At 39.9% G+C, this 144,179-nt stretch overlaps 1 protein-coding gene across 19 annotated transcripts; it reads left to right on the top strand.

Moving 5' to 3' along the window:
* Positions 1-23,262: 23,262 nt before the first annotated feature.
* Positions 23,263-120,321, top strand: MPDZ (multiple PDZ domain crumbs cell polarity complex component). Of its 19 annotated transcripts, none has more exons than XM_033086162.2 (50): positions 23,263-23,509; positions 31,485-31,556; positions 32,127-32,293; positions 40,996-41,217; positions 42,155-42,294; positions 44,284-44,497; positions 46,253-46,381; positions 47,594-47,797; positions 50,425-50,539; positions 52,108-52,196; positions 53,846-54,041; positions 55,292-55,390; positions 57,320-57,399; positions 58,647-58,793; positions 59,960-60,127; positions 63,606-63,791; positions 66,549-66,758; positions 69,601-69,717; positions 72,265-72,423; positions 75,165-75,452; positions 76,366-76,489; positions 77,488-77,686; positions 80,522-80,563; positions 83,646-83,750; positions 84,544-84,636; positions 85,112-85,289; positions 87,308-87,418; positions 87,941-88,024; positions 90,535-90,636; positions 91,817-91,888; positions 94,647-94,806; positions 95,401-95,597; positions 101,964-102,055; positions 102,193-102,277; positions 102,617-102,697; positions 103,229-103,321; positions 103,410-103,484; positions 104,824-105,001; positions 105,789-105,934; positions 106,258-106,341; positions 106,438-106,631; positions 106,886-107,033; positions 109,883-109,969; positions 111,280-111,376; positions 112,043-112,086; positions 113,141-113,263; positions 115,914-116,018; positions 116,136-116,248; positions 117,246-117,369; positions 118,133-120,321. In XM_033086162.2, the coding sequence occupies exons 2-50, from the start codon at positions 31,541-31,543 to the stop codon at positions 118,277-118,279; spliced, it is 6,429 nt and encodes a 2,142-aa protein (XP_032942053.1). In that variant the 5' UTR covers positions 23,263-23,509; positions 31,485-31,540; the 3' UTR covers positions 118,280-120,321. The 19 variants fall into 19 exon arrangements, with proteins under 19 accessions (XP_032942053.1, XP_032942054.1, XP_032942055.1 ...); XM_033086163.2 differs by having other exon boundaries at positions 23,263-23,515; XM_033086164.2 differs by lacking the exon at positions 23,263-23,509 and adding an exon at positions 23,581-23,670 and having other exon boundaries at positions 112,046-112,086.
* Positions 120,322-144,179: the final 23,858 nt, after the last annotated feature.

The following is a 144,179-nucleotide window of genomic DNA, read 5'->3' as shown; positions in this document are numbered from 1 at the left end:
GGACCGGTATTTTGGTAGTCTGATGTACTGACCAATTTGGCTGGTTTTTTAGCACTCCCTAGTGATGCACTGAAAGGGAATGGTGATGATAATTTGGTACTAAACAAATGTCATTGCAATGGCGTAACAGCTATACAATATAAATTTAACAATAGGCGTGGGTTTAAATAGCCCTAGTATAGCACCAGAACTGTTGTATTATGACTTGGATAGTAGAAATATCCTGTACCACAGTGTCCTCATGAGCACAGAAACAACAAACTCTATCCTGTCATCACATCTGACTGAAGTTGTTTTGACACTTCTTAGATGAGTTTTTAATTTACAGCTGTTCAAGCACACTGTGAAATGAACAGGATTTCCATTAAAAATGAACATCCTAAAAAGCTGATAGGCAGGCAATAGTACAAATGAATGTTCACAAATCATGTCCTTAAAGACAAACAAAACAGAGCTTTAAAATGTAATAAAATTTCATATAATAAAATAAAAAAGGGGAATGTGTCCTAAGCTATGTAAGACATAAAAGACAGTATGCCCCTCTATCTTTTAAACATCAGTCTGCAACCTTAAAATAGATAACTTTTACTATATTTTAGATGTTTTCTTCCGCAAAATCTGGGAAAGAAAAAGATACGTTAGGGTTCCACCTCTTAATAATATTTCCAGTTGCGTTTCTAAAAATGTCCAGTGTAGGAATGTTCTCTCTGATTTTGGTTGGGCCCTCCAAAATTTTTTATCTTGGCTGGATGAGGAAGACACATTGGGTACCCTGCCCATTCAGGATGGAGAAAAAAGACTAAGAAATAAGTTCCTCTGATATTTAATATAACATTTATATGCTTCGTCTAATATTTTTTGGAACAACTATTGGAACAGACCACTTAACAGTGAAGTTGCAGGGTTTGTACAGCAGCTGTTGTATGATTTCTGTTTATGCTTATCAAATCTACATGCACAAAACACCAACATAACAGGACCACCAGATTACAGGACCATGCTAAATTAGAGCAGCACTTGGAAGTATTGGGTTATGATTTACCTGCAGTCACACAGGACCTATGTTTCACACACCTCTTAAACATGTTCATAGTTTTTATCTTATGTTTTGGACTTAATCAAAAGTATAAGAATTTGATGATGAAGATACAGTAGTCTTGGTAAGTGATTAAATGCTTATTTTGGGAGGTGAAAAAGTGCTGACAGATACCACAGAATCACTAAATCATAGAATCAACTAAATTGGAAAAACTTTTGAGATTATCAAGTCCAGCCTATGACTGAACACCATCTTATCAACTAAACCATGGCTAAGTGCAACATCCAGTCTTTTTTCAAACACCACCAGGGACAGTGACTGCATCGCCTCCCTGGGCAGCCGATTCCAATGCCCAGTCACTCGTTCTGTGAAGAATTTTTTCATAATGTCCTGTCTAAACTTCCTCTGGTGCAGCTTAAGACTGTCTCATTTGGTCAGTGGTTGCCTGTGAGAAGAGACTGACCCTCACCTGGCTGCACCCTCCTTTCAGGCAGTCATAGAGAGTGATAAGGTCACCCCTGAGCCGCCTCCTGTCCAGGCTAAACACCCCCAGCTCCCTCTGCCTCTCCTCACAGGACTTGTGTTCTACACTCTTCATCAGCTTTGCTGCCCTTCTTCAGATGCATTCAAGTGTCTCAACATACTTTCTGAGCTGGGAAGTTGAATATCAGTAGCTTTAAATGTAAAGATATTTTGAATGTGTAAAGATCTCAATTTAAACATCATAACTAGATTTGATAAATCCTTGTACGCTTCAGTCATTATAAGGATACAAAACTCACTGTGTTTGCCCAGAGAAACTGCGGACCAATAGCCATGTTAAATGTTTTGTCTGTATTATGTTCAGCTTTCTAAAACCACAAAAAATTACAAGCAAGCTGGCTGAATCTAAACATCTTGACATCACATGCTTTCATTGTAGCGTTGGAACAAGGCATTAGGAATATAAACTAAGTTATAATAAAGGGTTATTGTTTTTAAAGTGTATAAAAGGCTATTTGGAAAGGTATTTAAAAAACTAATTTGTACTTCCTACAGATAGTAACAATATGAAAGCCAGGTTTTAGTTGAAGACATCCAACTATGTATTCACATATATAAGTTAAAAACAGTTCTTTTACATTGTTACAGTAATTTCACAAATACAAGCCACACTGTTTTGACCAAAATATTGCTCCCATACCGGGAATGCAGCTAATATTCAGGTGCGGCCAATATGTGAATAATTTTCTGACATTTTCAACCATGGGAGTGCAAACCAAGTCAGTGCAAACTGCAAAGTCAAGCTCCTGCCAGTAAAACCCTGCATTTACGCGGTCGTTACAAATTGTTACTCTGTTGCGCGGCAGGTGGAGCTGCTCTGTGCGGGCAACACAGGGGGTAGGGAAGGTGGGGCAGCTCTCTCCTGCTGACCCCGCGGCTCAGGGGAAGGCGGGCAGCTCTCTCCGCTTGGCCCCGCGGCTCGGGGGCTCCCGTCCCCGCGTGCCGCCACTGCAGGAGCAGGCAGGCTACATCCCCAGCTCCCATGGTCACCGCAGGTGCTGGCAGGCTCTGTGCCCCCCCTGCCACCGCGGGGCAGCGCCGGGCCAGTGTGACCAAGCCCAGTGGTGGTGGCAGCCGGCCCCGAGCGGCCCCGCCGAGCAGCAGCACCGAGCTGAGTCACCCAGCCCTGTCGGCAGCCTCGAGCCCTCATGACCCGAGCCGAGCCAGTAAACCCCGCCCTGCCGCGGTTCTGTTACTAATTGGCAACTTTGTTGCACGCGGGTCCTCGCTGCGAACACAGAGCGGCTTATACTCAGGTGTGGTTTATTTATGGACAAAAAACAAAATGTTTGCCAACACCCGGCGATGTGGCTTATACTCAGTGCGGCTTGTATTCATGAATTTACTGTAATTTGTGAGAATTACATAATTATATAAATTTCAATACAAAATAATCCTTACATAGCATTTTGTAATCCCTAAGGCTGTGGTAATGGAAAAACAAAACTGATATTCAGGGCTGCAAATAAAGAATTTATTTAAGGTATTAAATGCTGCTGTAACTAGAAAGCCTAAATATTTGAAAATGAGACTTTAATACTCCAAACAGACCTAAAGAGCTTACCTTTTATTTTCCAGCTGTAATCATATAGAGACAGACCTTGCTCTTTTTACAAGGAGACAAAAGTGAAAATAGTGGTAAGTTTGTTACAGATGCTTTTAGAAATTTTCATATCAGTAGATATAGCATTTAAATATTTAAATTAATATTTTTTCCATCACATGCCTTATGTATTGGAAAATTTTGCCCCCTGTGGCCAAATATACCATGACTTTATGAGAATAGATTTAATAACCACCTTTGAAGGACTTTCAGTAGTCAAAACAAGGGTTCCAGCATGAACCCTTGGCAAATGGTGTGAAGGCAATCTTTGGCAAGATAGCCCAACTTTTTCTGTAATCTGGAGTGTCAGATTTTAGATCTGTTAGAATGGGTCCAGAGGAGGGCCAAAAAATTGATCAAAAGTCTGGAACATCTTTCCTCTGAAGAAAGCCTGAGTGAATTTTGATTGCTCATCCTGGAGAAGAGAAGGCTCCTAGTGCAGCCTTCCAGAACTAAAAGTAGAGCTGCTGGGAAAGATAGAAAGTGACTTTTTAATAGGGCCTGCAGTGAAAAGGCAAGGTTCAACAGTTTAAAACTGGAAGAGGTTACATTTTGTTTGGGCATGAAGAATAAATTATGTATGAGGATGATAAGACACCAAAAAAGGGAAGTCATGACTTTCAGCTTCATTTCCTGTCTCCTAGCACTTGCAGTGGAAGAGGCACTTTTGCACTATAGTGCTCCTCAACCAATGTTAGCTTCCTGTATGCAAAGACTGAAGCAACTATCACAGCATGTATTGTGAAAAAATGTTGCACCCGTCAACTAATTTGTACATCTACAATTTCAACAATTTTCACTACAAACATTGTCTGTAATTTACAGTATACAGTGATATGAATATTTCATTCCTTGCAGCGTGTATTTCATAATTATGTGTGTTTACATTATGCAACCATATGGCTATCAGGAGCAGAATAATTACGTTAGCATAATGGTTACCTGGGCTAAAATGCTCCACTGCTCAGAGTAAGTTAGCTGACTCTTAGAATTATAGAATCTATAGAATATCTTGAATTGGGAAGGACCCACAAGGATCATCAAGTACAACTTTTAGCCCTACAGATGACATTCCCAAGAGCCATAACATATCCCTGATAGCATTATTCAAAGCATTCTTGAACTCTGACATGCTTGATGCTGCACTAATGTGTAACTGATGTTTCTGGTATCTCAGCCATCTCTGGACACCTGAAGCTAGCCTTCTGTCTCTGCAGAGCAGTGCATCATGACATGCTGGCATATCTGAAATGCTTAGGTAACAGCAAAGAGACAGGGCTGATCCCAGCAGCAGCTTGAGCCACTGTGGAGATGAACTCTGCAGAGAAACTACTAGGAACCTGAATTCTTTCCTGCTCTACAGACTTTTAATAGGTTCAGCAAGCTACTGTGATGGTTACTTCATACATCATATACCACTCTCCATCTGACACTTGTTCAATGTATTCCTTGACTCTTAGTTTATCTTGAGTGTCCATCTGACTTTTCAAAAAATTTGACTAGAAATTAAGAAACTCTTCTTTGAGCCATCTGCCAAATTAATTTGAAGCATAAATCTATTTTTTTTTAAATTCTTTCAAGTCTGTACACCAAAACTCTATCAGATTTATTATTCCACTCACTGGGGAAATGCTTACTGAGTTTTAAGAGGTGTTCAGATTCCTAAGAGTTTGCACTTCCTCCCCCTCAACCCCATACTCCACTTTTAGCAAGTGTCTTCAGAACCTCTAGATCAGAAGGCACTTTCATTCTCACAGGAAACTGGATTTTTTCAAATCTCTCATCAAAGTTGAAAAATCACTTATGCTTTGCCACCCATATAGGAAAAGTACACTTACAAGCAAGGCATGCCTGTCACTGTTGTACTTGATAAACAAGTTACAATCAGACTGCTGATGCTTATGGCTTAATGAGAGTCTGAGGCAGCTAAGAGTCAGAAGAAAAAACTGGTATTTTTTTCCTCAAAGGTATTTATAACTGGGTATAAAAATACAGGTTGTGAATAAAATTGGAGAGGCAAGATAAGTGTTATTACTCTTCAGAAGATTACTCTTCTTGTTATGTAATTTCTAGGATTTTCTTTGCAATTCACACAAAAAATTAAAAAAAAAACCATATTAAAGACACTATTTTCTACCTAATAACAGAATATTCTGAGTTGAATGGGATCCATCGGGATCATTAAGTCCAAGTCATAAGTGAATGGTCCATACAGGGATCAAACCCAGGATCTTGGTGTTATTAGCACCATACTCTACCCAGCTGAGCTAAACTTATGTTCCCAATATTGAGAGCATAATACAAAGTAGGAGCCCATTTGGATTTTCCTGAGACAAAAATCAAGGTAATGAATGTAAAGTTGGGTCCAAAGAAAATATGACTGATTCAGTTTCATATAAGTTTGCAAGTATACTATAACTTTGCTATGACTTTCAAAGTTTTCATGGAAGTACTGAGGTATAGGCAGAGGCCATTTGTTTTCTTAGAAAATGATGCTGGCCCTAAAACTACCTTAGCAAGGAAGAACATAGACAAGGATATTCAAATCTTTCTCACTTGATGGGCTGAGGCATTTCCTATTATTTCAGATGCATAGATAACAAAATTCTCTGGTTATTTAATACCTGAAACAAAGGTTTATTCCTTTTCATGTGGAATAGACATCCACATAGCTCCATGGGCAGACACTCCAGCTGGAGTGTAGCAGTCAATCAATTTTATTTCCTCCCCTTGCTATGACTGAAAGCTCTCTTGATGAAAGACTCTACTGTGACATTCCTGGAAGGAGTTAGGTAAAAGACTTTGGGTTTAAATGTCAATAATGCCACGTATGAGGAGTATGATATCAAAAAATCTTTGTGTCAAATGCATGGACTGTGCCCAGCTCAGCATATCTATAAGACAAGGCAGGTTATTTTTTCAAGAAATGTAAGTTTAAATCCCTTCCAAGAGGGATCTCAATTCATTTGCCTGTGTTCCAAATTCTTTTTCAAAAATGAAGACGTAGGATTACCTTTGGTCCTTGTAGCACCTGTACAAGAAGGTATCTTCTAGCAGAGAAATCTGGATACAGTCTCCAAAATCAGATAGAAAAAACACCTGATTTATGAATTCTAGCAGGATTTACATGAGGGTAGACCAAAAATATATTAGAAAACAAAAATGGACTCATCCAGGTAAATTCAATATCCCAAATATAATGCTGGTGGCACTTAAGGTGTGAAAACTCAGGCATCAGACTTGGATGGGGCTGAGTATCGGATGTAGCAATACTGGTAGCCTTTTCTAGGTACTCACACAGATCTGAAGAAAGACTCTCTAATCTCTCCAGCTTGAGTTAATTCTGTAAGAACTCTTTATAAGGATAGTTTCAATACCTAGGCCCACCATTTATTTCATTACAGTGGAATGGACAGTGGCATTATAAGAAAAAGCCCCTGCAGAAGACATCTGCATTGAGGATGACCTTGTAGGCATGGATATGTGAGAGCCCTAGAAATCTTCTTGAAGTGAAGTCCATGTGAATTGTCATTCATTAAGATTCTAAAAAAGGAGAACACATACAATGAGCTGGAGAAAGGAAGGAAAAAGGCTGACTATAATTTCATGAGTGTGATGATGCACTCTGTGTTGCAGGGCAGGGGCTCATATATAAACTAGGAGGTCTAAGTTTGTGTACAGCCAGTTTATGCAGAGAACAGCGTTTTTCCCCTGATGCTGGCTTCACCTATGTTTTTCTTGTCAAATCTTTCCCATTGAAAAGCTTACAAGAGGGATAGGGAGCTGTAGAAACACTTCTTTTGCCTGAAACAGCCCCTTTCTGCTGTTCGAGTAGCATTTACTAACCAGTGTTCATCATGCATTGTGCATTCTTCCTGTTCAAAAAGGTCTGTGTATGGTAAGGCAATACTGGATTATGAGTCAGAATAAGTTCAATATTTCTTTTCTTTACCTTCATATGTTTCTTTAGGTGCCTGGGCATTTATAGCCCTGTTTTTCAAATCTCAAGTCCTCAAATAAAAGGGACATGAAAGAGAAGCGCATGAGAGGGAAAGAGTGATTTTTGTTTAAGTTTATTTTTGGAAATGACATTATTATTATTCATTCCTCTTACATAAAAATTAGATTCAGAGTTCAAATATTATTAACAGGAGATTTAAAATTCATCACTTTGCAGTTGTTTAATCCATTTCCTCTTGGCTTGTCCCCTTGGCAACAAAAAAAAAAAAGGAGAACCATATAACGAAAAAACAAATTGCAGATTGTCTGAGACAGTCTTTGCATAGCCCATTTTGAGATTCTGACTGGATGTAGACTAAATGTTGTCTCAAGACACAAAACTGAAAGAAGTTTGTTATAGCCTTGAGACCTCATCCTGTGCTCTGAACATTGTATAAATTCTTAAAAGGCTGGAGAAAACAACAAAAAAGGGATACTTAGCCAATAAGAGCAGCTACACCATCTAGCTAGAAAATACACTATATTTTGCATACAAGGTTGTGAGTACTGATAGGTAACAACTTCTGAAAATGAGGGGCTCAGCTTACTACCGTGGCGTGGTTTGGATGGAGTATTGATTCTTATTTTTACTAATATTGCCAGTTTCTGCCACTTAATGACCAGATGAAGGCAAATTTGCTAATTTCATATCAAAGTTTTTAAGACGTCCTTATGACAATATCACTATGAGAAGGAACCTTTATCTATAAGAGAAGCAGCTGACCTAAACCAAAGTGGATTTTAACAGAAGAAAGGCATTTACTGAATTAGTCTCCTTCTCTAGCAGAGCTTTTTAATGTTATAGTTGGACTAAATCGAAATTTGCTTCATTTGCTAAAATTATTTTCACTTAGTACTAAATTTCTATTTAGAAACAAACTTAAACAAAACTTCCATTTACTTGTATCAATGAACTTATTCCAGAAATGCCAACCTTTTTACATTTTCTGGTCTGCTCTTTTCCAGCTTCTGTGTTTTTTTCATAGTTTTCTTAGTACTTTCTGTGTGGCTTGTAGGAATGGTAAACTCCTTTACAGCACTTGAATATGAAGAGAGGAAGGAAAGACCCACAATGTAGCAAAGCAAATTGAAGGAAATTTACATCAGTGACCCTGACTGAGACTCCGAAAACTTGGTCAGTTACAGACATGCACACTCGTATCTGGGCCAATAGTCTGTAGCACAATGTAGCAAAAATTTCCTCCTTCCATCCAGCGGGCTGAACAGGAGAAATTCTGAATAACAGAAAGATTCCTCCCACTCTTCTTGTTTTCCCAGGTGCGAAGAACGACAGGTATAATAGCTAATTTAGCCTTTTTCCTGGGTAGTTTCTTCAAAAGAGAAGAGCGCTCTTTGGACATGTCACCTGCCATCCATAAATGACTTGGCTGATGTAAATGAGCAATATTTACAGTAGTTTCACGAATACAAGCCGCACGGATTATAAGCCGCATCCCCGGTGCCTCGACAATGTTGCTGTCTTTGTCAATAGATAAGCCGCACCCCGAATATTAGCCGCACTTTCGTTCGTGCGCAGTTTTCACAAATTGGCCAATTAGTAACAGGATCGCGGCATAGGGGGCTTTACTGGCTCGGGGTGGGGCCAGGCAGGCTCGGCCCGCTCATGGTTGCCGACGGGGCCGGGTGGCCCAGCTCAGCGCCACGGCTCGGCGGGGCTGGCCGGGTGGTGCTGCCGCCGCCGCCGGGCTCGCTGGCCCCCCTCTCCCGTCAGCACCGCCCCGCTGCCGCGTTCCCTAGCCCTGCCGGCGGCCTGCCGCCGCCCGGCTCGCTGGCCGCCGCCGCGTTCCCTAGCCCTGCCGGCGGCCTGCCGCCGCCCGGCTCGCTGGCCGCCGCCGCGTTCCCTAGCCCTGCCGGCGGCCTGCCGCCGCCCGGCTCGCTGGCCGCCGCCGCGTTCCCTAGCCCTGCCGGCGGCCTGCCGCCGCCCGGCTCGCTGGCCGCCGCCGCGTTCCCTAGCCCTGCCGGCGGCCTGCCGCCGCCCGGCTCGCTGGCCGCCGCCGCGTTCCCTAGCCCTGCCGGCGGCCTGCCGCCGCCCGGCTCGCTGGCCGCCGCCGCGTTCCCTAGCCCTGTCGGCGGCCTGCCGCCGCCGCGTTCCCTAGCCCTGCCGGCGGCCTGCCGCCGCCCGGCTCGCTGGCCGCCGCCGCGTTCCCTAGCCCTGCCGGCGGCCTGCCGCCGCCCGGCTCGCTGGCTGCCGCCGCGTTCCCTAGCCCTGCCGGCGGCCTGCCGCCGCCCGGCTCGCTGGCCGCCGCCGCGTTCCCTAGCCCTGCCGGCGGGCTCGCCGGCCGCGGCGCGTTCCCTAGCCCCGCCGGCGGGCTCGCCGGCCGCGGCGCGTTCCCTAGCCCCGCCGGCGGGCTCGCCGGCCGCGGCGCGCCGCGTTCCCTAGCCCCGCCGGCGGGCTCGCCGGCCGCGGCGCGCCGCGTTCCCTAGCCCCGCCGCCGGGCTCGCCGGCCGCGGCGCGCCGCGTTCCCTAGCCCCGCCGCCGGGCTCGCCGGCCGCGGCGCGTTCCCTAGCCCCGCCGCCGGGCTCGCTGGCCGCGGCGCGTTCCCTAGCCCCGCCGCCAGGCTCGCCGGCCGCGGCGCGTTCCCTAGCCCCGCCGCCGGGCTTGCCAGCCGCCCCCTCCCGTCTGCACCGCCGCCGCGTTTCCTCGCCCTGGCCGGCACTGCAGGCCCCCGCACCGCCGGGCTCCCCCACGCTGCTGGCCCCGATTCTGCTGGGCTTCCCCCGCTGCCAGGCAGCCCCACCCGCCGGCCTTCCTGCTTCTGCCATGCTCCCCTGCACTGCTAACCCCAGTTCTCCCCGGCTCCCCCGCCATGCTGGCTCAGGCTCTGCCGCCCTCCCTGCCCCGCCCTGCTGGCTCAGGCTCTGCCGCCCGCCCCCCACACTGCTGGCCCCGCCTCTGCCAGGCTTTCCCACCTCAGCCGGGGCCGGCCGGGCTCCAGCTTGGCTTGGGGCTGCCGCGGGCTCTCACTTCCGTGTTGGTAGCTTTTAGAATTTTGTTAATAGATTAGCCGCCCCGGAATATTAGCCGCATTTCCGGGTTTCCACCAAAATTTTGGTCAAATTGGTGCGGCTTGTATTCGTGAAATTACTGTAGTTTTCAAGTTCAGAGGCAGATGGATATATTCTTTGCATGTTTGGATTTTGGACTCTCCGTATATAGAGTCCAAAACACTGAAACTCTGGTATTTGTTTAATGCTGGTAATTCCTAGACTGTAATAATCACATTTTCCATGCAATATATACTAATGGTACAAAGAGCAGTTAATAATAGTGATAAATATTAACAGCTTTAGTCCAGACCCAAAGTTCACCTACACTATAAACAAGGTGAAAGGACAGAGATACACATTTCTGCCTCTTCTCTACATATAATTTAAAGCTAAGAACATGTAGAGTCATGTGGAACCAGCTCCCTCAGAAAAGCAATGGAGCGGGGTTGTTTGCATGATCTCTCTGTACACACAACAACTTGGCAAAGATATCCATAAAACTTTATTGCCCTCTCAAAAAGATTACAGCTCTATTTCTGGTCCATGACTGGGACAGTGTAGAGAGTTGATACCACTTTGATGGTCCAATAGATATGGAACTATTAATCAAAAATTTGTAATATCATGAACGTTTCTGGGAAGAAAAGGCCTAAGACTGTAAATTCAGAGATGTACTTTTTCCTAAGATTTTAACTCTGAAATTCACTGAAAGCAAAACATTTTTCCAATTTCACATTTGGAGCAGAAGCAGAGACTTGAAGATAAAGTGTACTCTTAAAAGCAATCTGCATCATACATTGCACAGGGCAGGATATCAGATACAGTAATTTCACGAATACAAGCCGCACCAATTTGACTAAGATTTTACTCCTAAACCGGAAATGCGGCTAATAATCAGGAGCGGCTAATACAACCTCAGAAGTGCCTGCCAGAGTGCTGAGCCAAGCAGCTGCAAAGTCGGCATTTTGCGATTGTTACAAATCGCTACTCTGTTGCACCACGGGTGGAGCCTGGCTCCCTGTAGGCAGCACGGGGGGCGGGGAGAGAGGCGGGAGAGCTCTCTTTCCTCCTCTGCCACAGCCCAGGGGAGAGACGGGGGGGGGGGCCCGGCGCCGCCATTGCCGCGGCCCGGGGAGGAGAGGGGGGACCCGGGCCGCCCCTACCACGGCCCGGGGAGGTGGGGGGAAGCCCGCGCCGCCATTGCTGCGGCTCGGGGAGCCGACGGGAGCCCCGCGCTGCCATTGCTGCGGCCCAAGGAGGGGGGGGGAAGCACGCGCCGCCATTGCTGCGGCTCGGGGAGCCGACAGGAGCTCCACGGAAGCCATTGCTGTGGCCCGGGGAGCCGACGGGAGCCCCGCGCAGCCATTGCCGTGGCCCGGGGAGGGGGGGAAGCGCACGCCGCCATTGCTGCGGCTCGGGGAGCCGACGGGAGCCCCGCGCTGCCATTGCTGCGGCCCGGGGGAGGTGGGGAAGCGCGCGCCGCCATTGCTGTGGCCCGGGGAGCCGACGGGAGTGCCGCGCAGCCATTGCCGCGGCTCGGGGAGCCGACGGGGTGCTTTGTCCCCGCCCGCCGCCGCCGCGGCAGGAGCGGGGAAACTCCGTCTCGGCCCGCCGCCGGCGCCACGGGCGCGGGAAAGCTCCGTCCCCGCCCGCCGCCGCTGCCGTAGCAGCGGGGGAAGCTCCATCCCTGCCTGCCACCGCGGGGCAGCGCCGACCCGGGGTGACCGAGCCCAGGGGCAGCGGCGGCCGGCCCCGAGCGGCAGCACCGGGCTGGACCATCTGGCCCCGTCAGCAGCCCCTAGCGGGCCGAGCCTGCACAGCCTTAGCTCAGCCAGTAAACCCCGCCCTCCCGCGGTTCTGTTACTAATTGCACGCGGGTCCTCGCTGCGAACGACAGAGCGGCTTATATTCGGGTGCGGCTTATCTATGGACAAAAACCGAAATATTTGCCAACACCCAGAGATGCGGCTTATACTCAGTGCGGCTTGTATTCGTGAATTTACTGTACTCTGATTGGCTGAGTAGTGCATACAGAGGTAAATACTATTTGGACAGTGATAAATTGCAGAGCCATACAACAAATCATTCTGTACATGTTGCTGTGCTTTACTTTAGTTTCACCAACTCATGTGTACATAAATTCCTGAACTAGTCAGGTCAGGTTCCTTCCATTCTGAATTTTTTAGATCTAAAGGAAATGTCATGCAGGACCTCCCAATTTTTCTAGGACAAGAATTGCTAATGAGGTACTGCCTTGTCTTTTCAAATATTTGAACAACTGTTGCATTGACAAGTATACCAGATCACATGTTGCTCTGGACAACATCCCTTAAAGGACTTTGAAGCTTTCAAAATTAGGTTCAGTGAGAGTAGGGTCTGTCAAATATGTAGAAATCTCTGGCAAAATGCAACATTTTGAAAAAAACAATGCTGTAATCTGACAAAACCAGATACTCCTTGTAGGTATTATGTGTCTGTCCCGGTTTAAAGGGACAGTATTACCAGGAAAAGGAAATTCAGGAACTTGCAGGCACAAAAAAAAAGTATAGGTTTGGAATAACAGTTCTTTACTGATATATTTATAAGACAAACAAAAACAGCATCAGCTATACGAAAGAAAAAAAAACAGTGACAGAACAGAACGGAATTCAGTCCCAGTCCCTTTTTTCAGTCACCGATGGCTCTCCGATGGAGCAGGGCGGGCGGCTTCTCAGTCACGGCTGCTGCAGGGGCAGGGGAGGGGGCCAGGTGGCCTTCCCGCCCCAGGTGGAAGAAAAGGGTGAGGAAGGAGCTCTGCTCACCATGGGCGTCCCAGTTCCCAGTTGTTCAGAGGAAGTAGGAAGCTTTAGCAGTCCAAATCCAAGAAGCCTGATCCCAACAGGAGAGAAGGAACCTCTCTCCTCGAGTTCAGCCGGCAAGCTGTAAGAGTTCTCCTACCCCCAGTGTCCTCTTACTTGCTGAAAACAAAAGCAGGACTCCACCTTTCCCTAATGGGGCCATCAGCTTGCTTCAGCTAGTCCTTTGTCTTCAGCTCTTAACGGCTAATAGGAGAGCCATCCCGGCTAGCTTAACATAATAATGGGAAAAATTTCTAAACCTCACCAACCCACAACATTATCCACCCCAAATTTTTTCCATGCTAACATACTACATTAAATTAGAACCTTTAAATTACATACATACATGCAGTTACAGACACAGTATCATAGGTAGTTCACCCCAGAACAAGGTCTCCTTGGGGTATGCATCGGGTTTCTCCATCCTTTTGCATCACCCACCAGGTACAACCTGGTCCTTGAGCAAAAACCACCCCACGGACAGGATTGTCTTTGCTGGAGGCAGAGTTCACCCAAACAGTTTTCCCTAGCATACCTCCCATGTGTACCACTGGAACCTTATCCCCATCTGGTGTTCCCAAGAGCTCAGATTGGGCAGGGCCTGCTCGGTTAGTGGAACCTCGGGTATTCACTAACCATGTGGCCTTTGGTAGATTACTTTCCCAGTTCTTGAAAGTCCCCCCACCAAGTGACTTCAAGGTGGTTTTAAGCAGGCCATTGCACCGTTCGACCTTCCCAGCTGCTGGTGCATGGTAGGGGATGTGGTACACTCACTCAATGCCGTGTTCCCTAGCCCAGCTGTTTATGAGGCTGTTCTTGAAATGAGTCCCGTTGTCTGACTCAATTCTCTCAGGGGTGCCATGCCTCCAAAGGACCTGTTACTCAAGGCCCAGGATGGTGTTCCGAGCAGTGGCATGAGGCACAGGGTAGGTCTCCAACCATCCGGTGGTGGCTTCCACCATGGTCAGCACGTAGCGCTTGCCTTGGCGGGTCTGAGGCAGTGTGATGTAGTCAATCTGCCAGGCCTCCCCGTACTTATATTTGGACCAACGCCCACCATACCAGAGGGGCTTCACTCCCTTGGCCTGTTTGATGGCAGCGCACGTATCACAGTCATGGATGACTTGAGAGATACTGTCCATGGTTAGATCCACCCCTCGGTCTCATGCCCACTTATACGTGGTATCTCTGCCCTGATGACCTGAGGCGTCATGGGCCCATCGAGCCAGGAACAATTCTCCCTTGTGTTGCCAATCCAGGTCTATTTGTGACACCTCTATCTTTGAGGCCTGATCAACCTGCTCGTTGTTTTGGTGTTCCTCATTAGCCCGACTCTTTGGGACATGGGCATCCACATGACGAACTTTCACAGGTAGCCTCTCTACCCGGGTGGCAATGTCTTTCCACTCGTCGGCAGCCCAGATTGGTTTTCCCCTACGTTGCCAGTTTGCCTTTTTCCACCTTTCCAGCCAACCCCACAGAGCATTGGCTACCATCCACGAGTCAGTATAAAGGTAGAGCTTTGGCCACTTCTCTCTTTCAGCAATGTCCAGGGCCAGCTGAACAGCTTTGAGTTCAGCAAATTGACTTGATCCACCTTCTCCTTCAGTAGCTTGTGCAACCTGTCGTGTGGGGCTCCATACGGCTGCTTTCCACTTCCGGTTCATCCCCACGACGCGGCAGGAGCCGTCGGTGAAAAGAGCGTAGCATGTTTCATCTGCTGGCAGTTGGTTATACGGTGGGGCTTCCTCAGCGCGGCTCACTTGTTCTTGCTCCTCATCATCGGCGAGACCAAAATTTTCACCTTCTGGCCAGTTTGTAATTATCTCCAAAATCCCAGGGTGATTTGGGTTTCCGATGCGGGCGCGTTGCGTGATGAGGGCAATCCACTTGCTCCATGTGGCGTCAGTGGTGTGGTGGGTAGAGGGAATCTTTCCTTTGAACATCCACCCCAGCACTGGTAGTCGGGGTGCCAGGAGGAGTTGTGCTTCTGTCCCAATCACCTCTGAGGCAGCTTGGACTCCTTCATAGGCAGCCAAGATCTCCTTCTCTGTGGGAGTGTAGTTGGCTTCAGACCCTCTGTAGCTCCTGTTCCAGAATCCCAGAGGTCGGCCTCGAGTCTCCCCAGGCACCTTCTGCCAAAGGCTCCAGGACAAGCCATGGTTCCCGGCTGCAGAATAAAGCACATTCTTTACCTCTGGTCCCGTCCTGACTGGGCCAAGGGCCACTGCATGAACGATCTCCTGCTTGATCTGGGCAAAGGCTTGCTGTTGCTCAGCACCCCAGTGGAAATCGTTCTTCTTACGGGTGACCAGGTAGAGAGGGCTCACAATCTGGCTGTACTCAGGAATGTGCATTCTCCAAAAGCCTATGGCACCTAGGAAAGCTTGTGTTTCCTTCTTGCTGGTTGGTGGAGACATTGCGGTGATCTTATTGATGACCTCAGTGGGGATCTGGCGCCGTCCATCTTGCCACTTTACTCCCAGGAACTGGATCTCTCGGGCAGGTCCTTTGACTTTGCTCTTTTTAATGGCAAAGCCGGTTCGCAGCAGAATCTGTATGATCTTTTCTCCTTTCTCAAATACCTCCACTGCCGTGTTCCCCCACACAATGATGTCATCTATGTATTGCAGGTGTTCTGGAGCCTCACCCTTTTCCAGTGCAGCCTGGATCAATCCATGACAGATGGTGGGGCTGTGTTTCCACCCCTGGGGCAGACGATTCCAGGTGTACTGCACGCCCCTCCATGTAAAGGCAAACTGAGGCCTGCACTCTGCTGCCAGGGGAATGGAGAAAAATGTGTTGGCAATGTCAATGGTGGCATACCACCTTGCTACCTTGGACTCCAACTCGTACTGGAGCTCCAGCATGTCCGGCACGGCAGTGCTCAGCGGTGGAGTCACTTCGTTCAACGCACGATAGTCCACAGTCAATCTCCATTCTCCATCAGACTTGCGCACGGGCCAGATGGGGCTGTTGAAGGGTGAGTGGGTTTTGCTGACCACCCCTTGGCTCTCCAGCTCACGGATCATCTTGTGGATGGGGATCACAGCATCTCGATTCGTCCGGTACTGCCGGCGGTGCACTGTTGAGGTGGCAATTGGCACTTGTTGCTCTTCCACCTTCAGGAGTCCCACTGCAGATGGGTTTTCTGACAGTCCAGGCAAGGTGTTCAACTGCTTAATGCCCTCTGCCACTACAGCAGCTATTCCAAAAGCCCATCTGTATCCCTTTGGGTCTTTGTAGTAGCCACTCCTGAGAAAGTCTATGCCTAGAATGGGCGGTGCCTCTGGGCCAGTTACAATTGGATGTTTCTGCCACCCCTCTCCTGTCAGGCTCACCTCAGCTTCCAGCAAAGACAATTCCTGTGATCCCCCCGTCACCCCAACAATGGAAACACGCTCTTCCCCCACATGTTCTGATGGTATTAGAGTGCATTGTGAACCAGTATCAACTAATACCCTGTATTCTTGTGGTTCTGATGTGCCAGGCCATCGGACCCACACCATCCAATAGACTCTGTCATCCCGTGCCTCTCCCTGGCTAGAGGCAGGGCCCCTCTAGCCCTGGCTATTATTCCTTTCCTGAACATACATAGTGGAGGTTCCTTCAAGTGGGTCTGACAGATCATCCTCCCTTCTGTAATGCCCAGCACCTTGGTCATGGGAGGTTGAGGCTACCTTCACTTTAGTGTAGCTCCCTCGGTTAGCATTTCCCTCCCTGAGTTGACGCACCCGTGCTGCCAAGACAGAAGTGGGTTTCCCATCCCATTTTCCCATGTCTTCCCCATGGTCACGCAGGAAAAAACCATAGGTCAGCTCGTGGGGTGTACCGTCTTCCACTAGCTGAGGGGCGCGGGGCTGTAACCTTGGGGTATGAGGCTCGCACTGGTGCTGCCTTGATCTTCCTGATCTCCTCCCTCATCTCACTTATGTCACCTCTCATCCCCCTCACCTCCTTCATCTCCTCCCTCATCCCCCTCACCTCCTGGACCACGGAAGAAACCTGGGCCTGCACTACGCCATTCATCATACTGTGAAAATCCCTAAGCTTGTTAGCAACAGAGCTCACTGTTTCTCGGTGCTCATCAGCATTATCATTGCAATGAAGGTGGTGTATTGAGATGGCCCTCGGTTTGCCAGGTTCCACAGCATGTGACCTGTGCACCTGACCTTGTCAGGGTCATTGTCATGCTGTCCATCCCTCCCAAAGAGTACCTCCAGTACCGCCACCTCTCTCAGCTGTTGAATCCCTTCCTCAACGGTTTTCCAATGCATTCTATTATGGTACTCCTGCATTCTTTCTTTGTTGACAAACCTCTCTCTTACACTCATTAAAAGCCGCTCCCAGAGGGGAAGTGGGCCTGGCTCCCTTACGAATACTTGGTCCACACCTGAGTCCTGGGACAAGGATCCCAAATTCCTTGCCTCTGTACCATCCAAGTGCACACCTGTACCCATAAGGTCCCAGACCCGAAGTAAGCAAGTTGTCAAAGCCTCCCGGCCCCGTCGTGCAATATCTTTCCGCAGATTTCGGAGATTTTCATAAGACAGGGACTCAGTGATGATTTCAACCTCTGGCTCCCCTGCTGGTTGTGAGGGCCCTCCTCTCTGGTCCTCTTTGTCTAGGTGCCTTGTTTTCATTTTAGACTTCCTAGTTTCTACAGGGGCGACTGCTGCTGGCTGTGAGTGCCCTTGCAATTCAGCTGGACCCTGGGCAGATGTAACACCTATGGGTTCCACTACAGCATCACTGGATTCTCCCCCTTTATGGCAGGGCTTGTCACCAGCTGGGGAGAGGTACTCCTTCATCATCTGGCTCATCTTACTCATCTGCTTCACTAGAAGCCCCACCCACTCCGGGTGGTTTCTTTCTGAGATGGGCTGTGGGGGGGATCAGGCTCTGGGGCAGCATCCCTAGTCTTTGGGGCAGGGTCAGGTTCTGTGGCAGCATCCCTAGTCTCTGGGGCAGGGTCAGTCTCTGTGGCCGCATCCCTAGTCTCTGGGGCAGGGTCAGGCTCTGGGGCAGCACCCCTATTTCCTGGAGTAGGTATCAGAGTTGTTATCCAGCTCAATCCCCCGTTATCTCTTAATGTTAAATAGGACAAGCCTATCAGTAACACCAGTCACTGTACGATATCATTAGCATTCAGAGGAAATCTGAACCCTTCAAAAACTGGTGGGGTAGACCCAAAAATTTGGGTGAGGGGTTGGGAGAAAATTTCCTCTGGTGTTATTCCCTCACAGTAGGTGCCATTATTAAAGTAATCCCAAAAACATGCATTTAGTGTGTGGTATCCCTGAATCCATGTACCCGCCGTCCAAAGGAAGTTAAAAATCCATGAATTCCTCACCTTATCAACCCATAAAGCAAGTTCGATAACAGTCACAGTAGCCTTAGTTACAGGGCCCATGCTTATGTAAGGGTTTGCAAATGGGAGATATACATGTATGAACACGTGCAGCCCAAACCAGATTAAACTGGACCACATGTTGCTAGTACACACAAAAAAAAAGCAATCTCAGGCAACCGAAGAACAGTTATTCCTTAACCTCGTGCCACACGTTCCGGGCACCAAGATCTGTCCCGGTTTAAAGGGACAGTATTACTAGGAAAAGGAAATTCAGGAACTCGCAGGCACAAAAAAAAGGTATAGGTCGGGAATAACAGTTCTTTACTGATATAAGACAAACAAAAACAGCATCAGCTATACGAAAGAAAAAAAAACAGTGACAGAACAGAACGGAATTCAGTCCCAGTCCCTTTTTTCAGTCACCGATGGCTCTCCGATGGAGCAGGGCGGGCGGCTTCCCAGTCGCGGCTGCTGCAGGGGCAGGGGAGGGGGCCAGGTGGCCTTCCCGCCCCAGGTGGAAGAAAGGGTGAGGAAGGAGCTCTGCTCACCATGGGCGTCCCAGTTCCCAGTTGTTCAGAGGAAACAGGAAGCTTTAGCAGTCCAAATCCAAGAAGCCTGATCCCAACAGGAGAAACGGAACCTCTCTCCTCGAGTTCGGCCGGCGAGCTGTAAGAGTTCTCCTACCCCCAGTGTCCTCTTACTTGCTGAAAACAAAAGCAGGACTCCACCTTTCCCTAATGGGGCCATCAGCTTGCTTCAGCTAGTCCTTTGTCTCCAGCTCTTAACGGTTAATAGGAGGGCCATCCCGGCTAGCTTAACATAATAATGGGAAAAATTTCTAAACCTCGCCAACCCACAACAGTGTCTGAAGAATTTATGATAAGGTTAATATGCTTTGTCACTTATTTGGCTTCCCTTCTCTGCTATGGGCAAGGCCTGTGGCTTTAAACAATCCTGTTTGTGTCTAAATAAATGCTTTTTTAATTTGTCATAATTGCAAGTATTTTGTTTGGTAGTTCTAAATAATTAACATACCTTTTATGATTTTTTTACTCTTTTTTACCTTACGGGGCATACTTTCCCTTCTACGCAGATGTGCAACCTCCAATAGCAATAATAACAGTTAGGAAGTATGTCCCCAGGGAACACAATGTCCTGAAGAACCTTTAAAATGTAAATCTATGCACCATTCTTGCCAACATGCATGCTTCAATAAGTGAAACTAATATTCGCTGCTTACCAGCATAATAATCCAAAAATTGTAAATTTCAAACATGAAAGTTAATTTTAACTCTGTGTAATAACATACATGGTGTTACCTCCAGTAACAGAAGTAGCTCTGTAGTTACACCTTCTGACCTTTGAAGTGTAATTTTTATGTTTAAACGAAGGAGAAGAGTGTTGTATCTAATATTGTATGCTTCTGCTAGTACAATTTATTCTACTCTAAAGAGTTCCATGAAAAAAGATGGAGATCCATCTTTATTTGGATAAGGACAAAATGCATAACCACACACTTAATATATTTAGATTAACAGCTATAGCAATTAGGATCATAATTACCTTTGATCTCAGATTGGTTGTCTACAGCTTAATTCCACTTAATGCAAAGGATTATTCTTGCTTTTTTCTTTTTTAAACAGCCAGGAATAAAATTTGATCTGTAATAAATTATTAACATTCTCTAAAAAGGAAGATGGTAATTAGTGGCTTTCTTAGTTGAAATTTGAGCAAACGCTGTAATGAAAATTACAACATTGTATCTATGTATGCATATATACATATAAATATACATTAAGAAAATGATGCTGTAGTATTGTAGAGTAAGGCTATAAAAGCAGAATGTATCCAATTTTTAATCATGGTAGTACTTATGAAAAGTATTTATTGGTGCCTTTTAATATTTTATTCTAAGTTCAAGGATGGAACACTTCAAGTATAAACATAAAATATATAAATATTCCTGAATCCTTCCTCACAGGATAATTCTAGGTCCCTAAAATATATATTCTACCTATTCTGCAGTGGAGTACACAATAACAATGCCCATACCAAATATGATAGCCACATTGATGAAACTAAACAATTACAGTTCTGAACATTTTTTTTTGTTAGGGAATAAATACATCTGTGTCATAAAATCATCAAATGTGTTTCACAGGCAACATCTTCTCTCAGTGAAGTCAGTACTTGTGACTCAGAGCAGAATCAGACTCTCGTTTCATTGGCTAGATCCTGTTCCCATTACTATTTTAAAAGGTTGCATCTCCAACAGCAGCCTGATGAATGATTTAATGGACACATAGCCTTGTTTCTGGTGCCCTATTATTTCTGTAAAGACTTTTTTCTCAGTTTACTTCCCCTTCATGTTTTATAATAAATCTAAGCAGTAGATCATTAATATTAATATTTTATTTAAGTAAATCCACAAGACAGACATCTCATCCAATATTGACACCTTGACCATAAGTATATTATAAATTGTCCTGAGAAATGAAATGACCTAGAGAACATAAAATGAGGGTTTCTTTAGATCGCCTTCATCTTCTCCTTAAGAGACTTTTCTGACAGATTATTTTTATGGATTTTGTAGTCATAGTAGTTTTTTGAGGAAAGCTTATGATATAAAAAATTGCTTGCAATTTTATTTACAATCACTTGAATAAATATGTGTAGACACATCAACTATTTGCAGTCTGTTAAAACATTTAGCCTTGAAATACAAAGTAGATTATCTTTTCTCACATTTTAAGGATCTCTCAAGATTATACAACATGAATGGCTAACAAAGTCCTTAGACTAACAAAGCCATGACATAACTTAAAACATTGTGTGTCACTTTACGTGATGTAACCCACACTAAGGAAATCATCGACGTGTTGTGACCCTCTTTCTCTAGGAAGGCACTGGATAGATCCTATTTTATAACAAAAGAAATAAATAAGTAAATATGAATTGCTGATGTCTTTTGAGTTAACTTTCTAAAGCTATTATCAAACATATCCACAAGACCAGTTGTGTACTCTGAACCCTAACAATTTGCTTTGCTATTTGCCAGAACTGTGCCTGCATGACTCTTCATCACTGTCATTAACTATGCGCATGACAGCTCATTAGATTACTGTGGTGCAAATTCCCATTAGAGTTTTATGTTTATTGTATCTACCGTTGTAGGCTTACTGAGAGGGCTCAGTTTCTGTGTACAGCTGTGTTGGCATAATTATACTCATGCAAATATTTTTAATATAGGCAAGGTATAAGGTAGCACAATGTTCTGAACTTCAGTAACTATCATCTACTTAATATATACAAAATATAGACAAAATTTGAATAGTATTTAAAGTGTATTTTTACTTTAGAATAGCAATCAGTATGTTAAAAAACTTTCTGAAAGGTGTATCCCACACAAAGATAAGTTATACTGGGAAGAATTATTACACAAGTGATGCTGCTGTACATCAGGAGTACTGTTGCACCTCATTTTGACTAGTTTTTTTGTCCAAATAAACTTAATAGAATCACTGCATTTTGTTTCAGTCATATGCCATAATTAAAGCCTGAGTAACAGGAAAAAATAACGGTAAGAGTCTCATTTTGTACTTATCTAATCAACTGTGGTTTATACACTGAACAATGACACATGGAAACAAACTGTAACTTATCTTTAAAATTTTATTCTGGATTTAATAAAGGTTCAAGTAACACACAAAGTTGGTGGGACAATTATAAAGCATTCAATGTCTTAGCTACATCAGAGCCTCTGTGTTTGATTAAAAACCCCATAAGTTTACCAGCCAGACTTACAAGCAATGCCAGACTGAACAATGCAATCTGTGAGTAAAAGGTTGAAAATCACTTTTCTTAGTTAAAAAGTGGAAGAACTATTGTTATTCCGCAGAGGAAAAGGAGCTAATAATTTGGGATTTTTCAATCCGCCGGCTGTAGTAAGAGTAAGCAAGAGAAATATTTCTTTGTAATTCAACTTTTTTTCAGAATTTAATTTTCCAAATAAAATTTTAAAAACCCCAAACTATACAATGTACAAAGACCTAAAGTTTACATTTAAAATGTTCTGCTAAAGAAAGTGTACTGGGGTTGCATTTACTGATACTCTTGAAAATAAATAGGGCAGTATTCCAGCTTCATAACATTAGGTTTCTTTAAAATTTCAGTGTGAGCAAAAAAAAGCCCCAAACACCCAAAGAAACCCACCAACCAAACAACACCCCTCCCCTCCCCACCCCCCCAAACTAGTAGAACTTATGGTAACACTAAGGATAACATGAGTTTGGAAAAAGAACCAAACCAAGCCAGAAGGGCAAGCAGATAAAAAGCTCACGGAGCCTCTCCAGAGCCAGAGCCAACATGTGGAGCAGCCGGGATCCATCTCCCTCTGCAGGGAGTTTACCTCAGCTGAGCTGCCTGAGAGCATCTGCCCCAAAAATTTATCTTATGTAAAGGAAAAGGGGAAACCGTGACCCTGATAACGTTTGCTAGGAGAAGTAAAATTAGCAAATAGCAAAATAATTCCACCTTTAGCTGAACTCAAGTTTTTGGGTATTTTGTGGTCGCTGCAAACATCTCTGCATTAGACATATCTATATATATATATATATATATGTGAAACACACTGCATCTTCCTTACTTTTAGTTAACACACTAACCAGCTGCTACTGTCATCCCTTCATTAACTCTACGACCCTATAAATCATTTTGTCTAACTTCATCATGTGTTGTTTGTTGATCTTGACAATTATTTTTTTAAACATTTACAAACATTTCCCATTTTCCTGCGTTCCAGGCCAGGCTCATCTTGTTGCACCAGAGGAGTACGGCCGGTGGCCGGGCTGGCAGCAAGCGGGGTCAGGCCCAGCCGCAGGCGGCACCGCTCCGCTGGAGACAGGCAGGGGCCAGCCTGCCGCCGCCCTCGCTTCACAGACGAGCTGGGGAGATAAACCGGAGCAGCCCGGCTCCGGTGTCATCCCGGCCAGGCGTGCGCTCCGGCAGCCGCGGGGAGACAAACTTCGCGGGAAGAGCCGCGACAGAGCGGCAGCCGCGAGCGTGCCCACCTATCCCCCGGGTACTCCCGCCCCCCGTCGCTCCGGGCGGCCGCGCAGCCCGCCCCGGTGAGGGTGAGATCCGCGGGCGGGGGGTGCAGGATTAGGTTTCAGGCCGCCTGGGCGTGCCCGAGCGCGCTGCCCCCGCGGCGCCGTTCGCTCGGTGCCGCTACTCGGGGGCGGGCAGGGCGGACAGCGGGGCCGGGCGGTGGGCCCGCCGAGCCGCTGGGGTAAGCGGGGTGCTGGGCCGGGCGGCGGGGTGCGGGGCGAGCCCGCCCCACTCGTCCTGCGGGGATGCGGGCCGGGAAGGGCAGGGAGGGTCCGCCGCGTCGCTGGAGTTCGATCGACCTTTTAAAACGCTTTTGTCTCTCAAAGTTTTATTTATTATTGTTCATTTGATCCGAAGGGTTTTGCTGGGGGGACCGGAGGAGGACAGAGGCCGTGGAGCCGCGGGCCGGGGGGCTGAGCCTGTTGCTGTGTCCCAGCACATCCCCTCCTCCTCCCCACAGCCGACTCCGGGCGGCGGGAGCGCCTGTGGGGGCCGGGTGGGCCGGGGCTCCGGCCTGCGGCGGTCCGCTCACTCCGGCGGCCTGGCGTGGCGTCGTCTTCACGTAAACAAAAGCCAAACCTCGTCTGACATCTGCAGGGAACCCTGCTGCCCGTACACGCATTCCTTTTTTACCCCCCGCAGGCGATTCGTGACGGGAGGAGGTCTCCCCATCTGCCGCCGCTGGCGCAGACCTCGCTGGCGGCCGCCGCCCTCGGCCGGCACTTGGGGGCGGCGGCGTTGGCTCGCTCGGAGCTAGAGCCAGACCGGAGGCCCCGGCGGTGCTGGCGGTGTCCTCGGGCTCCAGGCGGGGCGGCGGCCGCGGCTCCTCGGGACCGGTACCTGTTGCCGTGCCGGTCCGACCCTGCTGTAGCGCTCCGGCAGCTCTCCGGTGCACATTTAAACGTAGCGGGTTTGGCTGTGGAAGCGGAGGGCGAGGGGCCGCCCGCAGTTGTGCTCTTTGATGAGTCTCAGTGCGCAAAGGGAGGGGGTGGTTCGTTTCTCGAGTCCCCCGTTGCTGCCAGCACCTTCCTATGTTACTGGAAAGAGCATTAGGAGGAAAGAAAGAAAGAAAAAAAAACCTCACAAAGCCGACCTTTTGAACTCCGTATACAGCACTTGATTTTCCATTTGGCTGAATAATGATGGGATTTTTTGTTTGGTTTTGTTTCCTTTTCCTTGCCTTTTGCTTTTTAAAATACTGTATCGTCTAGCTATATTTTTGTGTCTTATTTTAGAATTTTTTTTATTGTATTTTTTCTATAAGCTGTTGGATAGGAAACGTCCTTACTGGCTTTGGTGCGAGAAAGGGTGTCAGGAGTCTGTCGTAGTAGGAGAGCAGTGATTCACTGAAAAGCAGAAGGGTCTAAATTCTGCTGTTGTGGAAGTTGTATTGTATGGAACAATTTTTTTTTTTTTTTTGTATTTTTGTATATTTGTAATACTGTATTGTATGAACCCTGTGGTTTCCACACTACTACTCCATTTCCCAAGGTAACAGCAACTCCTTGGTTGGGAAGAATCTAAACTGGAAAAGGGGGAAGTGGTGAAATAGTTTTTGGGAGTTACTTGATGCTTCTGGGGAAATTGAAAGTAATTGTAACACTAAAAGAAAAGAATGCAGGTGGGAAATACCTAAGGACATACAGGCCTTAAAAAGCAGCATCCTTTTAAACAGAGAACATATATTTTGAAAAATTGTTACCAGTTTTTAGTTTTCGTATTTTCATCTCTCCTGTCTTGTTAACAGTAACATGCATGTAGCAGTTACTAATTAGCTCTGTGTTTCTAATAATTTCCTTAGTGCTTTGAAGAAGCTTTTTACTAGAAACTAGATACATTCTCACCTCTTCGCACAAAAGTGCACTGAGAAAGTTAGATCACTATCAGCTCTAGGGTGAGAGAACTGCGCTACTTACATACTAATGGACCTTTTTCTTCTGTCTGACCCTGATGGAGTCTTGGTCTGTGAATTCTTCAGAGGGGAATGCCTTATATCTTCTCAGTCATGCAGATAGCTGTAAATGGTTTTGTTTTAACAAGTAGCACTTTATTCAGTATATTGAGAACCATTTTAAAGACCTTTTAAATGTCTGGTCCATGTTTCACATTAAAAAAACTTAAAATTTTGTGAAGCACATCCAGTACATTTTCTAATTGGCAATATATTTGAGCATCCTGGTGAAGGAGTTTTGGCCAATACTTGCTGGCAGGATACAATATTATCGTTGATAACGACAGTTTTGTTTCGCTGCTAGTGTTCCTGACAAGTCTATACAAAAATGTGCTATTTTTGCCTAGGCAGTAATAATGTATTTCTTCTGTAGTCTTTTCCGACCTGGTTCTTGTATCTGAGACCACTTGCACAGTGGTCTTGTTACACAGTATTTGATTTTCTGTATAAGTCGATTGATATTGTCACAATACACAAAGAGAAATTTGTGTTTTCAGTTTGCCGGGAGAATGATTTCTCTTTGTTGATGCTTACTGGCAGCTGTTTGAAGAAGCTTTGTATTTATTCATTTATGTATGCTGTTGTCACCTCTGTGAAGAATCCAGTATAGGTTGAGGTGCAACTACTGTAAAATCTGTGCTTCCTCAGGTTTAATTGAATTTCGTGAATATGTTAATCAATTCAAAAATCAGTTGTGTATACTGGAAAACATAAAGAGGCAATATTAACCATACCTATATTTCTTTAATTTGGTATATGTAGCATATACTATATTCTGCATATGCTAAAAAGTTGCTTTTCAGTTTCTGAAGCTAACGTGGAAGGATTCCAATTGATCTTAAAGTAAGATATTTACTGAAAAAAATAGGGTTTTTGTAAAGGCGATATGTTTGTTTCATTTACAAAAAACCCCAAACAAACCCTACCTTACCCTACTATGTTGTTTTTTGGAATGCTCTTTAGAAATCAGTTTTGAATACACTATATCACACACATCAGTAGGTGAAATTATTATGGATAGTTTAGGCCCATTTCCTAGTTGCAATTATTAATATGTCAGTTAACATGGATATTATATCTTATGCTGGTGTAGGGCTTCTTACAGTGTTGCAGAGCATTATCAGTTATACGCAGTGAACAGATTTCCAGTTCATGGAAAAGCATTTTATGTTTCCTTAATACATTAGTGTGATGCATACAGAAGGTTAAAAGTACTTGAAGGTTCAAAATTCTGTTTTCATAATTGATTCAAAGTACATGGTGCTGTTCAGCTCTATCACAGAACTTTCCTTCAATGCCTCTCTATGTATTTTGATGCATTCAGCATTTTGCTAAATTTTAAGAGGCTAGTAATGTATTTTCAAAGTGGTTAGTGTCTTAATATACGCTGTGCAATACTGCCTTTCTATTTCTGCTTTGAATGTTTCAGAACAATTTTCATTAGCATAGCTTTTAAATGCAGATGTCAGGAATCTCTTGCTTGCTTGTTGCATTCCAGGTAGTCAGTGGAAATCTGCTTTGTTCCTTGTGGAACAGTGTGCATTAATTTTGCTTTTCTTTTTGTTTGTTCTCTTTTCCCTATTGGTCACTGCTGTCTTGCATTTATTTTCACATCCTTTGCGTGCTAAAAAAGTGCTGTATACAACAGCAAAATTGTGCTTGTGACAGAGGAAAAGTAGCTAGAAAAATACATAGAAATGCATTAGATCTTTCAATTTACTGTGAAAAGTTTCCACTGCCATAATTTTTGACAAGACTTTAATTTTTGACAAGACTACTAGTAGTCCAGGAATTCACCTTAGTTCTCCTCCTGGGGTTAGTAGCCAGCTTTCAGGAAGTAACAGGGAAAAATGGAAGAGTTCTTACAGTCTGCAGGCAAAGCAGAAAGTTTAGTGGTTGTGAGTTTCTCCCAGTTCCTGCATGATTTGGCTTCACTTCCTGCACCACATGGTGCTGACACAATATGCATATTTGAGTGATAGCCAGAAAATTGGGGAGGAAGATGACATGGGATAAAAATCAAGTACCAATGCATATCCTAGCTCAGACAAATCCAGGGCCAAAGTGTTAGGTTAGAAGTTTCAAAATACTCTTTTTAGCAGTTTTAAAATGCCTGTTGTGGTTACCTTGCTGCTTAATTGAAACAGATTTAATTTAATCTCATACAACTCCAAGCCAAAGTTTGGGCCTAGAGATCACTCTTAAGATAGGCATTTCCTCTGTGTCCTCAGTGCACTTCAAGTAATGCAGGAGCTATGGGGCAAAGCCTATTACTATGCTTTCTATCTTTGGCATTGCATGTTTCCTAATCCATGCTATGAGCATTAGTTTCCAAGGTATTATCTAAAATGACTTTGTAAAATAATAGCTGGAGTATCCATCAATAAAACAGAGTAGATTTTGTTGTAGAAACTAAGTGATCGGTTGTGAAAGAATGATCAATGGAAATGGGTCATCTTTCTATTTTAATTAATCTTTTGTCTGTTTGGCTAAATACCTGCTGCAATTGTAGTGGAAAGGGGGTGATCAAATAAACTTTGAATTTAAAAAAAAAAAACTGCCACCTGTATATCTAGTGTTTCAGAAGTGGACAGAAAGAAACCAGAGTTGCAACATGGCAACTTCTGTTATCAAAGAAGAATGGCAAAATGTGTATATAATACATTTTTGTTCATTAGCGTGGGAAGAATCAAATTTTGGGAGTGCAGGCTTGAAAGGGACCATCTTTAACTTTGGTTTATTCTTAGAGAGAATATGGCATGTTTGTCATCATATACTTTGTCTAAAATTCCTTGTGTTTCCTATTCTAAAGTTCTAAAACAGAACGAAAAAGAGAAGATGATGAAGTTTGTTTTCTTCCCTTTTTTTTTCTTTTTTGTTTGGCTGTTTGCTTTTTGTTTAAATCACAGCTTTCAGCTACCTGTGTGTTTAGAACTTGAAAACAGATTTAACTTGCTATTTGCTTAACAGTATTTATTTGATTTGCCAATAAAGTCTTGACTCAGTCTGTGTTCTTTTTACTGTGAAGAGATTAAGGAACTTCAGCACTGAAATACAAAAATAGTTAAATCTACTTTGAGCTAAGCTAGTAAGCTCTTTGAGGTGCGAAGATTTTTTTATCATGTATAGAAGGGCTGGTTTTGGCTTTGGGTTCCTGTGATACAGACTGCAAAATAAGATTGCAAAATGAGAAAATCAGAACTAAACTTCCCACTGTGCACCTAGAAATCTTCTACAATGCCGTTATAAAAATATTCACTATGGCAGAATTAGGCCTTTCAACAAGTAATTGTGCATTCCACTCCTCACTAGCACATTATTGCTAAAATACCTAGAAGTGAGCTGGTTTAAAGGCCAGTGTGTCCTGCAGTGGGTGGTGGTGTTTATGGAGATGTTTCTGCAGTGCATTTTGGACAGAGGAGTGGTTGCTTCTCCAGTATTTCCACTACGTTAATGTGCCACTAAGCTGGTGCTGACAGATCCCACTTGTTAGCGTAGATGTGGCACAGCAGGAGCAGTCACATGGCTTTTTGCCAGTTTAGAGTACAGGCACAGTGCATGGGGGTCATCTTGGCCTGCAACAGACAATGCCTCAGTGTATTGTCTGTGCCTCAGAGGAGGTGTCTGAGGGAAAACATTCTGGTGACACTTTTGGTCTTGCTCATGCTTATTGCTGCAGTTGACAGAAGCATTAAGGCTGGCCAGCTGGAGAGGGATTCCCTGCTAATATAAACCCAAATAAGGAGAATAAACAGAGAGTTCAAAATGGATTTGCTTATGCTAGACATGGCACTAGAGCAGTATTCACTCCTGTCTCTAAAGCATGAGGTAAATAGAAAGTAGGTAATGAGTGTCTTAGCAGAGCTAAGGACTTCTTTTCATTGCAAATTACATGACATAATCTCAACCTATAGATATGTTTAGGACTTGTGTCTACTTTTAGAATCTTCTGCTGTAAGTTATTAGCGATCATTCCTTTAGGGTTGCATGAGCACAGTGATGACCTTGGGTGCTGTCACTGGTAAAATTTGCCTTTCACAGCACAAGAAGAATGAGATTTCAGTCAAATTAAGTTCTAAGGTAAAGCAATATCCAGTTACTCCAAAGGATAAGCAGCATTTTACAGCTGCATGTGTTCTTGAGGTTCTTGCAAAGCTAAAGCAGAACAGTAACCCTCTGTTTTTCAACAGTAGTTTCATCTGAAAAATATTCAGTTTCTATTTTTTTGCACAATTCTCTGGTTCTGTCCACTACACAGCCCCAAGAGTAGGTATTGAGAAAGCACAGTGAAACAGGAAAGAACAGCTATGATTGGCTTTGCCACTGAGGAAAACATCTACAAGCATGACACAAATACCTCTGTTTTTAAATAGGGGCTCTGAGTAGAAGTGATAGTAGTTTTTAATCTAGAAAGAAAAGCTATGGCTGATCAAAGTTTGGGGAAGTCAGCTTCCTTTATAATGTTTAAATAATCTCATCCAGCCCTTCCCATGTAAAATAGACTTCATTTTGTCCTGTTTTGTAGAGTGACAAGGTGAAAGTACAAGATATTTGGGTGTTTTTCAGATCTGGCAATCACATGCTGGGATTTTTCTTGCCAAGTAAGAAAAAAAATTCATAAAGGTTTATTTTTATTTGAAGATAATTGAATCATGGAGTAACATTACTTTGACAAAGTCAGGTTTAAGGGGTTTAAATATTGTATATTATCCTAAAAAGGATGATCAGTGATTCTGTACCAGTGTATTGTCAAATTCAAATCTTCAGAGGGGTTGTGGACTCCCCATTCCTTTGGTGAGCTGGATTGGGCTCTGAATAGCAAGATCTGGTGGAAAGTTCTCTGCCCATGGGAGTAGGATTGGAACTAGATGATGTTTAAGGTCTCTTCTAACATAAACCATTCTGTGATTCTGTGAATAAAACTGGTAGAAAGCTTCAGGTGTGTTGAAACCAGGAAAGCCATATTGATGGAACTTGAAACCATTTAAAAGCCATTTGGTTTACTTTTTCTGCGCAAACTGCAAATAGTATAGGCTTGACAAAATGAAAAGGTTCTATAACTAATGATCCTTTCAGGCTGTCTTATCTAGTGATCTGCCAACATCATTCCTTTTCTTCTTTTTATCCAATGTCTCAAGAAAAAAAAATCACTTTTCCTGAGTGCTCAGTGATCACAGCTCTTATGTTTTTAAGTTCTTCAGATTCAAGTGGGGGTGCTGTAATGAAGTGTTTTTCTACAATAAAGAAAACAAAAGCATCATTATAAAAGATAAGATCAACAGTGCAATGATATTTGAGCTCCTCAGAAATCCATCTCCATCAAACACATTCTATCACTGCAAATTTCTGAGCTATTGCAGGTGTACATTTTTAAAAAGCCGCAAACAACCCCAAAAAACCAAACCAACAAAAAAGAATAAGCAAAGCAATTTCAGAATTTCTTTATCTCAGTAGAATTTCCTTCCAGGAAACCCACACTGATGAAAACTCAGCTGTCATCCCCATCTGAGTCTCAGTTCCAATAGATACTAATAGTAGAGTCTGTAGCGTCAGAGTCCTGCAAGCCTGTAGCCTTGTGGTTTATATGAATTTTCTTTCTAAGGTGACTGTAAAAAATGTGCTGTGGCTCATGCACCTGAAATTATCAACACAGGGCTTGAAAACTGATCCTGCAGGGAATATCTTTTGTGAATCACTGAAAAGGAAAGCAATGAAATGGTGTAAAATACCAGTAGCAGCTATGATTCACAGTGTCTGATTAAAGCAGTGCAGGGCATGTTGTGCAGCAGCATGTAGACAGCAACTTTGATATGGAAATGCAAATATATTACAGAGTATGTTCCTAATGCAATTTTCAGGAAGGTTTTGAGCACCAAAGTGAGTCAAAATATGGTCACCTTTGAGGTTATTTTAATTATCTGTGGAGGTAGTTTGCTCGTGGATTGTTATTTTGCTGTTTATTGCTTTCAGAAGTTATGCTTTTTTCTTTCCCTTCAGAGCGTAGTATTCCTATGTGACCTTTTTTCCTTTCTGTTATTTTTCAGGGAAATATTTACTTGTCTCTTTCCAGTGTTGAAGTAGAAGCTGAGAAGCAGAAAGCATGTTGGAAACAATTGGTAATTTTTTTTCATTTGTATCACAGTACTTTTGTGGCCAAATCAAGTGTGTGTGATAGATTTGGAATATGGGTGTATACTGCTGAGAGACATTTTGAAAATAATTATCTACTGTGCTTAGAAATGCATATTGTGTTTGGGTTTTTGTATTTGAAAACAAAAGTTGCATGATCATATGTTTAATGTGCTTAAATTTTAGCCTTGTCTTGATTTCACTGTTTTAATCTTCTCTTGAATTAATAGTTTGCATGGAAAAGACAAATGTTTTCTATTATGACTATTTATGCCACTATTTATTTACAGTGGACTGTAGCCACAGTTCCTGTAACTGAATTTTGGTGGAGGCTCTTTCATTTTTGTAACCCATTTCTTGATGGATAAAAATACAATTTTCATTGGTTTATGCTTTGCGTCTGACTTTGTACTTCACTAGACAGCCTGCAATTTTTGTTCAAAATTGAGCCATTCAACTTCTCTGTAGTTTGAAGAATAAAAAGAGTTATATTTAAACCTGTTACCTTGTGTGGCTGTTTCTAGACTGCTACTGACTAGGAATGATTATTGCTACAGATACACATCGGGCCCTCCAGGCCATGGAGCGCTTACAGGCAAAACTTCGGGATCGAGGTGACATTGCAAATGAGGAGAAACTGAGCCTACTAAAATCAGTGCTGCAGAGTCCTTTATTTAATCAAATTCTGAGCCTTCAGACTTCTGTTCAACAGCTGAGAGATCAGGTAGGAAAAGCCGTCTTGCCAAGTGCAAGGTAATGCTAAGATTTGTGTGTTTCTGCTTGTTGAACAGTGAAATAGCTTGTTGTGGGTTGGTGAGGTTTAGAAATTTTTCCCATTATTATGTTAAGCTAGCCGGGATGGCCCTCCTATTAGCCGTTAAGAGCTGGAGACAAAGGACTAGCTGAAGCAAGCTGATGGCCCCATTAGGGAAAGGTGGAGTCCTGCTTTTGTTTTCGGCAAGTAAGAGGACACTGGGGGTAGGAGAACTCTTACAGCGGCTGAACTCGAGGAGAGAGGTTCCTTTTCTCCTGTTGGGATCAGGCTTCTTGGATTTGGACTGCTAAAGCTTCCTACTTCCTCTGAACAACTGGGAACTGGTACGCCCACGGTGAGCAGAGCTCCTTCCTCACCCTTTTCTTCCACCTGGGGCGGGAAGGCCACCTGGCCCCCTCCCCTGCCCCTGCAGCAGCCGCGACTAAGAAGCCGCCCGCCCTGGTCCATCGGAGAGCCATCGGTGACTGAAAAAGGGACTGGGACTGAATTCCGTTCTGTTCTGTCACTGTTTTTTTTCTTTCGTATAGCTGATGCTGTTTTTGTTTGTCTTATAAATATCTCAGCAAAGAACTGTTATTCCCGACCTATACCTTTTTTTTTTGTGCCTGCGAGTTCCTGAATTTCCTTTTCCTGGTAATACTGTCTCTTTAAACCGGGACATAGCTTGAACTAAAACATCTGATCCAAAGGTTCAGGGACATACGCCATTGACTTTTCAGGGCTTTGTTGAGGCTGTATTTTGTGAATGTGATTTTTATGTATACGCTCATTACTTAAAATGTACAGGGTAGGGAAATGGTAATATAGATGGGGGTTAACATAAAGCTTTCTTTCTCTGCCCTTCAAAAGGAGCATGTTTTCTATGAGGTCTAGGACTAGATGTCTTTTATTGCTCTTCTGTGTCTTACACTGCTAAAATGAGGATGTAGAGGGAAGCTGTGGAATCGTTGACTTCAGAAGCATATGGAGATCTATTTTGTACTTTGTATGGGAATAAAAGATCAAAGAGAAGCCAGAGCTCCTGCCTCCTTTTTGGTTGCTCAGGGTGTTAAGTATTAATTTTCTGCATGTTTTCAATGCTTGAGAAAAGGGTTAGCAACTTGGCTATATTGACTCTTTTTGTTGCTGTAATTTTCTTGTCAGCAGAATAAGAATTTTAAGAATAAGAAAGTAGTTCAGTAACTGAATTAGGACTAAACTATGTAGCTGGCTTTACAAACTGTTGTTCCCGTTCTCTCCAGCTCTGTTCTGGTATTCAGAATTGCTGAAGTGGGAGGGAGCAGCCTCTGCACATGGACCTTATTGTCATTGTGGAGCCCCATCTGGTCTCTGACCAGACTGATGAGGATTCCTCACAATCCTTGCAGTACTTCAGCTGTGTGGGGGAAGAATGTGCTGTGGCCCTTTGTTGCTTAACTTGTGGATCATCTTGATGCTATTTTGCACAGACAAGAAATAAATTAGAATGGTGTCTTTGCTGTATTCATCATGTTGTTTTTCAGATTTTGTCTGTTTAGTATTTAGAGACTTGATGACAATGGAGTAATTTAAAAAAAAACCTCAGGAAACAAAACTATCCTGAGGGTTTGTTTGCACTTCAATTTTAAAACAAGAATTTAACAGTGACATCCCGAAATTGTGTGAATATGGTGAAGACCCTTTGAACATGTAATGAGAAATAAAATTATGCCTGAAATGTTGATAAAAGTTTGGTAAAGTGACAAATTAAATTTTCACTTCTGGACATTAGCTGTGAAGTTAAAAAGAATGGCTATGTTTTTAAATACACTTGCCTAAATTAGAAAATGAAGCAGGAGATGCTAGGATGGGTAATTTAAGGCATGTATTTTTTAAAAAGCAAAGAATAACTTCACTTTCTGTCCTGACTCTTCAGGTTTATCTGTGAAGTAACTTCTGTGATCTGTGTGTATTGCATCATATATGCCCTGTCTCGTTGACAGGGAAGCTATTTGGATGTGAATTGTCTTTTTTTATGTGCTTGTAATAACACTTACACATGCAAATATATGTTTCCAGCATTCTTAGATTTGTGTCAGTTCATTATCCTGTACTTTTTCTGCAGAATTTCTTCCCTACAATATAAAATGAGATTATTTGTTTTTATTTTATGCTATTTAGGTATTTACAAAGCACACTGAAACAGGACAAAGAATAGAAGCATGAAATGGGCAGTCATGTTAAAAAAACTTGTATTTTCAAAGACTCACTTTTGAGCATGCCCTTCAAGGACACCCTTTTTACTACTCTGAGCGTACTGTGTTCTTGAAGGTTTTAAGCTACAGGTTGATGAAAACTGCAAGGCATGTGAGTAGTGACCAGGTTTTTTGGCCAGGCTGCACCAGACTAAAGAGACAAGTTGTGTCCCAACAGTTGCAGTCAGAGCCGTGTTTGAGACAGGATGAAAAATGGTGCTGAGTTGTGCAATGACAAAGTGTTGCGTTTTCTACCCACTGGAGACTAAGATGGCTAACTTTTTTATGTTTAATGATGACCTACAGTGACAATTGAATGGGGATTTGATTCTTTTTGAGGTGAAGTGTGGTAGTCTGTTTCATTGCTCCTGTGTTTTTCATGAGTTTTCAAAGAGCTACAAGACTACTGCAAAATTCTCAGGGAAATCATCTTTTAGAACACTGGACTTTGAAAGTGGGGATGGAAGCAGAGAAGCCAGAATGGCAGTTTACTTTAGAGTCAAACAGATTCCTTGCAAGTATCCCAGCAGAAGTAGATCAACCAGTGAGACTTCATTGTAAGCCTCTAGGGTCATCAATAAATTTCAAGGTGAGGATGTATTCCTGGCTTGAGACACTGTGTCTGGAAGGCATAGAAATGATAGTGAAAGTCCTGCCCTCTATTTGTGCAGTGTCTGCACTGAGTGGTGTGTTGCTTTATCTTGAAGCATGGTGCTAAAGTTAGCAAATCTGATGCCTTGGTTCTTATTAGTAGACTTTAAAGTTGTGGGGTATTTTTTTTTTCTTAAATGAGCAAGCAGGATTTGTTTGTACTGCAAAACTGTCACTGTGAAGTTAACTGAAGTAGAAAAGTCTAGGCACAACAAAGTGATGTTTTTTTGTGAATTGCTGTCTTGACTTCACAAGTCTCTTGAGCTAGGGAGCACTGAAGGAACCAGTTTTATTCATGTCTCTTTCTGTACTTTTTCTTCAGTTGATGCTTGTTTTCTCGTGTTGAAAAGCAGTCTTGTTTGAAGATAAGGCAGAGACAGAGAAGAAAAATAGAGATTGTGGTGGTTTTAAATAGCTTAATAATATTTTATTTTCTTTATGAAATATTTTAAAGAAGATGATCGGACCTTGCTAGCATTTCTGTCCTACTTCTCTTCCATTCCTTTTTGTCTCTCAGTTGTACACCTCTTCCTTGTTCCTTTTCACTCAGAGCTCTGCCAGAACAAAATATTTGGTGGTTGGCTCAGATGGCACAGCTGCAATTCTCAGTTTTGGGGGTTTTCATATTTGGTGTTATTTTTTTGTTTTGTTTCTTTTTTTGTTTGGTTTGTTTTGGTTTTTGTTAGTTTGTTTTGGGGGTTTTTGTTCGAGAGGTTTTTGTTTGTTATTTTCCTGTTCTGTTTTGTGGTTTTATTTTCACGTGTGAATTTGACCATAGTTTTTCCTTCACAGTGTAGTGATGGGTAGTAGCTGGGTGTCAGTGCAAGAGAGGATTTAGGAAAGAAGTGAGAAACTATCTTTTCATTTTGCCTGTGAACACTTAAGAGTGTTAACTCTGAATTTTGCACAACTAGAGATATTTAGTTGATGTTTTGAGCCCCTTTTGGCAACAATACTGTTTGCTCTTTTAAATGAAGCAATCACAAGAAATTCTAACTTGGGATCTGCTTCATCTACTCTGAGGACGTAGCCAGCAGAGTGATCATAAAGGTGTAGTCAGCAGAGTGGTGCTGGTGCCAGTTCCTGTTCCTGGAAGCTCAGAGCCTTTCCCTGCTGTTGTGCTTGCATGTTCTCTGGTTTGTACTTCCTTACTTTCAGAGTGATTGCTGTTGCATCTGGCCTTTTTGCTACCCAGGAATCTTGCAGTCAGACTTGTGCTTCTTGGGGTGTTGAGGGCTGCTCCTCAGTGTCTGGAGTGCAGAAACACTGAAAATTACTTTTTGTCTAAGTTGAGACCTTACAATGCTGATGGCATTACTTTAAGTGTTGATACATTGCGGATGTGGCTTGTGTTGCTTTTTTGTTTAAAAAGTAATTTTGAGCTGCTGCATGTAAGCACTGCTTGATTGTATTTAGTGTCTATCTGTGTGACTAAAATTTTGTCATATTGAGTGGTGTTTATTAATTTTTCTTTTTATCTTATCGAATTATGTCCAGATTGGAGATACTTATACCATAAGGAGAAAGCCAATGAAGGAAAAATAGCATAAGCAAGCTTATAAAATAAAGCAGTAATGTTTCATACTGTAATTATACAACCACAGTGCTATAAAACTACTTTAAAAAAATAGAATTATTATTATTATTGTTTTAAAAATGGTGATTATATTACTGCAAAGTAGTGCAATTTCTAAGCTGTGAACAATATTTCATTATAAGATTTACACTTGTGTTTTATTGCTCCCCCTGGAATGACCTATACTTCTGTGGTTAGCAAGAATATAAAGCAGTTACTCTTTAATTTTTCATGCTATAAGCCTGGACTTTGGAGGACACATGGAAGAGAGTGGTCATCACATTTCTGCTTGTAATTTGTCTCAGAATTCCAAACTTCTACGCTGTTTGTTTCAGAAGAGGAGATATGAAATGTGAGATTTTTGCATATACATATAGACAACACTTTACTCTGTTAACAGTTTAACAGTTTGTTTTTTTATTGGAGTTTCAGTGGTCAGATGACATTTTATATGAGGTTGGCTTCATGCGCTAAACACATTCTCCATTAAACATGAGCTGTGTTTGTTTGAAAAAGATGTGATGGAAATGAGATGTTGCTGTCAACTGCTCTTGATGTGACAGTTCAATACTGTGTAGTAGCTGTGCTGTTGTACTGAAACTTTGAGAAGCTTTTAAAGTTCTAGTTAAGCTAGTGTGAATTGGAATGTTATTGTTTTCTTTCCCTGCAATATTTATGGTATGCAAGACTTTTTTTCAGTGGTATTTTATTATATTATAAATATAATCCAGTGTTTTCAGAATAGTGAAGTAGTTATTAAGTTATGTGTTTTTGAAAAACATGAACAACTTCAATCTTTTGCTTTGAAAGGCAGAAGGAATGGGAGAAGTCAGTCAATTCCTATATGCCTGCAGTAATGCCCCAGCTCACAAAAGTATGGAGAAGGGATGAAATTTCAAACTGAGAAAGTGGTCACTATATTGCCAGTTTGAACAGGACTTGGTCAGTGAAAACATACAGTGTAAAAACTAAAAATTTAGTCAATCTATAACTACTTCTATTTCAGCATGAGAATGTGCAAATTCTGTACTAGGGAGAAAACCGTAATTCCCTAAGGATATTGCCTTATCCTTTTTGAAGAAGTCCTTCAAACTTGAGTTGGGAAAAGCATGGTGATACTGGGCAGATGTTCAGGTGGAAGTGCTCATCATGGTACTCTGCTCTTAGAACATTGGAGTACAGTGAGCTAACTAAAGCTATCAATGCACTGTTCAGTAGTACTGGGAGAACATACTTAAATCATAGTACAAGTGGTACAAGAAGTATTTTGGATTCAGATTAGGCATGTAATACTATTCATAGCTGCAATGTGTCATACTCTAAAACCTTTTATTTTTGATGTGTTGTTCCATTTTTTCTTTGGTGGTTATGCATACGGAGAGTCTTTTATTGTATGCTAGAGAAAAACAGTGTCATAATGCAAACATCATTTGTAACATTCATACTATTGTAAAATTAGCGTAATTTTAATTACTGTGCGTTGATGTAGGTTTTTGTACATGATTTTTCCAGTGCAACTTGCTCCCCACACATCTATGTGTAAAGAAGTATTCTAGATATGTGAATGACATAGGCTTTTTATGCAGAGATAGGTTTCACAAACTGAAATTATCTCTGCGTTAGCAGTCTGAAATACTGTGTGATGACATGAAATAAATTTAAAGCAGTGGGCGCTCAGCTACAGTCAGTTTCTGCGAGATAAAATTCTGTTTCTCTCCTTTTTTCCCCCTGCATGGCTCATTCTTTGTAAAGTAGAAGGTGTTCCAGCTTTCTGTACATGGTCTCAAATTTTACTTTTATTATAAAATTTTCCTTCTTTTCCCCTTTTTTGCCTTAGAAATGACTAGACACTCTACTCAAAGTGGGGAATTCACACACAGTTGGCTTTTATAAGACTGTCAGTAATACAAATTACTCTTTCCTTCTGTCACCCTGAAACCTGAAACATCCAGAGGCTCCTACCACAGTAAAAGGCCCCCAGGACAGAATAATGTATTTACAATGGTGCTAAATGAAATTGCAGACATTTAATGTATTGTTCTTTAGGTGTAATTATACTAATTGAAGTCATTACCATGCTCAGCTGCTGAGCTTGGCTCCCTTTGTTTGAAGTTACCACCCCAAAAGTGGCAACAAAGTAGTTTGAGAGTGAGCTCTCACTAATTGACATTGGATAAAATTAGTAGGTTTTACTGGTACTATTCTGTTCTTTGTTTAGGCTGACCTTAGTGACTTTGACAGAGCAGGCGATTAGTTCTCTAGGAACTGCTTTGATCAAGAGTGCTCTGAGGATGGTAACCTTCAGCAGAAAGGGTAACTCAGTGCTATTTTCTGCAATGAGCACTGCAATTTAGAAAATGAACTTGAATCTGTGGCTTACTAACATTTGTGACATCAGACCTGTAAACTTTTGGGTGCACATGAAAGGTAGTTCAAATATGCATCTCGTATAACTCTGAAGCAGCTTCATATTGCTGTAGAAATGTAAAAATATTTTAGTAGAACCAGTCAAGAATGTTTAATTGCAGTAATGTTAGATACTCCTAGGATTAATGATTTCACCAATGACCATTTTTTTGTGGGAAGAAGCATAACAACAGGCTGTGTAAGAAGACTTAATGGTGGAGGGGAATGAAAAATAAAGCACATAATTGACCAAGTTTGGTTATACAGTTTTATGCATTGAAATGGACAGTATTGGGAAGGTGGAATTAACCTATTATATGGCCTTATGCAGGTAAGAAGCACAAGTACATCATGGATTTTACTAGTTTCAAATCCATTGATATAATGGGAGGGGAAGTTTTATATTCTTAGAAAGGTAGAATTTGATTGTGTCTCTGAATGTTGTTACATGTAATGAGCTGTGAAACAAGGCTCGTCGACATGTGCCTTACAAGCTTTCCAACATGAATGTGTATGGTTAAAGAAAGTGCATATGTGCATATTTTAGGCGTTGCAATTTGTTTGAAACATAACCCAAATGATTCCTCACATTGAACATAATCAATGGGATATAAAAATCACTAAGTTCCAAACATCCAGATTTTCTTCTGTACAGATTTTTATGTCAGAGCAGGCTAAGAAATGCTGTGGAAAACTTTTCTTTCTAATGCTACCTTCTGGTGTTTTTTCTTTAGCTTGAGGGCCTTCCTAGCCAAATAAGTTGTTTAACAAATTACGTTTGTTTTACTGTATTTTCTTAAAACACTCAGCTGAGATGGAATTGTATGATGGAGAAAAATATTGACCTTTTAATAACTGGACTGTTGTAGGACTGCTATGATAAACCTAATAGACATAACATGCTTGAACAATTGAGACTGGTGCAGTAGACATTTTAGGATATGTCTACTGTTTTGAAATTTTTATTGATACTTGAAGTTTAAAATATGACTTTAAGGAAGGGAGCCTTGGTTTTCTGTATTGTGATGCAGAATGGTAGAAAGTCTGCATTGTAAAACTATGAAAAGTGTTTGAAATTGCAATATAATAGTTAGTGAGCCAGATAAGAAGGAAGCAAATTTGTCTGGTGTAAAGCAGTATCAATTGACAGTCAAGGGACAAAAGACAAATGAGAATTTCTGCTTCACCTGAGTTTTATAGCACCAACAGTCATTCACTAGGTTGGTTGGCACAGATCTCCTTGAAAAAAGGTGATTTACTATGGCTGTGCAAAACACAGAATTTTCTTATTTTGTTTTCTGTTCTAAGAAAATTGTATTGTAAAGTCTGTCTGTGGTAAATATATGATTGTAAATTTCAGATCAGCCTGAATCAGACTTGTTTAGTAGTCTTGTGTTTAATCCTAGCTCATGCAGATAGTTACATTGGTAGCTGTAGTATATAGTGATGTGGAAACCCTGACCAGTGAAATTTGGTTCTCTGTGTAGCTGTGAGATTTACTTATTTTTTCGTCAATGGAATACTTCAAGGTGACATGATGATGGAAACAAATGACTTTTCAACAGAGTATGGAAAATAATTTCAGGTTGTTCTAATCAATTTCTTTTGAGTTTTATGCTTGTAGTTGGCAACTTTACATTGGGTATAAATATTTAAGGTAATTTTTCTCCTTTTAATATCTGTTTAAAATTGCAAATCGGAATTTCAGGTACTTCTAATGATCTGTTGGCTTCTGATAATGTTCTTACCCAACTAGAAGTTTTCCACTCTGTCTATAAATCCGTGTTGCCTTCAATCTTTTACAGGTGAATATTACACCTTCCATACATTCCAGTGGTGAATTCCCTCAGCTTCTCCATCATGGTGTGAATGTGGGGTCCTTGCCACTCAATGAGTCGTATTTGTTGGCTCAGCAGAATGGCAGCCCAGCTAATGCATTAGAAGCATCAATGAGATCCATTACTCCTCAGATTAATGGGAAATTTTCTAGTGATGACTTTGAGCAGCTCATCAAAAACATGTCCCAGGTAACCCTGTCATATAATAACTACAAAATATGAATTACTGATTATATGAGTACTAAACATATATGTTTATTTAAGAACAATTGAGTTACTACACAAACCACAATACCACTTACTGTATAAAATAAAAGTAACCTTTTAGTTTGAGAAACAATTAGTAAATTGTTAGAAGGCAGTTGAAAAACTAGCCCTGACTTAGAGACTCATGAGCTACTGTCCTTAGCTGAACAGTGTGTGTATGACAGGTCAGCATGCCATAATTTTTCCATGTTCACTGTAGAACTGCTGCTCTATGCATAAGGGAGATACTCATGCTCTTATATGCATAATAAATGAAAGCTGATTCTGTGACTTTCTTGGAAATAAAATGAAAATTTTGACCTTGCTATGCATTGTTCTGTAATCTTACTACTTTGTTGTAGTAGGCACAAATGGTGCATGAGTCCCTTCAGAGGCTGGAGCTGGCTTATATAGCCATATGTTCTAGGATTTATCTATTTAATCTGTCATAGAGCAAGGTAGGAGAAGTCTAATGGTGTTCAGGAGAGCCTTTTTACATAGTCATTGTATTTCTGAAATTCATCCTCTTTTTCTGGTTTTGCTTGAAAGTTGTTTTGTACCCTCTAAAATAGATAGATATCCTACTTCTGTCACTGCTAAACCAAAACTCTGTATATTTATCTTTTGTTCCCTGATTTCTTCTTCTGGACTGCAATAATATTTATTTCTCAAATATTTTCTGTATGATAGCAAGAAACTGGAAAGGAACAACTATGTTTCAGTTATTAGCTTGTATAGTCTTGCCCAGCTATAGTTGTCATTAGAAAGTAATTTCCAAGTTGTTTGCCACGTTTATTATTACTCCTTTTCAACATTTTTAACCTTTGTTCATTTTTAACCTTTTACTATTTGTACCCTTTTTTTAACTTCTGCTGAACAGGGTCGTCTTGTTGAGACAATTGACCTTGTTAAACCTGTAAGTGGTGGTCTGGGCTTCAGTGTTGTGGGACTCAAGAGTGAAAACAGGGGAGAACTTGGAATATTTGTGCAAGAAATCCAGGAGGGAAGTGTGGCACATAGGTAATATTATTACTGAATATTTGACTATATACACCAGGTGTTAATGTGACATAGCTGTTCAGTTGTGTTACAGCTGTTATTTTTGTGGTATAAGGGCATGTTTTTCTCTTCATATTCTGAGCATCAATGCAGATGCAGAATTACTTGCCACAATTTATGTTTTGTTAGAAGAGGCATCATATGAGCTGTTCTTAATTTATAGAAACTACAAATGTCATTTCCCTGGAGTTTTTAAATAGGGAAAAAGAGGAAGCTACTCTTCTGTATCATGTCTTTTAAAGCTGAAATATTTATTTTACTGTTGTTGAATGCACTGAAGAACAATTTGATGCAAAAAAGTCAGCTGTGTGTGGCAGTGTTATGTTAGGTAGAGTGCTGTTGAGCAGGTGTGAAACCCACATTTAAAGTCAAGCAAATCTTGACCTAAAGTCAGGGATATTCACAGAGATACTCAGCTGATACTATAGAAGCTCAGCAATAATAATAGCTTGCTGAACGTGTGCTTTTCCACAACTGACGTTGAGACAAGTGCCCAAGGGAGCTCACAAACCCAGTGGTAAATGACAGCAGCACTGATTCACTGCAGACTGGCAAGGTGTGCCACTGCTCAGGATCCTTGCCCAAGCTACCTTGGTGGTGTATGTTGTGTGGAAAGGCTGAGTCTTGTTGGTTTCTCTCTGTGCTTTAGGGAAATATTTTTAGATTATTTGTTATCAGAACACTGTAAGTTTTAGAAGAACATGGGCAAGAGACAAGAACATGGTATACAGAGTTAATTGTAGTTAATCAGTTACAAAATGTGGCTAACTTTATATCACTACAATATTTTTTAATCTACCTAATTTCCACTTTCTCTTTTTGTTTGTTTTTGTTTTGGTTTAGGTGAGGGGTTTTTTTGTTTCGTTTTGTTTTTTTTCTGTTTCTCATTTGACAGATATTTGCTTTTACTTCACTTACTGCTTGGAGCTGAGACCTGTCTACTGAATCAGGCCCTGCCTGATTCACTGTCAAGAAAAAGAACATTCAACAGCTGTTACTTATAGATGAGAAAGGCTTTGGCAGAAATAAGTCTTCAAGAGCACTCTGAAAAACAGTTCAAATTCACAAGTGAAATACTATGGGTTCAAGCTAAATTGTCTTTTTCTACATGGGTGCTTTACCTGGGTTTCTACAGTGTAGATGCTCACAAAGGCTGTTTTAATAGAGGTCCTTGTTTTCCTTGCTGCCCTTTGTTATCAAAGCATTGCCACTTTGGGATGCAAAGAAATGGTGGAGGAAAGAGAGAGTAATTCAATTGTGTAGGCTTCATACACTTTCTTTAGAGTAGATCTGAGGAAGGACTCTATGTAATTTTACAGTGATGTTTCCTTTGTCAGAAAGTTAAGAGGTTTTTAAAATTTTTCAGGGCTTTTGTCCCTCATAAAAAAGAGATCTATTTTAACTTTTTTGGTTTGGTTTCTTTCTTTGTCCTTCTTTTTTTTTTTTGTTTATTCTTTTTCTTTATTTTCCCTTTGTTTTTCAGCAAATCAAAATTTGTTTATGTAATGTTGATGAAAGTGTGTTCCACTCCATGGTTTGATAAATATTCAGAGTGGATGCACTGAACAAAGTGGGGCACTTGGTCTATAAAGCAAGAGGCTCAAAGTCAAGGATAAACCTAAGTTCCCAGGCTGTGGTTGGGAGCAACTGAGATTAATATGCTTAGTCTTGCATGGGGGTTCAGGAAGAAGAAAGCTGGCTAGGGGGTAGTCGCCAGGGGAAAGTAGCAGTGGGATTAGCTTCAAAGGGAGTGATCACCGGGGTGCCACATCAGCTTCTTTTCAGCAAAACTGCGGCGGGGGGATTAAAAAAGTGGCAGGAGCAGACACCAGGTTATTAAAAATCCTGGAAAGCTGTCAAAATATTTTAATTTCTGTGACAATGCTTCTTTGTGATTTTTCTTACTTGTTTATTTTGTCATCCCCCTTCCTGTTTACACCTATGTGACAGAGATGGAAAGCTGAAGGAAGCAGATCAAATCCTTGCTATTAATGGACAAGCCCTTGATCAGACAATTACACATCAACAGGCTATCAGCATTTTGCAGAAAGCAAAAGATAATGTCCAGCTAGTTGTGGCTAGAGGCACTTTCCCTCAGCTCATCAGTCCTGTAGTTTCCCGGTCTCCATCTGCTGCTAGCACAGTTTCAGCCCATTCCAACCCGGTAAGTATAGCCCAAACATCTGTGTATTCAGTTCTGGCTGTGCGTGTAAGTTACTGCATATAGCCTTTTGAGTAACTTTTTGTAACTTTTATGTACATTTTGTCACAATTCTTCAGGTTTTTCTTCTATTTATCTTTATTGTACCTTTCCCCTACAAAGAGTAGAAAATATTCAGGGTTGCTGGGTGAAAAAAAATCTTCATCTTGGATGTATTCCTTGCTCCCATCTGCCAAATTACCTATATCCACCAGTGCAAATACAGCATGTTTACCTTAACTGATGAAGCTTTATTTTGAGGTTGCAGTAAACAGGAAATTTTTTCTTTGCCTTCTGCTTAAGCAAACAATTTTTTGAGGCTTTGTAATCTGATCTGCACCACCAGCTGGGTGGGTACTTTTGTGTTGGTTTCTCTGTTGTCTTTTAGCGTGGGAACTCCAGTGAAATTACAAGATGCACTTAAGGACTCCCCAAAAAGCAGTTCGGCTGCAATTCTTTTCTTACAAGAGCTTTTGCACATCTAGGTGTAGACAACACTGTTCAAAAACATGGTGATATTAATTTTACTTTCTCATCTTCTTACCCATGTAATGACTTGTCCTGAGGTGAAACATCCTATATTTAGTTTCTGTGGGTTTTACTGTTCAGTCATCTGTGCCCCTTCTTTAAGGGAGTCAATTACCAGTAGTATAGAGAGCAATCAGTCTGGAAAAAGGAACTGTTTTAAGTCATTAGCATAAAACCTTTAGTGAACAAATGTCAGAATTATTCTTTTTATCTGTGTGCAGGAGTGCAGCTGACTGACTTAACTTTTCCTACCAGCACAAGAAACCTGCTCTCCTCCGGTATTGCTGTGACAAACCTTTCTCTGTGATTGTCTTTGTATTTGCTTCTCTTGCTTGAAAAAAACATCTTCCCTTGTTTGAAAAGAACAGCTTCCCTTGCTTGAAAAGATGTTTCTTACAAACATTCCATAGCTGCTTCTGGTTTTTTTAGCATGCTTTTCCCAATTATGTTCTTTTCAGTTTCAAACACAACATACTAGGAGTCATTCCATTTCCTTCAGGCTTTGCTTTATCATACTGGATTTGTGTTAAGACTGGATCTCCAAAGAGGTATCACAGGGCTTTGAGTTTGCTATATACCTTGATTATTCATTAAAAAAAAAGCTTATTTCAAGATTATACCTGTTCTAGCACCAGCCATGATTTTACATTTCAGATGAGTTTACTGTGTGAGTTCTTCAGGAGGTAAAGAATACCTTGAGCTTCTAGCTGTCCCTTCAAGTAGTGCCCCATGCGAGCGAGCTAGGATTTCTCCTTCAGAGCAGTTCTACTCCTGTCCGAACAGTCCTGTGTGGTTTTCTAGCAGCAGCATTGACTTACTGCAAAGGAGAACGAAGGTGAGCAGCCCTAGGCTGCTGCCAAAATTCATTCAACAAGTTCTTGGAAGATCTGACCCATTACCAAACTGTAGTTTGTACTAGAGAAGTTCCATTTGTTATAGAATTAGTAATTTACTGATTAATTATTATGTAATATTACACCTAGTAGTAATTGTTAAGAAGGTATTATATGTCCATCTTCCTCCAACTTTCCTTTATTAAAAACATACTCAAGAAATAAGGGAGAATAGGTTGCAAATTTTTATATATACATTAATAAATTGACTTGATAATCTTAAAGGTCTTTTTACATCTGAATAATTCTATGATTCTATTATTTTAATCATTTGCACACCTATATTTATTCCTCTTAGGTTCACTGGCAGCATGTGGAGACCATAGAGTTGGTGAATGATGGCTCAGGTCTGGGATTTGGGATAGTGGGAGGAAAGTCAACTGGAGTGATTGTTAAAACCATCCTCCCAGGAGGGGTGGCTGATCAGGTAAATTCAACTTACCTCTATTACTGTACAGTAAGGTGTGAAGTTATCCTTTACTTTTATAATCAGACCAAACAGTGGTAGCTTTTATCCAAATAAAAGTAAAAAAAAAGAAACAGTAATTACTAGAATTTTTCCTCTGTAAAGGTGGGTTTGGTGCAGGAGTCTCTGCGTTTGAATATTAAAGATAGATTAGGATCTAAATCATGTTTTCAAATGAGTAAAATTATGTATGTTTTGTGCATTTAGAGTCTTAATTCTTTCATGAGTGTACTGATTGTAATCAGGTGTATTGAGGATTCCAAAGATTGACTTGCTGTGGCCTAGCAGCTAAGAGCATCTGCTTTTCTCTTCTGAGTTTACTGAAGCTTGGAGCAGGTGGCTTCACATGTCTGCTTCAACACACAAGCTCTGCTCTTGCCTGAAGGGCTTACGTGAATTGAATTTGGTTATCGCAGCTCATTTCAAGCTTGTTCTTGGACAGGTACCTAGGCCTGCATTAATGATGGTCAAGGATTGAATAGGCATAGAGACACTTGTTAGTCTTTCAACAGCAGTAGTGGCCTGACAACAGGGCCTGGAGATGTATGGACAGGATTTACTGCTGCCCTCTTTCCCTGGAATGAGTAGATAAGTTCCTTTTACAAACCTCTCTCTGTAACACTTACCATATGGCCTAACTTCATGTAAAGCTTTTATATTTATTAAAGGTAAATCAGTAAGAGAACTAAACCAGTGTAAAGCAATTTAGCTGGGTCACAGGAAGAGAGAAATTAATTTTATTTTGAAGTCATGGTTAATCCTGTTACTACTACTACTACTTTTTTAGTATCAGTAGAAAGCTGAATGCTGTTTTTTGGAAATGTTCTTGAAAATGAAACCCAGAGTTCTGTAATCAACATGCAGTTGTTATATACTAGTAGGAGTAACTACTACTGTAAGTACTGTAACTAAACACTTTTTTTTTTTTTTTTTCTGTGCTTGGGTGGTGTCTTGATGAAGGATCTCCTGGATATTTCTGGGGAAATTCCTAGTAAAATTCATGTGCTATTAGGAAACCTTCTTTTCTTTTCCATGTTATCAGGATAGTGACTTGGCATCCAAAAAAAGTAACATGATTCATATGTCTTAGAAGTGACTAAAGCAATGTGCTTTTTTCCTAACTGTATGGTACATGGTAGAAATGGCACTTTTTCTTCATTGTTTTTCCTTCAGCATGGAAGATTGTGTAGTGGAGATCACATCTTGAAAATTGGTGATACAGACCTAGCTGGAATGAGCAGTGAGCAGGTGGCACAAGTTCTAAGGCAGTGTGGAAATAGAGTGAAACTGGTAATTGCAAGAGGTCCTGTTGAAGAGCCACTTGTACCAGCAGTTCCTCCAGGTACACCAGTACCCACCTCTACACCAGAGAAACAGGTAAGCAACAGTGAAGCTATGTAACCCATTGCAAACTTTCTTCCTTTTTAACTGCAATTTGGATGTCTTTTGTGTTTATGTTCTCAAAAGCTAGGATTTTCTTTCCCAGTAGCACTATTCTCATCTGACAGTCTGGGCGAATTTAAATGTAATGAGTCCATAGTGCAAGGAACTGTATTCTTGAAGACTTTTGGGATTAAGGATTAGTATTTCCCTAAGTATAAACTGATTAACAACTTGTTCTGGGTTGCTTGTAAGGGTATGTTATTACATTGGGACAATTGAAGCAATGCAGTCTTTTCTTCAGGATGGAATTAGTTGACTCTTTGGCATTTCTCTGTCTGCCTGCCCTTTGTCTTTCCATATAATTTAATTTGTTCATCAGAAAGATGCTAATCCTTTCCTACATCACCTGTCATTGCTTATTTGCTAGATGTTTTCTATAAAAAGTAAACCAGCTGCTACCCTTACTCCCCTGCTGATGATTGTACTTAGTATTGTTACTCCTCTACAACTGTCAGCTACTTAAAAATATTGTCATGCTGTAAATATTGTCATGACTTGTCCACTCAAAACCTCTACAAAATAGGTAATTTGCATGTTTGCAACAAAGTTTGGTTTCATGGGAATCATGTTTTGCCACATAAGGCCATGACCACATACGTTTAAATGTGAATATGTGAAGTAAATTAATGAGAGAAGAAAAGGTTTGTTGTTTTTGAGCCTACCCCTAGATAGAATTTTTTGGTTTACTTTTTCCTGTTGTTTTTCTAGACGTTTTCTTCAGTTGCAATGTTGATTTGAGACAAGTCACACCAGAAGTCCTTGCAATTTATACATGATTATTATGTAACAATTTGTGATGGCGATACCATCATTTTGTCTCTGTCCATTTAGGGATATCTGTGAAAACCTAACATATATTCATCCCCTGTTTTGGGGCTATAAGGCAAAGAAAGATAATCTTATCATGGAGGCTTCTAAGCATCAAAGATGAGTGACTAACTGGTACTTTTGTGTCTTACAGTCTTTTACATCAGAGATGTAAAACCTTTCTGCATTTTACGAATGGGATTGATGTTTAATCCTGGTATTGTCTGAAATGCATCTCTCAAAATAAAAGCTGAATTTGATAATTTAATCTGTGTATATTTCTGCAGTATTTGCCTTTTTTAAGTTATATGACGCAATGTTAAATGATGTATGTGAAGCTGCTGAATATATATGATTTCTGCTACTGACAAAATAGCTCAAAGCAGCAAAGGGGCACAATTTGAGTTTTTTGTCACCTTCCCAGTTTTCTTACGTTTCAATACCTCTTTCCTGGCAATTCTCTTCTGGCAGGGGGCCGGCTATTTTTAAACTGCTCCTGCCTACACAAAGTCACATTCTTAGAAGGGGCACCCTGTCAACAATCATGCAAAACGCACTGATTTGGGTCTGAAGTGAATTTGATGATTCAAACAGCTTGATGTTGTAGTTTCTTCCTATCAGATAAGATGTGGGTGGAGTCTTCATGATGCTCTTAAAACTATCAATGAGACCAGAACGACTTTGCAAAATGGGCACTTGTCATATTACTTGCAGATGTTTATCCTGTAAAAATTTGTGAGGCTATTGGAATTGGATCTTTTTTTCGTGGCATTACCTGTCGCCAAAAGAATCCTTTATTTTCAATCATAGGGATGATTAATGCATTAGAAATTTGTTGTGTTTAATTTGGTTTCTGGTGGAGTTGCTTGGATAAAGAATTCAAGTCAGATTTTTTTTTGGCAAGCAGTGTCATAGCTCTCCTGAAGTCTTTTTTGGCTCATACTTACCTAGTCAAATTGCTTTTAGTTCGTATCTGCCTGTTTGCCATATTGGCACTTAAAAAAACTGAGCTGCTATTTCGATATGCAGAAGGGACAGAATAAAAACTTAACACAAACCCCCTGTTGTTAAAATAGGACTTTTAATATGTATTTCACTTTCATTAACAACAAGTAATTAAATAGCCTCAAAATCCGTTGTTATTGAAATTCAGAGTTATAGCAGGTAGCTGGAAGTATAATTACTATGTGCTAAAACAGATTTTTTAAGCCTTTCAAAAGCAAGAAATGTAATTGCCTGACTAGTGATAGCTTTTAGCATATTTTAAGCTTGCAAGTTTTAAAAAAATACCTATAGTTAATGAACGGAAATTTGGGCAAATAGAATACAAAATACAATTTGGGGATTTGTTATCTCTTTAGTAACACAGCAGTCGAAAGCTAGTTGTGAGGAGAATGGCTTTTCTGATAGAAAGGCAGCAAGCTACATATTCATATACATATGTAACTTACTGTACAAGAAATTAATTGTTCAATTTGTACAAGTTTTACCAGGTATTTTAGCCATTAAAAATTATTTGATAGGTTAAAGGTAATGTATGTCCCAGAGCAGTGGGGTGAGGAGGACATGACCTGCCCTGCACTGCTTTACTATGAGGAGTGTTACCTATTTCTTGTTTCTCTGATAAGAACAAAAGCAAATTTCATACTTCGTTTTTTTGTTTGTATCTAATTTTATGTGTTACTGACATTAAAGAATGTGGTGAATCTTTAAAGAAAGAAAAGCTTCCTTTCTAATCGCCCTTTTCTTTTTAGGATGATACTTCTATTGATAACTGTGAAGATGGGGAGAAATTCAATGTTGAACTCACTAAAAACAACCAGGGTTTAGGAATAACAATTGCTGGTTACATTGGAGACAAGATATCAGGTAACTGGTGATTCCTGCACTTTATTATGCAGTCTCTAGCATACTATGGTGTATGTGCATCAAAGACTGAATTTTGGTATAGCTTCTCTTAAAAGAACCATTAACCATCTAAAATCTATTTGAAGTTTGTAAAGGAAAAATAATTGTTTTCTTTTTGTGAAAAGGATTGTAAAAAGCAATCAATACTATTATAAAATTCCACCTCAGTATTTTTAAATCAGTTTTTATCTTCACTTTTGGCTAAACTTGTGCTTACGTGTTTTTGAAAAACAGTGGTAAAATAGGTTGAGTCCTTTTTGCTAGAAGTAGCCGTCTTAAGAGGCAATGCAATACCATTCTGAGTAGTTTTCAGAGATTGTTGCTAATTTTTAAACGATGTGTATAATGCTACTGACACGTCAAGAGTTCTTTCTGATTCAACGTCAGAAATTGATCAGAATTTCCCTGATTCAAAAGTAGTAGCTACTTAGTAACTAAAATGTTTCTGTTTTAATGAGATTTTTTTTTTGTTTATTTTTGTAGTTTTGTTGGGGTTGTTTAAACTTTGTGACCTTTTAATGTAATAGTGATGACTGAAGGTAAAAACTCATTCAAATATAAGTTGTAGTCCTGTTTCCTTATAATATTCTCAATTTGGCAATCCAAACATGCATTTTTTTAAGCTGTTATTAAGTACATATAAAATTCAGAAATTACCGAATTGGTGTACTCAAACTGAATTTTCTGTTCAAATCTGGCAAAAGTGAGAAATATATTTTTTGTCTATGTTGGTTTCAACATTTAGATTAAAGTAAGTTACAATATTACAGTAATTTCACAATTATAAGCTGCACCATTTTGGCTAAAATTTTGGTCCCAACCCAGAAATGCAACTTATGCTCTGGAGCGGCATATATATGGACAAACTTCGGAAATTTTGCAACCCAGAAGTGTGAACTACAGTGCCGAGCCGAGCACCTACCAGTAAAACCCGTGATGGCGCGATTGTTACTGATTGGTTACTCTGTTGTGCGGCAGGGGGAGGCGGTCTCCTGCCGGCAGCAGGCCTGGCTCCCCCTCTCACCAGCAGCGTGGGGGGAGTGGAACACGCGAATTGAGCACTTGCCAGTAAAACCCGTGATCGTGTGATTGTTACAAATTGGTTACTTTGTTGCGTGAGCATCCTTGCTGCGAACGAAAGTGCAGCTTATACTCTGGTGCGCCTTTTATATGGACAAAGAACGAAAAGTTGCTGACACCCAGAAGTGCAGCTTATGATCAGGTGCGGCTTCTAATCGTGAAATTACTATACTTTGCATCAAGAGTTGTGAATTTGGTGTTATAAGGTTTTAAATGAAATCTGACCCAGTGCAAACAGACATTAATCTGACTCATTCTTTAAGACAATAATAATGTATATGTTTTTCTTAAATCATTGCTTTCTTTATGATTCTTTTATTATCTTACTTAGAGATTGTGTTTTCTGTTTTTATTTTTTTCCCCTGCTTTAACTGGTGCCTTTAGTTGTGTTCTTTAAATTGTTTTTTAATAAATTAGTTAACTTAATTTTCCCTGTTTTTTCATCCCAGAACCTTCTGGTATCTTTGTAAAAAGTATTACAAAAGGCAGTGCTGTTGAACATGATGGCAGAATCCATGTGGGAGATCAAATTATAGTTGTAAGTAAACACAGGAAGAAGTGGTATTGCGTTTCTGCGAGACTCTGCTTCTTTGTATTGGAAAGAAATGCTTATGTAGTACTTGTATAAAATACTTAGGATCAGTATTGCAGTCCTGAGTCCTTTTCTGGCAGAGTATCTCATCACATGCTTTCTGATTATGTGACCTGCAGTATCTTGTATTTCTAAAAAAAAATCTGTATTGTTTGTGAGAATATATCATTATATATCTTCTGTATCAGTAGGAAGTAAGACTGAAATTTCAAAATTTGATTTAAATTGGGTGACTGTTTTCAAAATTATTTTAAAAAGTGTGTCAATAAAGTTTTAGGTGTTCAGAGGAAGAACATATTTTCATCCATAAACTGTTGGTTCTGTGGTGGAGATCAGGTCCTGAACACGGGGAGTGCATTTTTGTGTCTCTCATAGGTCTGTCCTTGCATTTGTGTGAAGACAGGACTAAGAACTGGTTATGGTCTTTCTCCAGAAGTGCTTGCATGCTTTTTGTGGAAGTGTATATTTTTTTGTAATGATTTAGATGCTGAGTACAAATGACTAAAATGGATTACTCCTAAGTTTGTTATTTGTCTTCTACTGCAAATGCAGAAGGAGAAAATTATTTCAGTGATCTCAGACACCGAAGAATAAGAAACATTTAAAATTATTTATTATTTATTTAAGCGTGGAGGAAAAATTAAATAGTCCCACCTGATTTCTTTAGATTTAGAAAAATTTCAGAGGACAAAAAATGACTAAGGGTCCAGGGGATTCATTCTTAATTTAGGAGGACTTAAAACAATGATGTGTGTTGTGTAGGTAGGCAGAAACAAATACAGGAGTCAAAGAGCATAGTATTGTAAGAAGTATTTGTGAAACTTAAGGCACTGTGGGGCAGATGTAGCAATAATAGGATATTGTGGAGTTTGCAGGGAGAAGAAGAATGAAATGTGGTGGGTGCTAGGTAGGGGTAATGGGAAAGAACTGAGAAATGCTGAAGTTTTGAATTTCAGAAAAAAAATGATTTAATGAGTTAGTCAAATAGTTTCAGACAAAGAAGACTAAAATTTTATTCTTTAAACTATTCAAATGATGAACCAGCGATAACATCTGGCTAGTTGCAACAGTATTCTGTTTGGAAATTGTACTTCGTGATGTTCATTAGTAGACTTCTCTGTATCTAAGTTTAATTGACCTCAAAATGGCTGCTCTCTGTAGGTCTTTTTACCACAGTGAATCAATGTGTGTGTCTCCTCACCCTTCTCTCTCCAGAAATCCTAAGTATGGCTGCGTTGGTTTATTCACCCAGTATTTTCTCCTCAGAGGTAGAGATGGCTGAAGTGGTTGAGTGGACAGGCTGCACAATGTGCCCTGCACAGCACATGCTGTATCCTCTACTATGTTGCAGAGCACGTCTAGCTACCCACGCCATGGTGGGCACTCCCCTCTTTGCTGTGGTGCTCATTGTCACCTAGCTCTGGGGTACTCCAGTCGGAGTGCTTAGCATGTCCAATGACATAAAGCTGTACAGGTTTTGGTTTTGCCCCTCCACTTGCTTTTTGCTTAGGCTAACAGATGCTGAGAGCTCACTGCCCTTTTTTGCCCTGAACTTTTTGTCCCTGGGTGAACTGAAAGGCTGCTTAATCCTGCAGGTGGATGGAACAAATCTTCAGGGTTTTACTAACCAGCAAGCAGTTGACGTTTTGCGGCACACAGGACAAACGGTTCAGCTCACTTTGATAAGAAGAGGTCTTAAGCAGGAAAATCGTATTCCACCTCAGGAGGACTTCAGTGCTCCTGTTGAAAAGGACTTACTATTCCAAGCAATGGATAGTACCACAGCCAAAGGTAATTGAAATTGGCTTTGCTGTAAAGTTGGCTTGAAATATTTTTCTTCTCAATTGCAAGCTGTAAATAGTATGGGCCAGATTCATTCTGGGTGGCTATTACAGATGGCAGAGCTGCTGTACATGAGGATGGAATTTTGTCTACTATGGTTTGATTAATCTTTTAGACATAGTGGAATTATTTTCAAAGTGAGGGTTGAAAGTTCTTCCCTACATTGCACTTCTGGTTGAATTGCATCAAGACTTTGATCCAGCAAATGTTTGACTGATAAGACGGCAGCAAATGCAATTCATGCTCAAGAGTGAGAGCTGCATTCAAAAGCAAACAGAGAAAGACCCTCCGTGATGACCATAATCAGTCTCATCCCCTTTTACTCTTGCCTGTTACAAGCTACAGGTATGAGAGAAGTAGCCTGTATTTAGGAGCTGATTGGGTATTGATAATGCATGTGTAAAAAGACCAGTAGTAATTTTGCTGCTGATGACATGAGATTAGTGCAGCTTTACTATACATACTCTACACATATTTAAGTATATGTGCCACATCTTGAAAGTGTGTTTGCAAGATACCTGCACAGGGGCTGGAAGTATAACTGCTTGTGTTGTAGTATGATATCAGTGAAAGTATGTCACAAGTAATCAACGGAGGCCTAATCCCCATCTTGCACAAGATTATCAGAGCCAGTGGCATGTTACCTGTATGTCATCCTCTCACTCCCACCTTTAAAATGAAGTATAGACCAAGTGTTCAGAATGCTGTTTTCTCCAGCCAGCAGGTGTTCAAGACTTCTGATAGGCAGCAAAATACATAATAGAGCTTGATGATAGGAGAGGTTTTCTATGTATGAAAAGTGTGCCAGGTATGCAGGTCTTCAAGGCCGAAGTATTTTTGTTTCTAGCATCAACTTTTTGAATTGTACAGGGAAAAAAAAAGAAATTAATACAAGAATGCTAAAGAATATTATATTTAGGTGTATTTTCATTCATTCATAGAAATGCAGGTACTGATAGTTGTGCTGGGTTTTTTGTAAGCTTTTTCATTGAGAACTCACTGGAGAAGGCAAAGCATTTACAGCAGACAACATCTTTGAAATGTGATGCTTCTTTGGGGCTACTCATGCCAGATTCCATTTGCCAAATCTGAAGTCCAGCGCAGGAGAGAGTTGGTGTCCCAGAGCATACTTGTAAGCTTGATGGGTATTGTGACATATGAAATAGCTAAATACCTGAAAAGATTTCTTCTTTTTTCAGATAACCATGAAACAGAGCAGAGATCCCCATCACTGCCGTGCTGTGCCAGAGTGGTAAATATTGGAGATGACATGAAACAACAGGAAACAAGTTCTCAAGGTTTAATACATTTTTATGTGAAAATGCACTTCTGTGGGCTTACACAAAGATCAAGTGTTTTGTGTGTCTTTCCCTCTTCTGCGAGTTCTGTAGCTGAGGCAGAGCTAGAAAGTCAAAGTAGTCATATATTTACTCATGTACTCAAAATCACATCTGTTATAGGAACAGGACTACTGTATGTGTCTAAAAATAATTGTGTGCTGAACATGTCACATGAACCAGTCTGCTTTGGCTACTTGCTCAACCCTCTCCTAGTCTAGCTTTGCATATCTACTCTTTTTAGTCTAGTCTAGAAAAAAAAATTTGTTCCCATTCACCATTGTCTTTCTGGTTGTCTGCAGCTGCCCAGCTACAGTTCCAGGACTCCTACATCTGATAAATTTCCTTTTCACAAATTCTTGAGCTTACATTTATTTCATTTAGTAGTTTCTGATAATGTATGAAATTCAGTCAGCTCTGGTGCACTGATATTCTCCAGATTTTCCCATACTCTTTGTCAAAATTCCTATTTTCTGCTGGGTATTTCTTTCCTGCTTGACCTCCTAGAACACTGTTTGGCATTTCAGAAGTCCTGTGTGATGATATGCTTTTCAGATTCAGACATAACTTGATGGGTAACATTTTTGTGCTTCCAGAGTAAAAGGGGGAACTGAGAAGTTCTGCAATATGTATATTTTCATAACTCATGCTTTCTGATTTTCTTGGATAGATGAAGGAATTTCTTTTTAAAGTCTTTCCTTCAGATACTACTGGGTCTTGGCTTTGGGTAAGGTATTGTCGCATTTGAATGCCATACAACATCTCACTTTATATTTAGTAATGTCTCTCAGCCATGATGAGACTTAAAACCCTGTCCTAGGCTCTTAGTAATTTTCTGTTCTTACTGTAATCAGTGGAATTCGATAAGTTTGTAATGAAGGTTCTTGACTTTGCCTGTGATCAGCATTCAGGTCTGAAGAGTCTATTTTGATACTTACTGTAGACACAGCCCAGAGCATGGACTTTGAATATATAAGATCCTGTTAAACCCATTGTGTTTGTTGGCTGTTGTATCTAAATACTGCTTTTTATTGGTTTCTACCATAGACCCTAGACAATATGAATGAGGGAGAAATGAGCAGGAAAGCATTTCTCTGTTTTTCAAACCCGCAAATAAACTTTCAATCAAATTAAGATTTGCCACAGTTTACTACCTAGCCTATCACTGTATCACTATACATCTCCCCCTTCCTTCCTTTCCAAGTTTGTTGCTGTTCTTTTGCTATTAAAATTTAATCTCATTGTATGTGAGCATATATGTGAGTCTAGGGAAAAAAAAAAGCGAAGAGTTTGAACTTGCCTTCTGTTACTGACCTCTCAGGCTTACAGTTTCAGAAAAGTCTTTCACAGTTTTGCTCATGGCTTTAAAAATTAAAAAAAAAAAAAATCTCCAAATTGTGCTTTTTGGTCATTCTCTGTAAAATGCAGGGTCTGTCCAAAAGGATCAGTGTGCAGTTTGCCTTTTTAAGTATTTTAGCCATTCCCCTGAATCAGTCTGATCATCCCACATGTAGTCTGATTTAACACAGGGCTTGAATGCAACCTTTTCGTTTAGTTTGTGCTATTATCTTGAAAAATTTCAAAAAATTAACTCATGTCTGAGGCTAGTACGTATCCTTTCTTTTCAGCCACATACACCAAACTATTTGACTGAACTTTGACTTTCAAAATATGCATGGTTGGAATCTTAATACTGCTTTGTGAGTTTTTGCTCTGGTAAACCCAAGCTTGGTGAGACTAAGCATGCCAAGTTTTTAGTCTTGTTTAGGAGAGTTCTGACATCATGAGAATGATTGTGTCATTATGCATATTCCATATATATTTTATCAGTTGTAGGAGTTGACTTGTTTTTTAATTCTTTGTCACTGTAATCTTAAATATAAATTTTAGATTTCGTGCTAACTAGTACAGAAGAAGCAACTGCAAAGATAAAATGGCAGAGGATTATGGGTTCAAATTATGAAATTGTGGTAGGTAAATTTTGTTTACTATTGTTAAATGTGCATCTGTTTCATCTGTGCATTTATTATTATGTTGACAACGTATGGATAGAAATGTTTGTATTGTGTTTGTTCCTTCATGTATGAAAATTACACCTATGCTCCTTAGTATGTTGAGATTACAGTAATTTCACGACCATAAGGCACACCGGACTATAAGGCGCACCTCCGGGAGCCAGCAAATTTCGTAACTTTGTACATTATATAAGGCGCACCAGACTGTAGGGCGTACTTTTTTTTTTGCAGCGAGGATCCACCCCCAGCTCCTCCCATGTGGTTCCTGGCCGAGGCCCCGCCTCAATCCAGCAGCCATGGGCCCCCGGGCAGGAGGGGCGCCGCGGGCCCCCGGGCCCTCCTCCGCCTGGCAGCCACAGCAACATGACCCCGCGGGCCCACCTCCACCCAGCTGCCACACCCCCGCAGCCCTGGCTCTACTCGGCAGCCGTGGCACTGCAGCCGCAACTTCACCCAGCTGCCACAGCCATACCGGCTTCCCCCACGGCTCGCAGCTCACACTTCCATGTTGGCAAATTTCCGAACTTTGTACATTATATAAGGAGCACCGGACTAAAAGGCACACTTCTGGGTTTGGGCCAAAATTTTAGTCAGAAGGGTGCGCCTTATAGTCGTGAAATTACTGTATTTTAATTATAGACTTTGAATGTAGATATATATTTTTCTGTATTTTATCAAAACCTTAACAGACTTGTTAGATTACTGTGCCCATGACTATTGTTTCACTGATTTTTCTAACTTCAGGATGATAAATGTGTTTTAGAGAAAAAGTAGTATTTAATATGAATTTCAAAACTCCCCTCGTTAGCTAGAACTTGAAACTTCATTTTCATTCTGCATACTGAATAAATGATTTCACATAATGATGTAAATAATGCATAGAACATATACTCTAAGTACAGAAGAAAAGTAGCATCTCAGTTTAGGAGAAAATTCAAAAATCGCATGTCATAAATGCAGTAGTATATATTATTAGATACATTGTTGTCATAAGCAGTTCCCATTTATTGCAAAGTGACATGATCTACTCCAGTAACTGATCAATGAGTCGATTTTTACTGACTGTCCCCATTACATACACATGATAGTACTTCTGGTTTCTCACTTCTGGAATTTCAATTTCGTTGCATTGAATTGAAATGGAAAGCAACAAATCTGGCTGCAAATATGACAGATGTAACCATTTCTTCATCTTATTTTAGGTGGCTGTGGTTAACAAATTTAGTGAAAGCAGTGGGTTAGGGATAAGCCTTGAAGCTACAGTGGGTCATCATTTCATCAGATCTATCTTACCTGAAGGGCCAGTTGGACGAAGCGGCAAGCTGTTCAGTGGAGATGAGCTCCTGGAAGTAAGATAAAGTACTGCTTTATCTTAGTCTGCATTCAGTAATTCAGTCTGCATTCATTTTGAGCAGCAAGTGTTCTTCTCAGAGGTTATGACTGTGGGAATAATGTGTATATAACAGGCTGCTAGTTAGTGGTTGAGTAGTCACTTCATATGCGCTTACATGTATTTATGTGAGTACATATGCTTACATGCATTTCTCAGCTGATTTTTTAATGTAGTCCAATGTCTTTTTCATGGTCTGAACTCAGCTGGCAAGAAAGCACTATGCAGCCACTTGCTTTCCCACCCCACTCACCCCCCAACCTGGTGGGGTGAGAAGCAGAGTCAAAAGTAGAACCTTGTAAGTTGAGATAATGGCAGTTTAATAATTGGAACAAAGTAAAGTATAATCATCATCTTTATAGCAAAAAGGAAAAAAAAACAACCCCTCAACACAGTGGAAGTGTTTACCACCTGCTGATCAATGCCACACCCTGTCCCTGAGCCCTGATCAGTTAGTATACTGAGGGCATGGTGCTCTAGGTTGTGGAATATCCCTTTGGCCAATTTGAGTCACTTACCCCAGCTGTGCTCCTTCATAGCATTTTTTTCTATTTTGTGTCTCCTCACTGACACAGCATTGATACAACTTAGCAGCAACTAAAACATCAATGTTTTATCAAAATTATTCTTGTACTGAATCCAAAACACAGCACTGCACAACTACTGAGAATAAATTAACCCTATTCCAACTGAAGCCAAGACAGCCATCAAAAAAGAATATGTAGCAAAAGCATTAAGATTGGATAGGACTGTCCCAACTCAGTGAAGGGACTAAACACCTAATTACATTTCTAAAATATTTTCTTAGAATTAAGATGTGAATTTGGCTTACATGATTGCAAGAGACATGAAGCTACACTGTATGTAGTGTTTGTAGGGTGGTGTAATGCAATTTAAAAGACTATACATTCAATTCAGTGTGTACCTTGGTGCTGAGCACCAAGTTGACTAGAAATTTAGGGTTGAAAGTGTCTATAAGCATGGGAATTTTTATTGCTTTTATTTAACATTTTTTAATTAGGTGATTAGTGAGTTGGGGTTTGTTTGGGTTTTTTTAACTCATTTTTGTTATTGTGCTTAAAATACTCTGTAGTTCTAACCACTGTGTATTCTTTATTTATTGAGGTGAATGAGATCTCTCTACTTGGAGAAAACCACAAGGATGTGGTCAGTATCTTGAAAGAGCTGCCCATTAAGGTGACAATGGTGTGCTGTCGTCCAGTAGCTCTGCCTGTCACTCAACCAGAAATATTGGAGAGTCTAAGCCTATCTGAGGTTCAGCTCACAGAAAAGGTATTTTGTCTTTAAACAATTGCTGAAAATGATAATTTCCTTGATAAAAAAACAGACTAAGTTTTTCTACATGATTAGAAATATATTTTAATATTTTTTGAATTGGAGCCAGACAAATAGGAAACAGCAAATAATGTTTATTGGCTATTTTTTAGGCTACCAGAAGATATGAATCCTGACTGGTCATAGGCAAAAATATTCTAGGATGTAGGGCTATTTCTCTGTACTTCTTGTTCCGTGAGGTATGCGAGTATAGCAAGTTGAACTGTGAGTTCTTTAGAATCTGAATGTATTTAATCTAGTTTTGAAATTTGCTTTCTGGGTTTGCATTGTGCATAACTGTGTTTGCATTCATTGACTGAGACTTCTGTCACTCTTAAGTGCTCAGCACTGGGCAGCCTGGTGAGCTAAACACTGTAGGAATGGCCTAGGGTGCAGTATACAAGCAATAGCATTTGTATGAAAAGAGAAACTGTTAACTCTGAGTTCTGAGCAAGACACCAAATTCTGCTTATACTTTCTAAACTTCTCTACGAAACCAAGTGAAGAAGAGACTGAAGAACAGTCTGTGTATGTACAGTAATTTCACGATTATAAGCTTCACCTGATTATAAACCTCACTTCGGGGTGTCGGCAGCTTTTCGTTATTTGTCCATATATAAGCCACACCTGATTATAAGCCGCACGTTACAATACAGAGTGTGTTAAAAGGTATCTATTCTATCACCATCTCTTGAGGGTGGGGGCAGTGATCCTTATCTCCATGGGAGATATTCTGCTAATGGGCCATCCACTGAAACCAGGCAGGGCATTGTTCTTTATCTTTTCACAACCTGTCCTTCCTCCAGAGAGTCATTTTCTGCTAATGGCCCATTGAGTCCCACTGTGTGGCTGATAAAATTACTTCATCCCATTGAAAAATGCTCCAGCCAGGGGGAAAAGCTCAACATTTCTTACCAAGATAAAAACAGAGGTTTTGGGACACTAAGAGAGCCCCTTTTTCCACTGGACTCCAGAGGAAAACCGGATTTCTCCACATCACCACTGGACCTCCGGAGGGAAACTGCACCTTTTACAGTAGCACTGCTTCAACTGAACCGTATCTGTCACTGCAGGAGGATGCAACCACCATTTACAGTAATTTCACGACTATAAGGCGCACCCTTATGACTAAAATTTTTCCCTAAACCCGGAAGTGCGCCTTATAGTCCGGTGCGCCTTATCTGATCTACAAAGTTGCGAAATTTGCCACCCCGGAAGTGAGAGCCGCGAGGGGGGGCGGTGCCGCGGGAGCGCCGAGTAGCCATGGTGGGGCAGCCGTGGGCAGCCCCAGGCACAGGGAGCAGTGCGGGCAGGAAGGCAGAGGGCGGCCCCGGGCAGCCCCAGGCACAGGGAGCAGTGCGGGCAGGAAGGCAGAGGGCGGCCCCGGGCAGCCCCAGGCACAGGGAGCAGTGCGGGCTGGAAGGCGGGGGCGGCCCCAGGCGGCCCTAGGCACAGGGAGCAGCAAGGGCAGGAAGGCAGAGGGCAGCCCTGGGTGCCCCAGGCACCGGGAGCAGCGTGGGCAGGGAGGCGTTACTACTCTGTTACTTTGTTGTGCGCGGCGGCCTGAGCTGAGGGGCCACAGCACGATAGGGGCCGACGGGACTGCAGTGCTGGGGGCAGCGGCGCCACAGCTGATAGAGGCAGGCGTGGCCAGCGGGGCTGCGGTGCTGGAGGCAGTGGGGACACAGCCCGATGGGGGACGACGGGGCCGCAGTGCGCCGAGCCGAGCGAGGGATGGGAGGCAGGGCAGTTGACGCCGGCGAGCCGAGCGAGGGACGGGCGGCAGAGCTGCTCCGTGGAGCCGCGAGGGGGAACAGCATGGTGCCACAATGGAACCGCGAGGCAGAACGGCACGGCAACGGAGCCAATCTGAGCGAGGGACAGGCGGCAGGGCGGCGGTGCCACCGAACCAAAACAAGGGACGGGCGACATGGTGGCCACGCCGCCGAGACGGGCAGCACGGCAGGAGCGCCAAGCCGAGCGAGGGTTGGGCGGCATGGTGGCGGTGCCGCTGAGCCAAGTGAGACACGGGCGGCACGGCAGGAGCACCAAGCCGAGCGAGGGACAGGCAGCATGGCGGCGGCGCCGCTGAGCCGAGCGAGGGACGGGCGGCAGGGTAGCCGTGCCACCGAACCGAACAAGGGACAGGCGGCACAAGCAGGAGCACCAAGCCGAGCGAGGGACGGGCGGCAGGACGGCCGCGCCACCGAGCCGAGCAAGGGGACAGGCGGCATGGTGGTGGCGCTGAGCCCAGTGAGGGACAGACGGCATGGCAGGAGCGCCGAGCCGAGCGAGGGAACGGCACGGCAGCTTCGCGGAGCCATGAGGGGGAACAGCACCATGGCAGAACGGAGCCGCAAGGGGGAGGCGGCCCCGCGGCTGCGCCGAGCCGTGACAGCCGGCACTGGGGGCGGGTGGGAGTGCCAGGGCCCGCTGCATGGCGAGGGCGCCTGGGGCTGCCTTTGAAAGCCTACACCGATGTGAAAAATGTTTCCAAATTGAGCCCCTGCCAGTAAACTCCACAATCGCGGGTTTTCGTTACTAATTCGTTACTTTGTTGCGCGCGACACGGATCTTCGCGGCAAAAAAAAAGTGCGCCTTATAGTCCGGTGCGCCTTATCTGATCTACAAAGTTGCAAAATGTGCCGACTCCTGGGGGGTGCGCCTTATAGTCCGGTGCACCTTATGGTCGTGAAATTACTGTACTTGAACTGCTACCAGCACCCTGCCTGACAGGTGTTTGGAGTTTGTCAGGGTTTGGAGTTTGTTTCTTTGTATTACTGTATTTCTATTTTAATTTCCCTAGTAAAGAACTGTTATTCCTAATTCCCATACCTTTGCCTGAGAGCCGCTTGATTTCGAAATTATAGTAATTTGGAGGGAGGGGGTTTACATTCTCCATTTCAAAGAGAAACTCCTGCCTTTCTCAGCAGACACCTGTCCTCCAAACTAAAACAGCAACGTTTCATTCTTTGCCCATATATAAACCACACCTGATTATAAGCCGCACTTTGGGTTCAGACCAAAATTTTAGTCAAAATGATGCGGCTTATAATTGTGAAATTATTGTACATATTTTTTTGTTTTTATTTTTATGAAATATTCTGGCTACTCTCAGTATGATCACATTTAATGAAGGCATATTTTAGATATACTATATTTGAATGTGTATACTAATAAAGTTTTTTAAGATTTCCCTTTGGCAGAAATTCCATTTTGTAAATACTTTTCTAGTGAGTAGTTTAAAATACTTGCAGATTAGCTATAAAGGATGTTAGAATTTTTTGCTAGGTTTATCAGAGTTTGTTTAATCTCCTGAGTGCTTGCACTTCTGTGTTTAGAGATATATCACTTAGGTTTTATCTTGTTTTTTGTAAGCAAGATTTTGTCTCTAAAGATTCTCAAGTTATTGGTGAATGTTTACTGTTTTTCTCAGGGTCACATAGAACTTGGATGCATTGGCTCCTCAGACACAGAGGGAATAACTTTGGAAACAGCTGATGAGGGTCAGAGTATGGAAGAGGTGCAAAGCTCATCTCTGGCAATGTGGGAAACAGAAGTGCAATGCATTGAGCTGGAGAAAGGGAGTACGGGGCTTGGATTTAGCATATTGGACTATCAGGTAACTTCTGCATTTCTTTGGATGAAGGAAAAAATGCTTTGTATTGTTTGATTTTTGCAGTACAGTCTATATATTTTAAGGGTAAACATTAATTGAAAAGAAGCAGTAGAGTAGAACTAATCACTGCTGGCAGGCATTCCAGTAATTCAGTAATTATGGTACATATTCCTCTCGTTGTATTAAGACTACAGGTTCCAATGATGATTGTAATACTGGTTCAGAAAAACAGATAATCCATTATATACTAGGGTTTTCAAAAAGCTGTCTTCTAGTGACTCTGGGACAATAAATGATATAGCCAGCATGTTTAGGCATTTAGCCATGTATTTTGCACCTGCAGTGAGGTGTTTAGGGCAGGATCCAATAAAGGATTTAAATGCTTAAAGCAGGATTTACTAAAATCCAGAACTGCAATTCTGAAATCCCTTGCTTAACTGCTGTCTGTCGGGGACATGCTTAAATATCCGTATTCATTTTGTGTTTGAGTTCAGAATTCCTGGATATCTAAACTATGTTTCTTGGTGTGTCCCAGTGAACAGCCTCTCTCTCATCTTCACTTGGTCAGGATGCCAGAAGAAATAGTCCTCCAGTTTTCCAGTGGATAATTTTTAATTGAACATCAAGTAATTTCCCCCTGAGATCAATGTAGGCTTTTGCTGAGCTGTTTTGTGCTGCTGTGGGGATAAGGTCTTTTTCCAGGTTTCTGATGGATCTTGTCCATAGGAGTATATACATTTACATAAGGAGATAGTTTCCAGGTGGAAATTATGACCCCAAAGTACGCCTTACAATTAAGCTATGGCTTAGATTTTGCATTTGCACACTGATAAGGTGCAGAGCAGTGTAGTGTAATAATGTGAAGGATAAAGGCACAGTCAAGTGTCTTTTATGAAGTACTCATTAAAATGTTGCTCGTGATGCTCTACAGTGAGGCATCACAGATGAGTCTCACTCACAGATGAGCTGAGTGTTTGAAGTCAATGTCAGCACACAGTAGAACATATTTTTGCTTCAGCCTCTTCTGAACATTAACACAAATTGAGGGTGAATATGTGGTTAGTGACCGAATTTTGTTTATGGATAATCGTGCTAAAGGTGGGAAGTGCTATAAGTTGTTAATATATTTTTCAAGTATGAGTTAGTCTTACAGCTTTAGTCAGCTTTCTGAAACTTCCTGAAGCTTTTTTTGATGTTATATTTGTGTATTGTCATATGTTCTCTCCTTTGATATGCAGTAAAAATATTTGACTCAGTCATTGAAGTTTTGTTTTCTTTTAAGACTGTGAACAGTAAATTTACAGGGAGATTTATATTTGTATTTTGCTGTTTCCATCAAATTTTCAATTCATTTTCCATGAACGGTGACTAAACTTGAGGAGAACTATGTTCGTACTAATACTAACAATTCCCCATGTTTTATACAGTGACAGGCCTGTAGGAAGATCTACATCATTTCTAACCATAAGGAAGACTATCACATAGACTAGAGAGGCTTGGTTTTTTTTTTTTTTTTCCCAAAAAAATGTGTCATTCAGTGTCATCTAAAGTGAGAGTGTAAGTATTTGTTGTTAAAATAGTGAGGAAGATGTCAGTGCTCAGGTTCAAGCACTGTTTGCAGAACTGCTAGTTATATTTTGACTTGGGAAGTGTTTTATTGCTCTATGGCTTTGTTTTTACTGCACTAGCTGACATCAAGGGTTAAGGGTCTTTTTGATGTACTTCCTTTCTTCCTTTCCTCCCTCCATCCCTCTCTTCCTCCCTCCACACTTCTCTCCCACGCCCACTTTCAGCAATTTCCCTGTTCCTGTGGCTTTTTCACGTTGCTTTGATGGTGCCCATCCTTTCAGCTATACATCTTGATGTGGGAACTTGTTACAGCTGCATGCTGGTTTGTAGATGTTTGCTTTTCTCTGCTTTTGCTATCAGTAAAGCTGTTATATGATTGCATTTTTTTTCTCTTCATACACTCAAATAAACTGTGTATTGGAAGTATTAACATGATCCTTCTTGTGAATGTAGTTCTGTAAGAATCACGCAAATATTTTGCATGTGTGATAATTGTTATAGCAGAATTACATGTTTCTGCTACTAATATTTGATGCTAAATTTTTAAATAAAAATCAATATATCGGGGGATGGTCACTTAAAAGCAGTTTTCTTTCTTAAAAGCAAACATCACTTTGTTTTGTCTTGATTAGAGTCCTCTATAGGTATGTTCCTCTCTCATGTAAGTATTTAATTAGGCATGCACAAGACCTTGCCTCTTGAAAACTGCTTTGTCAGTTGAGCAAGATCATGAAGTATAAGACAGTTATTGAATATAAGTCATCTGTTCCGCTAGAGTGCATGTGTTATATTTGCTCCAGCCTACATTACCCACCTGTGTCCTCAAACTCTTGAGTGTAAAAGGGAGGATGGAGTTTGCAACACTGTTGTTGCAGTCAGAAGTATATGAATTTCTGATGTGTATGGACAACACTGTGCAATTTACTAGTATTTTATGTTGGAGATAAGTGATTATCCTATTACTCCTAGAAAGGAGTAATAATTTTCAAATTTGAGAACTAAAAGTAAGTGGAGGTCTAAATGTATGGACAGCACCAACAGTACGGTTTGCTCCTACCGAAGGTTTATCTGTAGGAGAGCAATACTTCTTAAAAACTCAACTGGTTAATAAAAGCTCATGAATAAAAATTCTCCTCTTGAGATATACAAGAGTAAAAAAAATTAATCTTTCTATTCCCTTTATTTAATTAGGATCCTGTTGATCCAGCAAACACTGTCATTGTGATTCGCTCATTAGTTCCTGGGGGTGTGGCTGAGCAAGATGGTAGACTTCTTCCTGGAGATCGGCTAATGTTTGTCAACGATATCAACTTGGAAAATGGCAGCCTGGAGGAAGCAGTGCAAGCACTGAAAGGAGCCCCAACAGGAACAGTTAAAATAGGAGTTGCCAAACCGTTGCCTGTAAGGATTTGGGAATTCAGTGTGTACTTCTTATATCATTGAAGCTGATAACATGCTGATCCTGACTTCTCCATGCATTTTGTGATTTTTGGGGTACAGCTGTGTAACTCAACTATTCCCTTACATGTAGGAATGGACTGGGTAGTATATGACTGGTGCGGTGATTGCAGGACCCAGCACATCTGTCTTGCAGCTGAGAAAACAGCAAAGCACCTTGCAGCAAGCAGAGTCTTTCAGGGCTGAAAGTTGCCAGGCATCATATTGTACACTGTACACTTTACATTGTTCTCTGAATGTGTGAGATGGTGACACAAAGTTGTTTTTATTTGATTTGCGTGGAACTTACCAATTCCTTTGATTTGCAAGGAATAATATTGTTAGACTTGTTATTCTGCTCAGGGAAATTGTTTGGTTTATTCTAGGTGGTGTGTGAGAGAAACAACAAAACTTTCAAGAGGTTCAATAACAAATTTTACTTGGAAACTTTAGAACATCAAGATAGAATAATACTTGGCAAATTTTAAAATGTATGCATTTTGGTTAGAAATGTAACAATATAAAACCATAAAAATAACACTTCAGAAAATGTATATGGGAAAAGAAAGAAAAAGAAAGGATAGTGGTGGTAGTCACCACCCGTGGATCCAGTGACACTTGATTGCTGCAATTTCAATGCCCCTTCAAAGCGCTGGCCACAGTGTTGATCCACCCGGGGTGGGGGAAGCCCATGAAACACTAAAGTGCAGTGACTTAATGTACAGTCAGGCTAGATGGGAATGCCCAAGTACCTGCCTGGTGGTGGAGAGTTTTGCACTGTCTCATGCAACACCAGAGATAACAAGACATTTCTGTCTTTGATGGTTTATGACACCTAAGAGATGTTACAGCTTCCTCTTAGGTTAGCGTAATTGCGCCAGTTATAGTCTATGAGAAGGTATGAATTACCTTCAGGCTTTGTGTGAGTGTCCCTGTACATCTCCAGAGTGGGGTTTTCACAACTGAGCCACTTGTGTAAGGATATGGGCATGATAAAAAGCACTGTCCCACTTTGCAGGATTTGCTTTCTATGAGCCTCTTCCCTTATCTGGCTCAAAACCCAGCTTGTAGACTCAGGTGATGAGTGTGCATCCCCTCTGCGGCTGGGTAGTTACAGTAATTTCACGAGTATAAGGCGCACCAGAGTATAAGCCGCACTTCCATTTGCAGCGAGTAAGTAACCAATTTGTAACAATCACACGATCTCGGGTTTTACTGGCAGGTGCTCAATTCGCGAGCTCCACTATCCCCGCAGCGCTGGTGGGACGGAGCCCCTGCCTTCCCCCGCACTGCCAGCGGGAGCCCACCTCCCGCCACCGCGCAACAGAGTAATCGATTTGTAACAAACGTGGATTTTACTGGTGGGTGCTCAATTTGCAAGCTCAGCTCGGCCCGCATCTCGCACTTCTGGGCTGGAAAATTTCCGAACTTTGTTTATATATTGGATGCTCTGGAGTATAAACCGTACTTCTGGGTTGGGATGAAAATTTTAGTCAAAAGGGTGTGGCTTATACGTGTGAAATTACTGTACTTCGTGTGTAGTCAGCAAACCACCTGCTGCTTCTGCAAATGTTTGATGCATTGACCATTAACATTCCAGTCCCTCACAAGTATCTATGCAATTTTTGTATTTAAACAGCACACTTTGTTTATGTAATAGTGTGTAGTCTTCAGTTTGTATACATCGAACTGGTTACTTCAGGCTTGGTTTTATAAGGTAGTCTGGAACAATTTGAAAAAGAAGGTTAAAGGAGATCTATGGTCACTGAGATAGTGTAGCAGTAAGAACGCTAGTGAGCAAGTATCCCTCATGGGTTAAATTCAAATCAGTAGAATGGCATTAGTTCATACATACAAGGAAGATACCTTTCTCTATGTTGGTAAGCCCAAGCACAGTTTTAGGGATTCATTTTTGCTTTTCATGAATTGATAATCTTGTAACCCTTGTGGATGTAGATACCAAATTTTCATTCTTAGTAGATCTTTGTGGGGAGGAAATGGCTGTTGGTTAGGTTCCCAGAAACTTTGCTTTTCGTAGTAAGAGAGTACTTTTTAACTTGCTCTGCTAAATTATTTTTTTTTTAACTGGAGACTCCATACTAATTGCAATCAAAAACTTCATACTCTAGAAGATGGCACTCTAAAAGAGAAAATGCATGGGGGTTTTGTTTCTGTTCCCAAAAATTGTATACATAAGGCATTTGCACTTCAATATTTCATCTTTATGTTTGCCAAGTAATTAAACGTTGCAAATAATCCCTGCTTTTTTTTGCAGTACTGGATAAATGCACCTACTATCAAATAATGTTGGAAAAAAACTATTGCTTTGTAGTCAGAATTATGTCCTCTAGAGTCTGACAGATACAACCATAAAACACAGAGAGTAGAAGAAGTATTCTCGCCTGCAAGCAGGATTGCTCTGTGGCTAGCAAGATTATAAAGGCCTCTGCTGTTAGATGCTTTCTCTGTTGGCAGGTGCAATGGCAGTTTTAGTATATCTTTATTAAGACCAGAAATTGAAAATGAGCCTAGACTATGTTGTGGGCTTTCTGGTATACCTGGACAGGCCTTTTTCATTGTTTGGTGTTTCAGAATGAGATGTGAAGCTGAATCAATTCAGGTAAATTTGAAAAAAGAAAATGTCTCTTTACCCACTGAATACTGTGACTGTGATTGAAATTATCTCTTTGCTGCATTTGGAATCCATTTACCTTTCTAAACAGCCCCCTGCCCCTCTCGCAGAATGCACTCTGTACCTCCTGTGTCCAGGCCACTCATCCGACTCAGAGCTTCGTTCTTTCTGCAGCTTTCACCTGAGGAGGGCTATGTCTCTGCTAAGGAAGATTGCTTTTTCTACACTGCCCAGTCACTTGAGGAGGAGGGGCCAGCTGATGCAGCCCTCTTCCATGCTGAGCTGGCTCTGGTTAGTGGCCAAACTTACAACAGATTTTTTCAGTCTTTGCATTTTGTAGTGAAAGGAATTGCCTTGTCACTGTCCATGCTTATTTTTTGGTGTTTGCTATCTCCACATTACTCATCCACTGTCATGGGATGGATTCATCTAGAGACTACAGCTTTCTGCATGAGCTGTGAATCTGGCCTATGATGTGTTAATTGCTGAGAAAAAAAAAGTATTTTACTGATGTTTTCAGAAAGCATGGCTATCCACTTGTACCTTGCATGAACTGAGCAGTTATTTGGAAATCTCACCTTTTTAGAGTGATGTTCATATGCTTATTTTTCTGTGTATCATAATGCATCACTTTACTGTGGAAAGTTTTTGGTATTTCCTTTTTGCATGTAATCCAGCCTTATAAGGAACAGTGTCTGTCTTCAAAAGCTGCAAATACTTCCTCCTAGTAATATTCTTCAGCCTTCAGCATCAATCAGTGATTATGAGATTTACTAGGTCAAAAGGTGTTCCCTTGTAGAAACAATGCGGCTTACCTTAGCATTCAGTGCCTTACATAGCCCAGAAGTTACCAATAAGAACTCAGATTAAAAAAGACACAGGAACTAGGGCACTACAAAAAAACAAAAAATCCCCCAATCCATCCTCCTGCAAAAAAAAAACAAAAAACAAAAAAACCCCAAAACCAAACAACCAACCTAGAATACACATGTATATGTATGTATTTCAAATGTGTATTCTCATGGTTGTTTATTCTGGTCTGGACCTGATGTTTAACCTAATGTTGAAATTATTAGGCCCTCATTTTCTGGGGACTTGAGCAGGGAAGCAGCTTCTAAACACCAGAACTTAGTTCATTAGAGAAAACCTCAAAATTCAACAAAAACCTGAAATGGATCCTGTCTAGGTGATAATCTCTGCATTACTGCTTCCTGCATGTTTGTTGTTTTTTTCTACTTTTGCAGCTGACTAGCTGGCCTAATAACTTGCCTTTAAACAAGACTGCATATTTTTAATTCTTCAGTTGGTTACCTTTAGCAGTTAGGTAATAGTATTTGTCTTGGTCCATTCATTGAGAAGAAACATGCGTTTTATATTCTAAATAACCTTTAATTAAAGATGTGTTGAAATGATCAGATTGAAACTACCTAAAAAATTGGACTTCTGTCTTTGGTTCCCATTAAAAAAACCTTGTGAAAAAAAGTAATGAAAATAGATGACATAATAAAATTGTCAATCGAGTTTGTCAGTTGTCTAATTAAATGTGCAAAATAGGAAATTAAATGTGCAGTCACCCAGATGAAGATATGTTTTGAGAGTACACATATGACAAACTGTTTTTCATAGACAGATCTGAACTCAAATTTTACATATATGTCCTGAATTTCCACAGTACTTTTTTTAGAGCATAGCTTTGGTAAAACAAACACATTTTCAAGAAGATGAGCTGAGAGTAAGTTGCAACAAAGAAGCAGTTTGGATTTAGCAGTTAAGTCTATAGGCTTGAAATAACAAAACAAAAAAAATAACAATAACAAAAAAAAAATCCTTTTTACCCTGAAAAGGAATCAATGTGTTGAATTACTGCAGGTTAGTACTACTGCTATAATGGATTCATAATGTGATTAAGCACAGGGGCTGGAAAACAAGTTAGATCATGTCTGTGTAGATGGGTGCACTCATCTCCTTCATACAAGTTTATTATATGGGCATGGCTCTTAACCCAGCAATCATTTTTATTAGCCTGCACTATGTTCTTGAGCTCTGCTGGGGAGATGAAATAATAATCAAAGTGTAGTTTGTGAAGCACCATAATTTAGGAGGGTTTGGCCTTAATTTTATTCTTTAGAATAAAATATTTTAAAGAACATGATTCATGGAAAAATATATTTCATTTTATAAAAAGGCAAAAAAGTACCCATATTAATATCTGAAACCCTTAAAAAAATTATTTCTTGTGTAAGAGAAATAGAAATACAGGAATGCCCATAGTAATCTTGTTGTCAAAAGCAAAGTAATTTAAAGTTTATTAAAAACTAACATAATGCATTGTTCATATAAACGCACTGTAAAGTACTGCAGCTTCCAGATTATTTTTAAAAGAGTATAAAAATAACTGAGCTTAAGAAGTTGTGTCAAGGGAACATTCTTGACATGTGGCACCAAGGGGAGGTCAATTTTTTCTGTGCTTATTTTTGTAAAAGAAAATTAAAAAAAAATTAAAGTCTCAAAGAAATCAAAATATAGGCATCAAGAAGCACAGCAGAATTTTCCCAACACTTTGTATTTCTGTTAATAGTCATGAGAGTGCCTCAGCCCCACAATTTACTCTGATTCAGACTCTTGCTTTACTTCAGATATTCTTTGCAACCTTTGAAGAAGTAGTAACACAGATTTACTGTGAGCAGAAAATTTTCCTACTGCACTGTGCAAATTCAATCTAAAACATGGAATGAAAAAGAAGAAAAGTATCAGTATGTAGTGGCTGGTGTGCATGTGTTTGGGGCTTATGTGGTCTGATGGCAACAGCCTGGCTGATTGAATTGCTTTTGTTGTTAGGTGGACTCTGGCGAGGCAGATCTAGCGGATGAGTCCACCTTTGAATCACAGTATTCTCTAGAGAGAGACGTCTTCCAGGAATCAGTGACAGCTCTGCATGACAGTGCCTGTAGCGGTGAGGTGAATGACGGCTTCTCTCTTCCATTATCAACGCTGAAGGTAAAATTGAGGGTGGTTTTATTGATGGCAAACTTTGAATTTTAAGTGTGAGCAAGCTGTATTATCAGATATAAATCTGTGTCATCCTACTTCAAAATTTGCTACCAGAGTAGAATTTTGTTTAGAGTAGCACTGATGTGTTTCAGATGTCTTTGTTGAAGAGAGAGGCAGAAAGAAGGCACAAAGCTTGGATTTTTGCTAGATAAAGCATGATTTATCCAGGGTGTGGTGAGCAGTGTGCTAAAAAAATAAAATGTTCATTCAAACCATAGTAAAGAGTGGTAACACAAAATTACTTTGTTGCTCTAGATTTTAGTATGAAAAGCAAGAGTAAATTTTCATCCTGATTTTTGCTTTTATGCTTCATAATTAGTATGTTTCTGTGGTTTTGAATGAAATTTTCATATTGATGCTGTAATTAAAAGCAAACCCTGCGAATAATTTTTAGGTAAAGCAAAAAATGAAGGTTTATTTAAGAGTACTAAGATCAGTAGCTTTTTTGGTTCTTGGTCACATACCCATAAGGACCTGATTGAGTTTTCTTTCTTTCCGTGGTTTTTTGTGTTCTTTTTTTTCTTTTAAATTTTTGGATTTATTTCACTAACCCAGAGCTTTCCAATTCCATTCTCCTAGCAGTCTTCATTGAAAACCACTGGGTTTTCAGTCTGTGGTCTTCAATAGAGTAGCTGCTGCTTTTTCTGCCGCACCTGAGCTGCAGTAACTCCCGTTAACCTTTCTGGAGCATGTTTAGCACTTATGAGGTGCTGGTTAGAAAGCTAGATTCATCTTCTAATGGTTTCGCCTAATCCACAGAAGTGCACATCTCAGTGGGACAGCTTGCATTGTTTAACTCTGTAATTGTTACTTAAATGGATTATGCATTTTGCACGCTTAGGAGTATTTTGTGAGATAGAGACTGGATTTACATTATATATCTCACAGACTCTAGAAAGCATTCAGTTATTTTCACCATTGACTTAAAGATAGCTTTGGTTTACACAATCTTTTAAAAAATACCATGTTCCTGACTTTTCAGTGTTCATCTCTGTACACCAGTATGAAGTGAGTATTAAGTTCTTATCAAGTAACCTATTCATGATTCAAAAAGCAAACATAGTGGGAAAATCTGTCCATTCATTGAAACTTTTGAACCAAGTGAAGTGCAGTAAGAATTAAAATAGCACCGTTTGATGCTGTGATGAATGTAGAGATATTTTATTTATTTATGGCTACAAGGCAGTTGGTAGGTTCTGAGTGTCACTTTGGTGTCACATTTAAAATAGGTGTTGAAAAACATACTTAAAATAATGCAGATGCTCTAGTGAGGCCACATATTACTATAGTTATGAATTCCTGGAATTGTGTTTGTTCTAAAAATTTACAGCATTGGCTTTTCTTTAAGTGAAACTAAAATAAAAATGAGTATATGATGCAACTCTTAATACGTGTATATGGCATATAAAACAAATGTTGAGTATGATTTGATGCTTGTTTTCACTGATCTGGAAATAGGTGCAAAACAGTCTTAAAAGTAGATGTCCCTGTATTTGAAACCTTATAAAATAATTTGAATAGGTTATAGTACCATGTTCTGTTCTCAAAAAGGTAGGAAATTATGTCATTGATTATATCATGCAGATTAGTTGTATTTAGGCTCTGCTCAATTATCTTCTCAGCTGTTACTTAAACCACTTATTTACTGGTAAGGTTTTTTTTAATTCTTGTCTGGAGACAGAATAAGCATGTATCCACTTCATGAAAGTTAACAAAAATTAATTCTAAGGCTGTTGAGACAAAATGCTGTAAATTTTCCCCAAATCCTGGGAAGCATGTCTCCCCAGCTTTTTGGAGAAGCAATAGAACAATTAATAGGACCAGTGGATAACACTAACACAGATAGAGGTAACTGATTTTTGATTTTGAGTTCTTTTATTGTATTTCAGAAAAAAATCGCTAATATTGATACAGAGCCTCTAAGTCTTAAACTTACAAGTTCTTGAAGTATCTTTTTAAAATGTAATGGCTTACATGTTTTTAAAATATCTTACTATGAAATGTCAGCTAGAGAATATTTGAAGTTTTTTTTTTTTCTTTTCCAGAAGGTTGTGATTATTGAAATACCTTGAAATATTTCAAAGACAGTGCCTCAGAATCTTGGAAGTCCAAACAAATGTGTCGAGAACTTAGTCCTACTAATGCAGTCATTATGGGTAGCTTAACAGTAGTTATTCACTGTTAAGCTTTTGTAATTGCATTATTGTATTTCATTGTTGTCACACTTCAAATCCCCCAATTGACCTTTTGCTGAGGCATGACCAAGTTTTTACTTTTCACTCTGGATGATAATATTGCATTCTTATTGTCTGAGCTTCTTGAAATTCCTCTTTGCTGGCTAAGTGTGCTGAAAGTAAAGACATTAGTCTTGCGAAGTTCTTTCACATGAGAAAAACAACTGGATGCTTGAATTTAAAACTTACTGGAGTTACTCAGGATAGAATTAGTAACTTACTTTACTGATTTCTGGTATTATAAAGCAGGAGAAATTGTCTAAGAAATCAAGTTCACTTTATAGTAGAATGAATGTTTCTAGAGAACTGCGGATGAGGTTGATCTTGCTGATCCTACAGCAGTATATTTAAATTCTGTGAGACTGGTCTTTGCTTAAGGTTTTAGCAGGAAATGTGGTTTTGAATTATACTACAAATGAATGGTGATTGTTCATTGTTTCCTCTGTTGAACAGTCTGTTGGAGAAGAATGCCCAAATGCTGCAGCTGATTTCCATGTATCTGAGAAGAATCTGTTCAACATGAGTCTGAATCAAAAACTGAGAGATGAAAAGTCTGTAGTGGACAGTAGCCTGGAAACTGCAAGTGATTTTGCTAAAACAGATCTTCTGACTCTGGAGGTTTCAGATATCAACCAAAATGAAAGTGAAAATGCAGCAACATGGACTGGATCTCAGACAGCCTCAGAAATTGTGCTAAATACAAGCCTTGCTACTACCACACAGATTGAGCCCAATGAAAAAGTAAAGTTATTTGCCTTTCTTCTTTTTTAATAATATTTTTTAAAAAACTTACCGGAGGCCTGTAATTGCGCTGAAGAATGTCTTGCAGAAATCGTCATAGGCCAATAGCTGTGTATATTTCTTTCATTATTAATGTCATTCGCATGTGTTAGCTCACATCAAAACTTTGGGATACAGACCTTTCCAAAACAGGGACATAATTTATGTCATCAAAATAGTATTTTCTACTTGACAGTTGGTGGTACAGGGTATATCTGAAGTATTCTCAGGCCTTGCATCATTAGATTCCATTCCATTCCATTTCATTCCATTCCATTCCCCCCGGGGCAGGATACGGGAGTTTTCTTAGCCCTTATTAACCTTCTCAGGGGCATGAGTGCAAGGCACACAGCTGGAATCAAGCCTAGGAAGCCAAGGAGGGGTGGTGTGAACGTCTTACCATCAAGGTGTTCTTGCAAGCCTGTGCAGTTCAGCTTGCAAGCTGACCTGTGATGCTGCAGTGGGCAAACATAATTTTCCTTTATATGATAGTTACTGTGACATGTGTTTCCTGTTTATTCCATGCAGTGATTTATTAAGAAATGCTTTAAAAAGATGTAATTTCTTAGATTTGTTGCTTCAGTACTGGCAAATTCAGACATCTGTAGTGAATGAATCTGAAGCCCTTAAATTCATTCTGCTAATTTCAATGTCCCTGAAGTAAAACCATGCTTTGTGATAGATTTGGTATATTGCCTGAATAAAAACAGAAGTAGTTTGATTTTTGAGGAACTGACTTTTCCAATGACTGTATAAGAAATCTGACTTAATTATGTGCATGGCTTTTGTGTAAGGCAAAAGTAGCTGAGATCAGTGTGACCAATCCTATTTTTATCTTGGTAATCTGAACTGATGTTATTTTCCCTTGCATTAGGATCAATTGCTTTTAATGGAAAAGAGATGCCCAGTATCTTTGGAGGGAAGTTCCATACTACCAAATTCAGTCAAAAATGTGTATGAGAAGACTATCACTATTGCAAAAGGCAATTCAAGCCTGGGTAAGTTAGTGAACTTTTTTGGTAACCTCTCCTGGAATATGGCTGTTGGTTTCCTTTGTATGTTCCCTGTTTTATTACTAAAAAATAAGTATTTTCCATTTAGTGGGGACAGGATATTCATTCTTTGCTGCTCTTGCCCTCTTTGGCTGTGATGGCACTGGATTCATTTGCTGTCACTGTGAACACAAAAGTGTAATGTGCAGTCTCACTGAGAATTTGTTATCCCACAGAGGAGTTTAGACTTTCCTAAATGTTAACAGAACAATTTTAATGCATTGTTTTTCGATGTACTAATACAGTGAAAAAACAAGATACAGCCAAGGAATGCTGTAGAAGAACACTATGGTCAAAGAGCTGCAGATGAGACTTTTAAATATTTGTAAACACAAAATGGCCTTGCTTCTTGAGGATGGTCAAGATGGGCTAAACAAGCTGCTCACTTCCTTGCCTCAAATTTGTACTTGAATCCACAGTGCCTCAATATTTCTGAAAATCACATCACTGATAAATTTAATAGGTAGTATTTTTGGCCTTATGATATTATCATTTTATCGTGAAGTTTGTAGATGTCTGCAGTCTGCAACTTTCTGAGCATACTGACTAGAAACACATATTGAAGTGAGCACAAACAACAGATGATAATGTTTTTCTCTGTCCTGTCTTGCTCTCAGGTGTGGCCCTGGGCAGTGTGAGAGGGAGAACAAGAATAGAACCCTCCCAGAGCCCACGTCAGAAAGGCTTTGTGTTGAAAGGCAGTGATGTGTCCCTCCTGTTCATGGCTTGCATGTTCATTTGGTTTGATTTAGGTTCCTGGTGCTGTTTCTTTCAGCCGACTGCATAATCTTGAAGACTCTCTGGGACTGGTGGGGCAGGACTTTGTGTGGGTGCTGGCTATTAGCAGTAACTCCTCAAAAACTTTAACGTGGGTTGTCCACAGAACTGGATGTTTAAAAACAGTGGCTCAAAGACATTAACTGTTTCATGTGTTTTTACTATAGGAATGACAGTAAGTTCCAATAAGGATGGTTTGGGAATGATAGTTCGCAGTGTTATCCATGGAGGCTCAATAAGTCGTGATGGACGGATTGGTGTAGGGGACTGCATCCTGTCCATTAATGAAGAGTCAACCACTAACTTAACCAATGCACAAGCCCGGGCTCTGCTGAGACGACATTCACTTATTGGACCAGACATAAAGTAGGTAAAACTAGATGATAATAAAAGCTGATAAAAGCTGATAATCAAAATTACTTTATTCATGCAGGTATTTAAAATGAAAATGCTGTTATTACATACCAATTTACCTTAAAGTTGCAACATCAGATGGATAATTCACCTTCAGATTACATTTTCATGGATTTCAAAGATGAGATCATTTGTGTCAGAGGCTTCAGATATTCTTAGAAATCACTTTCATGAATATCATCGTTATTACTGCCCTGCCTAGTTTTATTGAAAGAATAGGATTAGACAGAATTTTGCATTCATAGTATGACTCTTTTACAATTTTCTCAAGATATTTGTGGTTCTTGAAGGTGGACTGTCCTGGCCATCGCACAAGTAATTTCATTTAGTTTTTTTAATGGGTTTTGGTTTTGGGTACCAGATAGAAAGTATGAAATATGATCTTAATGCAGAAAGTTAATGCTTAAAACATTTCAGTATATCTATGACAAGCAGTAGAAACACACTGATTTTTGTGTTCACTTCCAATTTTTTTATTAATACATACGAATGAGCTGTTGCTCTTGTGCGTGGCTATCTGCTGTTGGTAGTAGTAGTTTTAATTTTCCAATAATGAATACAAGTTTTGAGAAATCTACTTGAGAAAGTTTCTTCTTCTCAAGTTTACACAATTTACAACATTTTAACTGCCTTAAAGTACAATTCTTTCTAGTTGCTGTGGTTTGGAATTAACTTTGCCCACAAGCACCATCTGGAAATAAGGCTGTTCCTGAAGATGTGGGTGGAACTGTGAACACACCAATGCTGGGTTTACAGCTTCGAAACCAGGTGGCTGTGTTCTCTGTTTAGCCTGTGGTAACATTTAGTGGGTCAGATATGGAAGTGGATTGATGGAGCTGTTGGAAATAGAAACCTCTACTTATTTGAGAGGGTGGCCTTGAAAGAATCAGTTCAGTCCCAATATAGTTATGGGTAACTGTGGTTAGAACTGAGTTCGCAGTGGACAGTAGGGCATTACACACTCAGAAGCATTCTAGCTTGCAAGAGACCTAGTATTTTGGGAGCAGGTGGGCAAAATACCTTCACTATTGGTTTACTTGCCCTGTCCCATAGCTGTCATCCGTTTAAGATTACGGTTTAATGTAAGCTTTCATAAAGGGATATGCTCATAATGAATTAAATTATTGTTGATGCTGTCAGGAATATAGGTGAGTCAGGATAAAGTGTGTGATGTTGGTTATTACTGTAGGCTTCCAAACTGCGACTCACAAGTGTCATGATTGAAACTGGCTGTATGTGCATGTGCATGTGTGCGTATATCTGCTTAGAGACACAAATGCTGCAATACCATTCTTCTATAAACAGTCTATTTTTAGTTGCTATAGTTTGTGATCAAATACAGGTGTGTTCATTATTTGTGACTATCCTTTGATAGCTTCTGTATTTTATTCTGTGTGACTACAAGTTTTGTTTTGTAGTCTTATTCTTTTGCAGATATGTTGGAAACACTAAAATCTTGCCTTATTCAGGTATTCAGATTTTCCAGAGAAAAATGCATCCCATTTCTAAAATACATCTCAGAAGAGGGGCAGTTGCTATTCATATTCTTACTCAAAATTTTTGTCTTTTGTTTTGCATTTTTGTTCTTTGTTGCATTCCTATGACAAGTTTTAAAATTAAGCCAGCTTCTCCACTTTAGAAACAGAAAGACCTTGTCCTTTGGTAGCTTCTAAAGGAGTCTTGCAAGAAAAGTGACAGTATTTTTTTGACTACATAGTTTTGCTGTTAAACTATTCAGCATAATCAAACTTTTCTTTAATTTTTAACTTGAGGGAGCAGTACTGGATCCCAGAAAAATATTTTGATACAAACATGCAAATAAAACCCCAAATCAGAAATTTGGATACGAGGAGCTTCATATTAAGATAGTTCTTTATATTTGTTAAAAAGGATACACACTCCTTCGCTGTTCCTCTCCCATATTTGTCATCTTTGAGCTAATGTGGCGCATCACCTTGCAGCATTTTTTATTTAAGGGCCTTAATTTCAAAAGATTTGAGTTGAATCTCTTTGGTGTCTTTCTTGGAAAACAAGGGTATGGTAACACTCAGACGTAACCATCTAGATATCATTTCTCTTAGTCCTTACTGCAAAATTTACCCCTTAACTTTTAGACTGAGCTTTTTTTGGGGTAGCAGGGTGCCCCCAAAAAGTGATAAAGCACATGTATTTTGCTTCCAAAGCTCTATTTCAAACAGTAGTAAATAGTATTTGCAGAGAAAACACAAAGTTGTTCTTACTGGCCATGTAAAAGTATTATTTAATTCTATTAAAGGATATTTGTTTTGAATAGTTCAAGAACCAGCAGTCTGTTTCAGACTTGTGTATTTAATTTTTTTTCCGTTTGTTCATGTGGCCTTACTGAATGCATTCTGTTTCACTTCTCACTCAACTTTGCCAGGAGATCTTGTATTTCTGTAATAAAGCCAGTGCATTGTGCTCAGCAGCAGCTGCTTGTAACATCTGTCAGAAAATTATAGAGCTGAACTATAATTTACCTGACTAAACAGGAGGACGAATTCCTGATCAAGAAATAAGAGAGATTGCAATTCCATTTTCCATGCCTACTAATAATCTCTCCTATGGACAGTAATAAAGAGCAGATGTTTTCTAGCTTAGATGTAGATGACGTGGAGGTGGAACAGGACAAAAAAAAAAGGAAAGGAGGAAAAAAAATCCAGCTCACACTTCTACATTCATAAGTATGCCTCTCACATTCAGCATGAAACATTGATATTAATTAACACTATTGTAAAAAGATGCTGCATCATATGCTTCACATTCTAGATCTTCTCCAGCACCTGTTGATGATCAGGCCCTCTGTTATGTGTGAGTATTGGCAATCCAGAAACTCATTATGGCTCTGTGTTGCAACTTGTCTGTAAAATCATTCCATGCTTTTATGACATCAATAGTAATGTCAGGGATATATCCAGATATAGGTACATATTCTTTCTTTTCATGTATGTTTGTGTGTGCATGCACCTGTGGCTACACATGTGGATATGTGTATATATATTTTTTCCCATTAAAAAAGATACAACTCTGTGTGTATAATTGTATTATATATTTATATATGGCTTTAAACTTGAAGATTGAAGCACACATTCTAAGTCTGGAATGAAAATACCTGTATTCTAAAAAAAAATAGTTGTTAGTATTTTAACATTTCATCTATGACAGCCACCCAAGATGTGCTCTGAGCACGTGTGCATGTTGTGTGCATGAGTACTGTGTACTGATATCTGGATTAATCTCAGTGTCATATTTTCTGTGGCACTCATATTTTACTTCCTTCATGTATGCAAAGGTTCAAGTTGAACCTTAAATATTAATTACAGTGACTTGTCCTAAGCATTTTCCATACTTTGTAATTTATTTGTTGGTGTTTCAAGATTTTGTGTGGCTGTTCAGTCAAGCATGTGATAAATGTTCCTCTGTACTGCATGCAGTGTTGTGTTTGCAAGATATTTTCATATGTACAACCATTGGTGTTTCCATTGTCACTATTTTAGTTGCTAGTGCATACCTCCGGGGACAAGAGAAGTGATGATCTCAAGAAAGAAAACCAGAACACTTCTCTTTTGAGCTGCACAGCTACAAAAGAGAGGAGGATGGTTAAACCATGCACATACTTTCCTTTGAAATTGTTGAACTTTGATTTCTCTTGCAGTGAATAAATAGCACACAGAAGTGGAGCAGTCATGTATTTTTGTTTTTTCTGTCTTCATGTCTGTTTTCTGGCCCTTGTTTCTTTTACTGTCTTCTCTGTAGCTATATTAAGATGATTACCAGTCTGTTTTGCAGATGAAGTATTCAGGTGTCTTGGTAAGGTTTTATTTCCGTTTACAGCACAGTGTTCCACAGAGTTGGTCAGAGGAGCCAAAAGTACTTCCTAGTCTGTGCCCCTCATCATTCCAGCCACAGCCTAAGCTGTTCAGATGATGCTGAATGTCTTCAGACTCACTTTGGCGTCCAAGTGAGCTCTAGCAGCAATCCAGCAAGTGACCGATCTGATAACTGTGAGGTGTCTACCAATGAGCACTAAGCAGGGAAAATTCTCTTTCATTTCAATAATAACATGCTGTACAGAGAGAGTGAGAGGACAGTCACATCAGTAATAGAGGTAATAAGAGCAGTAAGGGAAATCTTTGCAGTTAACTGGACTTTGGAAATCATGAGCAAGATACAAAGGTGAATTCCACACAGAATATAACTTAATGTAGTTGATCCATGTAGTTTGGTTTTCTTTTGTATGTTTTGTTTTTTGCAGCATGCAAGTGTTCTGGTTAATATTTGTGAAGCAACTGAAGCATTAGAGAAACCTAGATAAAAATGAAAATGAAGTTAAAAATGAACAGTTAAAAACATACTGAATGTTCCTTTGAGTGCTTTATATTAGGCTATTAGAACTGTAGTTAAGCACTAGAATAGAAATAATGTATTTTTCCAAAGACGTAAAATGTAACAGCTCCCAGTGAGATTATTTAAATTCCATCCGTGGAAATCAATTAGGTAATTCAGTTGCTCAATTTTAGATGCATTTTTTAAAAATGGCAAAACAAACCTCTTTTCTTTATAATTCCAGTGCTGTACACAGAAAGGGAATCTAAGGCAGCTTTTCGGAGATGTTTCTAAGTAGCATTTAAAACTCTTTGAGAGCATCCTTTGAGTTCATACATTTTTAATGATTCAGCACAGTGTCATTTATTTAATCATATAACAAAACACAATAGGGTATTCCAGAAGTTGGAGTGTATATGCTTGATGTATTCAGCAGAAAACTACTGAGAGGGGGAAGTCAGTGGCAATCAGGGTATAACAAAGAGGACATCAATCAGAAATTATGGACAGGGCAAGGCACCATGGGAAAGCCTCAGACTTGAAAGTCTCTTCCCAGCATCTTACGTACCCCTATGAAGTGGCCAAGACCTTTTATTTTTTCTTTGGCACTGTCTCTTCCATGGGGAAATACGTTATTTTTTTTTTAGCAATGTTGTATATGCAAAGACTTTTTTCTACCCTTTTTCCATCAGCCTTACTTCTTGGCATACTTCAGTCTGACAACTAAGCTGTAGATTGTTAAGAAGACAAAGATCGTTAAAGAAGGGCTATCTAAGTAGCCTTGTATATATCATGGTATATACTGTAGTCTCCTGTTGCCTCCCAGATGGAAGCTTTTCAAGAAATATTCTTCAGGCCTTAATCTTTTTCCGTCTCTTTGTTTCACTCTTCCCAGTCTATTGGGCCATTTCTGTTTCTGGCATTCAAACATTAAGTGGAGTCTGCACATCATTTGGCTGATGAAACACTGCTGTCTCACTGTCCTAAACTGGTTGGAAGTGCATGAAGGCCTGGAGGAAGGAGTTGAGCAGGGGATTAGTCCCTGTGACATAGGTGGTGTGCTGTAACACATTTTTATGTCTAAACCCAGTGAAGAGAATAGTGAAGTATTCTTCACTAAAAGCATATAAATCTAAAGTAAGTACAAAACCACCCAGAAGATCACAAAACCTCCTACAGACCAACTTTCAGAAACATTTTCAGCAGTCAATAAGGGTGGTAATGGTGCCTCTAACCTTACAGATCCTTCAGTGTTTGTCTTTGCATGAGGAATCTATGTTTTGAGTGAAGCTGGATTGTCTCATTACATTCCTGTCACTGTTCAAGCACCATTTATTTCAATTACAAAAAAATTATGTGCTGTTCCGCTACCTAATTTGGCTATAAATGTGTACTTGTTGCAAAGTCACAAAGGATTTTATAAGTGCTTATTCCCAACATACCAGTGCTGTGGCTTTGAAATCAAGAAAGTAGTCTTGAGTGGCTTCCTCATATCCATACCTCACACCCAGTAAAGGGAGGACTGGCATTCCTTATGCTAGTTTAATCATGTCCCATTTTATTACAGTATTACGTATGTGCCAGCAGAAAATTTAGACGAGTACAGGGCCAGTTTGGGACAACAGACAGAGGAAGCTGTGCCACTTGAACTTTTTCCTTCACATATTGTCAGGTAAGTCAAAAGGCTTACAGTTTTCTCCCACATAGTTCTCAAATGTAATTCTTTCCATACACCTTGCATATTTTGGGAAGATAAGTTTTATTTTAGAAGAGATGAAAGATGGATGATTTTCTTCAGACCAGCAGCCACTACAATAATAAACTGTTAAAAATACAGGTTTTCCTTTGACTAGCAAATTTTTAAGCATTTTTACAAGGCTGTTTGATCTGTCCAAAAGAGGAGATTAAATTCTTTCTCATTCTAATTTTCTCTTAAATATCATGCAATTGGATTTATGGATTTCCACAAATACTGAACTGTTTCCAACATAAGGCTTTAGTATTGATAGTCTTTCCAGAACATAACTGGGAAGAATAAATGATGCCTTTATTTCCTTCAGTTTCAAAATTTCATTGCAGTTGCAGTCCAGGATTTCAAAGTGATTAATAATTGGTTTTTTGCAATTCATCTCCAAAAGCAGTAAATTTAGTTGAGTGCTGCTGTTGTAATTTCTTCCATTTTGAAAACTATAAATTAACTTTAGCTTTGATTTTGTTCCAGTTCCAATTTGCAGTATTTTATTCTATGTTGTGGATAGAAAATTCATTGCAGATAAAAAGTGGACAGGGAATCTCTGAACATTATATGTATTCTAAAAGACATCAGAAAAAGAAAGTTCCTTACATGAATCAGGAGTACAAATTCTGATACTGGCAGAGTAACTCAATATATGAAATTTTTCAGAAAAATCTAGTGTTTATGTGGATATTTTAGAAATAAATTGCATGTTCCTGTTTATCATCAGGGAACTCCCAGAGCTTCCAGAACGTGAAGAGGGGGAGGGAGAAGAAAGTGAACTTCAAAATGCGGCTTTCAGTAACTGGAACCAGCCCAGAAAGTAAGTGCCCATTATAAAATGTCATCTGCAATTCAAAAATTTTGTCACATATTTTAAGAAGAGTCAAAAACAAACAGAATTGCTGTACCTTAGGTATGTTGTGCATTGCAGGAGTGATTAATGGTTGACTTTTACTGCCATTGGGCTAAAATCCCTGCAGTCTAGCAGTGTCTTGATTGTTATAATAATTTATCTTTACTTATTCCAAGCTGACTCTCAGAGATCAAGTCAAAAAAGACTAAGACAGAGATTCAAAGTTTCTATTAGAACACAAAACAAAGTGACTGATAGTAGACTCAATTACAGAATTTCTGATCAATCTAGTAGATAACTTTCACTGAAAGACAAAACTTTGCAAGGGGGAGTTATTTAGAATTTTAAAAATAATTGTGCAAATCCAGGTGTCTTCAATGTGCAGCTTTGTCATAATCGCAACAGATTTTGATTTACTTTGGTCCTTTTTGTGTCACAAAAGAGTCGAACTCTGGAGAGAGCCTAGCAAGTCATTGGGGATCAGCATTGTTGGAGGACGAGGGATGGGCAGCCGCCTGAGTAATGGGGAAGTGATGAGAGGGATCTTTATCAAACATATCCTGGAAGACAGTCCAGCTGGCAAAAATGGAACACTGAAAACTGGAGATCGGATTGTAGAGGTACTATCTGAATGTCTTTTGCCGCAATTCCCGTGGCATCTCAGGAGTCACTGGGATGGATGTGTGGTGGGCTGACCGCTGAGCAATTGCTACAGTTGATACCACTTGAGCCACAGAGACTGTAGTACCATCTGCTGATGTTTGTGTGCAGACAGCTGCCTGTTAAGTTGAATATCAAACCTGAGACAGATGACTGTGTGAGCAGGAGTCTACAAAGCCGGCAGTTTGACCTGCCTACTTGAAAATCAGAATGTGTAGAAAAAGCTTAGGTTTGGTGAAACTAAAAGATTTTTCACCTTTGCATACTGGGTAGCAATAGAAGCAGCCAGTGCAACCATGCAAATGAATTCCAAGATTATTTCCATCTTAAATCTTAATTGATTCAAATAATTCTTATGCATCTTCTGCAGAAGTTAAGGGAAGCAATTTTTTTTTTCTCCTGACATGAAGAAATCTGTGTTTGATACTTGAGACATCAAGACCATTTTGCCCATACCTGAGTTTAATATAGCCAGTGGTATTGCAGAGTGGGATTTATCTTCATTACTCTTCTACTTAGCTAGTTCTGTGCTCATGCACACATTTCTGCTATCTCAAGATATTGAAGAATGAATATACTGAAGGGAATAGATCTTTCCTGGCATGACTATCAATGTTAGACATTGCCCTATCTCCAGTGTCGGGCTAATAGGAACTGCCTGCATTTAACCCTGCTGGATGTCCTTAGCTGACTATTGATACTGAACCTCTAGTTTGCTGTTTACTACAAGATCGATATTGAGGATCTTGAAATAATACCTTCGTATAGGTAGCACTTCCTGTAATAGGATGGAACAGTTTGCAGAAGAAAGAAGTTGGGAGGTGGAGTTTTGCTTGATGGCCACAAAGTTAAAAACATTCTTTTCACCTGAATAAATGTATTTTTATGAGTGCAGTTGTCTCTGGCAGTGATGCTTGCAGAAGCTGGAATGGGTGAGTGAAATCAAAATGTTGTGTTAATGTGACTGTTTCTGAATGGATGGTTTCAGTTTCTCAAGTTGTGGCATATGTAAGCTTCCATCTCTCTAGAGCATACAGTTTTTCAGACATGGAAATTTGGAGGGTGTTACTGTTCTTGTTCAGTTTAGAATTTCTGTCAGATTGTTTTTGCACTCTCTTGTTTGCATTGGATGATTGAGTTAAGACAATTTAAAAGTTGTAGGAGTCCTCCTCATCGTATAAGTTTGTGTGCTAGAATTGCCACTAACAAATAACCCTTCTGTGTTAGCTTCTAGCTTTTATTGTGGTCATTGTGACAATACTTTACTGATGCTAACCTCACCTTAACATTATTCTTACCTGGGTAACAGGACAAATTGTTTTACACACCCATACATATACACACATGAAAAAACTGACCAGGTGCAAATTTGTTCTTAGCTGTCTTGTGTAAATGCATTCTTCCAGAAGACAGAAACCTTTTCAACTCTGACCTAAAAATTTAACTTCTGAAGAAAGTGTCTAGTAGCTAAAATTTATCTATCTTTCTTTACAAAAGAAAAGAAAAAAAGATAAAACAAGAGAAAAAAGTACATTGTACTGGCATAACACCCCATCATGAAAGACTCTCCAGCACCTAACAAGTTTCAGTTTGTAAATCTCATAAAGTCCTGAGAAATAGTTCTTTCTTGAGGTGGGATTTGCAGGAAGCAGTATTTGGTAGACACTCCTATTCTCTTCGGATTATCCTATCTCTTCTGTTACATTGCTTGTGGGAAAACTTATGGAATCCGAAGCAAAAATGTTGAAAAAACTGTTTTTAAAATCAGGAATTAGAGAATATTTATTTAACGTCCTACCAGTGCTCTTGGAAATGTCAAACTTGTGTTTGAGGGATCTCAGGCCAAGTCAATAGAAAGGTCCACTAGAAACAGAGGTTTGGGCTTAGGTTTAAGTCAAAGCTTCCTAACTAAAACTCAGAACTGACTCATGACACTTGTAGCTTCTTGCAATGTTAAGATGAGGCCTTCCAATTACAGGTGGATGGAATTGACCTCAGAGATGCCAGCCACGAACAAGCTGTGGAAGCCATACGGAAGGCAGGCAATCCTGTAGTCTTTATGGTACAGAGCATTATAAGCAGACCAAGGGTAAGCATAAAGAATTTGAAAAGAGATGTAATATTTAGTAATAGATGAAGCAAATGTTCAAGATGGTGGTATTTGGGAATGGGATATTTAATCCTGAAAGTGCCATCTCAACTATTTTAGGAACGAAGATTTGATTTAAATATTATTTTCATTTAGAATGAAATCGATTTGGATTTGGAAATACCATCCAGCACGCCGTCCTCAAACTATTTTGAGAAGCCTCAAGAAAGATAATTTGTTGGGGGGCAGAGTAGGAGTCTAACTAAAACCATCTGTTAGAGATTGACAGCATGTCTGAGGAGCGCATGCAGAAATACAGCACCTGTTAAAAAATTCTGTGGACATTAATGAAAGGACCTAGAAGTACATGGAAGTGTCACTAAGGTGCATGGACATTGCAGACAAAAGCTATTGAGCTTTAATATGAGTTGCTTGCATCACTAGAAACTAAACTTCCTCATTGTAGAGTCTGTGTAAGCTGCATGTTTATTTACTAGTTGTCTCATAACTCTTGTTCCCCAGCCAGAGTCTCTTTATAGCCCTTCTTCAGCTTCTGCTCCCTGTGGGCAGAAAATTACTAACCCATTTTATCGTCAGCCATCTAAGGTAAAGTTGCATGAAAAAGCTCTGTTGATGCTGATTATTGACACTCAAACTACTAAAGTAATGCTTTTGCATTTGCTGTGATGTGAACAGAATTACCGCTACTGAATGTTTAGGCCCATTTGGGATGGAAATGATGCCATTGCTTTATCACACTTTTATTTAGAAAATATTTTATTTAGAGAATGCTTCTTTGCTGTTTTTGATTGTGGTTCCCTATTCTCTATTTTCAAGTTATGCTTGTTGATTATTTCTTGACTGTACTAACAAACTCTTGTTTCTCTGTAAGCAGAAACATTGCAAATGCTCTTCCTGTACCATACGTTATGTTGTGATCTTCATAAGTGGCATTATGTTTATTATTTTCATCTCTTGAAACTTACATTTGTACTTAATAATAAGATCTTCAAGAGAATTTCGTGCTTTCATTCACCAGTCACCCAAGTAGCTAGCTGCCTACACACAAGCTATAATTATTATGGTGCCACTATGTATTTAACTGGGCAGTCCATTTTAAGTGACGTGTAGCTAATGAGGCCATTTCCTTTTTGTTTTTTCATGTAGGTTTAGTAGTTAAAAGAGAGACTGTGTATGCTCCAGAATACCCCAAATAATGCAAGTGGCCTGTGAAAAGATAGTTTGATAGGAGTGATAGTTTTGATAAGGAGCTACCCATTGAGTCTGTGTTTCATACTGATTCCCCTCTGTGTATATGTAAGACACATCACTGTGATTATGGTCGCATAGTAGTGTTACAGTATTATGCTGTATGAAATGCTAGCTAGTTTCTGATAACTTAGCATTTTGGACACATAGATAAAATTCTGAATGCAAGTTAGTTGTAAAAATAAAAAACCAGAAGGAAAAAAATCCTGTTACTTTAGACTGATTTTAATATTTAAAAAAAGTTAAAGAGAGAACTCCCTTTATTTTAGCATTTGATCTTCTTGTCCTAGACTGCACAAAATTATGCTAACCTGAACTGTTCAGGCAATTTCAAATGTTCTATAATTTATCATAGTAGTCAGTCCATATTAATGCAATGCTATTGCATGGATTAGTATTAGAGCTAGTATTTTAGGAGCTGTGCCATCATGACAAAATGAAAAAGGTGAGATTTTGAGTGACTATAGCTGAATTTTTGTTTCCTGTTTTACTAGGATTTTCCTGTTGATACATGAAGTATTTGTGATGCTTATTTTAATTTCCTAAAATTCCAACAGTATATGTTTTAAAATTCTGTGCAAATAACATGTATCTGTTAAAGTGTAATAGGATGATTACAATAACAATTTACTTTTCACAAACCTTTCTTTATAATATTCAAAAATCAAATGCGAATCACATCCACAGAAAATCTTGTACCCTGGGGAAACAGCCTGTTGACTTTGAGTGTCTTGACAGTGAAGAATTCTTGGTCATTCACGGCATAACTTTGTCACTGCTGAAGATACAGTATACAGTAGAGCCAAGACATTTGTTGTCTTACCAAATGGAATTACTATTTTGTAAAATGGTATTTGAAAATAAATGTTTAGGGATGTGTTTACTGTTTTCAAAATCATTTAAAAAAAGTACTGTAAGAAATTTTTTAAATAGCACCATACTTTTACATTAAATAACTCCTGATATAAATGATCTGGGAAGGTTTTCACATTCCTATCCATACTATTTTCTAGCAGTGTTAAACTTACAGCCTTAAGACTTACAGGTAATGGCCAGATGAATACACCCAGTGTAAAAATTACGTCTAAGTATACACAGTATATTTCCAGCATACTATATGAAATCCAAGCTGTTGTCTCCTTATTAAGCAGAATCTGCTTAATAGTGTTGCTTAATTTTGCAAAGTAGAATGCCGTACAAAAACTGCATAAGGAATATAAATGGTTAAGTTACATCTTTTTATTTGATCTAAATGTGTCAAGTCTAAATGTAGGCAGTTACACATGCGTATGCACATATACAAAGTATTACATAAAAGTTACTATTAAATATGAAATCTTCTTAGAGATGTCTAATATTACTAAACCTTCACTTTTACAAAATAAACAGTGAGTGTGTTACCACAGAAGAAAAATCAAATTGTCTGTGGATCTGTGGTTTTCAAAATAAAACTAAGCCTACTGCCTTATTACAGATAATTGTATTCATCCTACCCCAGAAACCCACAATTTTTTGAATTAATTAATGTGTAAGAGTATCTCATATGCTGAGATGTTTGAAAAAAAAAAAAGTTCAAATATCACAGTACATAAATGCTGCGTAATTCTGCACTTGATGTTGGGGTCTAGAACAGGTGTGAAGATTGGTGTTTTTCTTCTCTACTGACAGAGCGTCAGAAACACAGGCAAATGCGGTTTTGCTCAATGTCATGTACCTGTTTCAAGTGCAGAATGTGGACCTTATTTGGTTAGCCCAAACAACTAAATGAATGTGTTTTGGTTAATGAGTGAAAAGAGTTAATTTAAAACTTGTTTTTTTGCTTAGTTTCTATTATGCTTTTGTTTTAGAACCCTTCCCTACCTTTCCCGCAGAACAGTGTTTTCAGTAGGCCAACTGTCTTCAGCAGCTCTAACCCATTTGCTGATTCTTCTCAGTTCAACACTGCTCAGGTTGGATGATGACACACTATCTTTTTACTCACACATCCTACGTGTGCTTCTTTCCCATTGCTGTCTCTCTTCATTTATGTTCTTTTATACCAGTTCGGGTTATGTGCTATGCTGATGAGCTTGAGAACTCTATGTAGAAAATTTAAAAGACACAGATATGCATATATATACATAGGAAAGTTATGGAGAGGTTAAAAAATGCCAGCTCCATTAATCATAACCACTAAATCTGTTCTATTTAGAGCTACCAAAGGGTTTTCAGTTATAAGATCAGTCCCTGAAGTATATGTTAAAATACCAGCTAAGTTTAACTCTCTCATCAGTGTAAGGTGTTTTGCTGCTATGTACTTATTTTTTGGTTTTTTTGTGGTATGACTTTCCAGCTTTGATATCTCTCTTATTTTTGCATGAAAAAACCCAACAAACTAGCAGCTCTTTTTTTATGATGCTTTATGAAAATATTTTCCCTCTGCTTCTTGAAAATTCTTTTAATGCACCATCTTTGGAAATACAAAAAAAGTTAGACTTTTTTTTTTTTTGTGGCTGGTGCTTACTTACAGCATGTTGTTCAGAATGAGAACAGTGCTAACCTCTAATGAAAAAAACTTTCATTCTAATATGCATGCATTTTTTATTTAATAAAATAATTTCTGGCTGATTTTATATCTTGGAAGTGATTGTGCTCTTTGTTTTACCATGTTGTCGAAAATATTGAATGTGCAGCAAACACTTATGATATGTGGTGTATAATTGCATATGTGTTTTGATATCTCTTTTTGTGTTTGTTACAGTTCTGAGGAAAGAGAGTAGACATGTAGCATAAATGATGACTTATGTTTTCTATGCTTTCAAAAGTATTTCTGAAAAACATTGCATGCATTTTAAAAGTAAACCTGATGATCCTGTAGTTTATGCATAATTCCTTTCTTAGCACTGATAGAAGAATGGCCTTCTGTCATCTCCCTCCTTTTCTGAACTCAGGTTCATGTATAGTGAGAAATTTTGGTGAATCAGGATCTTTAGTAACCCCTTGAATACTTTTGTCCATTTATCAATCAAGTTAATAAAGTTACTGCAGTTAGTAAAATGAATCCATAATTGAAAACGAGTTATTGGTTAATAGTACTGGGTATTGCCAAAGGTGCTATAACATGTGGATTGCTGTTTTCTGTTACTGTAGGAGATATCGAATCCAATTAGGGTTACCTTCCGTTGTTCCCCAACTAACCCTTTTGCTCCCACACCATTCAAGGTTTGTCTTAATTCCCATCAGTTGGTCCTACTGTGTGTGTGCTGTACATTTGTACATGGCCTGTGATATTTTCTAGAGTACTGATTCTTCTTCCACTTGTGCCTTCATCTTTTCAAGTTCCACAATTGCTGCTATTTTAAGTATTTGCTTGGCTGCGATCAGAGTGACCCTGGTAGCTAAATGGGTTCAGCAGTTCTTGGATGCTCTGCATTTTGAATGAAATACTGTGGTGTGGCACACTAAAAGTATTTCATGAGTGTAAGGCTTTTAGGTTTTTTTGTGCGTTGCCCGATTCAGGGAGCAAAAGTCTTATGTGTGTGTAAACTGTGGGGACTGACTTCTGCTTCTGGCTGTTCAAATATGTCAGGCCGAGTTCTGCAGGCAGAACATGTTCCCCCGTCCCCCAAATGGCATTGTAGCAGTTTTTACCCTCATACAACAGAGCCTTGCTTTCACTTTCATTTCAGCATTTCCTTAAACCTCAGAAATATTCAGATTATGTTAATGTTGCTGCACTTTCACAATGGTACAAAAAGATGCAGTTTTCTTGTCAGTCATATTATGGTGGCTGCAGTTATTAAGTGCTAATCTGACAGGATATAGCCCTACATCCACACCTTACAAATCTTCTAGAGGTCCTTTACATCAAAATTTTGTCCTTTTGTTTGGCCATGTTTTCTTTTAATTTTGCTGTTCTTGAACACTTGCTTACAAACAGTACCTCTAAAGTAATACGTTAATTGTGGTTTTAAAATATAAAATCTAAGGTTTGCTGATCTGGTTTGATCTCACACTTGTATTCGATTTGTGTTGCAAGATAATGGTAGTTGGGGAGGCTATGGGGTGACTTTTGTAATATTTTTTCTCCCCCATCCAGCTGAAGAAGAGAGTAGAGCAGCTTCGGTGGGCACCTGGTCTCCAGCCAGGGTCAACCCACCACAATTATATTTCCTCATGTTTCCAGATATTATTTAGCTTTAGTAAAACTCTCAGAAGAATCTAGGGAGGTAAAAAAAGTGTTTCTATAATTTCTCTCCCCTTTTGACCCTCCTTGACGTGGAGGTATATTATCATTTTTTCTTTTTGTGGACACATGAATTTTTGATTGTGAAAAGGTTTTTAATGTTACTAGGTAGTGTTTCTACTCTTCTCTGATTCTGTTAGGTGGCAACATCTTTGCTAAATTTTGTTGCTTCAGTTTAGGGATGTTAGGTGTCATCTTAGGAGAATGACATTGTCTTAGATTTGAAGAACAATGAAGTGTGACTAAAGATTCAAAAAGTCATATAACATACACATTTTTTATTAAAATTATTGGCTTGGATGTCACTTCCCACGCTTTTGACATTTAGTAGCTTCTTAGTTAAGTTCCTGGAACAAGTTCCTAAATGAAAGGAAAATCTTTTTCAAGCAGAATCAGAATGAGAGAACTGAAATAGGGCATTTGCAGTATCTTTATATCTTTGGAGTTACAGAGTGAAGATAAGAAATTTTTGTTTGAACATGAGACCTTTCTCAAATTTCAAAATGACTAAACTGATAACTTCCCAGGTTTCTCCACACCTTCAATTTGAAAGCTAATAACGTCTTCTGAGATGTATGTTGTTATTAATTTCACTCTTGCCTCTGTTGAAGAGATTATTACCTGAGTGATCTTGGCACCTAAAGATACCATCTGAGATAGTGTGTTCAAACTTACTAATGGAGGTAGTGAGAGCTGAAATGTTGAGAATGGGGTTATAAAACTAGGGCAACACACCTGAAAACTTGAGTGTTGTAAAAAACTGGGTTTTCATTTAAAATTCTTGGTTTTATTTCAGTAGCTGGTCTGCCTGATCTGCCAAGTATCAAGGTCTTTTGGGCTTGCATAAGCTACGGAATAATGATCTTGAGAGGGAAGTTTCTTGCTTACATGCTTACTCTAAGCAAGGCAAAATTTCACAAATTTCACATAGTGAAATCCCTTATCAGAGTCCATATTCCTTAAGGAAACTGCCCTGAATGGAAGCTTGCAAGGCTGTGGATTTGGGCATTTAACTATTATATTGCAATAGCCGTGTGTTTGTACCTCTTAACTTTTTGTAAATATGAATAGAATACATCAAGACCAAAAGTATTTGTCTCTTGTGATTTCACCTGTATCCTCTTTTATTTGATCTTCTCTGTGCAGCTTATAGGAAACAGTAAATGAGACTGAAAAGGTCCAGTCACTATGGATTTCTTCAGTTATCATCTGTTTAAGTTTGGTTTTTAACTGTCCTTTCAGTTAACATGCCAGTTGTTTTTTTTTTCTGTAGGTATTTTTGAAAGTTCTCAGTTTTTTGTTTATTTTATCTTTCCTCATACTTGGCTTCCTAAGAGTATGATGGGAGGAAATTATATGTGATGACTTTTAAAAATAAAATTGGGTAAAAGTATTTTACAAATCTGGCATTAAAACAAAAGCACGTGAGTCTTTATAAGAGGCTGTTTCTGAAACATAAAGTGGCACATAAAACTTTACTGAATTGGGCTTTTACTGTGAGTTGTTTGCTTCCAGATATATTTTGGAGTGATGTTTTTTCTTATCTTGTGTGGTGCTTGTTTCTGTCTTTGATCTCTCTGCCTTTCTGTGCGCTGTTACTAATTTAGAGTCTCAGCTGCTTGTTATTGAAACTTTGAAGCTATAGTCATTGCCATTTTGACATTTTTGTATACTACTTTGCCCTACAGAGAGCCTGCATCTTCTTAGCCACTTCATTTTTCTTGTTCTTCACAGACATTTGGTCAGTCTGATACAGAATCAGAAAAGACTTCGCTTTGTAATGTGCCTCTGCCCCCTCCTTCAGCATTTTCAGGAATTAGCTGTGATGTTGCACAGTCATCTATCAGACTCCCAGAAGATGTGGAGAAGGAGGATGAGTTCGGTTACAGCCGGAGTAAGTGTTTCCTGTGATAATATTTGAAATACTCAGTGTTAAAGTTGCATGGTATAAGACACAGGTGTAGGGGCATCCAGTTTCAACTGCTTCTATCTCATGTGCATCATGGTTTGGGTGCTAAGGTTGCTGTTTTAATTGTGCTTGGTCAGATGCACATAATAAAATATAAAACTAATTTCTTTTTCTTCATTGCACTGCAGTCTTTTTTTTTCTTCATGGTCCAAATTCAATGTAGGACTACTTGAAGAGTTTCAGTGTAATCCAGGTAACTGTTGGCAGTGATCAATGTGATAGTATCTGTTACCTGAAAGTGTTACTGGAGAGAAAATTACTTCTTTGGTGTATGAATTTTATTTTTAAGAAAAGTCATAATATTTTCTGAAGTTATAAGGAAAACAAGAAACTAGAGATATTATTATAAGTAACCTAAGGCTTAGTTTAAAGAAGGTGTGGTTTACACTGAAAATTTAATTAACCCATTTTGGGCTGCTTCTGTCAGATACTGCTCACTGAGCACTGATCTTGACTGTCTAGGTGTCTTGTGAAACTTTCTAATGTAAATCTAACCTCTACCCACACTTTTACATTTAGAAAAGATTGTGCAGCGCTATGGAAATCTACCAGGGGAGCTACACATAATTGAGCTGGAAAAAGGAAAGACAGGTCTGGGACTTAGTCTTGCTGGTAACAAAGACCGATCCAGGATGAGTGTCTTTATAGTGGGAATTGATCCAAATGGAGCAGCTGGAAAAGATGGCAGGTTACAGATTGCAGATGAGTTGCTAGAGGTGAGTTTCTGCAATTTATACTGAAACCCAAATGTACTGACTTCAAATACCAGATTCTTACTAAAATATATACTAATTTCATTATTATAAACTGCACCATTTTGACTAAAATTTTGCTCCCAACCCGGAAATGCGGCTTACACTCAGGAGCAGCCAATATATGAAAAAAGTTCTGAAATTTCCCAACCCGGAAGTGCGAGCCAGGGTGCCGAACCAAGCACCTGCCAGTAAAACTCGGGATTGTGCGATTGTTACAAATTGGTTACTCTGTTGTGCTGTGGGTGGCGGCGGGCTCTGTGCCAACAGCGCGGGGTGGGGGGAGGCGGGCTTCCGCCGGCCCCACGGTCTAGGGGGGAAGGCAGGGGGCTCCATGCCTTCCTCCCACTGCCGCCGCGGGTGCGAGCGGGCTCCCACCAGCACCGCAGGGCAGCACCAGGCCAGGGCGAGCGATCCCGTGATTCCGTTACTAATTCATTACTTAGTTACATGCAGGTCCTCCCTGCAAAGAAAAATGCGTCTTATAATCTGGTGCGGCTTATATATGGACAAAGAACGAAATGTTGCCGACACCTGGACGTGCAGCTTATAATCAGGTGTGGCTTATAATCGTGAAATTGATGTATATATTTTTCATTGGACTTTGAAATCTCAAATTTTTCCAAGTTCATATTACTATGCTATCAGATTTTCCTTCTGATGTGTGCCAAATAGGTGCAGCACTTTTTTCCAATGTTTATAATAACAGCAAGTTATGGATTAAATCCCTGTAGATCCCTGCAAAATTCACAGAAGAGTTGGATTCAGTGATCTTGTGGGTCCCTTCCAACTCAGAAGATTCTGCAATTTTGAATGAAGATATATTCAATATTCTGATGTGGCAGTGAATACAGACCATGAAAAATATTTAAGTTCTCCAATAAACCCATCTGTGGAGTATTCCAGACTTTCTAATTTCAAGACCATAAGGCGCACCAGATTATAAGGCGCACCTTCGAGAGTCAGCAAATTTCGCAGCTTTGTACATTATAAAAGGTGGACCGGACTATAAGGCGGACTTTTTTTTTGCCACGAAGATCTGTGCCACATGCAACAAAGTAACGAATTAGTAATGGAATCGTGCGATCACGGGGTTTGCTGGCAGGTGCTCAATTTGCAAACATTTGCCACAGTTTGGTGTAGCCATTAAATGCAGCCTCAAGCGTCCTCCCCGTGTGGGGGCCCCGGCACTCCCACCCGCCACTGGCGCCGGATGGCAAGGCGCGGCTTGGGGTGGCTGCGGCTCACGGTGGTTCAGGGCAACTCGGAGCTGCCGCGGCTCACGGCAGTTCAGGGTGACTCGGAGCTGCCGCGGCTCACGGCGGTTCGGGGCCACTGTGGTACGGCCGCGGCTCACACTTCTGGGTTGGCTTAGGGTGGCCGCGGCTTGCGGCTTCTGCGGCAGCCTGCTCCCTCCCTCCCTGCAGCACTGCAGCACTCCGGCAGCTCTGTGCAGCTCCGGGAGCCCTGTGCCCCCACCGGCGCTCCAAGTGCCCCACGCCGCACCGGGAGCCCTGCGACCCCCCCGGGCTTTTCCCCCGCGCCGGCATGGCCCCGATGCCACCAGGCTCATCCCGCGCTGGCGCTGCCCTGATACCGCCGCCAGGCAGGCTCTGCTCAGCTTGGGGCTGTTGCGGGCTCGCACTTCCGGGTTGGCAAATTTCCAAACTTTGTCCATATATAAGGCGCACTGGACTATAAGGTGCACTTCTGGGTTCAAACCAAACATTTAGTCAAAAGGGTGCGCCTTATAGTCGTGAAGTTACTGTACTTCTCTGTTTTTTAGACATGTGATAATAGCAGAATATTTTTATATTGTGTAACACAAAATGTGGAAATTAAATCGGGGAAACAGGAACAGATCTGTTTTTATTATGGACTTCTAACTCATTATGTGTTTGAGTATTGTTTTCTAGTGGATTAGAGTGACCAAACCACTAAACATGCAGTTAACATTTCAAGTACATATGCGAAGCATAACTTATGTTTTTATATTCCTGTAGCCCAGTTGATGATACAGGAGATGTATTCCTTACTATAGTTTTTCCCATTCTTTCTGATAGCAGTAGGTAACATTACCCTCACAGAAATGCTTAGTGTAACTTCAAAGCTTTATGTGGAAGTGTGTGAGGGTGTCCTGGGGGAATGGTACAGAGAGGAGATGATGAATCTGAACAAAGCTTGAGGGAGACATTGAAAGAGTAGATTATATAGACTGGAACTCGGAGACTAGGAATGAAATTAGGGATTTCTGGCACTGTGGACCAAGTCTCATGGAGGAAACTTTCTTGCAGACTCCAGTTGTGATACAGTTCACTCAAAACATCTGTTTTTAAAATACTGATGTTGAAGAGGTGGAATATTCTGAAAACATTTTGAAACACATCTGTGTCTGCATATATTGTCTTGTGATTTCCTGCTTACTGTCCACACAGACTAATGCTAAGAAATTGCCTCAGCCTCTTCTGAGAGGAGACATCTGAGCTTGCTCCCTGTACTCCCAAGTAGCTGTCCATCAGGTGTTGAGGGCCACGTCCCATCTCCCCACTTGGCAGTCTGACCATGTATGTTTCGCAAGGCTGTGGCAAACACCACAGGAAATGCTGTATTTGGGTTGTGAACTCCAGTGTAAATGACAAGGCTCAGTATCCCTGTGACCATGCCTGGTGCACACAGCCTGCATAGGAGGTGGTTGATGTTACGCTCAGCCCTCGTTACAGTGTCTTGCATCTGTTGCTTTGCTGTATCTCTGCTTCTGTTAGTGCTAGCTGTATGTATTTTATTACTGCCCCTTTGTGTAGGTCCAAATTGTCCTTTTTCAATAATTTCTCTTTACTTGGGTTAACTTCAGCACCATGGCTTTCCATTTTCAAGAAAAAATTGAACATACAAGATGCAAGCAAATAATGGCCTTAGTCTGCAAATCCACACTGATAGCACCTCTCCTGTCAAAATCTTTGGTGCTTCAAGGTGTTAGAGTCTGCTCTACCAAATGGAAAAAATATTGCCAGGTCATATCTTCAGATAGTAAGTGCGGAGTCATAGAATGGGTTTGAAGGGATCTTAAAGATCTTGCAAGTGTTCCTCACTGATCTGTGTTGCCAGCTACCAGATCAAGTTGCTCAGGTCCCATTCAGTCTGGCCTTGACCACTTCCAAGGATGGAGCATCCACAGTTTCTCTGGGCAGCCCATTCCAGTGCCTTATTATCCTCTAGGTAAAGAGTTTTTTCCTGACATCTAATCTAAAATTTACTTTCTTCTTTCAGTTTAAAACCATTGCCCCTTGTCATATCCCTATCACCTCATGTAAAAGTTATTCTTCTTTTTTGTGTAAGCCCCCTTTAAGTTCTGGAAGACTGCAGTGAGGTCTCACCAGAGTTTGCTTTTCTCCAGGCTAAATAACCACAACTCTTCCAGCCTGTCTTCACAGGAGAGGTGCTCCAGCCCCTCTGATCATATTCATGGCCCTCCTGTGGAGCTGCTCTGACAGACCCACATCTTTCTGGCATTGAGAGTTCCATAAATGAATGTGGTACTTGAGGTGGCGTCTCGTGGGCAGAGTAGAGGGAGAGAATCCCCTCCCTTGACCTTCTGGTCACACCTCTTTGGATGCTGCCCAGAAGTCATTGGCTGCCTGGGCTGTAAGCCTAGAGTTTTTGCTCATGTCCAGATTTTCATTCACAAGAATCCTAAAGTCCTTCTCTACAGGGTTGCTCTCAATTTCTTCTGTTTCCAGTCCATATTCTTGGATTGCCCCAGCCCAGGTGCAGGACCTTGTAATTGAACTTGTTGCACCTTGTGAGATTCCCACAGGCCCACTTGACAAGTGTTTCCAGGTCTCTCCAGATGGCATCCCATCTTTATATTGTGTCAACTACACCACTCATCTTTGTGTCATCTGCAAATCTGCTGAGGGTGTCCTCGATCTCTTCATCTTTTTCATTGATAAAGATATTAAAGAGCCCTAGTCCCAGAAAAGAGCCCTGACTTGTCACCAGCCTCCACCAGGACACACAGCCATTGATCACAACTCCATCCATCCATCCACCCAGTTCCTTATCCACCAAATAGTCCATCCTTCAAATCTGTCTCTCTCCTGTTTGAAGATAAGGACATTGTGTGGAACTTTGATAAAGGCCTTACAGAGGCAGCTTGCCTAACCTGATTTCTTACATACAGGGATGGAGTGTCCTCAAAAAGCTACCAGCATTGGTGAGGTCCTCTGTCCCCAACTACAGTATTAATTCTTTTAACAGCTGAAAGTCCATTATTCTAAAGATCAGGGTTAGTTCTGACTCTGATCGTTTTCAAACCCATGTTCCTCGAGATCAGTGATTTAACCAGGGCATGGTCACTACAGTGAAGCGAGGCAGCTAAGGCTGCCTCCAGTCTCAGTCTTTCTAATGAGCTCATCTGCACTGGTGAGGACTGCATCCAGTAACACTGCTTCTCTGGTTGGTTTGGCCTATACCAGGACCAGGAAGTTGTTCTCAGTGCACTCCAGGAGTCTTCTGCATTGTTTGCAGTCAGCTGTACCAGTTTCCCAGCAGACATACAGGTGGTTAAAATCCCCCATCAGGATGAGAGCCTGTGAGCACAATGATTGCTGTATCTAAAGCAAGAAGTCTGGTCAACAGGCTCACTGTGATCAGGCAGCCTGTGGTGGACCCTAACCATAAGGTGTCCCTCAATGATGCTGACCTTTTTACCCACAGGCTGAGTTGTGTCTGTTTCTCAGAAGAAGCTCTTCACAATCTATCAATTCCTTGGCATGGAGCATAGCACATTTGCCCCTCCCTCCTTCTCAGCCTCTCTCTTCTGAAAAGGTTGTAGCCCTTGACTGAAATGTTTGAGTTGCATGATTCATCCCACCAAGTTTCTATGAGAGCAGCTAGATTATAGGCTTTAGAATTGCACCATTTTGGAGCAGTTGAGGAGCTGGTTTCCAGTTCCTCTTGTTTGTTACCCATGCTGCTGGTATTGGTGTACAGGCACTTAAGCTGAATTATCCACCTATTCACCTTTTGAGGAAAAGACTCCTTAGTTCATTTGAGTTAATTTGCAGTTGTCTGCTTGCTGCTTCCTAAAGTGTTGGTGTTTCCTGGCTCCTCTCTGACATACAGAACTGCAAGAAGTCCCTCTTCCTCATCAAAACTAGTTTATAATTCTGGTAAATGTACCAGTGTTAAGACTTCTGTGTATAAATGCTTGGCTCAGGGATTCAAGGTGCCTGAGATTCAATAAATAATAGCAATCTCATTGCAGGATATAAGCAATTCATTTGTTTGTTATGGTTAGAATTTCCCATGGCCCTGCTTAGTCACTTCATCAGTCATAAAGTGATAAATGGCAAGTAAGAATAGATGGTGTACCAGGTCCACCCAGTATAACTCAGAAAGTGACATTTTTAGCACTTGTGGCAGTGTTAGTCTGAAGTCAAACTGCAGTGAATATTTTTACTGGAAGAAGAGGGCAAAAGTAGGACATACAGTAAATTCACGAATACAAGCCGCACTGAGTATAAGCCGCATCTCTTGGTGTTGGCAAATATTTCGTTCTTTGTCCATAAATAAGCCGCACCCTAAGTATAAGCCGCTCTGTCATTCGCGGCGAGGACCCGCGTGCAACAAAGTTGCCAAATAGTAACAGAACCGCGGCATGGCGGGGGGTTTACTGGCTCAACTAAGGCTGTGCAGGCTCGGCCCGCTAGGGGCTGCTGACGGGGCCAGGTGGCCCAGCTCGGTGGGGCCGCTTGGGGCTGGCCGCCGCCTCTGGGCTCGCTCACCCCGGTCCCGCTCCCGCCGCGGCGCCGGCTGGGCACGGAGCACCCCCTGCTCCCGCCACAGCGGTAGAGGGCGGGGGCAGAGCCCACCCCCTCCTCCCCGAGCCACGGCAATGGCTGCGCGGGGCCTCCCCATCTCTCCCCCGGGTTGCGGCAGAGGAGGGAAGGAGAGAGCTCTCCTGCCTCTCTCCCCACCCCCCGTGCTGCCTGCAGGGAGCCAGGGCAACACGGTAACACTGTAACAATCGCGGAATGCCGGCTTTTACTGGCAGGTGCTTGGCTCGGCGCCCTGGCTGGCACGTCTGGGGTTGTAAATATCAGAAAATTATTCACATATTAGCCGCCCCCAAGTATTAGCCACACTTCCGGGTTTCCACCAAAATTTTTGTCAAATTGCTGTGGCTTGTATTAGTGAAATTACTGTAACTCATATTTTTATACAGTTGCTGTTTAGTCCGCGATATGGATTTTTTAAGACTTAAAAATTAGTTTAAGTGTAAGGAATTAAAATATTTTTGACAAATACTTTCTACCTTTCCTTATCTAGATAAATGGCCAAATCCTTTATGGAAGGACTCATCAGAATGCTTCTTCAATAATCAAATGTGCACCGTCTAAAGTTAAAGTCATCTTTATCAGGTAAGTTCTGGTTAAAGGTTTGGCTGAAAAGGTTTAATTTTTAATGTGCTCAAGTTTCACTCAGTGTTTGTTATTTTTAATTTTGGTAACATTGATGTGGTTTTGAACACTACATTCTTTTGCTGAATATTTTTCAGAAACAAAGATGCAGTAAATCAGATGGCTGTTTGCCCTTCAAAGTCAGTAGAGGCTTCACAGTGTTCTTCAGGAGCACATCAAGAGGTAAAGTGAATACTTGTTTTTCTTAATTTACCAAAATACTGACATTGTTCTGGATAGAAGAGGACCCTGTCTGCTTAGGAAATACAGTAAAAGAGAAAGAAACCCATAGAAAAATAATTGAGATTTTAGAAAGTTGCTAAATTTAGTACAGCTGTGATGAATTTTGTTTCATTTTATATTCTTCTGTACTACGAAGTAAGTGTAATATTCCCATCAATAGGGTTCTAGAAGTTTAAGGGAAACTCGAAAATGAGCAGACTTGCTTTAAATGTTTGCACACTGTTTTGGTTAAAAATGTTGGATATAGTTGCTTACAGCTGCATTTTCTTTTTCTCTTAGATTGATATCAATGTTGCCAACCCGAGTGCATTTTCTGACTTGAGTTCATGTAAAAACCTTCTGTATGTGGAACTTCCTAAGGTATGTACTGACTTTACATCAGTCACATTTTTATTCAGTAGCCATTCAATTTTGTAATGCTGTCCCTCTTATGACAAACAGTCTCTTAGTTACTCGAAATCAAAAAAGAGATTTCTAGAGATCTACTCTTCTTTTGGACCCCTAAGTTTTCCTCACAGAATGACTGATTTTGATTTGTCAATTGCTTTGTGTCTCTGGAAGAAGTATTTTCTTGTCTATTTGCTGAACTTTTTATAATCATCATGGTTCCTCAGGTAAAAGTTATGCCCTAAATGTTCAAAGTAAAAACTGAATCGTTATTTGCTATGTATGTTTCAAAGGAGTGGGTTTGAGTTCAGAAGTGTTTCAGATTTATCTCATTAGTTTGTAGGTTAGCAGAATCTATTCCAGAAATAGTTTAAAACAAAAATACTGGTGCATTGTGAAACTCCAGTCTTGATATGTCAGCAGGCTTCACTAGTCTTTAGTGATTGTATTCTAATATTTTGATGTCATGGTACTTAACCATTTGCATTTTTCTGTTTGCCCCAGGATCAAGGAGGCTTTGGAATTGCCATTAGTGAAGAAGACACAACTAATGGAGTAGTTATTAAAAGCTTAACAGATCATGGTGCAGCTGCAAAGGTAAGAACATTTAAAATCTGATTAGAGAATGAAGAATGTTTTTGGAGTAGCATCCACAGTTCATATTTTTTATTTTATATTTTTCCAGGATGGACGTGTCAAAGTTGGAGATGTCATTCTGGCAGTGGATGATGAAATTGTTGTGGGATATCCTGTAGAAAAGGTGCTTCTGAAACGTCAGGAATGTTGTAGAAAGCATACTGCTTAATGTAGTAGGTCCTTGTATCTTAAACCAGTGAGGTTCTCATTATTATAATTTACTTAAAAAAACAAATAAAAGATCTGCAGGCACTGTCTGGGTAAGGAAACTACTGCAAAATAAACTAAAGCCTAAATTTACAGCTCAACTGTTATTTTACATTAATGCACTACATGAATCCTCCTATATCTGCTTGGAATGTAATTTTATTTTCCCTGTGGTTCAGACCTGATGACTGAGAGACACTTAGTAGTGTGATAAAAGCCATGAACTGTTGCTCAATAATGACTCCATAGCTAGTCCACTTTAAAATTGTTAGAACCGCTAAAACTAATACGTGTAAATTTACACAAGTGAGTTGAATCAGTGGTAAATCAAATCATAAACTGTGCTTATCCATGGGAACTGTCTGTAGTAACAGCCTCATTATATTCCAAGCATAGTATTTCAAACCTTTGGAGAAAAATATCTCCATTCCTAAATAACAAGATTTATTTCTAGCTTCTAGCTCTGCAAACTCAATTTGGGGTCTGTAGTAAATCAAGGCCTTTTTTCTAGCACCTGCCTTACTACCAAGAAATGTGATTCTTTAGGCATGAGTAGATTACTTTCTGTTTGTTAAAGGGCAATTAGGAGAGCATCAATCTTACTCTTTGATGTACTGCTGTCTCTGAGGCAGTAAATAAGTAAGAGATAGTGAAGTTGCCAGTAAGGAGGTAGGGGTAGGTAGGCATTGTAAAAACAAATTGAGTAAGTAATTTCTGAAAATATCTCTACTTGAATTTAAAGTCTCAAGAGGACTTAGTGTCTTTTCTTTAAGATGGCTGTTGTTTTTGAAGGATTTTCAGTATCTCTTTGAACTAGGTTTTGCATTACACCCTGGTGTCCTTCTCTCCCTTCCATAGTTCAGGTAGTATTTTCAGGCTTTTGTCCCAAGATGTCAGTTGTACATTTCATTAGTTTACTAGATATTTCAATATTGACTTCTGTGAGATCAGAATTGGGCTCCTCTCAGCATTAAAAGGCAGTACTTCTGTTGTCTAATAATTGCTATGCAGTATAGTATTTTGTCTAGAGAAGCCATTGAAAGACTGCAGTATTCTCATCTGGTGTAGTTTGGCAAAGTTTCATGGGAAAAAGTTTCTTAGAAAAAACATCAATATTTATGTTTGTTCCTTATGAGAAAACCTTCAGGGCCATGGCTAGTAGCTCCACTTTGCAGAACTGTTATTTTTCTTTATTTTTGGTTTGCAACTGTACAATCCAGTTACAGTTTTCATAGGCTTTTCCCTTTATCATTCAGTTTATTAGTCTCCTGAAGACATCCAAATCTGTGGTGAGGCTTACAATCAATCCAGCAGAAACAGGTAACCTGACTACAGCACCAGCCCCTCCCAGCACTGTCCCAGCAGAGAAGAGGAATATGCAACCACCAGCACCTGTCCCCACTTCCAGCTCACCAGAACCAGAAGCAGTCAAAAGTAATGTTTTCCTTGTGTGTCTGTATTCACTGGAGTTGTAACATAAAACCAAAGACCTAGCTTGTAAGTTTTCTCTTTTTGCATGCACTGAGCTGTCTTCATTGTCTAATATTTCCAGATTACATATTACATATTCATATAAATAAAACATTGTGCCCTCATACAGAAAACCTACCTCTTGCCTTACTGTTGTAGAGGCAGGAGGATGAAAGGATTTTCTCCTCCATCTCAGACATGCAGCAGATGCCTCTGTCATGGTTGTCTAGAACTAAGTGAAAGGCATTCCTTTAAATGAGGGAGAAGAATCATGTCATTTTTTGTGGAAAAAGAAGATGGTTGAGACTGTTTTGCCATTTATAAGTAGCCACATTTGGCTCTTCTTCCAAGTGGAGAGTTAAGATGTTTCTGATGGGTGATAGTTAAGCAGTGGTTGATGGTTAAGAAATGCACTTCTAAGTTACTAGTAAATCAAGTAATGCACACATCATATAGATACTTAAATTAAATTATATCCTAAATAGAGTATGTTGTATGCAGTATCTACTTTGGCTGTCCAGACTATAATCCAGGTACTTGAGGGCAAAAAAACTACAGGAGGCATGGCAAAAAAACTACAGGATAGTACTTCTCTGAGGAGTAGGGAGAATTGGCAGCATCATTCTCTGTGGATCAGCTGTTTAGCTATTGCTGTACAGCTGGTAGTGAACTCTGAAAAATACTATTTTAAAGTCACTTTCCTAATACTGAACTCTGTTACTGTAACCAGGATGTTTCATTGTTGTTTTAGACACAAGCAGGTCTTCAACTCCAGCCATGTTAACCTCTGACCCAGCTACTTGTCCCATCATTCCTGGATGTGAAACAACCATTGATATCTCCAAAGGGCGGACTGGTCTTGGTCTGAGCATTGTTGGAGGAGCAGACACTTTGCTGGTTGGTTGAAAAAATATGTGTGTCACTCAAATGAAATAAAAGAAATTAAATTAAAGTCTGATAAAATAGATTTTTCATGCCATTTGTTTCTATAACATTTATAGAAAGACGCAAAAGAAACAAAAATCAGGAAGATGCCCTTTCTAAAATTAAAAGTATCAATTAGCATCTTTAAAGTTTTGGTAATTTGTTCATCATGCATCTGACTTCCATTCCATCTGACTTGTCATTGATGAATTATAGTAACAATTTTCAGTTACTTTTGGTTCTGAATGGCGCCTGTTCTTTCAACATTCAGTTTTGTTATTTGCTTTTGTTGACAGGGAGCAATCATTATCCATGAAGTGTATGAAGAAGGAGCAGCATCTAAAGATGGACGACTGTGGGCTGGTGATCAGATACTAGAGGTATGCTGATTTCTTTGGTTGCTTTTGTTTTCATTGCTGTTGTATTTGTCTGCTGGAAGGTGCTGCGCAATTTACTGTTGTACACTTTCATTGCAGGTAAATGGAATTGACCTCAGGAATGCTACACATGATGAAGCCATTAATGTCCTCCGACAGACACCCCAAAAAGTTCGTCTAACTGTGTACAGAGATGAAGCCCAGTACAAGGAGGAAGACATGTATGATGTGCTGAATATAGAGCTCCAGAAGAAGCCTGGTAAAGGCCTTGGGCTGAGTATTGTTGGGAAAAGGTATGTAATGTGCCTGGAGATTCAGTGTCTGGAACTTGCTTATCATGTTTTGTTTGTGATCTGGTGCTCAGATCCTGTAGGGTTGAAGGCCATACATCTTGTTTCTGTGCTTAAGCTAATCAGCCTTCCCTAGAGAACTAAGCCAGTGTTACTCAACAAAAAAATGAGACAATGTTTATTGTGTTCCCAGTAACAAGCCATAAACATGACTGCCAGCCAATACTGTGATGTAAAATTCATGTGTGTATTTGCAGAAATGACACAGGTGTGTTTGTATCAGACATCGTCAAAGGAGGAATAGCAGATACAGATGGGAGATTGATGCAAGGAGACCAGATATTAACAGTGAATGGAGAAGATGTCCGAAATGCTAATCAGGAGGCTGTTGCAGCTTTGCTAAAGGTATTGGGAAAAGATAAGATGGATTAAAGTGAAAAATTGAGATACAAATTTTTTGAAAGCTTTAACTTTATTCAGACTGAGATCAGACTGTTACTGGGATGTCAGTGAGATGAGTTAGGGATCCAAATTTAACCTGAAATCTAGAGCATTCGGATTTTTATTAAAAAAAAAACTGAGAGTGACGGTGCAGAAAGCTATATGTTTATAAACATAGGCCTTATAGAAAACCTTTATAGAATACCATTACCTACAACAACTGAAAACTTAACACTATTTTGTCAAACAAACTGATAGCTGTCTCACATTTTCAGAAAGATTCTCAGAACTGACTTTGAATATGGAGAATTCAGCAGAGTAGTTGGGCAAAAAGTGGCTACTTTCATAGTTTGTTTTCAACGGCCTGTAGAACAAGAGGGAATGGTTTTAGAACAAAAGAGTAAGTTTATATTAGTTGTTTAGCAGAAATTCTTTAATGTGAGAATGGTGAGTCACTGGAATAGGATGCCCTGGAAGGCCAGGTTGGATGGGGCTCTGACTAACCTGGTCCACTAGGAGATGTTAATATTTTTTAATTATATATGTGTTGTGCCACCTTACATTTATTTAATACTACAATGCATTTTTCAGTGATAAACTTTTGGTATAAGAAATTGCTTTCTCAGAGTTTACTGGAGTAACTACCTGGAGTTCTTGGAGCCAACCTATTCTTTATAATTTTTTTGTTCTGATGTCCTTCCTCTAATCAGAATGAGGCCAGAACAGGGTCTGTGTTGTGACAGTGAACTTGTTAGTATACTCTTCTTTGGATATAGTACTTTTCCCTTCTTACATGATAGTTTTAAAATTTTATTTAAGAATACATCATTTCTTCTTTGTATGCTGTTTCTCCCCTCTGAATAAAAATGCCTTTTCATGTGAGAAGTTTATTTCATTTTGACAAGCATTTTAGAATATCAGATTGATGATGCTTAGTTTCCACTTACCATTTGTATATTCAGGTTTTAAGTACTTCATCATTGCTCAGTAGTACTTGTAGTCAATTGTCATAGCCCCAAGAAATGGGCTTTTAAAATACTTTAGACAAATTATTGTTAATAATTGTTTTGTTCACGTAGTATAAGTGGAATAAACATGGTCATTCATATGTAGGCAGTCACTGTTTCCTGTTCACATACCTATTCAATATTCATTCATCAGAGTAGGACCTAGAAGTGAATTGTCTTGAACTGCCTAAAATGTTTTTTGCTAGAAAATTATTTTATAATCTTTGGAAAATTCCAGTATATTTTAAGTAGAATGAGACAAATAGAATGTGTCATCAGTCTGAGAATTCTGCCTGTTCTTGCAGTGTTTCTTTTGAAGTATCTCCTAAAGTATGTGAAAAGACTATCAGTTTTTCCCATCACTAGACTTAATGGATCTATCAAGTGGAAGAATTTAGGAAGCGAGAGGAAGGTGTAATAAAACTGAATGGGAATTGATTTATTCACAAGTTCCATTGGAAAGTATTACTTCCTACTTTTACACATAATTTTAAAATCTCATTTGTGGGTTTATGTATTTGTGAGGATGTGGCAATTTTAGGTGCATATTTCCTCAATTTTCCACTTTGAATAAGAGTTGTCCATATGGTTTAATATGACTAAATTCATACGAACAATGAGGAATGGTTTTGCCTGAGCTTTGATCAAGTCTTTTCCAGGATACTGAGAAGTCAACATTATTTATAAAATAAAAAGTGATTTAGTAATAAATTGTTTTTTAGTGTCACCCCCTAAGAGAATAGCAACAGCATATGAAGTATTGAAACCTTGTTTGAATGGATATGTCTGGTTGGTTTTGATATATTGCCCTATTACTGTGAATTTTTCTGACAAATGCATGAATCTCTCTTAGGATAAGAAAACTTGATAAATAAAGGAAACCTCATTTATTATTAAATTCTTTGAAGGCAGAAGTTTACACTGAAAACTGAAAGAAAAAATCAAAATAGCAACAAAACTGAAATATCTGCATTAATACATTGCAGATCGATGTCTTCTCTTTACACTACTTATGTTCAAAGTAATTTTCTTAACCTTGTGGTAATAACTTTTCTGGGGTTTTTTAAATAATGTCTTGATTTTGAAATATTTAATTGCAGGGTGAATTTTCTCCTGAGACGTCCATTTTATGTAGACACGTGAATACTCAATAGTGTAGTTGAAATCTTAAAGGCTAGTGAAAGGACTTTCCAATGTGCAGTCAGTCCATATCACCCAGCTTATTGCTGGGAGTCAGATGCAGAAAGTTCACTTAAACCATAGACACCTAGGGAATTTTCTGCCAAAAATTTCATAGTTATGTTGGTGTCTATCCAGAGCAACGGATCATTTCCAAAGTTTGAGAGGGATGAGTAATTTCCAGTAAAATTACCATGTTCTCAGTCATATCAAGAGAAATAATGATTGGGACAGGTGTTACACTGTTTTTAGTTTTTATTGTAAAAATTGTGTGTTCATTGTGACATGTGGCATGTAAAGTTGCAGTTCGGAAGCTATTCATTATTAAGTGCAATCAAATAGAATAAGTCCTGTGGTGTGATTTTCATGTCTACATTGTAATACTGATTAGTCCAGTATAAAAAAAGTATCCTGCTCAGTATTGAGTTTCATAGTGTATTTTCTGTGTGTCACTGGTCCTGCCATGAGCTCTCTCTGTAGAATGCTTATTTCAGGATTGCTAGTCCATCATTCTCCCCTCTGTCCATTTTTTTTTTTCTTTTTCTACCTTCTAGAAAACCACCTAAATACTGTGGGTTTTAGTTTTGTAGACAGGAGAAATGTGTTACAAGTAAACTGCTTCTTTAGTGTTCCTTAGGTACAGTAAGACTAGAGGTTGGAAGAATAAAAGCTGGACCTTTTCACTCTGAGAGAAGAACATCCCAAAGCAGCCAGGTATGTAACTGGTTAGTTTAGGAGAAATAATGTTAAATAATGAAAGAAAAAAAAAAGATTGGTTTTATGATGACAATTATTTTTCACATACCAGATCCAAGATGTAAGAATTTTACAGCTTTTCAGTAGCCATTTTATATGTTCAGCTTAGCAAATTGTATCTGTTCTAGACAGGATCCAGCCAAAAATATAATACAGAAATTACTTTGCTCCAAGCTTCAGCCTGGAAGCGTAGAGAACTCCAATTCTCATCAATACTAGAAGAAGTTAGAGTCAACTTTAAACCTCTTAGTTACTTTCAGATTAGTTGGCATGTGGTGTAGTATTACTTCAGTAAGCTTAGGGAATTTCTCCATTCCTTCCATGTTCTTACTGTAATCTTGCCTGCCAGCAGGAAACCTGTGCTCTTTCCATCAGACTTCTCTTATTTATTTTATTGTTGCTCTGATGGTGGATTGTTACAGCCTCACATCAATTTCTGCATTTGAAAACATCTTCCATGGCATAGCAGTTTGCACTGTGATTATTTCCAGTAGGAGCTGCAGTTCTAAAAGCTCACAAATTACCTTAAGAACTTGCTTTGGTTATGAACTGGGGATGAAAATTACCAATTATTAATTATAAGAAGTTTTAAGACATAATTAAAATTCAAGCAAGAAGGTTAAGACAAGACAAGACTGACATTTTAGGCTTTTTTCAGAATTAGTAATGCAACATGAAAACATGCGGATTCTGGCTGGTCTTATTCTAATATGAAGTTCAGAGTGGTGAATGTTTTGAAGGTTGTGTCACAGTCAGTGAACTATTCTAACTAGGAACCATGTTGTTCCTTTAGTTGCCCTTCAAGTATAGTGAAACTCTGGAAATTGTGTAGATCAAGTTGAGTGGAGAGCCTAATCTTAGTTGCAGCTGATGCAGTAGGTGAATATTTGAGAGCCCACGTGAGGATGAACTGAGATCTGTCTTTTGTATTCTGTCCTTACTATGGTACTTGTGGCTCACTTGCATTGGAAGATGTCTGTAAGGTGATAGAGGTGCAGATAACAGGGCCTTGATGGGCCATCAGAAGAAGCACTTCAAAGCTTTGCATGGAGTTGTAGAAATACAATCTCTATTGGTCTAATGATGCTTCAAAAAAGAGCCATATACAGTGACCAAAAAGTTTGTGGAGTTCTCTGACTCAGTTTTAACTGGGCACAGAAAAAATGAAATACTGCAGAAAATAAACTGAATATAGCAAGTTACAGTTTTATTTTTAGTAGCTGGGTCAGTGAAGCTCCTCTCTAATTCCAGTCTTACATTGTGTGTAGGTCAGTGAAGGAAGCGGCAGTCTCTCATCGTTTGGTTTCCCGGTTTCTGGGTCCAGTGCACCTGAGGTCTTTGAAAGTGGTCTAAAGAAGAATACCAGTAAGTTGGAGAATATTTTGGTGCTTTCAGTATTTTATACATGTGAACTGGTAGCTGAGATATTTCTGTTAAAATGTTATAACTATGTGATGTAGGTCTCAAAGTGATTCCGTAGTAAAATGCTGTAGAAGCAGTTATTGCTCAGTACATCATATATATCTTGTAGTAGCTTTTTATGAAAGAAACTAGCAACTTCTTATGTCAGCAGCTAAGATGTTGACAATCTAAGTTGGGCCATAATTTTGTATTTAATCTAATCAGATCATGTGACAAGCTGTCTCATTCACAGAAATCCACATACATGTAGAATAACTGTCTCATACTTAAATTTAGAACAAAGTTATTTCTGATCAAAGTATTGCTAGAAAATAATAGAATTTTTTCTATTCCATTTGAGCATGCATAGCAGTCTTATTCCAAAAGTTATTTAAATTGAGAAAATTGTAGATTCTTTCACGTATTCTAGAAGTATTTACTACAATAATCAGAAATAGAAGTATTTCAGATTATTGTAATGTTGACCACTGTCAAAATCAGATTGAAATGTATATAACAAACAAGCAGAAAGTTAGAATCATCATAGTAATTTCAATAACTTTATTGAAAAAGCTTTCTAGGAATGCTAGTTTAACTTTTTTTTTTAATTTATTTTAATTCATTTGACAGCAGCTTCTGAAATACAGGGACTAAGAACAGTTGAAATAAAAAAGGTAAGTTGTAGCATGCAGTGGCATATATTAGGAATAGGTTTTGTAGCTGTTGTCAACAGGTGTCTTTACAGAATGAAAGAAATCTAGGCCTATTCATTGTTTTAGGAAAGGAACAGGAAATTAATTTGTCTATCTTTTAAGTTCAGGACTGTATGATCTCCACTGCCTATATTTTTATGTAAAGTAGTGTGATTTATACTGTTATGTTTTGTGAGTTGTGTTGAAAGCAAAAGAAGGAAGAGATACTGGGACCTAATTTTATTGTTACAAGATTGAGTTAAATTCAGATTCTGTTTTGGTAAAGTCAGGGGAATTGTACCAAAGTTGGAAGGCTGATTTTTGTTATTTGATATTTTTCTTCACACATATTTTTAATGAGTAGGCTTTTGCATGACAGCTGCCAGGTTTTCAAGTGTGAAATTCAGTCACTTTCATTATACATGTGAGCTTAGTCACAAAGTGCATTTATATTCCAAAATATTTCTATTTATTTGTCTTTGCTTGGCATCTAGTTCACTTGATTACATGGATTATATTCATCCCTTCTCTTTTTACAGTAGAATATGCAAATTTTTTGCAATGGCAGTTTCTACAGTGAGGTATTTGAGTGTGGTGCAGTGCTAAACAGCTGGTTTTGCTCTTCAACATTTGGACACTAGGGGGAGCATAAAGATTAATTCTAGTCTTCAGAAGATTTATAGTAGGATATTCATGTATACAGTACTAAGGACAGCAATCCCATCTCATTGTTTTTCCTTGCTCAGACCACTGTGCTGACATTAAGAGTCAGGTGCTTAATCCTGTAATTATTTAGTTTGATTAAGATAAAACACACAATTATATCAGCAAATTTTCACCTACCACTGAGAAGAAGAAACATCCCTTCTGCTCTCTCTGCTTTCTTGAAGTGATGCAAAGCATATAAGCAACTGGCTTGAAATAGGAATTCTAATTTTCATACAATAGGGGTTTAGCGATCTTTTGAGGTTAGCCTACAATTCTCCATGTTTTTCTTCCCAGAAAAATCTAATCTTTTTTTAAATTGCTATAACAGAGCCCTGCCGATTCACTCGGAGTGAGCATTGCTGGAGGTGTAGGAAGTCCTCTTGGAGATGTTCCTATATTTATTGCCATGATGCACCCAAATGGAGTTGCAGCTCAGACTCAGAAATTAAGAGTAAGTTAATTGTTAAGAGGGCTGTAAATATTGCGTGGGTAATGCACTGCAATTACTCTAGACACGTAGTAAACCAGCAGTTCAGCAATAGTCATAAGTGCTTCTGGCTGTGGAATGAATTCTTACTTGGACCGATGAAAAAGGAACTCTGATTGCTAGCATGGGAAAATGTAGTTGCTGGCTTTTGTGCTAACTTAAGAAAGGAGGTCCTAAAATAGTCTTGGATCTTAGAATTGGTCAGCTTGTGAAAATTAAAAGCTAGAAAGTGGTTCAGAAGGATGCGTTCTATAAATGAGTGCCACTGCTGAGAGTAGTGGTCATTCCTGCAATGTAGGTGTGCAGTCTGTTTTATCTCTCGTGTTTCCTATGCTTAGGATAAAGAGAGTACATATTGGGCTTTGAATTAAGAGTGCGAGATTTTATCTGAAACAGTACTTAAATGCATGCTGTAACCAATCTGCGTCAAAGGTAGTTGAATTTGACTCAGATTTCTTAGAAAATGTTATTTCAAGATGAAGTCAAACAGGCTCTGATACTTTGCTACTTCAGTCTTTCTGTTTTCAGGTGACATGCAAAATGCCTCTGGTTTTTTAATGTGTATTTCTAGAGTTTTAGAAGCAGTTCTGTAAAGCATAAGTACAGTAATTTCACAATTATAAGCCACACCATTTTGACTAAAATTTTGGTCTGAACCCAAAGTGCAGCTTATAATCAGGTGTGGCTTATATACAGACAAAGAACTAAAAGTTGCTGTTTTAGTTTGGAGGACAGGTGTCTGCTGAGAAAGGCAGGAACTTCTCTTTGAAATGGAGAATGTAAACCCCCTCCCTCCAAATTACTATAATTTCGAAATCAGGGGGCTTTCAGGCAAAAATGTGGGAATTAGAAATAACAGTTATTTTCTAGGGAAATTAAAATAAAAATACAATACTACAAAGAAACAAACTCCAAACCCTGACAAAGTCAGAGTACAACCTGACACCCCGTCAGACAGGTTGTTGGTAGCAGTCCCTTTAAATGATGGCTGCAGTCCTTTTGTAGTGATTCAGTTGAAGCAGTGCTCCTGTAGAAAGTGGAGTTTCCCTCTAAAGGTCCAGTGGTGATGTGGAGAAATCCAGTTTTCCCCTGGAGTTCAGTGGAGAAAGAGGTTACTTTAGTGTCCCAAAATCTCTGGTTTTATCTTGGTAATAATGTTGGGCTCTTCCCCCTGTCTGGAGCAACTTCCAATGGGATGAAGTAATTTTATCAGTCACACAGTGGGACTCAATGGGCCATTAGCAGAAAATGACTCTGTGGAGGAACGATGGGTTGTGAAAAGATAAAGAACAATGCCCTGCCTGGTTTCAATGGATGGCCCATTAGCAGAATATCTGCCGTTGAGATAATGATCGATGCCCCCACCCTCAACCGATGGTGATAGAACAGATACATTTTATCACATCCTGTATTGAAACGTGCGGCTTATAATCAGGTGCAGCTTATGTATGGACAAAGAATGAAAAGTTGCCAACACCCAGAAGTGCGGCTTATACTCAGTGCGGCTTATAATTGTGAAATTACTTTACAGTTGTTACACTAAACTGGTGTACAGTAATTTCACGATTATAAGCCGCACCATTTTGACTAAAATTTTGGTCCGAACCCAAAGTGCGGCTTATAATCAGGTGCGGCTTATATATGGACAAAGAACAAAAAGTTGTTGTCCTAGTTTGGAGGACAGGTGTCTGCTGAGAAAGGCAGGAGCTTCTCTTTGAAATGGAGAATGTAAACCCCCTCTCTCCAAATTATTATAATTTGGAAATCAAGGGGGTTTCAGGCAAAAATATGGGAATTAGGAGTAACAGTTCTTTTCTAGGGAAATGAAAATAGAAATACAGTACTACAAAGAAACAAACTCCAAACCCTGACAAAGTCAGCGTACAACCTGTCAGGCAGGGTGTTGGTAGCAGTCCCATTAAATGGTGGCTGTATCCTCCTGCTGTATCCTCCTGCAGTAACAGATGTGATTCAGTTGGAGCAGTGCTCCTGCAGAAGGTGCAGTTTCCCTCTGGAGGTCCAGTGGTGATGTGGAGAAATCCAGTTTTCCCCTGGAGTCCAGTGGAGAAAGGGGCTACCTTAGTGTCCCAAAGCCTCTGTTTTTATCTTGGTAAGAAATGTTGGGCTCTTCCCCTGGCTGGAGCAACTTCCAATGGGATGTAGTAATTTTATCAGTCACACAGTGGGACTCAATGGGCCATTAGCAGACAATGACTCCCTGGAGGAAGGATGGGTTGTGAAAAGATACAGAACAATGCCCTGTCTGGTTTCAATGGATGGCCCATTAGCACATTATCTGCCGTTGAGATAAGAATCACTGTCCCCACCCTCAACAGATGGTGATAGAACAGATACCTTTTATCACACTCTGTATTGTAAACTGCGGCTTATAATCAGGTGCGGCTTATATATGGACAAAAAACCAAAAAGTTGCTGAAACCCAGAAGTGCGGCTTATACTCAGTGCGGCTTATAATCGTGAAATTACTGTAATTTTCTAATTCTGATGTTGAATTACCTGCCTTCATACTGAGTCATTTTGTAGCTCTGCTATTGTTGGAAGTGACAAATAAATCCATGTAACTGAGTTCAGTTTTCTCCATTTGCTTCTGTAGGTTGGGGACAGGATTGTTAGCATCTGTGGAACATCTACTGAGGGCATGACTCATTCCCAGGCTGTTAATATCTTAAAAAATGCTTCAGGCACTATTGAGTTGCAGGTAAAAAATCCTCCATGACATTTTGAATGTTTTCTGAATACTGCTTTGCCATCTGCTGCATTGAGCTATTTTAGTGTCAGCATTCTGCTATCGCTGATTTCCAACCTCTGTTCCTAGGTTGTAGCTGGAGGAGAAGTAAGTGTCATAACTGGTCAGCAACAGGATCCGCCTACGTCCAGCCTTTCATTTGCAGGACTAACTTCAACTGGCATTTTTCAGGATGATTTGGGGTCAGTAATTATAGAATGTGCAGCCTCTGTAGCCTCTTTAGACGGTTCCACCTATTAACCTTCCAAATTCTAGCAAATAATGAATGACATCTTTGGCTTAATCATCATTAACATATTTGGTGTACATGGCACCTGTGGTCCATAGGTCCTCTTCTGCGTTTTTCATGATGCAATTTGCTGTGCTGCAAATATTTTTTACTTTTTTTTTACTCTCTACTGTACAGTTCTGATGATGTGATCTGATTTCTTCTACAGCCTCTATTGCCTCACTGAGATTGGGTAGCTGGGATTAATTGATACACCCAGAAATTCTCTTTTCACTGTTGTATCTGTTTTTCTGTGGTGTGCTCTCTAGTGCTGGGCAATCAGGAATATCAGATGTTTCTGGTATACAGAAGGTGTACTCCTTCTGGCATTCTGCAAGGTGCATTGTATAAACAAGTTTTGCATCAAACTCTGTCATAAATCTGAGAATTTTTCTTTTAGGAATGGGGAAAGAGAAGAAGGATTCTTTAGCCACACACACCTACTTTGAAAAGTAGAATTCCAAAATTTCTTACTATCAAAGTATATGTGGGGAAATACAGAAATACACATACATACGAATTTACTGTCTTCTATTAGGAGAGAAGCAATTAAACCTTAATAGCATAAACTATTTGAACTAATTTTAGGCATTACAGGATTTTTAAAGTAGATGTTACAGAATCTGGAGATACTGGCAATGCCTCACTATTTCACTAGTAAGCACTGTTGATGGACATAGCAGCCATAACTATGCCCTGAGCTCCATATTTGAAATAGCTGCTTTCATATAATACATGCATTAGGTAGTTCGCAGTGTTTTACATTAAGTGAAATAGCCAGTTCTTTATAATAACAGTATTTGTAGTTGTAGCAGAAACGGAAATGTATTGGTTAGCTTAAAAGGAGTAATTTTTTTAATCTACGTGTTAAATCCAAAGTTCAGACAAAATACTCTTTTCCCTTTTCTTAGACCTCCTCAGTACAAGACCATTACTTTGGACAGAGGACCAGATGGCCTTGGCTTTAGTATTGTGGGTGGCTATGGCAGTCCACATGGAGACTTACCCATTTATGTGAAGACAGTGTTTGCAAAGGTGGGTGGAAATTTGTTCAATCAATCCATTTTTTAGTTCAACTGCATTTACTGTTCTGAATCATGGCCTGGGTTTGCAGTCAAGAGAATGTTACAGTTTCTCACAGCTTTTCCTTTTTAGTGCAAAGGCTGATCAAAATGTGTTTGCGGTGTTTGAAGGCTGCAATCTTCAAATGATTGAGAATTTCCAAATATACATGCCTATTAGTAGTGTCTTGTCCACCTCTCAAGACTGGAATTGTTTAAACACTTAGGAAAAAAGCTCCCTTGCCTTTTAATTAGAGTGTGTTTGCTTCAGGTAGTAGAGGGGAATGCCTTATTAACTCAGACTGAACCTTCAGAGAAGTTCAAATGCTGACCTGGATTTGGTAATTTGGATGGCTCTAGAAAACAGCGGAGTCAGAGAAAACTGGAATCATGAATGCTAAATGTTTATGATAAATCAAATTGTAAAGCTGTCTTTTACACCACTTCATGAAAAGTTGTCCAGGTCTTGAAAATGTTACTTCTGTAATACTAGTGTTTAAATGTTATGCTAGCTGGAAAAACAGGGTTAAGAGAACCAAACAATTGTGTAGATCCAGTTTATAAATGTGGAACTTAGACCGGGCAGGGTGTACTGCAAAATTAGCAGTCTTCACAACAATTGACTCTACGTTTGTCCCTGAAAATCAAAAATGTTGCAAGGGGTTTACTTTTCAGGACTGTGTGTCAGGAAGAAGCAGAAATGCATGAGTCCACAGTTACTTGTTTTATCGTTCCAGGGTGCAGCAGCAGAAGATGGACGCCTCAAGAGGGGAGATCAAATCATTGCTGTGAATGGGCAGAGTTTAGAAGGGGTGACCCACGAGGAAGCAGTTGCCATTCTGAAAAGGACAAAAGGAACAGTCACTTTGACTGTATTGTCATAAACTGGCTGCCTGATGGGTTAGGGTCAACAACACAATATTGTTTACTTTCCACATAGCAAAGAGAATGGAAATGTTTTATGTAGTCTTCTTACTCTTCCAGCTTCACAGGACTGCGTTACAACACTGAAAAAAGTAACATTTAACCGTATTTTTGTATACTTTAGAAATACTTCTCTTTCTGACAAACCGCTGGGATGAAGTTATGTTAGCTATGGAAACAGATATTTTTCCTATTAGTAAGTCACCGTGGAAAAAAAAGCTTTCATGAATAACCGCACAAGAAAATGTTTTGGTGAGAGACTTTAGATATTTGAATAGTGTTGGAAAAATTATAAATTCACCAAGTCAGCAAGGGGGTTACGTGGGTAGCAGTAGTCAGAAAACAGGACTCAAACGGAACTTTGGGTGATAAGGGAAAAGTCTGTAATCTGGAGGCAGATTCCTTTCAACCCAAACTGTTCAATGACTATATTATTTCACAATGCTCCAGTAGAAGAAACTAGGCTGGTGACTTGGGTGACTTGGGTGGATTATTTTGTTTGTCTTTTTGTGCGTTTAAATTTACAAGTGTCATGGTGTATCCGAAAAAAAAAAAAAAAAGAATACTGTGTTTCACTTGGCTTAGGTTTGAGGGTTTCATTATTTTGGCTGTGGTGGGGGGTGTTGGTGGTAGTGATGGTGGTTTTGGATTTTGTTTGTGGGTTTTGTGGGACTTGTGCTCAGGGCAGAAAAATCCATGACTAGTGGAAGGTATTCCTGGTGACTGAGAATGCCCAGCAACTGCAGCATTAGAAGAACTAGACTTTTAAAATAGGAATGTTTTATAGTCTGTATGGTGAAAACAGCTTTCCTAATATGAAGTGTCTGTAAGCAAAGGTTGTCCTCTTCCAACATGCAAGACTACATACAGGGTTGATGCAGACATTTCTGCAAGCTGCTTGCATCAGCGCCATGAACAAACCTCTCAGAGCCGCTCTGCTTAGCTGCCAGTTGATGTCTGGATAGATGTCTGGATATTGCCAGGGTGAAAGGATTGACATTTATGGTGTTGCTGCCATTATAACTAGCAGCAAAGGTAGAGTCCTCCTTCAACTGAGGAGGCATATAACCTGGAGTAATGGGTTGAGGATGGGTAAAAACCTGAAAATGCCTCACAGTAGAAGTGAGGAGTAATCCAGCAGTGAAGGTTTGCATCAGTAATAAGCAGAAGAGCTTATTTGACAGCTTTGATAGCTACAACTATTATTTTGGGGATATTAACTTTAGAGGCACAGATAGAAGTGTCTAGTAAGTACAATGCAAGTGGAGCTGTTCTTTGATCAGCAGCATGATCAATAAATGCATCATTTTCCCATCACTAAAACTTTATTTAAAAACTGCACTCAATGAAACACTTAACTGATTGTAACCTGCCTGCCTTTGCCTGCCCTGCCCTTAGGAATCTGGCAGATAAAGCTTGCTTTTCCCATTATTTATTTTCCTGCTGAAAAAATTAGCTGAGTCTTTTGAGAGAGGAAAATAATATACTATTTAGCAGCAGTGTTAATTAGCAAAAATGGAATTTTAGAAGAAGGCCACTATCTCAACTATCGCTTAAGAGAAATATGAACTGAAAATGCAGGCAATGGTCAGGCCATTATTAGGGGATAATACAAATGACTGTCTTTCATTTTAGTGGGTCACAAAAGCAGTGTTAGGAGCGTCTGTCAAATAGTATTAACAAATTGATAGCTATGTGTAAGTGAATTAACAAAAAAGCGTGCTCTATTTGTCTTTTTAACTGTTCTAGAAGTTACACTGTGGTAGATAGACTAAGATGCAATAAACTAGATGCTACCATTACTGGATGCTGCTGTTACTGAATTGCTTTTGTACTCATTGCTTGCCTAGAGTGAGAAATGCCTACAAGTCACTTTAAATAGTACCTATATTTGTAACAGAAGTAGTGTACAGCTATTTTGTTACTGTTCTTGTGTCACAATGGGGGATGTAAATTAATAAATTCCAACCTGTTATGATGAAATAAAGTTCTGTGTGTGTTACTGGTTGCTTTATAATGGCATGCTTGCATTATTCATTCTGTTGCTAAAGATTAATTCAAAGCCATTTAATGGTTTAAAAAAGGCATTACTCTTGATGTGAACCTTAAACCTTCTTCTGAAATTGATTTTTTTTTTCAGATTTTATCACTTGCAAACTTTTAGTAAATTCATGAAACTAGGAAGCTGTGTTGCTTTTTTGTAGTAGAGAGCATTAATCATTGTTTAAAAAGCATTCCTTCAGGCATGGGATGTGCCATGAGGGACAAAAACAGTGGGCCATGAAGCATGGGACTCAGAACAGGCTCTCCCCCAAACCCCATGCCAGGAAATTGTTGCATGACCACTGCTTAGTGGCTGTCATGCACTGGATCTTGTAGTAATAGACTTCTCAGGCTTAGGATGTTTGGTTTTGTTTATCATTTTATATTCAACGCAACTTTCTAGTCACAGGGTGTAGTCCTGTAAGGTGCTAGTTGCTGTGCCAGTTCTACCAAGTTTTATGGTTTTGGTTACATTTTTTCCATGTTACTGTCTTACAGGTTCGGAAGAGTCTGGCATCTTAAAGGCTCCATCCCATTGTCTGGTCAGATATCCAGCCTTTTAACTTTGCTTAACTCTCAGCTGTTTATTGCTGAGGGGTAATCAGAGTGGTATTAATAAAAAGGTCTTTAATTGTAGAGTGGTATTAGTGAAAGGCACTGTCACTTTTTGAAAGCAGGGGTCTGGACAAAGGACAGCTGATCCATAGGAATGCACATATTGCTTGGCTGTAAAGAGGTATTGCTGGCATAGCTGCTTTTCTGTTCATTCCTCTGTTAGATTTTATTTCTGGGTTAGCTTTATGGTAGCAGTAGTGTTGTTAATTCTCAATTGGGAGAAGGCTTGGAATTTAATAGCTATGCTGATCCCCTTTCCTTCACTCTATTCAATCTCTTTTTATAAGAAAAAATAAAAAGAAGCTGTACATTCTATAGGCCTAGATGAAGAAAAAAGTGTCATCCTTGTTGCTAAGTGTCAAGAAGATGTTTTGATTTGCTGACAGAGACTCTCAAGTACAGTAAATTCACGAATACAAGCCGCACGGAGTATAAGCCGCATATCCGGTGTGTTGGCAACATTGATGTCTTTGTCAATAAATAAGCCGCACCCAGAATATTAGCCGCACTTTAGTTCGCTGCGAACTTTCACAAAGTCGTCATTTAGTAACACAATCGCGGGATCGCCAGGGCTTACTGGCTTACTGCCGACCTCGGAAACATTGTTTCCAAGTGAAAAAAGACACACCCTTTATTTACAAGCCGAAAATGACAGGAACAATAGTGTGGTCATTTTGCGAGCATTCCCAATGGATCCACGTTGCCTTTAAACAGCCGCTCAGCCACGCGGGCAGGCAGCTGAGCTCCGAGCGGAGCCACATCTCCGTGCTGGCACAGGAGCGGCCGCTCTGGCCCTCGCAGCCCCGCGGGGGGAGCGGCCGTTTTAGCCCTCGTGGCCCGCGGGGCGAGCGGCCGTTTTAGCCCTCGCGGCCCCGCGGGACAAGCGCCGCTCTGGCCCTTGCAGCCCGCAGGGGGAGCGGCCGTTGTAGCCCTCGCAGCCCCGCGTGGGGAGCGGCCGTTGTAACCCTCGCGGCCCGCGGGGCAAGCGGCCGTTGTAGCCCTTGCGGCTCGCGGGGCGAGCGGCCGTTTTAGCCCTCGCGGCCCCGTGGGGCGAGCGGCCATTGTAGCCCTCTCCCTGGGAGCCGAGTGGCCGTTCTACCCCTCTCCCTGCGGGCTGAGGGGCTCCCCCAGGTCTCTCCCTGCAAGCCGATCGCCCACTTCATCCCTCTCCTTGCGGGGAGAGAGGCTCCCCCAGCCCTCTCCCTGCGAGCCCAGCCAGCCCCGTAGCCGCACAAGACTGAAAACACTTTAAAAAGTACAGAGAAATATCACACACTTTTATCGAACTGCCGAGCTAACTCGCCGAGGTAACTCACCCCGATAACAACCCCCGCCCCTCAGTAACGCCGCCATCCACAGGCAGGCAATAAGCTGTTCTCTGATTGGTTCATCGTCGGAACGACGGGAAACCATGGATTTCAAACTGTTTCGGCTCGGGACTGGACTGGTGTGATACTAGGTAAGGGCAGATATCACATTTTTGTTCATAGATTAGCCGCACCCAAATATTAGCCGCACTTCCGGGTTTCCACCAAAATTTTTGTCTAATTACTGCGGCTTGTATTCGTGAAATTACTGTAATGTGGAAGTACTTAGTACTTTTAATACTGTTTTGCAAAGAAAGCCTTACATCAAAATGGGAATGACACTGGAAAGAGGTATTTGTTAGATTTCTGCACACACCTTTTCTTGCTTTTTAGAAGCAAAGAGTTTGAAGCATCTAAAATACTCCTGTGTAGAGGGCACTTCTGTTTTAAGCTCCAGTTGAAGCTGCTAAAATAAAGTTTTCACATTCTTTACAAATGTTACTGAAACAGTAAATATTTTTAATAGTAAACAGTATTGTCCTTAGCATGTTTGACACCTGCAGTGCAGATTTTTGTTTTTTAAGTGGTTATCATGCATATTCCTCAACAGACACGTAGATCTTTAATATAATGTGTTTTAGTCCACTGCCGGTGTTGCAGTGTAATGCATTAACTTGTGAAGTTTGGTCACTTATATTCATGGAAGTGGTAATAATGACAGGTAAGAAGATCCAGTTCAAACACTTAAGAAGAATACACCTAATGGAAAATGATGCCCAAGTAGATTGAGGTTCCTATGTTCTTACTCTCCTGTCATAAAATCTTCCTAAGCTTTCTACTCCCAGTGAAAATGATTGTTTGAAATGGGTAGAAAAAAAATGTCGATGCTGCTTCTCTTATTGTAGTAGAAAGGAGATTAAACTCTGGTGAGATATTAATTCTAAAAGCTGTGTATACCTGTGCTGAAAATAACAGAATTTTCCAAACTGAATTATTAGTTTTCAACTGGAGCTTTTTTGTTCAGTTGCAGCAGCAAGTTGGTTTGTGAAAGTGAGCCAAGCAGGTTTTCACTTACTATTTGTCTTCAGACTACGTTCTGTTCGGTCCATTGTTCTTCATATTGGTAGCTTAAATACTTAGCTTTTTTGACTGCCTTGGATTTTTTCCATGACTACGTTGGATTTTTCAAGTGCTTGGAATTATATGCCCAGTTTGTCCTTAGGCAGACAAGAAAACGCTTTTTGTCCAAGAGGGGAGGCTTTGCCTTTGCTGACACTTGTTAGTATTTTCTGATGTTTCAACCTTTGGTATTTTATTAGTTAAGATTGCACTTTGTTAAGTGAATTCCGTTTAATTAAAAGTATGCTTTGGCTGACCAAGGTAGACATTATACCTAAAAAGAGATTGAAAGTTCTTCTTGAGTACTTCTCAGTGGTTGCCTTTTTGAGTCCTGTGCAGCACTGTTCAGCAACAGAGTATCAGTTTGGTGTGTTTTCAGAGCATTTTGTTTATGCTTCTCCCTGTCCACAGGCACAGAAGAGGGCATGATATCAGGACTCGGAGAACTGAGGGCATGGGGTAGATTTAAATGATGCTTTACTGGATTTTCGTTACTGCACACTAGTTAAAGAAGTTTCTTGTTTGGGCACCTCACACAAGCACATGAAAGGTCTTTTCAGGCCGTAACTTTCAAGTACCTCATTATCACAGGGATGCCAAAGCCACTGTGTCCAATGCTTTGGGTTTCACATTATTGGGAATTTTACAAAAAGCTGTGGGAGCAGTACCTTGGGTTTAGTAGATAAAGTTGTACTCTCTTTTTGGGAGAATATTAATCAGAAACTGTCAAAAACAACAGTTTGTTTTGACTGAGAATATTCATTGTTAAATGCGAATATGTGTGTTGGAAGTAGAAAAAACTATTGCAAATGAGTTTTAGATAGATAGATAGGTAGATTTCAATACAGTCCCAATTGCTAAGGCAGCAGATGTTCACTGGAATTCCTGTTTGTGACAGAGACCACTGAGGAGAGGTGATAATAAAAGATTGTCATATGAGAAAAACATTAACCTTTGTTACGGTCACCAAGACCAGAAGAAGGGTAAAAGTGCTAGTATTCATGTTATTTTCTTTTTTTTCTCTCTTTTTTTTAAACTCATAAGCTCACACTAACTCTTTCTCCCAGATTTTATTTTTTTTCCCAAGTGTAGAGTTCCTCTGAAGTTGTTTTTCTGAATTACACCTCTGAAGGTGTAATTCTTCTAAGAAGGTGTTATTGTTCTTATAATATTGAAATTTAAAAATAAATAAATAAATAAAATTCAGTGTTTCAAATACATAGTTTTTATTTGGTTTGATGAATATATATGCATATAATGTAGTGTTGGAAAATGTTAGTGTTAGAATTCTCTTGGGGAATGCAAGCAATTCCAGACGCAGTGTCTGGGCTGGAGACTACAATTTTGCTGGTTGGGGAAGTAAGTAGCACAAGTGATACGTTTAATGTTGTTTCATGGTGATCTTAAGTACCAGACAATATCCACTGCATCTGCAGCTTCTTTTTACGTGCATCTGGATGGTATACTGCTTGAATTGCCACGTCCTGGAAAAGATTGTGTAAGAGAAATTCTAGACTCCACCATTTCTCATTGCAAGTCATGCTTCAGTTGAAAACTGAGGTCCAGCCCTGTCTTGGAATAAATAATAACTGTAGGCTTCTGTCTGTATGAGAAGTTAAAGAGTTTTAAGTCTCAGGCAGACAAAAGCTCAGGTTGGCTGTTCTCTGACAGATGTGGTGGTTAGCAATTTGCCTGTGGGTGCAGCAGGCTGCAGAGGCACTCTGATGGGACTGATCCCTACTGGCACTTCTCAGTCCTGCATACTGGTGCATACCACAAATTTCACTTGTAGTCCTGGAGATCGGCTTGGGTGGCTGGTGGAATGTAGGGGTTTTTAAAGAGATCTATCCTTGAACATCTTGGCTTAAATTTATAGAACATGTAGAGGACCTAAATTTTTATGCCTTTTATCCAGTTCTATCAGATACCTCCCTTTTGAAGCACATAAATAAGAAGTACTGCACTTGAATTTACTGTTAATGTAGACCTAGAGGTTGCTCTAATTAAATATGTGTGTTAATAATTTTACAGAAATGTTTGTGGACACACTCTTGGTAAGGCTTTTACATCCTCTTTCACGACATTGACAACAGTGATTACCTTTTTGTTAAAATAACAAAACTTTAGCAATAAAGATAAATCTGGGCAAGAAAGAGACTTGCTTGAGACAAAGTAGGAACCTCCTGGTCTGAGCTGATTTTCCTATTGTGAATGAGCATGCTCTTTTCAATCTATGCCTTATCTTCGTAGGAACAATTGGGCTTTTGTTTGTTTCAAATGAAAGCTGACCATCAGAATTCTGTATATAGTCTCCGTTTGGAAAAAGGCCTTTTTTTTGTATTGTGGTTGCTGTAGCAGGAAGAAAAAAGAATACAACTGGACCTTTGCTTCAAGTGCAGATTTGTGGAATATTAAGATTTAGTAGAAATAGCTCATTAATAAGCTCAGTTTTGTTAATGTTGCTCATTATTGTTTGCTGTAATATGATCTCTTTCTACTCTAAGTCAGAGTCTCTTCAAAGCTAGCTATTTAGCCAGCAGTGAAGCTATTCTTGTCTTAACTTCTGCTCCGATTTCTTTTGATTGGAGTGTGTGCATTGGGCTGGGGGCTGGAATTACATTTGAGTGGAGGGTGTCAAAGGCTGGCTGTGTGCTCATGCACGTGTGCATGTATAGATTTGGGAATTAGTACTGTGTAAGTGCTAACTATTGGCTTGCAGATATTTCCTGCCAGGTATTTTTTTTTCCTTAAGGAAGAAATTAAAATAGGTATTCTAATCCTATTTAATATACATAGATTCTCAAAGGATTTTTTAAAAGAGAATAAATATTTTATTTAATTCAATATCAGGAAAAAATGCAGCAGATGTGTTATCTGTTTCTTCTTTGTGATTCTGTGATTCCCAGTGAACCTTTTTCTAACATGAATGTACATCTTTTCTATTAAGAAGTCTAACAATGGAACACATTCCAGGTTCTGCTTTCAGAACAATGAAGTCCCATTTGAAGCTGAGAAATGTTTGAGTGTGGGATATTGATGCTGTGTTTGTGGAATCACGTCATGAAGTATGAATACACTTTAGAGTTTCTCACTGATAGAGGCCCTTTGTAAAAGACCTCACATTCATAGGATTGTTCCTATGAGAACAGGAATTAAACTCAGTTTTACTTTACTGATAGTTTGATCTCATGTGCATGTATTATTGACTCACACTTGAGTACAAACTTTGAATCTATAACAAATCTCTGACCAAGCCAAAAGTGGCAACCTGAATTTGTTTGGTTTCCTTCTACATGTCAAGGAGGAGGTGAACGAAACAGAAATGTTAGGCAGCTGGCACGAGACAAAGTTATTTACTTACACCTGGCAGCCTGTGTGCTTTTCTCTATTTTGAAAGATCACAGCAATTGCGATAGTATGAACTTCCAATTCAAAAGTGAATTGTATTAACGGGAGAGAGGTAAGTTAAATTAGCAAGTAGTAGAAGAGGGGAAGTGGTTACCTATTTAGGCATGTATAGGCGTGGAGATGGCTCTGTGAGCGTTTCTTTCTCTTGTGTTACAAAGCAAATAAACAGGGCGTTTGTGCAGTCTGCTGCTGGTTTCAGCTTATGCACTTAGCCTCAGAGCTTTGAGTCCTAAAGTGGGAGACGCTATTTGGCTCTTCTACACAGCCCCACAGGCACACCTTGAAGTCAGACTAGCCTTTGGAAGAAGGACCTAGATCGGTTGATAAAAGCTGTCTTGTTGAGCTATATTTATATACATGGATAATTTTCAGTAATAACCACTAGATAGCACCAGAGAATCAAGGTAAATCTCAAACAGCATGGGTTGCAGAGATTTAAACGACTACAAGCACTCCAAAACAAACAACCATTGGAGCCTGTTGTTGGTGTGCAGCTCATATCAGCAGCCTAATAGAAATTATTCAGTCAGGAGAATGTTACTTTAACTTCTGGTGTATTTAAAATGTCTACACTGATGTATTTCCAAGGAGAAAACCACAGTAGCTTGAACAGTTAACCCTATTCGGACCCTGGTTTTAATGCTTTTGAACTTTACTGAAAACCACAACCTTCAACAAAATATGCATTCAATCCAAAATGTTTAATACTGGCCATCATTAAGTGAATGCTTTAAAATAAAAACACACTTCTAAAAATATCCACAGGGATATTATGCTTTCCAAAAATATGCTTAAAAAAATCTTCATTTTATTTGCAGAGCGAATAAAAAGTCTGTCTGTCTGTTTTCCCTTTCCCTAAGTTTATCCCTTGCAAAATTATTTCTCATTTTTAGTTTTTCAAGTATAGTTCAAGGTTTTGAAGAAATCTTTGCTGATTACCTCTGTGAGAAGCCAGGGACTGATCTTTCTAATCTTTGCTATGAAACCAATAAGGGTACTGCTTCTACTTACTTACTGACGGCCTCTCAAGAAGTCCCATACAATTTTTTTTCTAAAGGGTTAGTAAAGGCATAAAGGTTTTAGAAGAAAGACATGGGTTTCTGCCTGGATATACAGTGCTTTTTCACAGGTTTTGCAAACCTCTTGCAAACTGTGTACTTAATGCACATAAGTAATTTTGTTTTGCACTTTCAAAACCAGGGCTTTTTGGCAGTCTTCAGGAATATACACAGAATATGCACCATACACATGTATCGTGCTGAGGGTGCTGTGTAAGGTAAGAACTTGGATGTCTCCTCTGAAAACTGCATTCCTCAATTCAGGTTCAAAGTAATTTGCAAGTAATGACAAATTTTCCTGTTATTTATTAACAGGGGTTTTCTACCCCTCCTTTGATAATGTCTTAAGAATTTTACACAAGGATCTAAAATCTGAAGTTTGATGGTCTTGAACTCCTAGAGTTACATGTCCTAAATGCTTGTCTTGAAGGAGAGATTCATAATCAGCTCAGGGCATCTGGCTCTTGTGGCTTGCTTCTCAAGTACGTTAAACAGACTGATATCAAACTATGCAATTGTGCTGGGGCTTATTTGCTATAGGCATGCTTCATCTCAGGTATGGGGACTTCAAAGACCTCATTCTTGGATGTCATTGATAGGAGCTTGCAGGAGTTCCCAGTGGACTGGTCAGGTGCATGTGTGAACTCATTCAGCCAGTGAACTGTTTCTTGCAGAAATGACAGCCTTTTATCAGGAGATGCATGGGCTGTCTTTGAGACTTGCTTGCACTTACAGTACACCCAGAATATCATTACCTACCAGTTTCTATAAATTCACCTTTTCCCAACAGTATGTGAGAGGCATGTGTTTAAACAAGATAAGAGATTTAACAGAACTGAAGGGTGATCATCTGTTTCTCTACAATTTAAATTAAGATTTTACAGCTCTCGTGTTTCCTCCCAGGCCAGTCCCTCAACTGCAGCTTTGAGGGCTGAACTTCCTTAGTGATAGGAGTCCATAATGAGAATGTGGAGCTGAGTAAGGTTTTCAGTCACACTTTCAGGCTGCCTCAGACATCCTTTAGTAGCTGACAGCTATTTGCAGTTGCCAGGTCAGTAAAGTGGTTCCCTACAGGACTAGGAGGTGAGCTAGTGTTACAATTCAACTAAAGAAAGATTGGCAACTGACACTGTACTAGAAATCCTTCCAACCCCTTTGTTGGCCTTATATTTATTGCACATATAAAGCCAAACTAGGCGTGTTACTTAATTCTCAAATGCAGCAGATTTTGCAGCTTGTTTTGCATCAAGTGCCAGTGGCAGGGAAGCTGTTTTTGTAAGTGCTATGAAAACACGTTCCAGCAAAACTGATCTTTATCGGGTCTTGTTGAAAAGGCTGCACATATTGAATAGTGAAACAGGCCAGTTAAATTTTAATCTGGGTTACATAAAAGGTTGTTCTTAAAGTGGCACATATTGGCATTGTTCTCACACCTATTAACTTAGAGCCAGAAAGTGAAAAGACCAAGAGACATGTAAAACCTCAGTGTGAATCCAACTGTCCAACTTCTGGGCAGGGTAAGGTACAATTTCAGAAACCTATCTGCTGCATCCTGCTTATTGCACAGTTTTGTTTTTTGCATGTGGGGTGTGGGGATGATGCCTTGCAGATTACGAGTTTTGTAATTCGACAGCTCTTTTGGCAGGGAGAATCCTAGTTTTGGAGACCTGCTGTCAAAACACTGAGAATCTTTTTCATGTAAGCTTAGAGGGGTAGCAAGGCTGTGCCCAGTAGCCTGTGTGTGGCCTAAGCAGGGAAGATTCCTCAAGTAAAGGGAAAGGGATGAAACACTTGGGCATAAGACAGCCTGAATTTAGCATATTAGAGGTGGTAAAATTTAGTTGAATTGCCAACATACAATTCTAGCCAGTTAATTTTGAAAGTATGGGCTCTTGGGTGCCATTCTTTTTGAAGGAACTGGAGTTACCACAAGGAAGTAGTAAGTGAAGGCAGACATGCCTTGGTAAAGCAGACTGTGACTCCCGGGAGATGTAGGATGGCATCAGTGCAGAGTAGGAAAGATGACAACACAAACTGATGCTTTCGGTTTTTGGGGCTTTTTCTAATCTGTAGTGAAACCTGAAGCAAGATTTTTTCCCAACTAATCTCTGATATTTAATATATAGTTTAAAGTATTTGTTTCATTTATAAAAGGTTTCTTTTCTAATTAGCTTTATTTTAAAATTAAATGGAGTTTTTTGTATGGAATTAAGAATGTTTTTCTTGTGTTATAAAGTTACACTTTAGGGTATTTTGAGATCCAAGAGCAAGTAAGCTATAGCATGCCAAATTGAGACATCATTTACATACCTGTGATGCCTATTAATCTACATCAGAGGCCTTTCATATTTACTCCTGTGTATCTCAGATGATAAAATGGCCCGAGGCATTTGGTTACCCTTTGGTTTCAAATGCTCTTTCATTAGCATTGGGTATGACTTCATTTAGATGCAGGACTGCTTCTCAAATTACCATGGGGAAATTTTTCCTTGTTTTACTTTTTGCATGGGAATTAAGTCGCAATCAAAATCCCAGGAACACTGCTGTAGCTAAAAGTTAATCAAGCAGATTGCAATGGCCAGCTGCCGGGAGAAGTAGTAGGACCAGATGAGAATGGTACATGCAGAAGCATCTGAAGCTACAGAATACAGAACAACCTTAAGAGTTGAAGGGACAAACTTAATTTCCTTAACTTATTTGCTGCTGTCTTTGGGAAGATACAAAGCCTCCTTTTTGACTGTATTTCAACACAGTGTTAGCTGTGTCTGCAGTGCAGTGAAGTCTCAAAATGCTGAGACATTCAGCCCTCATCTATGACTACAGTTCAGAGCAGTGGGGGAAGAGTTAAAGATAAGGAGATGGTTCTCCATTTTGTCACAAAAGCTGTGCATTTTGTTAAAGCTTGAGTTAGGCTCAATCTGTGGCCCAGGAAAGCTAACCACACAATAAAACAGCATGGTTTGTTGAACAAAAACAATTGGTGAACCCACACTTGACACATTTTAATGATTAAACCCAACTTCCTCTCCTCTGTTGCTGTGGTCTTACACTTGCTTGCACTAAATCTATGTGGGTAATTGTTTGCTTGTAGACAGTGCCAAGCATTATTTAATTTCAAAAAATGTGCTTGGCAGGAGGAGTTGGAAAGCCGGAAAAGACAGAATTTGTGTCAACAATGCAAGCGGTTCCCAAAAAAGCAGAGTGAGCATGTGTGCAAGAGAAGAAGGTGTATGCAAGACATAAGCAGTGCTGTGTGTGGTTACTGACAATCCCAAAATCAAGTATTAGCAAAGGTATCTGACTGAAAACTTTAGAAGCCACAAATCACTGTGCTATCCTGTCTCAGGAGAGATGAAGGCAGGCTCTGCCTTTCTGGTGCATCGAGTAAGGCCCAGCTCAAGAAAGGTGAGAACGTTCCTGCCCATGTGTTTCTGCTGATAACAAGTGGCTTGGGAAAACCGTGCTCCATCACTTAAGAATCAGTGAGGGACACCTGTTAAACCATCTCCATTTGGTTTTCATTAAACAGCAGCTTGTCTTCTGCATGTCTTACAGACTGCTGTATTTTAATCCCTGAAGACAGTTACGATTAAGTGGGTACACCATCAAAGCAAAACAAAAGGACTTGTTGTTTTCAAAGTGTAGCTGCCCCAAAAAACTGCCTTTGGATTATGCTGGGTTCAGAGGAGAGATGCGGTGACCTGAAAGTAAGCGGCAGACAGTCCAAAAGATGGGTAATGTTTAAAGCTAAGTCCAGCTCTAGAAAGAAGTAGTTATAGGTCTTGTATGCTTTATTGATAGGCTCCTAAGTTAAGTAATGTGTGAAAACATATCTGAATTTCAGCTGGAACATTTTCCCTCTCTGTGCATGTAATCGTTGTTTCCTTTCTTGATTTTCCAAAGACCTATAATTACTGCTTGAGCAGACAAAACATGCAACTGGAATTAAGACAACTATAGTAAGCAGCTGTCTTTATGTTAGTGATCAAGTGAAGAAGGGCAGATCTGAATTAAATTTGCAAAGTATAAATTTTCCTTGCAGACAAATCAACCAAAAGTAACTCACCCCTTATCATCTGCTCAATGAAAGTTTCCAGCAGTTGTACTGTAAGTATACCCTGAAACTACTGTTATGGAAAAATAATTGTTGAGCAGTCCAAATGCTTTAAGGGATGATCAGTCCAGTGGTGTCAGCAGAGCTCCCTGGCCCTCAAAGGGCCAGAGCAAATGTTCATTTTTTGTCCAAATGTATACTTTTCAGCCAAAATGTAGTTGTGATGAGATTCCAGCTGCACAATTTGACCCATTAAAGGTAAAAATTCCTTTTCATTGCCATGGATACACATTTGCACATTATTAAACCTAATAGATAGATATTCTTTATCTTGCCTTAATATGTTATAACTGTTTACTGCTTATAAATGTGGCATTTTAATGCACTATGAAATGTCAAAAATTATAATTGAAATTCTAGAATCTGTATTATATATACTGTTTGCTTTTTAGGGAATTAAATGGAGAGGATAATAGTCTCTGTGTGCCAGGGAAACCATGTGAGACACTTGTTTCTGTTCGAAGGAAATTGCAGCTTGGACTGGAGAAACAGGACAGGCCTGGCCCCAAAAGCTGGTGTGCTTTTGTCGTCAGCAGGGATTCCCCTCTTTAGTGCTCCATATTGCATGATGCAGCAGAGCAAAGACGGGTCAAATTCCAGAACACTGCTGGAATCTGTGGAGCTGGATCTGGCATACCTAGGGAGACGAGAAGAAGCATGCAGCTTGTCTTTGAGCGTCACAGGACAGCTCATTCAGAGAGGGCTTGAGAACAGAGGCTTTGGACTTGCAGGATCTCCACACAGACTGCTTGGAATTCTGGAAATGACCAGTTCACTCTAAGACAGAAAGAAAGCTGAGCTTGGTTACAGATGATCTTAGTCCTCAGACCCTACTCCTCTTGTCCTCTAACATACTGAAGCAACAACAAAACACTTGTTCAACAAGACAAGGGAGTGCTTGCCATTTTCTTGTGGTTGATGTGCAGAAAGATGTCAGCACAAGCAGATAATTTCCATGTGACAGTGACTCCTAGAGAATACATACAATAAAATCAGCTCAGTAGAAGGAAACAGAGAAGATGCAGTAGAAACTATCATAATGTTCCCTGAGAGATACCTGAGATATATATATATTTCAAATCTTCTAAGGCAAGGATTTTTTTCAAAGTAGCACTTTCTTAAATTAGAAGAGCTGTTTGTATTGCTCACTAATTAGTATCACTAATTTTTAAGTGATTCTTATGAAGCTATAACATTTTTAATGGATTTAAATTATTTAAGCTATTGTTAAGATATTTAGTGGAAGCAGCTTTCCCTCCTTAACATAATTACTAGAGAATTAAAAATAACTAGACTGGAGAGGCAGTAATGCCAGCACCAGTGTTGTTCAATAAAGGTGTTCAAGTGGGAAATGTAGAATTTTGTAAACAGACACTGGATCTGGTACAGAGTTGACCAAAGCACTTGTATTTGGTCTTGAAACATTTTATCACAAGAGAAAAGTTTAAATGTTCAGGGGAACCTGAACTATGGTTTTAAAATTGATGGTCATTTCTGAGATTCTCAGACTTTGGGTCAGCTGATGATAAACTGAGATGGGATTTGGTTTTGATGGAGAGAGCATAGAAAATGGATCACATTTTTAGGCTAAAAAATACAGCTGTTCTCAGGCTTTATGTTTCATATAAACACACAAATTGGAGTGGTGAAGAGAACTCCATTTATTTGGAAATGTATCACATGTTACTCCATTAGTATGGTCAAACTATCAGCCCAAGGTCCACCTCCAGTTTGTCAGAATCAGTGGTTTGGAGGGGCATGGCAGGACTGTCAGGATATCATCCCAAATGCATCAGCTAAATTTTTCCTCCTGTTGACTCACAGCACTAGGCTTAAACTGGGTTTGCCTACATAGTCTGCAGAGTTGCCCCCAAACCTGGCGAGGGCCTTATGAAAGACTGAAAAATACTCCTTGTTGTCAGTCCTTCACCTCCACAGCTTGCAATACCACTTATTACTCTGTACACACTTGAATGGGAAGTCCCAGACTCAGTAGAGTAAGCACTGACCACACTGAAACCAAATGCAACGCTCTGATTTTAAGGAAGGCAGTATTTTGCCAGGGAGGTCTATTGCCTTGTGTCAGAAATGGCAGAATCTCAGCAAGAGGAAAATAGAACTTCTTTATCTGAGGCACCACAGAGAAATATGAGGTTGAGCCAGGTAAGCAGCAGTCCTCAGATAAGGTGCATTTACAATTGCAGCAGCATGTGATGGTGACTCAATTATGGTTGCTGAGAACATCACAATGATCTATTTAATTCTGTATCTGTGACGGGTTAATAATTGTAACTCTTGGCTCCTACTGCAAGGACATGGGGTTTGGCCCTTTATTCATACCAGAATTTCAGCTGCTAACTTGGGTCTTAACCAGTGGGATCTCTACTGTTACAAGGGCAATAGTTACACATTCCAGGAAAAAGAGAAAAGACAAGTCAGTGAAACAAGCTGTCATAGGCCCATAACATTTCGTTTCCAGTAAAGAACAAAAAGTAACACTTCTGAATTTGCTTCTGAAGTAAAGAAAGATGCAGATTGGTTGGTCAGTATGGATTTGTGGATATGCCTGGAGCAGAGCAATAGAATAACCAGTGGGACTGTATAATGAATTTCCCGAATTGGCTCAACGTGAAGTAAAATTATTTGGTGCTAAAATAATAGGTCATTTGTGTCCAGTCCTGTGAAGATGATGAGGTTTCTCTACCCAAGAAGTTACTTCATGTAAGAGGGAAGCTTACAGACCATGGGTAAAAATATCTTGATCTTTGACCTTGTTTTTGGAGGTTATGTAACTTTTCCCAGATTATTATTTTTCTGCATTGATGAAAACCTATTGAGCTGTTATTTAATGCTTAGCCACTGTACTATGCTTTTAAAAAGGAGGTCACAAAAGGATTTTCTTTGTCTTTCACTGTCATAAAATGGTGTACAACTTTTTGTCCTGAGTCTGTTCTCCTTTACTCAGCTGAAGTTTTTAGTCCTTTGAGCTAAAGAAGTTGCCTTCCTCTGAATCATGGAAAAATACACTTGCCTGTGGCAAACCAGTGATAAAAATACACAGGTAGAACTACGCTAATTAAACACAACTGTTCAGTCTCACTGTAGATTCTTAGAGACATCTCCACTGTGGTGGAAGAGTAAATTCAACCAAACACAGTTAATTTTCTGGGTTTAAAAAAGAACGTTTTGTTGTGTTTTCCACTTAAAAACCAGAAAGTCCTGTAAGAAGGAAACTATAGATGCTTCCTACTCATTTTCTAAGGCAGAATTCATCCTGAACGATGTGAATGCATTTATCTTCTTCTACCTACATTTCAGAGCAGAAGTGCTGGCACAAAAAGGAATCATGCCTCTGATCTCAGAGGCATGTGCACATGATCTGATGGCTTTGGTGTGCAGGATTTGCACCTGTGTGCACCTGCCCATTTTCTTACTTAATAGTAAAGCAGCATACACAGCAAAAGCCAAAATGTAGTAACTCCTGCCTGAGAGTGGTGGGCATGTCATAGTGAGTAGTGGGCACATTATCTATGTGACACTGGATTTAGGTTGTTGTTTATGCTCAGTATATGTTTATTTAAGGACATTCATTTAAGAAATTTTACGATCTGATTTCCCAGTAACTTCAAGGGCAATAGGATGTCTAAATAAAATCCTGTGATTCTGGATAATTGTCTTCAAGCCATGGGATCACTTTTAGCTGCACTGAACGCTCTTTACACATTTACATTTAAACATTTAAACGGGAATGCCTTTTGGTGTTCATTCCTCTTAAATCTTAACTGCAGCAAGTGATTGATACTGCAGCAGATATTTAATTTTCTTCTCTTGGCTTATTTAAGTTTCTTTTGAGTTTTTTTTTTTTTTAATAGAAAGGAACCCAAAATGCATGAAAAGAAGTAGTGTAGGTATTAAAAAATCAGGAAGCTGAGAGTGTCAAATGAGTCAGTAGGAAGAAATTACAGCCACTCCTACCTCTCATAATTTTGACTGTGTATTACTCCTACAGATTTGAATTCTCTAAAAGAGTTCATTTGAATTTTTAATACAGTCTTCATTGCCAGATAAGGTAAATAATACCATTGTATGTATTATGCAAAAACTATAGCATTTTTATCTGGGGTGTTCATTTTGGTATTCCTAAAACCTGAGTTCAAGCATTGGAATGATCCTCCTGTCTCAGTAAGAATATTTTGCAGTTCAGCCTGGTTTCTGTCAATCTTACTCCCTTAAAAAGGGATTCTTCTGTTGCTCCCAATTCTTTGGCTTCCCTGAGACAGTGACAAATTGTGGATAGAAATAAACTCTGCAGAGAAATAAGGAAGAGAGTATTACAAACAGAGGGAGGGTGGTTGGAACAGCACCATCAGGTGCATAATGATCCAAGAGGGAAAACACTTACATGAAAATTGCAAACTCTATAGAGAGAAAGTAGAGAGCATAATCTAAGGACTACTTGATGTCACTAAGTCAGCAGTGTAAGGATGTGGCTGGAGCAGCTGGCAGAGGGCAGAGCAGCAGCGAGGACCTGGCCCAGGGAGCTCCAGGCAGTGACTTCTTCCCCAGCAAAGAATGTTTAAGTGCCTTAACAAGGTGGCAAGAACATCTGAATCCTCTTGTATGTATATGATCTGACAAACATCTGTCTCTTTTTTTTTTTTTTAATCTGTGCTTGTGACACTGTGCAGGGTTTTTCAAGGGAGCCCAAATGGACTCAGCCAGAAGATGGCTATTTAAAAGGCAAATGTAAAATTAAATGAAGTGGGGGTTTGTGAGTTTGTTCTCTTTCTTCAGTGATCATTATTTATTTGCAAAATTTCCAGGATGTGAATGCAAAGAATATCTGAACTGAGTGATTGTTGGAAACAGAAGCAAGCTGGTAGTACATGCCTCTAGGGTGGAAATGGCAGCAGGCATACTGGGTCAGCAAAAATAGATTAGGAATCATTCTCTCTGACTATGCTAATAGGCAGATTTCTGTAATCAATCAAATTAAAATAACTGACCTTTTTATTTGAAAACTGCTCTACAAAAATAGGTGCCTTCCCTCTCTGCCCCATCCCCCAACCCCTTCCCCTTTCTTGTAATGTTTTTCATCTCTGGTTATTTAGTTCTTCAGATTTGTCTTCTTCTTCTTTTTAGTACTTCATCAATTATTAACTAAGCCATCCCCAGCTTCATGTATTTAAAACAGCTGGTGTGACTTTAGCAGTCCTTCATTATGTTTTTGAAACCTGGCAATTTAAAGCTGAATATTGTAACTTTCAGTTTCTTTCCAAGCTGCTTCTTTTTGGCTGTCACTTAATTTGTAACAGTTGTTTAATGGTGCTCTTATGTTATCTGTGACAAACATATTACATTTACAGACTTGGGAGTTTGAACTGTAGTACCAAGAAAGGTTTCACACTTGGATTTAATGAGTAGGAAGTCATAGGTTAATTCTGATATGGCTTCTTGGAATTCAGTGTGGCCTATTCATAATGCTGTGTCTAACCTCTTCTTCACTCTTACAGGCCCAGGAAGAAGAGAATAAGCCTTGTGTTTAGATTCTGGAAGTTAAATAGCAGCACAGTGAGACAGCTTTTAATCGGCACCCATAGTCTGTTCACTTAAACACTCACCTCCAGATATTTCAGTTTTGGAATGGCCTGGCCACTCTGAGGAGCTGTATCCCAAGGCTCTGGGCAAATGCAGTGTTTCTTGACTCAGTGTGTCCCTTAGCACAGCTCAGTGACTCGGGTGGATTCCCTTCACTGTTGTGCTTTTAACTCACAAAGCACCCGCCCAGTCACTAATGTGTGGCAGGTTCTGATCAGAAATTTCCCTCCCCTGTTTTCTCATATAGACACAGCTTTTCTATCTCAGGGAGCAGAGAGGTACTGAGTGTTAAAGCTCTGCTTTAATTCTTGAGGGTGAATTTCTTCTGGGCAGCCATTTCAATGACACTGTTTTTCTTCAAGGCTTATGGCACTGTCCACCAGCCTGCTTTATGAAATGCCTGTTCACATGGCTGTCACTGGTTAATTGCCGTGGTGCTCATTCATTCTAGCGTAGGTTGCACACATTTTTCAAGCAATCAACACGGTTTGCATTCTATATTTGTATTATTGGGCTCTGTACACAATCTGTTTCAAAATTCTAATGCATGAAGTTTCTTCTTGCTTTCCTGCCATCAATACAAATAATTTTTGGAATTAATAGTAAATTCTCCCTAATCTGCAATTCAAAATCAGACTGAAGCTCAGCTCCACCAGATATTTTTGGGTAAGGAAAAGCACATAAAATATTGATTTGGGCATGTTTCACAAAATTTCTATTTATGTCCATATGTGCCTTTAACTTTGCCTCACTCTGAATTAAATATTTATATTTTGTCTGATTTTTAAAGAAACAGAAGACATCTGGGAGACATGACATGGATTTTTGGTTGGTTGGTTGGTTGGTTGGTTGGTTGGTTTTTTTTTTTTTGGTTTGGTTTAGTTTAGTTTGGGCTTTTTTTGAGGCCAAGGTGTTGGGTTTTTTTTTTTTTTTTCCAAGAATAGAAGGTTCTCATTTGCCTTTAAATTTTCTGATAACTTGTACCTATCAAGAAATTGCATTTTCCTTTTTTTGGCTCAGTCACCTAGCACAGGCGAGAGCAAGAACATCTTCCTTCTTTTTATTCGAGTGATTTGCAACAACAAAGTTAGTGCTAGGATCTGCCAGTTCATAGGTGCTAGAACTTGCTGAAAGTCCTTTCTCCATATTTTACTCTCGACGTATTTTACTCAAATGATTTGATCATGCTGTGCAGCATGGTCATACTTACATGTGAATGTGCACATGTAATACAAGACAGTATTGTTACAGACATGGAATTTATTTCCTGCAAGTACTGCTCTTGATGGATTTTGAAAGAAAGCAAGTGCCAAAGACAACAAAGAAGAAAAGTCATTTTTCACATAAAACAATAACTTTTTAAAGAATCAAGATTGTTAGTGGTCACTGTTTTACTTCAGCTTAAGGCTACTGCAGAAATTACATGTGAAGAATTAACCATGGAAGGTTATGCACACCTGTTTGTGTCAGTGCTATGAAATATTAATTTCAGTGTAGCTTCTGTTTAACTGAATATATTATTCCCTTCTGAAAGTTATTTTAGGGTATTCCTTGAGTATAGACAGAATATCAATTCTTCCCTATCTTTGTTTACAACTGGTTGATGCAAACATGTCATTTTATCCCTCGCTGTAAACCAGTGTCAGTGATCCCCATTGAGAGCATCAGTTAAACTTCCAGAAAATTCAGGGGATATTGATTTGCTTTTCTACATAAATTACCTTTAGTGCTGAAGTCACAGACAGAACTCCATTGATTGGTCTATTTAAAATGAAGTTGTAATGCATAATGCATTCCTGTTCACTTGATTTTTTAATTTCCTTGGAAAATTTTCAGCTGAATCCAATGCATTCAACTGCCTATTTTTTAAAAAGTTTGCTAAAATATAAAAGTGGCTGTGGCCAAGTTTGAACTGAAATATGAAATTGGTGATAAAAAAGCTGGTAGGTTGTATTACAGTATAGGCATAAACAAATAAATCTTCCTCGCTATAAATTACTGTAGCTGCATTGACTGGTCCATCTGCTCCAGCATGTCCCAGGAACATTACTTTTTTTTAACGTATCTATAGTCTTAAGAGGAATGTTACAATCTGGAGTTGTAAACATACTAGTAAATTTGAAGCAACAAAGATTTATTGTAAATCCATAGCACAAAGAGGTTACTGCAAATTAGAAAGAACATGTATTTTGAGCTGTGCCTCTTTCACCCTTTCTCTTAGCTGGATATTTCTGTTGCACACCCTATTGATCAAGAAGTGCTGTAAGATACCTGCATATTGAGGTAGATCTTCCCCCAGCCCTGCAGCCCCTTCCCATCCACACCACCTCAAAAAACAAAAAGATATTGCAGTGAAAATATTTGGGTGGTCAGTCTGGAGTCTGTGATTTACCACATCACCCAAAACCATGGTTTGGTTGTGCTGATGAGAAGATGACACTCAAGACTCTGGATTCATGGTGATATTTCTTCTATTAGGTCAAATAAGCAGTGACTCCTTCCAGCATAAGCAGTATTTCTGTGAGGCTTTGTATTGTGAAAGAAAAATATGCCACAGGTGCTTGGAACATCTCTTAGCACACTGCATTTTGCAGCACAGTTTGTGCTCTCCATGTGCTCCCCACAGCCTTTGGGAACTGGATTCAAAGCTCAAGCCAAAAGAGGAATTTATTTCAAACTGCTTTCTCTCCTGGCCTTGACTGCATCTGGCTGGTGTATATTATCAATGCTTGGCCATTGGATGATGTGAAAACCAGCTGATGAGAGCTTATTTGTTATTCTCCATCTAATTTCATACAGATGATTTGAGTAAATGTGATACCAGAATTCAGGATTCAGATGAGAAGTGATCTTCTAAGAAAAAAGTTTATTTTTTCCCCAATGATGATATGTGTCATTGCTTTTCTGCCCTTCCTTGCCATTTGGCTTGCTGCTAATCTTGTTCTTGAAGGACATATTTATATTCCTTTTGCTAGGCATGAACTGAGGGGTATCATTTTGACCTTTCTTTTTCCCTAGGAAAATGCCCAACTATGACACATTGCAGCAGGCCTGAAAAACAGGTTGCAGAAAACAGCGCATTTGCTTCTGCACTTTAAGTGGTATCAGTCAAATGCTACAAGTGTTTCCCTTTCCAGCTGCGGGAATCCTTCTGGATACTGGCAAAATTCAATGGAAACTGAGAAAATCTTGAACCTCCTTGCCTTGAACTGGAACTGTATTTCACCAGAAATATTTTAAGGCATTTTTCTTCTCAGTTTCTAAGTCATTAGAACTCATTATTTGTCGTTCATAAACTCACCATTAATTAATGGAATTGCATAAGAATTACCACGCAGCAGCATGATACACATCATGGCATAGCTGATCATTTCACATGCTATTCCAAACAAATATTCTTCTCCTGTACTGGATGTAGTGATGACATTTTTGCCTGTGGTGATGCTCTGTGATTTGTCACTAGCCACTGGTGACAGCATGATTGCCTTCTGGAGAACCTGTGCAAGCATCTCCAAGGTTAAGGAGATGCTGGAAGATGCTGATTTTGGCAAGGAGGAATATCGGCAAGAAGGAGTACAGTAAGAAATAACAAGAACTTCGTGTATGTCTGTATCTGATCATGATACCCTCCAAAAATTGGAAGATTCCTGATAGAATGCTACATAACTGTGTTCATGTTTTTATGATTAGTACCTTACGTTCTATAAAATACATTAAAAAATAAAGAAAATAATTTTGAACAACTTCATTTTGTGGGGAAAAAAGTCCTGAGTTCCCACTGTTCCGAGAAATGAAGTACAAAATAAAACTTTCTTTGATGAGAGATAAGATGTGGCATAAAGTTAAGCAGAGTGGACCACGGTGCACATTTTTATTGGAACTTGTGAAAACTGCACCAAAGTGCATTTGGCCTGCAATGACTGTCTTGTTTTTTTGTTCCACCAGCTCAGTATGAATTCAGTATGTATTTGGTTAAAGAAAGATGCTGAATATTTGCAAGATGGTGAAAGTAAGTTATGAAATAGCTGGTATGGAACACCTCACCTGCACTACCTAATATGGAGTGATGTTTTTGGTTTTTCTGCTTTGTTCCTTATCTTTGTGCCAGCTGTCTAGCTTTTCTTTCCTTGGTGTGTTTATCTGGGCAAACCCAGACTGGAATTTCCATTATATTGTCATGTAAGAACCTAATCCAGCACATTTTCTATGTGTGAGTAATACTCATCTGTATTAATGCTGGAAACACTGATGTTACTCATGGGAACAAATATTGAAAAATCAGATCCAGACTTACTCTGGTGAAACTGGAAAAGTAGGCAAAAACTCAGTGGGATACCAGATTTGCCACTTAATATAAATGGTAAGGTGGTGGAAAGAGCAAGAAATGGTAGGAGTGCCTTATACTACCTGGTATTTCTCAAAACTTGTTCTGACCATTCCTCTGCAATGCTGAAGACAAATTGTTGTTTTCCTTATACAATTTTACTCGAAGGTGCTCAATACATGCCACTAAATGCAAGTGACACCTCAATGGCAAGAGTGGTAATGTTATACTGAATCCTCTCCAGAGGAACTTTCCCTTTTTGCTGTACCAAAAGACTTTCTAGTCCATAGCCTGGCAGTATTTGTTGGGCTTTTTTAAATTCTGTTCAGCCAACATCCTTCCACCTGGTATAGATGTGATGTGTTCATCTGAAGCAGATGAGTAATTTCTCCTCTGTTAAATTTTAGAGGGTTGGAGACACAGCTTGTTTAGATTGCTAGTAATTTGGAAGAATTGGTCTGTTTCCTAGCACATGGGATTGCTGGCTACAAAAAGGCATGCATGAGAGAAGCCCTTGACAAGGAACCTAGCTGACTTGCTCCTGGCAGAGAAGTCAACCAGTCAGTGACTCCTCGGAAGACACTTCCCCACTATCCCCCAGAAGAGTGGGAGGACAGCTTCCACACTCAGCAGCAGGATCTCAGTCTCCCTGCAGGGATCTGGCTTTCTGTGGACCAGCCTCCCAAGTGAGTTACACAGCCTTGGGCATCTGCTCTAAAGCACAGAGCCTCATGGAAGAATGCAGAAATCTCTGAGCCAAGAGGTGAGATGACAATGTGTATTTAAAATAACAACTGAAAATTACCATCTCTAAGGGCAATGGAGCCTTAAATATACTTGAGCAGTGTAATGTTGAAATCATCCTTTGGCTGCAGATGTGCAGTGGCTGATAAATGTCTTAATGCTTGGACACTATTATATTACGTAATACTGATTTTAAGCAGTGTTTTGATTTAGGACAAATTTGGGAGAAAAGTCTTAAAGGGGTTCTTTTAGAAAGCAAACTTAAATGGCTTTTTGCCCAACAGGTTTGAGAAAAGATTTTTTTTTTTTGAGAAAAGTGGAAAAACCTATTTATTTATTAGGTATTTACTGGTATAAAGAAATTAAGAATATTAAATAATAAAACTTGTCACTCTGACGAGATGACAAATTTAGAAAGTCCTTTTTTGTGGTTTGTAGCTCGGTTTATTTCAATCTGTATTTGATCTTCTGGTGCTGGGAAATGCCACGGCCCAGACGAGGCTCTGATGGGTTATAGGTGTGAGTTTTTTCTGTTCTCAGTTTTTAGTGTAGAGCAGGTATGAACAGTTTCAAGAAAATGAAAGAAACCATAGTATGGGGAACTTTTCTGTTTCAGCTAGCTAAAAAACAACTTAAAAAGCAAAAGAAAGTTCTCTCCTGCTGTCTGCTTGTCCTAGTTTGGAGGACAGGTGTCTGCTAAGAAAGGCAGGAATCTCTGTTTGAAATTGAGAATGTAAATCCCCTCCTTCCAAACTATTACAATTTTGAAATTAAGGGGCAAAGATATGGGAATTAGGAATAACAATTCTTTACTAGGGAAATTAAAATAGAAATACAGTACTACAAAGAACAAACCCAAAACACCCAACAGAGTCAGAGTACAACCTGACACCCCATCAGACAGGTTGTTGGTAGCAGTCCCATTAAATAGTGGCTGCAGTTCTCTTGCAGTGACAGATGTGGTTCAGTTGAAGGAGTGCTCCTGTAGAAGGTGCAGTTTCCTTCCGAAAGTCCAGTGTTCATGTGGAAAAGTCCAGCTTTCCTCTGGAATCCAGTGGAAAAAGGGGTCCCTTGGTGTCCCAAAATCTCAGTTTTTATCTTGGTAGAAAAGGTTTAGCTCTTTCCCCAGCTGGAGCATTTTTCAATGGGATGAAGTAATTTTATCAGTCCCACAGTGGGACTCAATAGGCCATTAGCAGAAGAAAACTCCCTGGAGGAAGGACGGGTTGTGAAAAGATAAAGAACAATGCCCCACCTGGTTTCAGTGGATGGTGATAGAATAGATACTTTTGGTCACATCTTGTATTGCAACCCAAGACTACTGCAGACAACACTGTCTGTGAGAAGGATGTGGAGGAGCAAGTGCAATCCCTGATAACAAACTTTGTGGGTTTTTTTCTCTTTTTACTTTCAGAACTAGTTTTAAAATTCTAGAACTTAATATCTAGTATAAACAGAACAGGTGATTGGGGATACAAGTATTACCTAGTTACCCTAGAAGATTCTACTCCTTATTCCCATATCATCATA

The sequence above is a fragment of the Catharus ustulatus genome, chromosome Z, assembly GCF_009819885.2.
Source record: "Catharus ustulatus isolate bCatUst1 chromosome Z, bCatUst1.pri.v2, whole genome shotgun sequence".
In the NCBI taxonomy this organism is placed as follows: Eukaryota; Metazoa; Chordata; class Aves; order Passeriformes; family Turdidae; genus Catharus; species Catharus ustulatus.
This window is presented reverse-complemented; position numbering and strand designations above follow the sequence as displayed.

Bases quoted from the DNA above. Each gene is read 5' to 3' on its own strand.
- MPDZ (XM_033086162.2), top strand. The intron at 57,400-58,646 runs GTAGGTAAATTT...ATCTTATTTTAG, and splicing joins GTTCAAATTATGAAATTGTG to GTGGCTGTGGTTAACAAATT. The intron at 106,632-106,885 runs GTATGTAATGTG...GTGTATTTGCAG, and splicing joins CTGAGTATTGTTGGGAAAAG to AAATGACACAGGTGTGTTTG.